At 38.2% G+C, this 144,179-nt stretch overlaps 1 protein-coding gene across 5 annotated transcripts; it reads left to right on the top strand.

The window, feature by feature from the left end:
* The first annotated feature begins 58,614 nt into the window (after nucleotides 1-58,614).
* Nucleotides 58,615-132,198, top strand: LOC128579003 (uncharacterized). Of its 5 annotated transcripts, none has more exons than XR_008378027.1 (3): nucleotides 58,615-58,730; nucleotides 61,865-61,936; nucleotides 132,169-132,198. XR_008378027.1 is itself a non-coding variant. In XM_053581323.1 (3 exons), the coding sequence occupies exons 1-3, from the start codon at nucleotides 60,523-60,525 to the stop codon at nucleotides 88,686-88,688; spliced, it is 561 nt and encodes a 186-aa protein (XP_053437298.1). In that variant the 5' UTR covers nucleotides 60,315-60,522; the 3' UTR covers nucleotides 88,689-88,808. The 5 variants fall into 5 exon arrangements, 2 of the variants coding, with proteins under 2 accessions (XP_053437298.1, XP_053437297.1); XR_008378025.1 differs by lacking the exon at nucleotides 132,169-132,198 and adding an exon at nucleotides 71,873-72,821; XR_008378026.1 differs by lacking the exons at nucleotides 58,615-58,730; nucleotides 132,169-132,198 and adding exons at nucleotides 58,900-59,256; nucleotides 71,873-72,821.
* The last annotated feature ends 11,981 nt before the right edge of the window (nucleotides 132,199-144,179 follow it).

Genomic DNA, 144,179 nt, shown 5'->3' with positions numbered 1-144,179 from the left:
ATAAAATTAATCATAAATAAATTCTCCAGATTTACACTCAATATTTGTTTCTGAAATTGATGTAACCCCTTATATAATGGTTTTATTATTTTATCTTTTATCTGTATATTTTTTTCACTTTTCTTTATAGCTCTTCAATAGAAGCCAGAGTATTCAGTTGCCCAGTTAGGAGCCTCTGACCAACTATTCTAATTAAATTTCTTCTTGGCCTACACTTGGCTTCTTCACAAAAAGGCTTTTGGGCTGGGTGCAAGCAGTGGCTCAGGCCTATAACCCTAGGACTCTGGAGACTGAGGTGGGAGAATCCCTTGAGTTCAGGTATTTGAGACCAGCTAGAGCAAGAGCAAGACTCCGTCTCTATAAAAAAAAATGGTAAAATTAGCCTGGTGTCCTGCAGGCACCTGTAGTCCCAGTTACTTGGGACCCTGATGCAAGCAGAGCTTGAACCCAAGAATTTGAGGTTGCTGGAGTTATGCTGCACTATGATGCACTGACTCTCTAGCCTGGGCAACAGGGTGAGACTCTGGCTGTCCTCTTCTACCCCCACCAAAAAAATGAAAGGCTTTTGGTCCTTTCAATCACTTGGTGATAGGAAGAGACTTCACTGTAACCCATAATCACATTACATATTTAAGAATTAATCCTGGCATTTAGTCATATGCACAAAAGTGATCAAATTCACAATCTAACTTTCATTTCCTTTTGGAGTCATGGTCAGTTTCTCTGCGAAAATCACTTCTCCGCCTTTTGGCTAAGATCAACCGGAGTTTCTCTGCCCACATGGTAATTTAGAGACAGAAACTCAATGAGCAGAAATACCAAATGACAATCCGTTTCAATAAGTGTGTGATGCAACTAAATCAAGTTGTACTCCACAGATCTTGCCTAAGAAAAGGAAAGTCTGTCGCATTAAGGATCTTTTTTTTTTCTTTGAGACAGAAACTCACTCTTGTCTCCCTAAGTAAAGTGCTGTGGGATCATCATAGCTCATAGCAACCTCAAACTCTTGGGTTCCAGTGATCCTCTTGCCTCAGCCTCATAAGTAGCTGGGACTGTGGGCGCTCACCACAATTCCTGGCCAGTAATTATGAATTGGGCTGCAATAAACATTCTGTTGCAAATGTCTTTGTTATCAAGTGATTCTTTTTTTCTTCTGGATATATACCTAGTAGAGAAATTGAAGGATCGAATGGCAGGTCTATTTTTAGATCCCTAAGTGATCTCTAAACATCTTTCTGAAAGGAACGTATTGCTTTGCATTCCCACCAGCAGTGCAGATGTGGTCCCTTTTCTCCACATCCATGCCAATATCTCCGGTTTTGGGATTTTGTGATGTGGGCTAACTTTACTGGGGTTAGATTTGACATGGATGGAGCTGGAACATAGTCTTCTTAGCAAAGTATCTCAAGAATGGAAGAAAAAGTATCTAATGTTCTCAGCCCTACTATGAAACCAATTTATAGCTTTCATATGAAAGCTATAACCCAACTATAGCCCAAGAAGAAGGGGAAAGAGGAGAGGGAGGGGAAAGGAGAGGAGTGGGAAGGATGGGTGGAGGGAGGGTAATTGGTGGGACCACACCTATGGTGCATTTTACAAAGGTACAAGTTAAATTTATTAAATGTAGAATATAAATGTCTTAACACAATAACTAAGAAAAAGCAGCGAAGGCTATATTAACCAGTTGGATGAAAATATTTCAAATAGTATATAAAACCAGCACATTGCACCCCCACCTCCTCCAAAAAAAAAAAATTCCTGGCTAGTATTAGAGACAGGGTCTTGCTGTTGGCTCAGGCTGATCTCAAACTTGTGAGCTCAAATAATACACCTTCCTCGGGATCCTAGAGAACTAAGATTACATGTGTGAGCCCTCGCAACCAGCCACGCATTAAGGGTCTTGAGAGAAGTTTATCCTGGATTAACTGGATGGACCCTAAAAACAATCATATGTATCCTATGTGAACACTCACAGAACAGATACTTCAAGATGGATCCTCAGTGGGTACCTGAGCCTAAATTGAAAATAGCGCTAATTGGCCATTTGCTAAATAGAAGTTACACACTTACTCTGCAATCCCAGAAAAATCCCCACGTTTTTAATTTTGGGAATTTCATAACTGTCTGTTCTTGCTTAGTGTTACGTGAACCTCCTAATAGACTGTGACCTGCATGGACCAATCAAAACTTAGCAAGTGTAGACTGAAGTCAGAACTCAGCACATTTGTGTCCTTCATTTGAATAGGCAAACCAGAGAGGAAAGCTGGGAGGTACTTTGTAAAAAGGAACAGTGTCTTTATTCTCTGTGAAAACACTTTTGTTTTGTACTAAATCAAGGATGATGTCCTTGGCTTGCAATCAGTTCACTGGAAAATAGTCTCTTTCCATTTATCTTAAAATAAAATCTTCAGTGGATTTGTTGACCCTTATGACAGGCAGAGGAAGATTAAAAATGCACAGATGGAATGGCCATGAGAACACAGACCAGCAAGTGATGTGGTCAGAAACCAAGGAATGGCAGCTCCCACCAGAGACTGGGAAAGACAAGGAACATACTCTCTGATAGAACCTCCACAGAAAATGTGGCCCTGCCAGTATCTTAACCTTGTACTTTTGGCCACTACAATTGCGAGAGACGGGTCGTTGCTGTTTGGAGCCACATACTTTGTAGGAATTTCCAATAGCAGTCCTAAAAAACTAAAAAAGTGCATCCTTAAAGCACTTTATTGATTCCTCCTTCCTTCTACATGAATTTCTTATTCTCTATGGACTTTCTGTCATTAAGATAGTGTACTGAAAGAGAAACATAAGATGGAGGGCTCACATAGGAAATCAAGGATCAGCAGTCATATTTTCAAACATTACACCATTCTTACACATGACTCCACAGTGTTCATCCATTCACGACCACCAATGTCCAGAAGATGTGAAAAACAAGTCAAAGTTTTGCTTTTGATGGGCTGATTGTCTTCAAACAGAAGACTGTTCAAAAATCATGCTGTTCAAAAATCAACACATGAAGTTCAGGTTTATACATTTATCTCTGCCTAATTCTATAAGATAGAGGAAGGGGATCCCCCAACAAAGGTGGTGGTAGAGGAGGCGGCCTCCAAAGTTAATGGCAGTGATGATAGTTTACTAATTAGTCCAGGTAAATGAGCTGGAGGAGAACGAGAAACTCCTTTGCATAGATGTGGCACTGGTAGAGCTGCTGGTAGGGATGGCCCTCTATCTGCCTGTGGATGTGCTGGGGAAGATCTTAAAATGTAAAGCAACTTGAGGGTCCATGCATTTGCAATGCAAATAATCAATTAAATGCTTGCAATAAAATATGCAGTGTTGAATACATAAGAGTAGATGGTGATTTCTTAGAAATTGTACACTGCTTATTAATTTATCAATGCTCAAGGGCAATACAATATGCAAAAGATGTATAAATGTACAGATATATGATAAAGATTTTAAAGTCTATACTCTATACAATGACTATAGTTGGTGTCTCCTGCCTATATTCCTAGCACTCTGGGATACCAAGACAGGTGGATGGAATGACATCAGGAGTTTGAGACCAGCCTCCTCAAGAGAGAGACCCCCAATCTACTAAAAACAGGAAAACCTAGCCAGATTTTGTAAGTACCTGTATTCTCAGCTACTTGGAAGGCTGAAGCAAAAGGGTCACTTGAGCCAGGAGTTTCAGGAAGTAGTGAGCTATGATGTTATGACACTTTACCCAGGGAGACAGAGTGAAAGTTACTTAAAAAAATAAAAAAATAAAAAAAGATTTGAATGCAGCTCTCACATGCCTAAGTAAGTTCTCTTACTACTTTTCTCATTGGGATTTTGTACAGCACTGTGACTCAAGTAACAACACAGTTTACAACACTGCACGGAGCCACTTATGTGAGAAGCTATTGAAAGGACCTGTTTAGACATGTGTCCAAAAAGATCCATTTTATACAAGCATACAATTTACTATGCCTAGCTATAGGCTCGATTTTTTCTTTTTCTTTTTTTCTCACTCTAAAATGATTCAGTTTACGTTATATAAGTTTTGCTTCAATTTAGGAAAAAAAAAAAAACAGAGAAAGAGAGAGGGTAAGAAAAGCAGCAGAAACACTGAGCTATGTCAACCATGGGCCACGTCTACAATCGCCATTAAAAATGGGCAGTTTTTATTTTGATGATCTCACTAAATACATCCTTTTTATTTTTTTTTTCAATAGAGGAGAAAAGAGATCATGGGGAAGAAGCTAATTGTTTCTCCATTTTGCCATCACTTTGTGTTTTTCAGAGTGAATCCAAACAGTTCTTTCGACAAGCAGAACCCAAGGAAACATAGATGAGGTTACTTTAAGGTTTGGACACTCCTTGGCTGAGGGAAGTGGGGCAGGGAAGGGTTAGGTGCACTGACATTCCAAATATAGTCTGCTTGGTCACTGAGGAAGAGAGATTTGTTGCTAGCAACAAGTGCTTAGAACATGTGTGAATTGGCATGTCTCAAGCTGTGAAGTAGATGCAAGGCAGGCAAAAGCCTCAATTTTTTCTAAGCATCACAGGTCTTAAAGCATGTCTTAGTTTCTGGAATCTTCAAGGCTAATCTGCTCTTGAACCTGAACAATATGTATCTGCCAAAGGACAACAACATACCACTTCTTGCATCAACATATGGTGGACATTACTGTTTATCAGTGACTAAAAAATTTACTGGGAAAAATCAGTAGGAAGCTCAGGACACTCTCTCATTGCAACTTCCATCTCCAGACTTCCACAGCTGGTCCTTCACCTCCCTCAGGCTTTTCCTCCTGTGTCACTTTCTCAGAGAGGCCTTAGCTGCACAATCTACTAAACGGTCCCTATTTCACACCCACTCCACTCCATTTCCTTTCTCTCCTTCCCTGATTAGTTTGTTGTGTAGCCTGTCATATGTATGTATCTATTGATTTTATTTTTATCAGTCACTGGAGAAGATATTTCTATATTTTCACATTCACTACAGCGTGAGGTCCCTGTGATCAGAGCTTTTCTCTGTGTGTGTCTTTCATGGTGTGTCAGCATTAAGAGCAAGCCTGGCATTATAGTAGGTGCTCAACAAATGTTTGTATAAGGAATTAATGAAAATCACATTTGGTCATCAATCATAATCTGTGTGTCATTCCACAGGTTACACTTAACAGTAAAGCGGAGTTCTTTCAGAATTTCCGTCCACGTAGTTATATTATAGTACATACGGCTATTAAAATCCATATATTGCACCTCAGTTAAGCTGATGAAGATTTCTGTAATACTTAAAAAAATACTCTGGGAGGCTTAGGCTGCTGGATTGCCTGATCTCCAGAGTTTGCAACTAACCTGAAGAAGAGTGACCTTCTCTCTACTAAAAATAGAAAAAACAGCTGAATGTTGTGGCACCTGCCTGTATTCCCAGCTACTTGGTAGAGTGAGGCAGGTGGATCACATGAGCCTAAAAGTTTGACAATGCTGTGACTAATGAGAAAAGGGCACTCTACCTAGGGTGACAGAATGAGACTGTCTCAAGAAAAAAAAAAAGTTTGAATGCAGTTCCTACACACCTAAGTCAGTTCTCCTGCTACCTCCTCATGAATGCAAGTCATTTGTCTTCAGGTGAGGGCAGAGCCTAGGAGAATGAGCCATTAGGAGTGAAAATGGGCAGATGTGAAAAGGCAAGGAGGATAGAAAAAGAATGAAAATAAACTTGTGTGTCTGCAGTGCAGCTTCTAGTGAGGAAAGTAACAACTGATAAGTGCAGAGTAGCCAGAACTTGTGGACTGCTGGCCTTGGTTGGTCATTATTTTGGATTCTACATAAGTATTCCTAATTCTATATGAAATCAGCACATTGTACCCCATAAATGCATTAATGTATACATGATCTATGTGTTTATGTAATAATAAAAAAGAAAAAAGAAATTAATTAAAATGAAACAATAAAAAAGAAAGGGAAATTCATTGGAGCCGTATCAGGTTTGAATAATGGATAACACTAGAATAACGTACATGTGTGAACGTTGAAAAAACTGATCTCCTGTTCTCTGGGTGCTCTTTAGAGACAGCATCCTAAGTTTCGTCCACGTTTCTCCATTTTTGTTTGTATGTACACATGTGCATTTTGAAAACTTCCCAACACTGGCTCCTGAGGTCCACCATTGTTTCGCTGTGCTCCCAGAGTAATGTCTCCAGGTAGATTCCCCCAGCCAGAGATGGCTGGAGATTTTATTTCCCCTGCCTTGCTGCAAATGGCTAGTTGGGAGATATTTCTTGTCCACCATCTTGCTCCTTCCCTCCTCACAATACTTTTTAGAGTAAATTAATATCCTTTTCATTCTCTTTTTCCTGCTCTGTGGCACTCCCAGCTTACTTTTCATACTCACTATGTGCCAAATGCCTTTATGCTGCCCGGTATACACACATACCCAGTGTTAGTGTTCCATTGTACTATGATGATGACTTGACTCATAGAGGTGAACTGAGTATCTAGCCATCATTTAGCCATAATAAATGGTGTGCTGGGTTGAATAATGTCCTCCAGACATTCATGCCCACCAAAACCCCAGATTTCAATCTTATTTGGAAATAGGGTATTTGCAGAGATAACAGGTTTAGTTAAAATGAGGTCATACTGGATTACAGCATGTTGTAATCCAATGACCAGTGTCCTTATAAGAAGAGAAAACAGAGACACAAATGCACAGATACATAAAGAAGAATACTATGCAAACCAAGAAACACCAAGGATTCCTGACAATCTCCAGAAGCTAGGAAAAGAGAAGGAAGGATCCTTCCCTAGAGCCTTCAGTCACACTGTAGCCCTACTGAAACCTTGATTTCAGACTTCTGCCCTCCAGAACTGAGACAATGAATTTCTGTTTTTCTAAGCCTCCTAGTTTGTGATAATTTGTATGGCAGCCTAGTATATGAATACAGATGGTTTGTATAGACATTTGTAAAACTGAGCCAATGTGCTAGATATACCCTTCCAGGTAAGCCTCCACTTCAGGCCTATAAAGCCTACCATAGTAATTAGCCCTGGATTGCACAGAGATTGACCACAAAGAACAGAGGTTTAATAACAAATCCACAGCCTACTAAGTTGTTAAATAGGGGTTGACAATTTATTTGTATTCCCTTCTCAGAATATTTGCATTTTAATAAGATAGTTTGTCATTCAACATTCATGGATCCATTTACTCATAAGTGTTTACTGAGTGTTCACTATGTTAGGCATTACTGTAGGTCAGCAATTGTTATAGGTCAGCCACAGAACTACTTCAGGACACAAAGCAGATTTCCTTGAATACTTCAAATTGCACCTTAGAGATCTCTACCTACTTATTCAATGACTTCAAAGAACTTATCAGATATTCTACCTGGGACATACAATAACATATATATCTTCTACTGAGGAAGAAGATTCTCTCTCTGGAAAAGTTATTATCCACGTGAACACAGTCTGGTGAGATGTAAACAAAGAATGAAGAGGAGTAAATGTAACCAGTCAAGCAGGGTTAAGCTAATCAATGCTGGGGAGTCCCACAGCGCACACTCTCTTGGCTTTGCTCCTACGGTAGCTGTCTGGCCTCTTGTTCTCCACTTCCTTTAAATATCTGTCTTCCTCTGCCCATACTGAAAATGTTATATTTATTGTTCACCATTTAGCTCACTGGTCTTCTTGGTTTTCTCTTCTCATTCTATATATTCTTCCTTGACTTTTGCATCCAGTTCCATTGTTCCCAATTATCATTCAATACATCCTAATGTCTCCCTGAGTCTTTTATTCTAAACCAAATTTTATTTCTAAGCCACATACCATTAAATCAAACTACTTAGCAGATAGATCACCTTTCATATTCTGTTACTATCTCAATTTCAAAATCTCCAAAACCCAACCTATGCCTTAACCACTATTCTGTCCTTCTATCACAATCTGCCATGTTTCTTATGTGAGGAATAGGAGTGTGATGATCTCAATGAGGTTAACACAGCTAGCCTGGCATTGTGGCAGGCTCCTGTAATCCCAGTTACTTGGGGGACTGAGGCAAAATAATCACTTAAGCCCAAGAGTTTGAGGTTGCTGTGAGCTGTGACATCATAGCACTCTACTGAAGGTGACATAGTGAGACTCTGTTTCAAAAAAAAAAAAAAGAAAGAAAGAAAATGTTAACATGGCATTTCCTTTATTTGTTTTAAATTTAGTTCTTTTGAGCTTCAAGAGCAACTCAAATTCTAGTTCTCTGTGATTTTTGTGAACACATTTTTGTTTAACCTTTCATTAATCCATCATTTTTCTTTTCATACTATCATCTGAATTTCAAAAGCCCATCTCTATTTTTTTTTTTTTAGAACTTTATTAACTACGTGGGTCTTCCACAACATTTTTGTGAAAGACTAAGAACAAACTAAATTTCTACCGGCAGAGTTCTGTTACCTAAACTATGACATCAGTAGAATAAAGTACTAAAAATCACGTTCTAGGTGAATATTTAGTAATTTAAGAAGTGCTTGTGATTTCATATTATGAAAATCAAGTTTTTAAGCTATACAAAACATGATGACAACAATAACCAGAGACATACTTCAGACTGAACATTTCTCTTTACTCCTTCTTGAAACCCCACAAAAATTCCATGGAGAAAATAAGGAAGATGATAAGAAAGTTCAGGTGGCAACCTCAGAAATGAAGCCAAGGAAGACTTCTCTGAGACAACAAGATGAGATATGTTGTCTAAAGGCTGAGAATGAGCACGCCAGGTCTAGAGAACAAGTGCAAAGGTCAGAGTTGGGAAAAGGCTCTCTTATTTTGAGAAATAAATACCAGGAAAAGCCTTGGATAGGGTTTAAGGTAATGAATGACATGATCTTATTTATGTTTTTATTTATTACTAAATAAATACTAAGCAAAGAAATTTATAGATTTTGGCAAGAATGGCAGCAGAGAGCTGGTGAGGAAGCCATCTCTGTTGTCCAGATCAGAAATGATGCTACTTGGACTGGGGGTCACTATTGAGATAAAAATTATTTGAGATATATTGGGGAGGTATATTTTTGTGTTATATTGATATATTGATTACATATGCATACATATAATATAAATACATATATGTGTGCTTATATATACATCTGTGTTATATTGATTTTTATTATATATGCATACATACAATATAAATATATATATGTATGTGTGTGTATATATGTATAGTGAATATCCCATTTGGCCACTAAGAGTTGGGTTTGGATGTTGAAATCAAGCATTTCTTTGGCTTTATTAATGTGGTAAAAGCTGTGCCATTTACTGGAGTAATGTCTATCTATCTAATAGATCTAGGATATCTAGAGTATCACTAAGATACTCCTTGGTGGGGATAGAAAAGTACTTAAATATTACATCACTCTCTCTTCTGTTTATATGTATATACTACAAATTACTTACAAAAATATTCCTATTCAGAGAATTATTTGAAATGAAATTCCTAGTTATGTAAATAACTTTAAGTATACACAGTTTTAAGGGAGGGCATAATATAACATTTTTAAAGTTTTTAACACAGTCTATCTCATTGCTTGATAAAGAGACCCTGTCCTTAGAAGGAGATGGATTGATTTACAAAAGGCGTCCAGGCCTTGTGTGGCAAAAGAACACACTCATTGACCTCTGCTTGGTCTCTGTAGTGTATGACTAAGGCTAGCCATTGTGATATATTGACACTCAGAAAGTTTGGCTGTGGTGAACAATGGCAGAATATATGGATGCAAACTAAGAGCTATAATTTCAAAGCCCAGGTTCAGAGCCTCATTGTTGTGCTGACAGGCATCCAGACCACCAACGGCATTACACAGAATAGACAAGCATCTGTTGGACTTTAAGCATAGTCTTCTGCAGGGACACAAAATACCAGCCAGAAGCTATGGAAATCCTGAGTTAGTTGACTATTCCATATCTCTTTAAACCAGCACTGGTCACCTTTTAATTACTCCTCTTGGCCATCTGGTGACTGTAGTGATATTCAGCAATGAGGTGAGTTCACAAACTTAATTGTCTGGCCATGTTGTTATCTATGAATAACAAGATACCTAGGTAACTTATATGATTTTTATTTTCATAAGGGAGGTGCCAAGCTACCTTTCCCCTTGATGGAGGCACAGATGGCATGACCTTCCCTTTGTAGGGTCCCTGTTAAGCTTCCCTGGGTACAGAGACAGCTTGGAACAGGTGGGAATTAGAGGAAGATCTCTTAACACCATAGTCTTACTTGCCTCTGAACACTCCTTAAACCACTGAGGATTTTCCTATAAGTAAAAGAAATGCTACACATAATGGTATTTGGAGCCATTTTACTTGCCTTTTGCAAAAGAGGTCCAATCATGAGATCTGTGTGGTGATTTAGAGCCTCATGTGGCAGCCACTGTTCTCCATTGCCTAACTTATACTGTGGCTAGGCAGCTATGCACAAGAAGATTAAATGTTTCTTCTTCAGAGTGTCTTCATTAAAGTTAACCCAGTTTGAGAGAATAAACTCAAAAGAGGTGTTAGGCAGGATTTTTTTATTTCTGTGCACCTATCTAGATAGAAGTATCTAAGTCACAGCACCAAAATGTTGGGAGTTTAGGCAGTTGTCTGCATTTTTGGTTCCTGGTGTGCTTTTGGTCAAAGGATGGCCAGTCCCACCAAAAACAAGGCAAGAATAAAATAAAAGTTTATTGAGAAAGAGAAAGTTAGGTTTACAGAGCAAGATACATTCACTATGGAGTATGAAAGGACCCACCTTATCACAACAAAGAAAAGATCCTGTTTATTAACTTATTTCAGGAATAATGCTGACATTTCAGATAACTCCCAGTGACAATAGGCTCCTGGTATGGTTTGAATGTATTCTCTCCAACCTTCAGGTGTTGTCAGTGTGACAGTATTAAGAGGTAGCACCTTTAGGAGGTGATTAGGTCATGAAGCCTCTTCTCTCACAAATGGGATTAAGGCCCTTGTCAAAAAAGGTTTCACATGGCATTCAGTTTTCTGGCCTTTCTGCTTCTTTCCATGTGAGGACATAGCGTTCTTCCCCTCTGGAAGATGCAGCAGTGAAGTGCCATCTTGGAAGCACAAAGCAACCCTCACCAGAAAACTGAACCTGCTGGTGTCTTGATCTTAGATTTCTCAAGCGCCAGAAATGCAAGAAATAAATTTAATTTGTTATTTATAGCAGTCTACAGACATGTACTATATTACACATATTTTGTTATAGCAGCACAAACAGACTATGACAGCTCCCTAAATATACTCAGGTCAAACTGATTCTAAACCTACATAGACTGTAGATCATCCTCCCTTCATCTGGGTACACCTTCGTGCTAGCATTTCTGAAGAGTCCTCGTAACACTGGAGCTCATGTTTCATCAAGTGGAGGTCTTTGGTTTCTAGGATGTTAGTTATATCTTAATGAAAAACTTTTAACTCACTTTTAAAATGTTAAAAAAAAATTTATATTATTAGCAAAATCTCTTTCTTTAAGGTTTCTTAATGTCTACCATTTTTCATATGAAAAATTGGCCTCTTTTTCAGGAGACAGGGAAAAACTTACTTTGCCACAATAGATGGCATAAGTCATGAAAAGGCCTTGAATAATTTGTAGACACATTGCTACTAAGTCATCTTCAATGACACAAGACCACTTGAATACTGATTCTTTATAATCATGAGAAATAAAATACTGCTATCATTTTATTTTATAAAACTCAGTTTCAGTTTTTTTCTAGAAAAGGCACTGGAGGGCGGTGCCTGTGGCTCAGTGAGCAGGACGCCGGCCCCATATACCTAGGGTGGCGGGTTCAAGCCCTGGCCAAACTGCAACAACAACAAAAAAATAGCTGGGAGTTGTGGTGGGCGCCTGTAGTCCCAGCTACTCAGGAGGCTGAGGCAGGAGAATTGCCTAAGCACAGGAGTTGGAGCTTGCTGTGAGCTGTTTGCCACCACGGCAGTCTACTACCGAGGGCAATAAAGTGAAACTATGTCTCTAAAAAAAAAAAAAAAAAAAGGCACAGGAGCTAGACGGCAACAGTTACCATTCATGGGTGAGGAAACTTGTTCCCTCAGAAGCCACGTGGGATCTTCAGCAGAGAGATAGACTTGAATGTATAACATGGAGTTTAACACAAATATTACCTCTTTTTGTCTTTTTTTTTTTTAACTATAGGTAAAACATTATATTAAAAGCAACTGGCCCAGTTGTGACCTATGACCTCAAGAATCTTGTGATTTAAAAGGCTTTTAGCAATATGACAGACAGGGTTTGATGGGTATGTTGGAATGCCTGTGATTTATTATATAATTTAAGTGTCCATCTGTTCCACCGGGCAATGACATAGCCGATGAAAATACCATCTGTCCAGCTGTTTTCTCTGCTCCACAGAGGTCATAAGGATTGCTTTTCTGGCTGCCATCTTCACTCTAACAACTCCACCTTCTGTCACAAGGAGGCTTCACTTCATACTTTCCTAAAAAATCAAGGGCAGTAGTAACTCTTGTCCTTAACCCCAAAGAAGATTCCAAACATTATCTACGCTAGCTGCAATTTAAAAAACCTTGACATTACATAAAGCAGTCACTCTCTCAACCTTTTGTTCATCGTGCCTCATCTCCCAGTTAGGTAGCCTGGGACCTTGAGGAGCTGTGGTCTGACCTAGTCTCAAGCTGCATTCAGTCTCAAGCTATCACCCTGGGTAGAGTGCCATAGCATCACAGCTCATAGCAACCTCAAACTCCCCAGCTTAAGCAATTCTCCTCCCTCAGCCTCCCAAGTAGCTGGGACCACAGGTGTCCGCCACAACACCCAGCCATTTTCTGGTTGCAGTTGTTACTGTTGTTTGGCGGGCCTGGGCTGGATTTGAACCTGCCAGCTCCTGCATATGTGGCTGGCACCCTGGCTGCTTGAGCTACGGCTACCGAGCCTTATCTCTCAACCCTTAAATGAAGGATTAAATTATGCAACACCAAAATCAGGCAACATGACATTACCTTCCAGGAGCTGCTTAGCTACTTTTCTATTCTCTGTGGTTCTGGGGCTTTTCATAAGTTTGATCACTGTAAGAACTGGAGCAGAAAATGTCATGATAATTTCTAATAAATCCTGTTTGGTTTAGTATGAGTTGCTTAAGCCACATGGGCTGTAGCAACCCTACTTAACTCTCTTTTCTATTGAGATAACATTATGGTAGGTATTCAGTATACAGGTAAAGAACAAGAGAGAAAGGTAAACAGGATAGTGAGTTGTTGTTCACTGGCAAACCGATTCAGAAGGAACAATTGCAAATATACAAAGTATTTATTTAATATGCGATAGACCCAGTGGTTATCAACCCAAATAAGTAACTAAGGCAAAAATCTCAATCGATGAATGTTTATTGAGCCAAAGTTGAGGATGTGCCTGGGAAAACCATAAACCATTCCTTTCCCTGAAAGGGAATTTGGAAACTTTATCAGTTAAAGTCAATAGAGAGAAGGAAGAAGAAGTGGGAGGTGATGGCAGTGATGAGGCAAAATGACTATATTCTTGTAAGACCCAGGAAATCTACATTTTACATAAGATAAGGTGACTATTAGAAGAGAGAGAAAAAAAAAAGCAAGAATTATGTAGATGTCCCTAGCAGAATGTCTGATCCTGTCCTGTCTCCTGTTCTGTATCTGTAAAGACAAACTTGTAATTCATTATTAGTGTGAAATAAAACAGACTTTAGTTTTAGAAGCCATAGATAGTCTGCAGACCTAAAGTTATAGTTTGTATGTCCTTACTTAAAGGAGGTGAGCAAGGATTTTCTTAATGTATATTCTGTGGGGCCAGTTCTCCACAAGTACCTGAGGATTTTACTTTCCCTTGTGCATAAGGAGTAAAAGTGTTGGCCCTGAGATTTTGATTTTTTTTTTTTACATGGGTATTCAAACTTTTTACTACATTTATTGCCTACAACAGTAATTTGGACACACATTAGACAATTAAGCTTTGATCAGGCTGACATTGTTTTCATAGCTATTGACCCATTTATATGTCCTTTGAAGCCATAAGTAGCAATTTTGGCCCAAGTGCAAACCACACAATAGTACCCTCAGATCAGTATATGGTGGAAGAAAAGACATAGGACCCATTTAGAGGTATAAATGGACTTCTTGATCTTGACCTTTGCCTTCCTACTATATCGTCTCAGCTGACTGTCACAGGGACTGGCCCAAGATCCAAGGCTAATTTGCCACCTTGACCGAAGAGTCAGGCATGGCCAAGTAGTAGGGAGTGGCTTAAAACTATGCACAGTTAAAAAAAAAAATCATTATTCAAAGTCAGCAGCTAAAAAAAGAAAAAAAAAGCTATTATCTTTTTCTACTTTTGGAATCTGACCTTTTACTCCCAAACTGTGACTGCCTTGAGAATAGCTCCTAAATGCTATCTGCATTATAAGTATATAATTTTTAAAAAGGATGGGTACTGTATACTATGAAAATAGTCAATACCTTCTTAACATTGAATTCATACCTAGTAATCATAGGAATTCTTTACGATAGAGGTTCTTCTGTGTAACTCATGAAATACAAACATACATAACTAGAATGAGGAGATTTTAGTAAATTAAGGCAACAGAAGACAGCTAGATTTTATGCAGATCATTTTACTTTCAGTTTCTTGAACTCCTATTTTTTTGGTGAAATAATACAGTTCTGGAAACTTCAAATTTCTCCCTAGCCCACCATCCAGTGAATAGCATTTACATATTTCTTTACAATTTGCAGAGAATTTTAACATTCATATGTTCATTCCACATTCAGTAATAATGCAGCAACTAACATCCCCTTTTACAGGTGATGGGACAAAGGCTCCTAAAAGTAGTGATATACCCAAAGTCACCCTATGAATCCCAGCCTCTTTCAACTATATCCTGAACATCCTAAAATGTTCCTTCATTTTTAACTCTAGGAAAATCTAGTGCTCGCACATATATGTGGGTAATTATGAGCTAAAAACTTTATAAATAGTATCAATAAAATTAATTAAAATCAAGTAAGTTCATAATTGCTATTCCTTTCTTGCCTACTGTGTCTTACACATAGAATTATTCAAATAAAAATTATTAGCATGATAACAAAACACATGTAGCTCTATTTCTTTGTTTTCAGTGTGCTAAAATTTACACACGGATCTGACATAGAAGATGTGTCAATAACATAGCAATATAGCTATTACAGGCCACATTGTGCCCCCTCACCCAAGTTAGAATGTTCATGTCCTAATCCCCATTATCGCAAATGTGATAGGTCTTAAAGAAGTCGTTAAGAGGAGGTCATTAGGGTGGCCCCTAATACAATATGACTGATGTACTTAGAAGAACAAGAAATCTGGACACAGACATGCACAAAGAAGACCACGTGAAGACAAAGGGAGAAGATGGCTGTGTTGACAGAAAAGAAGCCATATTCTCTTAAATCATTTAAAGAACTTTATTCTGAACCAATTTTGAGAACCATGACTTGGAGCCACACCCAAGATGCCTTGTGCATCTGGTGATGGGGGCCTCTAGTAATGGGGTTACAATTTGGTTTTATATGTTTTAGGGGACAGGAATTACAGGTGAAGTCATAAATCAACATCTGGGAAACATAATTGGTTTGGCCCCCAAAGTGGGGGGGTGGGCTTACAGATGAGGAGAGAATTTAAAGGTTCCTTGGCTGACCATCAGCTGAAAGAATTAGGCTTTGTCTGAAAGACCAGGTGTCAAAGAAAAGGAATACTAAAGATGAGGGTTAATCAGAGACAAAGTATGGACAGACACAACTGGTTTGCTATGTACATTGAGGACCTGTAGGTACCTCTTGCATAGCCTTAGTCCTGTTAAGGAGTCACAGAGGACTTTTCTCAGAAGGTAGGGGGACATAGTGAGGCATGTCTGATCTCCTTCCTCCTGGCTAACAGCTTAATTTTAGGGATCCTCTTGACCAAGAGGAGGTCCATTCAGCTAACTGGGGGAAAGCCTTAAGGTTTTATTTTACAGCCCTCTCGCACCTGACTGAATAAACAGCCTAGTTGCCCACAATGTAACAACAACAACAACAAAAAGATTTTATTTTAGTTCACAGCTATCTCTAAATTAAGAAGAGACACTTTAGAAGAAAGCAACCCTTCTGACACTTTGATCTCAGACTTCCAGCCTCCAGAATTGAGAAAATACATTTCTGTGATTTAAGACACCAAGTCTGGTACTTTGTTACAGCAAACCTAACTAATAGCTATTACTTAGTTGCATGTGTAGATTAATAATATAACTGATTTTTAATATAATATAGAGGCATTAAAATGACCTTGCTCTGAATTTAAAAGCACGAATGAATATACATATATATATATATATATATAAATTATGAGTATGTGTTCATTGTGATTAAACAGAGGCATTACTCATTAGCAATCATGCAAGTTCAAATGACATAGACAATTTAGTTCTTTTTTTTTTTTTTTTTGAGACACAGCCTCAAGCTGTTACCCTGGGTAGAGTGCTGTTGCGTCATAGCTCACAGCAACCTCCAACTCTTGGGCTGAGCAATTCTCCTGCCTCCACCTCCCAAGTAGCTGGGACCACAGGTGCCCACCACAACGCCCAGCTATTTTTGGTTGCATCCGTCATTGTTGTTTGGCGGGCCCAGGCTGGCGCCTTAGTGGCTTGAGCTACAGGCGACGAGCCAACAACTTTAGTTCTTATATACTAGATTGGCATTCAGATTTTCAGGAGATCAGTTCTATATGATATGCAAGTGAAGTTTACATTAATATGATGGGATTTATGCTGTGTATTAAGAATGGATAAGGTTTTGATGTAAGTAGCTAAGGATATGGAGAAGAAAGAGGCAATAAGAGTGAACAAGCATAGAGGACATGAAACTAAGCCAGTTTGGGAAAAGCAGAATAAGTCAATTTTGTTTCTGGAGGAAAGAACTGAAAAAGAGTGTGGGATATTGTTACAGTGAGAGGAGGGTGTGAGGATAAGCTAGGCATACCCACTAGCTTCAACTCTGAAGTCCGGCTGTCACAGTATCTACAAAAATCTGCTGGTGGCCTAATGCTCCATCTCATGCCTGCCTTAGGCACTTAATTGAATCCTTTTCCAGAAATAACTAGGGAAACAAATGCTCCTTCCTGTTGCAGTATGGATACCAGAACCACACAGGGATCTTAATTCATTGTCTCCATCCTAGAGATAATAAGACAGCTTCTGTAGGGTAGCGTGCTCAACCTTGGCTGCACATTACAATCACTCAGGGAGATTTAAATATTCTGATTCCTAGGTTGTAGCCAAAATCAATTAAGTCAGAATCACAGGTAGTGAGAGTCAAAGACCCGGATTTTTCTAAAGCTTGTCCAGTGATTATAATATGTAGCCAAGTTTGAGATTCACGGCTGTAAGCAGTAAGGCCTCACCCTGCTTTTGGTAGGGTTCCCAAGTGATTCTTCCTAGTCAACCCATGAAAAATCATTTGATCCTCAATACTGGGGTGTCTGTCTTCTATTCCTTGGTTAGCTTTCTCTAATCCTCTAAGTAAAAATAAACATGTTTCCTCTTGTTTCTTCTCTCTTTTCTACCAAGGACTTCATCCTCATTTAGTTAAACTTACTTCGCAATTTGGCAAAATTAAAAGGGAGTGTTACACGAAGAACATACAGGACAGGGTTGGGTCTCCTACATTCAATTGACATCAAGGCCCTTTCCCACAGCTATACTGTGAAGCAGTGAGGTTAGGAAGTGGAGTTTTGAAAAATAAGGTAGATATAGACCAGATTATGGAGGGACCAGTTTTTCAGCTACAGAGCCAATGTCCTTAAAACAACTCAGCAGGAGACTGGCAAGATCAATATAGATTTTAAAGAAATTATAAAGAAGAGAGCAATGAAACAGAAAAAATGTGAAAGTGTAAAGCAAGAACAATTGAACTTGACTGATAGATTAGATATGTGAGAAAGCTGGGAACTTATGATGTGATTCTGATATTGTAAGACTAGGTAATAGAAAGAAATTACAGACATGGGGGAGATAAAAAGAAGGGGCTGGATTTCTAGGTGGAAGTGGAAGAGAAAAGGGATTTAATTAGGTTTTAGACTTGTCTGAGATAACATGGCTATAGAAACATATAACATGGCATTCCGATCTCTAGACAGAGATTTGGAATCTTCTGCTAAGAAGTCTCAATTGTAGCCCAAAGGAAATATTGGGAAAGACAATTAGAGAACCATAGACAGAACTTGGAAAATACCAAAAGAAAGGCGAGTGGAGCCAGTGAAACCAAAAAGGAAGCATCTATTAGACTGGCAGCACAAATATCTGCATAAAGTAACAAAAGAAGAAGAGAAAAAGGCATAGAGGAAATATCAATGGTATTAAATGCCCAAGGAGTAGGAGGCCTGAGATAATAGATATGATTCAGGCATGGTTTCATTTACATATAATTTTGTAGCAATGCCTAAGAGCCATCATTGGCTTTCCATTACCTGCAGGATAATATCAGCCTGACAAGAAAAGATCTTTATAAATTGAGTCTAATATATCTTTGTAGTGTTCATCTCCCAACCTACTCTGAACTACAGACTGTTTTCCACACAAATATTTTCTTTCAGGCTTCCTTATATGTGTTACTTTATGTGCCTAACAAAATTTTACTATTTTCTCAAGATTCAGCTCATAATGCCAGTTCCTCTGTGAATTGTGGTGTACACCGAGTCCTTAGCCAAATACTGTACAGTTGATGCTTTCTCAATGCTACCACTTCTTTTTGTACATACCTCAATAATACCACTTACCATCACCATAACTTTTTTTTTTTTCAATGTCAGATTCTTTTATTATGTTTAGTTTCTGAGTGAAACTTGTCTGTTCAGAAAGAGAAAGAGATATTGTTTTTGAATAACAGGCTGATGTGGTATAATCCACAAGTACTATGTTACGGGATCTAAATAATTAGACACATGGGTTGTGCTAAAACTCAGGACACACAGGTGCTTGTTGAATCCAAGCAACTCCTGTGTAGAAACCAATTTTTCTTTTTTCTTTCTTTTTTTTTTTTTTTTTTTGCTTTTTAAATGATGTTTTATTCTTTTACTTCAAAGTATTATGGGAGAACAAATATTTTTTGGTTATATGGATCATTTTTACAAAATATATATTTTTTAAAATAAAAACATGCATAGAGTATAATCAAACAATATTAAAAGCCTTGTGGGGACATTAGCCTTTGTCCTCCACCCTCCATCCAAACTCTTTAAACTCTTTAGATTTTTTTCTGGTATCTTCCCCTTCTTATTTCTTATTTTTTTTTTTCTTTTTTTTTATTGTTGGGGATTCATTGAGTGTACAATAAGCCAGTTACACTGATTGCAATTGTTAGGTAAAGTCCCTCTTGCAATCATGTCTTGCCCCCATAAAGTGTGACACACACTAAGGCCCCACACCCCTTCCTCCCTCCCTCTTTCTGCTTCCCCCCCCATAACCTTAATTGTCATTAATTGTCCTCATATCAAGATTGAGTACATAGGATTCATGCTTCTCCATTATTGTGATGCTTTACTAAGAATAATGTCTTCCACTTCCATCCAGGTTAATACGAAGGATGTAAAGTCTCCATTTTTTTTAATGGCTGAATAGTATCCCATGGTATACATATACCATAGCTTGTTAATCCATTCCTGGGTTGGTGGGCATTTAGGCTGTTTCCACATTTCGGCGATTGTAAATTGAGCTGCAATAAACAGTCTAGTACAAGTGTTCTTATGATAAAAGGATTTTTTTCCTTCTGGGTAGATGCCCAGTAATGGGATTGCAGGATCGAATGGGAGGTCTAGGTTGAGTACTTTGAGGTTTCTCCATACTTCCTTCCAGAAAGGTTGTACTAGTTTGCAGTCCCACCAGCAGTGTAAAAGTGTTCCCTTCTCTCCACATCCACGCCAGCATCTGCAGTTTTGAGATTTTGTGATGTGGGCCATTCTCTCTGGGGTTAGATGATATCTCAGGGTTGTTTTGATTTGCATTTCTCTAATATATAGAGATGATGAACATTTTTTCATGTGTTTGTTAGCCATTCGTCTGTCGTCTTTAGAGAAAGTTCTATTCATGTCTCTTGCCCATTGATATAAGGGATTGTTGGCTTTTTTCTTTTTTTTTTTTTTTTTGTAGAGACAGAGTCTCACTGTACCACCCTCGGGTAGAGTGCCGTGGCGTCACACGGCTAACAGCAACCTCTAACTCTTGGGCTTACACGATTCTCTTGCCTCAGCCTCCCGAGCAGCTGGGACTACAGGCGCCCGCCACAACAGCCGGCTATTTTTTTGTTGCCGTTTGGCCGGGGCTGGGTTTGAACCCGCAACCCTCGGCATATAGGGCCGGCGCCCTACTCACTGAGCTACTGGCGCCGCCCAGATTGTTGGCTTTTTTCATGTGGATTAATTTGAGTTCTCTATAGATCCTGGTTATCAAGCTTTTGTCTGATTGAAAATATGCAAATATCCTTTCCCATTGTGTGGGTTGTCTCTTTGCTTTGGTTATCGTCACCTTAGCTGTACAGAAGCTTATCAGTTTAATGAAGTCAGATTTGTTTATTTTTGTTGTTGTTGCAATTGCCATGGCAGTCTTCTTCATGAAGTCTTCCCCCAGGCCAATATCTTCCAGTGTATTTCCTATGCTTTCTTTGAGGATTTTTATTGTTTCATGCCTTAAATTTAAGTCTTTTATCCATCTTGAATCAATTTTTGTGAGTGGGGAAAGGTGTGGGTCCAGTTTCAGTCTTTTACACGCAGACATCCAATTCTCCCAACACCATTTATTGAATAGGGAGTCTTTCCCCCAAGGTAAGTTCTTGTTTGGTTTATCGAAGATTAGGTGGTTGTAAGATGTTAGTTTCCTTTCTTGGTGTTCAATTCGATTCCAAGTGTCTATGTCTCTGTTTTTGTGCCAGTACCATGCTGTCTTGAGCACTATGGCTTTGTAGTACAGAATAAAATCTGGTATGCTGATGCCCCCAGCTTTATTTTTGTTACAGAGAACTGCCTTAGCTATACGGGGTTTTTTCCGGTTCCATACAAAATGCAGAATCATTTTTTTCAAAATCTTGAAAGTACGATGTAGGTACTTTGATAGGAATGGCATTGAATAGGTAGATTGCTTTGGGAAGTATAGACATTTTAACAATGTTGATTCTTCCAAGCCATGAGCATGGTATGTTCTTCCATTTGTTAATATCCTCTGCTATTTCCTTTCTGAGGATTTCATAGTTTTCTTTATAGAGGTCCTTCACCTCCTTTGTTAGGTAATTCCTAGGTATTTCATTTTCTTTGAAACTATGGTGAAGAGAGTTGTGTCCTTAATTAGCTTCTCATCTTGACTGTTATTGGTGTATACAAAGCCTACTGACTTGTGGACATTGATTTTATATCCTGAAACATTACTGTATTTTTTGATGACTTCTAGGAGTCTTGTGGTTGAGTCTTTGGGGTTCTCTAAGTATAAGATCATGTCGTCAGCAAAGAGGGAGAGTTTGACCTCCTCTGCTCCCATTTGGATTCCCTTTATTTCCTTGTCTTGCCTAATTGTATTGGCTAGAACTTCCAGCACTATGTTGAATAGTAAAGGTGACAGAGGACAACCTTGTCTGGTTCCAGTTCTAAGAGGAAAAGCTTTGAGTTTTACTCCATTCAGTAAAATATTGGCTGTGGGTTCGTCATAGATAGCTTCAATCAGTTTTAGAAATGTGCCACTTATGCCTATACTCTTCAGTGTTCTAATTAGAAAAGGATGCTGGATTTTATCAAATGCTTCTTCTGCATCTATTGAGAGGATCATGTGATCTTTATTTTTGCCTCTGTTAATATGGTGGATAACGTTTATGGACTTGCGTATGTTAAACCAGCCTTGCATCCCTGGGATGAAGCCTACTGGATCATGATGAATGACTTTTTTGATGATAAGCTGTAATCTATTGGCTAGGATTTTGTTGAGAATTTTTCCATCTATATTCATGAGTGAGATTGGTCTGAAATTCTCCTTTTTGGTTGGGTCTTTTCCTGGTTTTGGTATCAGGGTGATGTTTGCTTCATAGAATGTGTTGGGGAAGATTCCTTCTTCCTCAGTTTTTTGGAATAATTTCTGCAGTACAGGAATAAGCTCTTCCTTGAAGGTTTGATAGAATTCTGGAGTGAAGCCATCTGGACCAGGGCATTTTTTGGTTGGAAGCTTTTTTATTGTTTCTTTGATCTCAGTGCTTGAAATTGGTCTGTTCAGGAGGTCTATTTCTTCCTGGCTAAGTCTAGGGAGAGGGTGTGATTCCAGATATTGATCCATTTCCTTCACATTGTCAAATTTCTGGGCATAGAGTTTCTGGTAGTATTCAGAGATGATCTCTTGTATCTCTGTGGGATCAGTTGTTATTTCCCCTTTAACGTTTCTGATTGAGGTTACTAGAGATTTTACTTTTCTATTTCTAGTTAGTCTGGCCAATGGTTTATCTATTTCATTTATTTTTTCAAAAAACCAACTCCGTGTTTCATTAATTTTCTGAATGATTGTTTTGTTTTCAATTTCATTGATCTCTGATTTGATTTTGGATATTTCCTTTCTCTACTGAGTTTAGGCTTAGATTGTTCTTCTTTTTCCAATTCCATAAGATCTCTTGTGAGATTGTTGATGTGCTCTCTTTCTGTTTTTCAAATGTAGGCATCTAAAGCGATGAATTTTCCTCTCAAAACTGCTTTTGCAGTATCCCACAGGTTTTGGTAGCTTGTGTCTTCATTGTTGTTATGCTCAAGGAAGTTAATGATTTCCTGTTTTATTTCTTCCTGCACCCATCTGTTATTCAACAGAAGATTGTTTAATTTCCATGCCTTTGGGTGGGGTTGAGCATTTTTGTTAGAGTTGAGTTCCACCTTATTGCCTTTAGGTCTGAAAAGATACAAGGTAAAATTTCAATTCTTTTGATTCTGTTGATATTTGTTTTGTGTCTCAGGATTTGATCAATTTTGGAGAATGTTCCATGGGGTGATGAGAAGAATGTATATTCTTTATCTTTGGGGTGGAGGGTTCTATATGCGTCTATCAAGCATAGTTGTTCTAGGGTCTCATTTAAATCTCTTATATCTTTGTTTAATTTCTGTTTAGAGGATCTGTCCAGCTCTGTAAGAGGTGTGTTAAAGTCCCCTGTTATGATGGTATTATCAGATATCATATTGCTCAGACTGAGTAAGGTCTGCTTCAAGAATCTGGGAGCATTTCAATTGGGTGCATAGATATTTAGAATTGAAATGTCTTCTTGTTGTAGCTTTCCCTTGACCAATATAAAGTGACCATCTTTGTCTTTTTTGACTTTAGTTGCTTTAAATCCACATGTATCTGAAAATAAGATTGCAACTCCTCTTTTCTTCTGAATTCCATTTGCCTGAAAAATTGTCTTCCAACCCTTGACTCGGAGCTTTAATTTGTCTTTTGAAGCCAGGTGTGTTTCTTGCAGACAGCAAATGGATGGCTTGTGTTTTTTAATCCAGTCAGCCAATCTATGTCTGCTCAGTGGAGAATTCAAGCCATTAATATTTATTGAGATAATTGATAAGTGTGGTAGTATTCTATTCGTCTTATTTGGTGAGAGTCCATTGCTTAGTTTTATCTTTTGCATCAGTGTGGAGGTTAGGTTCTGTCCTTTGATTTCTGAGTTCTTACTTTGCTGCTGATGCATTGTGGTAGTCAGTGTGCAGAACAGGTTGAAGTATGTCCTGTAGAGCTGGTCTTGTTATGGTGAATTTCCTCAATGTTTGTATATCCGTAAATGATTTGATTTCTCTGTTGATTTTGAAGCTTAGCTTAGAAGGGCACAGAATTCTGGGCTGAAAATTGTTCTGTTTAAGTAGATTAAAGGTAGATGACCATTGTCTTCTTGCTTGGAAAGTTTCATTAGAGAAGTCTGCAGTCACTCTGATGGATTTGCCCCTGTAGGTCAACTGGTGCTTACTCCTGGCAGCTTGCAGAATCTTTTCTTTTGTCTTGACTTTGGACAGGTTCATCACAATGTGTCTTGGAGAAGCTTGGTTAGAGTTGAGGCGACCTGGGGTCCGATAGCCCTCTGAAAGCAGTGTGTCAGAATCTTTGGTGATGTTTGGGAAATTTTTTTTATAATATTCTCTAGTATGGCTTCCATTCCTCTCGGGCATTCTTCTTCCCCTTCTGGAATTCCTATAACTCGTATGTTGGAACGCTTCATAAAGTCCCATAATTCTGACAGTGAACGTTCTGCTTTCTCTCTCTTCTTTTCTGCCTCTTTTACTATCTGAGTTATCTCAAAAACTTTGTCTTCTACCTCTGAAATTCTTTCTTCTGCATGGTCTAACCTGTTGCTGATACTTTCCATTGCATCTTTAAGTTCCCTGATTGACTGTTTCATTTCCTTCAGCTCTGCTATATCCTTTTTATATTCTTCATATCGTTCATCTCTGATTTGATTCTGTTTTTGGATTTCCTTTTGGTTATTTTCCACTTTATTAGCAGTTTCCTTCATTGTTTCCATCATTTCTTTCATTGTTTTCAACATGTGTATTCTAAATTCCCTTTCTGTCATTCCTAACATTTCTGTATAGGTGGAATCCTCTGCAGTAGCTACCTCATGGTCCCTTGGTGAGGTTGTTCTGGACTGGTTCTTCATGTTGCCTGGAGTTTTCTGATGATTCTTCCTCATTAGTGATTTCTTTTATCTGTTTCCTTGCCCTAATTTTCCTTTCACTTCCTCTTGCTCTTTAAGTTCTTGTGCCTGTGGACTAAGGGTTACAGGCCCAGAAAGGTGAGAAGGTTGAAGAGCAAAAAAGGGATGAAAGAAAGGAGGACCGAGTGATAAGAAAAAAAAGAAAGATAGAGAAAGGAGAGAGGGTGGGGATAAGGAATATTGACAAAAAGAAGAGAGGCACAGAAAGAGGGAGACAGGGCAATATACGTGTACAGTAGGGTACTTTGACACAACCTTAAAAAACTCCACCTTCTGGGGGTTGGGTGCCCAGTTGGGTGGTTCCCTTGAGGTCAGCAGCTCTTTGCTAACCTGGTCAGACACAGTACCCCACCTCCACCAATAGAGAGGAAAGACAAAAATGCTATAAATCAAACCAAAACAAGCAAACAGAAAACTTTATGGAGATAAAATTGGGTGAAAAACCAAGTGATAGCGGTAGAAACACGAGCAAAAATGAAGTTGTAGTTATTAAAAAAGGCAGCAATGGGAAATTATAATTAAACTAGAAAAATTTAGAAAGAAAAAGGGATCTGTATGGAAAAGATTGAAATTAAGAAACAAAAGAACATCAACAACGTCAAAATAAACAAACAAAAAAACCAACCAAACAAAAAAAAAGAAAAAAAAATACACAACCAAAAACAAAGCAGTTTGTATATGTTATTGAATATTGTCTGGGCAACACGTGGTCATTTGGGGTATGAGATGTTAGTCACAGTTCTGATACGACTGGAGGCTGCTGATTTCTCAAACCCCAGCAGGTAGACACCCTAAATCCCTAAATCTCTCTTCAGCCCACTTAAAAGGCACTTTGAACTTGTAAACTTGCTGAGCAGAAGCTTTCCCAGCTTTCTCGCTGGAATCACTGCTGAAGTGGCTATCCACTTACCCAGTGTGCCAAAACCAGTCTCACTCTGCCCCTGAGGGTTAGGGCTGCAAGGCGGCTCAGACCCCACCCTTAGGCTACTTGGTTGCTCGGTTACCAGCTCCCACCCGTTTCTAGCTCTGCGACCCTGAGGGCGGAGCTTGTCGGGGCAGATCACTGACAATGGTTCCGTGTGACCCACTGCCAAACACTATTATCTCCGTCTGGCTCAGCGGCTCAGACTGGGGCCCTAGACAATGGCTGAAGTTCTCCGCACTCCCGCTCAGGCCTTCCCCAAGGCAGTTCAACTCAGTGCCAAGTCCAAGGACATCAAAACAGTTCACAGGTAAGGCCTTTCTGGTTTGCAGTCTCGCTGCTACTGAACTTACAGTTGTGGGCGGGTTTAGACGGATTGAACACACGCGACCACTTGCCGGTTTTCCACTGTTTTAGTCCTCCTCTTCAGGTCCAGAAGTCTCTCGCTGACTCCCTGTATCCTCATAGGAGTGATGATAGGCAGTTCCCACCAGCCAGATATGCCTGGAGTCCTATCTCCCCAGACTCACGGTGCCCAGATGCAAGGAAGCTGTTACTCGGCTGTCATCTTGCCAGAAAGCAATTTTTCCCGCCCGGGGCGAAATCCAGGGCGCACCCAGAGCAGGTGACTCGCGGGGATCACTTGCCCCGCACGCCACAGCCCGTGTCTCCGCCGCGGGAAGTAGTTCTCCGCCGCGCCAGCTCCAAACAGCACCATCACCATAACTTTTTTTACCCATCTATTTCAGTTATCTATAATAAAAGATTCCAAAACATTGTAGCTTAAACTATAACTAAGTTATTATCTCTGAATTTTGTGGGTTGACTGGGATCAGCTGTCTGGTTCTTCTGCTCCATATGGTGTGGGCTGGGGCTACAGTCAATTGTGGGGGCCATCTAGGCTGGAGCTCCCAATACAGTTCACTCCTACGTTTGGGACCTTGGCTAAGATGCCTGGAGGCTTGCGCTCAATCTAAGATTTGGGAAAGGTAGGTTTCTTTCTCTTCACAAGATCTTTCCACATGGGCTTTCCAGATAGTCCCTCCACCAAAGTAGCCCGACTTCATACACAGCATTCCAAAAAGAGGGTATCAGAAACTGGTAAGTCCTGAACTGACTGACCGTCTGTCACTTTACTGCTATTAACACAAGTCACAGGTTAGGGACTGAATACCAGAAGGCACAGTTTCATCTGGACAATCTATGAGCTATCACTTTTATTAACCTGCTACTCACTTGAAAGGCAAAGATTATGTCATTTTTCATCTTTGTGGCCCCAGTACTAGTGGGGAATGTAACACAATGTGGATATTCATCCAATGATGACTGAGGGAAGAGTTGAGTTAGAACTGGAAGATTGAGGGAAGTTGGGGGTGGGAGTGGAAAAGCCCCAGACTTAAACTTTTGATGTTACTTTCAAGATAAGGCCACATACTGTCAGCAATTTTGTATCTGAATTTAAAATGTTAATTTTTTAAGTGAAAGCTTTACAGAATGTGTGTAATTCTCCTTGGCATTTCTGTATTTTTTAAATATGGAAGTGGTCTGAGCTTCTCAGGACAGGACAGTGGAGAGTCCCCATGAATAACCATTGCTATGTTAGGTAAATTTTAAACTGTGTTGCTAAGAGATGTCCTGAGAGTTCAGTGGAACTCCCTCAGAGATCCCTTTGGAGAGAATGGGAGTAAAGGTCTAAGCTGAGTCTATGGACCTGTGGAGCCACATCTCCATCCCTAACCAACCAGGAAATCATACATTGAGTGGTTTTGTTGTTGGTTTTTTTTTTGTGTGTGTGTGTGTTTTTGTTTTGGTTTTTGTCTTTTTTTATATACAAGTAAGGTCTTATTTGGAAAATAAATGAACACAGGATTTGGGGGACTCTTTTCCCCCAATAAATAAATTGTGAAATTTACATGCTAAGGGGGAAAAAAAGAGGAGATGAATAACCAGATTAACCATGAAGACTTAGCTGAAACTGGATAGCCTAAACTTGCAGCAGGACAGATCGGCAGTCCTATTGGAAAGGCAAAGATAAGAAGAGATTAAAGTGGCCAGGGTGTTTGGGGAGACAAGGTCGAAATGAGAGAGTGACATACTTCAAGTGTGAAGCCCACATTTTAGTCCAGCCTTGTCACTAACTGGCTCTGTAGCCACACTTAACCTTTGTGGGCCTTACTTCCCTCATTTGCAAATTAAGGTCATCCATCTAAATGGCTTCCAAAGCTAGGATTCCTGTTCTATGACTCTGTGATTCCATGGATTAATGAAGCAGTGCAGGTGACTAATGATTGCCAGGCTACACATATTCAGTGTGGTCAGAGGACACTCATTATTTATAGGGTATGAGGATCAGAAGGAAAAGACAAGAGGTTGAGGAGTTTTGTATTACAGTATAGAATACTTATCTCTAATAATAGCTAATATTGACTTTTATAAATTACTATATTGTACTAATCACTCTACCCATGGTATGGCATTTAGGTTGCTCAACATCTCTATCAGCTAGAGACTGTAATCCCAATTTTTAAAATGAGAAAACTGTAGTTTAAGAGATTGTCATTTGCTTAGGGTCATACAACTAAAAGGGATAGAGCAAGGATTCTAGGTATTTAAGTGTATATATTTTCCCCTATTTTTGGTTTTGAGCATTGTGTAATTTTACTTTACCAGAATTCAGGGTGTTTACTTTTTTTTAATTTAATTTTTAATTAAAATCATAACTGTATACATTTATGGGGTATAATGTGATGATTTGTATACAATGTGGAATGCTGAAGTCCAATTGATTAACATAACCATCTCCTCACTTACTTATTTTTAAGCAGCCCAAATGCCCATCAACCCATGAATGGATTAACAAATTGTGGTACATGTATACCATGGAATAGTATTCAGGCATAAAAAGATGGAGATTTTACATCTTTTATGTTTACCTGGATGAAGTTGGAACACATTCTTCTTAGTAAAGTATCTCAAGACTGGAAAAAGTATCTAAGTTTCTTGATACCATTATAAAACAAATATACAAACACACACTCATGTGAATGATAAAACACAAGTATATCTTTCCCTTAATTCATATAAAGTCTGCTTATATTACATTATAAACCCTAAAGAACTTGGCTTGTTGGCCAGGCCCCATGATTCACACCTGTAAACCTAAGACTGTGGGAGGCCAAGGCGGGTGGATTGCTTGAGCTTAAGGGTTCAAGACCAGCCTGAGCAAGAACAAGACCCCATCTCTTCTAAAATAGAAAAATTACGTGGGTGTTGTGGTGGGCATGTATAGTACCAGCTACTTGGGAGGCTGAGACAAAAGAAACTCTTGAACTCAAGAGTTTGAGGTTGGTGTGATCTATGATAATACCATGGCATTCTAACCAAGGCATCTGAGTGAGATTCTGTTCAAAAAGAAAGAAAGAAAGAAAGAAAGAAAGAAAGAAAGAAAGAAAGAAAGAAAGAAAGAAAGAAAGAAAGAAAGAAAGAAAGAAAAGAACTAAAAAGAACTAAGCTTGTTATCAGCTTAACTCACATTGTAGAACCATAGCAAATTGCTTCAGGCATTCAGGCACCTAGCAGGAGTCTTTCTATAATGACGATGATAGTAGTATTGGCAATGTTAGTGATTGGTAAAAAGACTTTATCTTTGAAATGGAAGGTAACAAATGAAATCTAGAATTTTAATATCAATTCTCTCACATTGTATATGTAACTCTCCAGGAAACTCTTCTGCTAAAAACGAACTATGAAAGAATGAAAGCATTGTCAGAGAAGCTCAAATATTTTGAATTCTGCTCTATGAATTAGATAGATGTATAAGTGGCAGAAGTGTGCAAAATGGTTCACATTTCAGCAACTTGTAAAATAGATAAGTTTTTTAAAAAAAAGTCTATATTTGTAAAATATTAATTGACTACAGAGCTTTTCCATAGTTATTATCTCAGTTAATTCTTAAACTCCACAAACATTATCATTACATTTTAGAGATCTAAAAACTGAGATTTTTATAGGTAAAGTTTTTTGCCCAGGGTGATAAAACTAGTAAGTGGAAAGAAATTTTTATCTTCAGACTCAAAATCCATTTTGTTTTCCATTATACTATAAACTATTTATTGAAATGCCCATTTTATATCAGTAAAATGTAGTAGATATTACCTAATAGGATAGAATTGACTAGTTTCACTCTTTAGGGGAAAAATTATATACTTTGCAAAGATTTAGTTGCCAGAAGTAACAACTTGTAGTTACAATATTAATATTGTGATAGATATTGAACAAGATATGTGGCTAATACAGTAAATGAGGCTCATAAGAGTAAAACCAAATGTAGGTTTTTTAAAAAAATTAGGATTATGAGCCCAGCTAGATGTACTGTTTAGTATATATAGGTTTGGATCACTATTGCTATTTTAATGTTTTTAGTATTATAAACTTATAAAACAGCTCAACAGCATCAATAGTTTATGGGTGGACTATAAGCCACTGGTGGTTTTGATATTTAACAATCTTTTATTTTTGCTACTTATTATTCTTTATTATTATCACAAGAAAAAAATTATAATGGAAAAACCAAATTCCCATTTCAAACTTTTTCAAATTTTCAGAGTAAATTAATACTATTAGGAACTCCATAAATGAAAGTTATCAACCATAAACTTTAAAGAACTATGGAAACTTACTTTTAAACATTTTTATTTGTTTTTATATTTCAGATTAATATGAGGGTACAGATGCTTAGGCTATGTTGTTTGCATTTGTTAGGTAGAGTACAAGTTATATTTGTGCCCCTCACCTAGGAAGTGTGCTATGTGCCCCTACAGTGTGCCTGTTAGATGACAGCACACCAGCACCCTCTGTCCTCTTCTCCTCCTCCTTCTTCCCACTCCCCTCCTTGAGTTCAATTGTGTTTTTCTCGTGTATGTGTGTGTGTGTGTGTGTTTTTTCATCTACTGGTTTCGTATTAGTATTGAGTACATTGGATACTTGCTTTTCCATTCTTGTGATACTTTACTAAGTGGCATGTTCTCCAACTCCATCCAGATTAATACAAAACATGTAAAGTCTCCATCTTTTTATGGCTGAATAGTATTCCATAGTATACGTATACCACAGTTTATTAATCCGTTCATGTGTAGATAGACACTTGGGTTCATTCCACATCTTAGTGCTTTGAACTGAGCTGCCATAAACATTCTAGTGCAAATGTTCTTATAGTAAAATAATTTTTTTTTATTCTGAGTAGATACCTAGTAATGGGATTCAGGATCAAATGTAAGGTCTAAGTTGAATTCTTTGAGGATTATCCATACTTCTTTCTAAAGAGTCAGTATTAGTTTGAAATCTCGCCAACAGTGGTAAAGTGTTCCCTTTAAAGTCTATATACAGCAAGTTCTTTAAACACTTACAGATCTGGCATTTCCCCTAGCTAAACTCTTATGTGACTTTGAGGAAATACATTAACCTCTTATTCTAAGTTTCCTCAACTTCAAATGAGGTTATCATTCTTATATCATTGGATTGGTTTGAAAATTACACATGAAAATGTCAACAAAGCATATGGCAAAGAATCTTGCACTAAAAATGTATTAATTCTATTCTTAAGGGACTTGCAAGTATTAATGTACTAGGCTGCATGTGCCTGCTAAAACTAAAACAAAAACAAAAATCCCTTCTTATCTACATACAACTGACATTAAAGAGTAAGCTATTTAGCCCCTCTCTGGTACCTTGTTCAGAGCCAGGAACTTGGTAGGAGCCCAATAAATGTTCGCTGAATTAAACCGAAATCAAATTATCACATCCTCCTAGGATGTCAAGTGTTTATTTAGAAGCCCACCACAGCCAGCATCTCATCATTCAGGATTCAGCCAATTCATAAAGGGAAGTTGTCCTTGCAACATTCCTCGTTGGTCTCTAGGCCCTGCTTTTTTGTCATAGTTCATTACAGCTAAACTAAAATTTCCCCAAACATGACTGAAGCCATGGGCTGAATCTAACAAGATTTAGTTTAATAGGGATAAATGTAAAGACTTATACTTCAGTCCAAAAAGAATCCAGTACAAGTGCTAGATGGGGAATACTGGGATTAGCAGCAACATGTGTGAAAAAGACTTAGGGGTTTTGGTTGATATTAAGCTCAATTAGTCAACAGTGTACTTTCAGTAACAAGAAAGTTGATGTGAACCAAGCCTTCGTTAATTCCTGCCCCAGCCTGGCAATTACCCGACTGTGCTTATTCTTAAATTTTAGCTGTATCAGAATCACCTAGAAGGCTTGTTAAGCCTTAGGTCACTGCCCCACTCACAGAGTTTCCGATTCAGCAGGTCGGGGGTGGGGCCTGAGACTATGAATTTCTAAAAAGTTCCCAGGTCATGGCTTATGTTGCTGGTCCTGGGATTTTATAATACTTTAGAAACCACTGTCCTACTTCATCCTATTTGGTCAGACAATACTGATACTACTAATAACAAGGATAGTGAAGAGATACAAGATATACATAAAAGGGACAAGGAAAGAAAGAAATGAAGAATTATGTGCTGTAGTAATATTGACAAAATTAACAATAATAACTAATATTGGTGGAGGATTTATTTTGAGCTAGAAGTGCTACCAAACATGTCATATGGAATTAGTAATGGTAATAATAATAAGAACTGCCAACCATATAGCATTTACTGGGTGTCCAGTTCTGTTCAATGTACTTTACTATTTAATCCTTACAACAATCCTATGTTCGATTTTTAGATAAGGAAACTGCAGCCCTGAGAAGAAACTCATAAAAGCCACGTTAACAGAATCACAGAGATATGGCTGAGATTTGGATTTGTTGTGCTGACAACAAAAACTTCCGTGACCCCATGAAGTCTCCCTGGAATCATGGTTGGAGATGGAGTTTAGCTTAAAGAAGAGAAGAATAAAGAAACCAACATTTGCAGGATATGATGGCTCACACCTATAATCCTAGCACTCTGGGAGGCTGAGGCAGGTGGACTGCCTGAGCTCAGGAGTTCAAGACCAGCCTGAGCAAGCACAAGACCCTGTCTCTAAAATGGCTGGGCATGTGGCAGGGCCTGTAGTCCCAGCTACTTGGGAGGCTGAGGCAAGAGGATGGCTTGTGCCCAAGAGTTTGAAGTTGCTGTGAGCTATGATGACTCCACAGCACTCTACCCAGGGAGACAAAGTGAGAGTGTCTCAAAAAAAAAAAAAAAGATATATATACATATATATGTGTACATATATACATATATATACATACACATAAAATAAAACAATGGAACACTACTCAGCAATAAAAAGGAATAAAACTATTGAAAAGAGCATGCAAAAACAAGAAGAATCTCAAAATAACTATGGTGAGTAAAAGAAGCCACACCCTAAAAGATTAGAAAATGTCATAGGCCTGGCACAGTAGCTCGTGCCTATAATCCCAACACTCAGGGAGGCCTAGGCAGGCGGATTGCCTGAGCTCACAGGTTTGAGATCAGGCTGAGCCAGAGTGAGACTGCCGACTCTAAATATAGCCGGGCATTGTGGCAGCCACCTGTAGTCCCCACTACATGTGAAGCTGAGGCATGAGAATCACTGAAGCCCAAGAGTTTGAGGTTGCTGTGAGCTGTGCCACCACGGCACTCTACCGAGGGTGACAAAGTGAGACTCTCTCTCAAAAAAAATAAAAAAACAGTTAACAGAAAGACGGAAAGCAGGGGAGCAGGAAGAAGGGGAAAGATTGCAAACAGGCACAAGGAAACTTCTGAGGATGATGGACACATTTACTATTTTGATGATGATGCTTTCCAGGGTGCATGGATATGTCAAAACGTATCAAATTGCACATTTTAAATACACATAGTTTATTGTATGTCAATTGTAGTTCAATGAAGCTATAAAAACAAACCTGTGTTTAAATATATTAAGTAAAATCCACAAGTCCTATGAAGTAGTCAGTATTATTCTGCTAATTTTAATTCTGAAAATTGTAATTGAAAATTTTGTGCCTATAAAACAGGTAATTTTGATGAGTGATCCCTTTAGTATATCTAATGCATGTACATATTCAATATATCTTCCCAATTTCCAAGTAGAAATGTCAAATAATAGCTTTGGTTCTCTGAAAACCTAACTCAATGAAACAAGAACATAATTCAAAACAATTGCTACTCCTTAACCAATTATGTGTTCTACTGTTCTTTGATAATTTTAACATCTTGCAGGGTTCAAGTTTATTTAATCCAAAATTTATTTTACATTAAAAAGAAGGGCAGTGGGTGGTGCCTGTGGCTCAATGAGTAGGGCGCCAGCCCCATATACTGAGGGTGGCGGGTTCAAACCCAGCCCCAGCCAAACTGCAACAAGAACAAAAAAATAGCTGGGCATTGTGGCCAGTAGGCCCAGCTACTTGGGAGGCTGAGGCAAGAGTATCGCCTAAGCCCAGGAGTTGGAGTTTGCTGTGAGCTATGACACCACAGCACTCTACCAAGGGTGATAAAGTGAGATTCTGTCAAGAAAAAAAAAAAAAGAACAGCAGAATTCTAGTCCTATGATATAGTTTCATGCAGAATTTTTTTCCTTTATATATTTTTAAAATTTCAGAATAATATGGGGTACAAATGTTTTGGATATGTGAGTGCTTTTGTATAGTTTAAGTAAAGTTACTATACCCCTCACTCAGAAAGTAATTGTACCCATTAGGTGTGAATTTACCCATTCCCTCCTGCGCCCTCCCACCTGTTTGCTTTCTGTTGAATTTTACTAGCAAATGTGCATATGGGTGTTGATACATCTGCATTGTATCTGCCTTCTTTTTAGCAGAGTAACATGATCGGAACCACAATTACATCCACAAGCCTTCTAACTCTATGCATATGTACAATCTTAACTTTAATCTCCATTGTAAAATCATGCAGATATTTGGATCATCTAGGGAAGTAAAGGTCTCTACGTGTGAGTACAGACTTACTCCCACCTTGTTTCATCTTGGCTGCCAATGCCACCAGCGGAGTAACCTCTAACATTGTTTTCTATGGGACTAGCCCAGGTGAAATTCTGACTACCAGCACTTGCTGATGATCCCAGTAAAGCTAAAATACCCAACACAGAAAGCGTATGCTTTGTCAGAATGATATGAATGGGTCCAGGTCATTTATCACTGATTTGTTTCCTCCCCCTGTTTTGTGTTATTTTGCTCTCTTTAAGCTAACTTTCAAAGGGTTATGTCTACTGCATCCTAGAGAACATACAACAGGTGTATTGAATTAGATTTTCTGGCTTCACAATAACTTACAAGATCTGTGTCTCTTTGGGGTGAAGAGAAAGAGTTAAATGTGAATAAATGCTGCAGTAGAGATGATGGCAAAACAAACAAAGCTGGAGGATGAATGAAGACCACCCAATTATAATATTTAGAACTGTTAATTTGCACCACACACCCATGCCACAAGATCCTGATTTCAATAATTGTTCAAGTAATTTCATAAGTATAGTAAAATCCCACTAATTTGGATGCTGTCAACTTAAAATTGGTATAAGCAATATGGTAAAATTCTGCTGGTTCATCTTTCTATAGTGGACATAAAAATGATTATTAAAAAATAAACCATTTTAAAGCGCTCTCAGGTGCTTTATAATTCTTGGTTTTATTAAAAAATACTTTTAGAGTTGAGCATATACTGTGTGCAAGACATCAGATGAGGGGATAGTATTATAAAAAAAACATAAATCAAAGGCTTATCTTCAGTGTCGCGGACCGCCGGTCGATGGGCCTCAGTCCGAGGGTGCTCAGGGTGAACGGTACAGGTTGGTTGAAAAGGTCGACGCAGGATGAAATGACAAACTGTCACACACCACGAGTGATGAAGAAAGCAGCTGTACTTTACTGATTTTTAAGTCTGGTATTTATACATTTTCTTCCCAGGGTTTAAACAATGTAATCATTATTTTGCTTATGCTTGTAAATTATTTTTGTGTCTCCATATGTGGTTTATCATGCACTATATGTTTTCAAGGTTTTGCTCTCCGGAGGGAGGTGCCGGAGGGGGGTGGTTTATCTTTTCAAGGTTTTTGCTCTAGGGAGGTGGTTTTATCAGTAACACTTGGTTGCTTCCCCTTATCTAGGAATGTCAAGGTTTGTGACTTCTCTTAGTTCTGTAATTGTTCTCAGTTTCTTATGATCTCTTTTATAAACAGCTGAACATATTCTTTTATGTATAATGCTTGACTACTTCTATATATATTTTCTATGTATTTTTATTCTCATTAGTAACTATGTTTTGATTTATAATTAAAACATTAAACTACTCCATTGATTTGTATTATATATGAAACTTAGTGAAGTAGGATGTTTTTCTAAGTAAAGTTTTACTGTAGGTGGTGATAGTGTATGTCATGCTGGAACATCTTGTTTGCTGTGCCTGCATTGTCTCAATGCACTGTCTCAATTCACTGACATTTGATGATAGGAACGTGCTCCTGCATCGATTCCCTGGAGACATTGAGTCTCCACTGACTATGTTTGATTATGGATCAGTAAGTCATTATGTTTATTCTTAGTTTCTCAAGACAAGCAGGCATTCAACTCAACAAACAGGTTTCAGAGCAAAGGTTTCTTAGGCTTTTATGCCGCACCTCGTGAGTCATTACGTTCAAACAAAGGCATGCTAGGCAACTTATGCGTTGCTGTCGCAAACCAGGGGTGCTGGGGGTTTCGCTCCGGGGAGCACATACCACCTACTCACGCATTTTATAATGCGGACAGCGCCACCTCACCGCGGCTTGATGCCGGGGGTGCGGCACTTCAGTAAGCTGAGAAGCCAAGGGGTGAAAAGGGACAGGAAAATGGAAATATGACTCTCAATACCAGGTAACTTGGAAAGTATAGAATGAAGGCTACATATAATTTGTTCTATTCATTAGAGCAGGGCTTCTAAGGTGTAATGCGGTCCTGGCTCTGCTACACAGTTACTATACAAAATTATAAGTTTTAACTTTTTCTTGCATTTACTGTACTACACATTTTCTTCTTTATTAAAACACTTTCACTTAACCTTTAGTTGTTGGCCACCTACTTCAAGCCAGAAATTGTGCACGGTATTGAAAGGAACATGCTGAGGAAGATGCTGTTCCTGACCTCAGGGATTTTTCTCAAATGAATATTTCCCACGCTAAATGAGTTATAGCAAGACAAGTCTAAGCAGCCTGCTAGGCGAGGACAGACACGGTATATTGTGTTGGGTTCCAACAGAAGCTGACCACAAGGCAAGAATGTGTTCCCAAGTAGTTTATCTGAGAGGTGATCACAGGAAGCAACAGAAAGGGAGTTGGGAAGTTAGATGAGCAAGCAAAGTAGCCAATAAGAAAAGGCCCATTATTGAACAAATCCCTGTGAGTAGCTGGGGGCTCAGTCCTGCCGGGAAATTCTGGAGGATAGTACAGAAGATGCCTTAATTAGCCTAACTGAGGGGTGAGGACACCTGGGTTTTTAATCTTCCAACTTGCTTCATTCATCGATTGAGGGCTACTCCTGAGGAATGAAGACTCATGACCTGCCTTGGTACCAGGCGCAACAGGGATCGGCCTCAGGCAACTGCTCAGAGCTAGAAGCCGGCCACATGCATGGACGCAATATGCCCAGGAAGAAAGAGCAGAGTGCTATGGTTCCGGAATTGAGTAGGAAGGAAGGCTGCTAGAAGAGTTGACATTTTATAATGATTAAGGTGGTGACAGAGGAATGACAACCTTGGCAGTAGGAACTACAAGACCAAAAGAAAAAAGATGGAGAAGGATCTGTAGTCATAACTTAAAGCAAACAACCCTGAATAAACCTAGTGCAGGGTTCACAAGGGAGGAGGGATACAATAAAATATGACTAAAGAGACAAACAGTAATCAGAATGAGTCCTCTTTAAATGTCCTATCTAGCAACCGTAAACTTTATCCTGTAGGTATCTAGTAGACTAAACATGCTTACTGGAGTGACATGATCAAATTCTTGTTTTAGCAAAATGACTCTGGAAATCTTGTCATAATGTTTAGAATGGCCTGGGGGTAGTGGACAGGAGATTATCATCACAGCTAAAGTGAGACAATCAACAATGATACAAAGACTTTACAATGGGCATGGAGAAAAGAATTGGGTGGAAGATATTTCGGGAGAGTCTCGCAGGGCTGTGTACCAGATGGAGGAAAAGTAGAGGAAGATCTCAGAAATGAAGCCTAGCAACTCATTGGATTGATGTTGTGTTTGAGTTAATAAATGACAGCAGGAGGAGGAGATTTTGTAGATAGAATTGGATCTGTTGAATTCAAGGTGGGTTGTTAGGCCAGGCACAGTGGCTCATGCCTATAATCCTAGCACTCTGAAAGGCTAAGGCAGGTAGATTGCCTCAGCTCAAGAGTTCAAGAGTAGACTAAGCAAAAAGAAGCAAGACCTTGTCTCTACTAAAATTAGAAAAAAAATTAGCCTGACTTCATGGTGGGCAACTGTAGTCCAAGCTACTCAGGAAGCTGAGGCAAGGAGATTGCTTGAGATCAAGAGTGCAAGTTTGGGCTCAATTGTGTGAGCTATGATGCCAGGGTACTCTAGCTGGGGCACAGAGTGAGACTCTGTCTCAAAAAAAAATTTTTTTTTTGCTTTTTTTTTTAGAATCAGGGCTGTTAATTTAGAGAATACAGCAGCCAGTTTTAGGAAGGTATGTCTAGAGCCGCAAGTACACATCTGGGATTCACCAACAAATCTACTAAGAAAGAAGGAGTAATACTTTCCTGTAAATATAGTTTGAAACAATCATTTCACTAATTCATTTCACTAATTAGGATATAGAATTTCCCTATCTAATTTTTATTTTAAATACGGGAGTAAAAGACTTATGGAACTATAAAATATAAAGTTTCCTTCTCTTATTGAATATAATTTATGTCTCTGAGTCAGAATATAGGAATTAGAAATTAAATTAAGGAGAAGAGGGCAGGAAGCGGGATCTCATCTAATGTGCACATTGTGAGAGTATATAACATGCCCCCTGGGTGAGGGGCTCTTCTACAAATGGAACTTTACCCTGGAAGTGAGTACAATGTAGCCTAAATATTGTAGCCTCATATTAATTTCAATAAAGTTTAAAAAAATAAATTGAGGATAAACTCCAAATGCACTGTTCAGATGTTTGGGTTAATAGCTGAAAGTACCTGACAGTACTTATTGATTCTATTAATAGAAATGTTCCATTTGTGTACCAAGAAGGGAGCCACTAATTGAAAGTATAAAACAAAGCAGTCACTTAGTTCACATTTCGTCAGCTTCTCTAACTTGACTTTCTTTACCAGAGGTATGTACTTCTCATCTCCACCTCTGGAGGCTCTATAGACTATTTCCAGAGCAATTTTAGGCCACCTCTCTGTTGTTTTCCTCTGTAAAACCCAGAAGACAATTAGTGATGAAGACATATGTTAAGATTTTTATGGAGTCGCAGGCTGGGCTCAGTGGCCCACACCTGTAATCCTAGCACTTTGGGAGGTAAGGTGGGTGAGACCAGCCTGAGCAAAAGTAAGACCACGAGGTAATTGCCCTCAAGATTCATTGAAAATATAGACTAGATGAAAGTTCTTATTGGAAACAACAAACAGCCACCCTGGCTAAATTATTCAATAGAAGAACTTAATTTTTAATTTGAAAATCTATCCTCATGACATGGATACCACTGCAACTGTCATCACCCTATTACCAGGATGGATTCTGAGTGGTCACTGTTTTTTCACATCCTTTCTTTGACTCAGCATCCAGACTGGATTAATCTGATTGATGGAATTTATGATATAGCTGCAAAGGAGGCTTAGAAAGTAAGTTACTGGCATTTTTAGTATCTAGGATAAGAGTTATTCATCCTACAAGCAAGAATTCACACTTAGTAGACATCAAGAATGTCAAATGTCATTTGCTAGATTGAAACAGATGAACATTTAGTACTTTTACAAGAATCTGGATGCTAGGTGACCAGATTTCTCAAAGTGATTGACAGTATCTTCACATACCATCTTGAGTTTCTCATGTAACAGACATTTATTAATAGAAATAATATCTTGTCCAAGGTTGCACTCTAGGTACTAAGGTGGATACAACATCTAAGAAACTCTTGCTATCCTTGGGATACTGCAATTTAGTTGCAGAAACAGGATTTATACCAATAAGATTGACTTCAAAAGATTGGTTGGCCAGCACGGTGGCTCATGCTGCAATGCTGGCACTCTGAGAGGTTGATGTGGAATGATCACTTGAGGTCAGGAGTTCAAGATCAGCTTGAGCAAGAGTGAAACCTCCCTTTCTACAAATAACAGAAAAATTAGCCAGGTGTGATGGCATGTACCGATAACTCAGCTACTTAGGTGGCTGAGGCAGGAGGATTGCTTGAGACCATGAGTTGGAGACTGCAGTCAGCTGTAATGATACCACTGCATTCTAGTTGGGGTGACAGAATAAGACTCTGTCTCAAAGAAAAATACTGACTTAACTAAAATATTAGTGCAATGCAAAGTAAGACATAACTGTTTGCTTAGTTTAGGTTTCCACACAAAGCTGAACCTAAGACATGGACTTAGGGTCAGGCTGTCTATTTTGGATGTGGCCCCGGGAGGTAGGAGTGAGTGAATAAAGGAGAACGAGTGAAATAAAGATGAAAAGCCAGTGTATGAGAGTCTGTCAGAGGTCATTACTATAGGCAAGGAGGGCTCACTGCTACAAAAGCATACAGAATAGGATTGCCCACATGAAAATCAAAACAAAAGTATTTATCCACTGGCCCCTGCATACCACGGATGAAGGGCTTTCCCCAGAGACAATCACTTTACCACACTTCCAGCCTGCACTTGTTCACAGATTAAGCAAATTCCCTGATATTGAAGGAATTTCCCGAGCAAGTACAAATGAATAGGGCATCGTGGGATACCCATCCAGAGATGAATCTGAGCTTACAATGGCCCCTTCCACCACAGCTGCCTTTGACACTAGAGGTGGGTGCCCGTTACAACTCTTAATAGGGGTGATGCATTCAAATGAGAAAAAGCCACTGCAGGCTTAAGTGCTGGAGGCGGGGGTCCTTCCTTAAGTAGGCTGGACTCCTGCTGATCCTGGAAAAAACTGAGAGAATTTCTCATGCTAGACATTTCATAACACATCAAAATCCGGAGCTTTCCAAAGAATGGCTGTGCTGAAGACAGTAGTTATATATCTCAGCACATGGTACCTCTGTGATTCAGTCTATGTTCTACTTCTCTTCTTGAAATAACATTACATTGAGGTAATGACATTTAGGCATCTTTCAAAAGCTTGCCTAGGCTTTGACATCAAAAGAATATTCCCTCAATCCAAGCAGCTTCAGAGTCCTAGAAATTCTGATAAAGTTAATAGGAGTTACTTTTAAAATATGTATGTGAAAAAAAAAGCCCATGATAATTTAACGTAATGATAATTCTGATAAAATAAGTCACTATTGCTATCCCTCTGAATTTTTGTAATCTTGCTTATAAGGCAATTGTAAAAAAAAAAATTTTAATTTCCTTTATATGTATATATTTTAAATATGTATTTAAAAATATTTTTTATATTTATTTATATTATATGCAGGGTGGCCATAAAGTTCGTATGCAATTTAAAATAGTTTACTATTATCGCTTGTCGGACTTTTGGCTAAAATCAAGTGTAAAATAGTTTGCTATTTTACAACCAAAAAAAGTTTACTATCATAAATTGCACATGAACTTTATGGCCACCCTGTATTTATGTATTCATTATATTTGGTAGCCAACAATTACACAAATATCAAGATATGTATATTAATGAAAATATGTCTAACTCAATTTTCATTCATCTCATCTTACTTATTGCTGCTAATATGATCTATTCATTATACTGGAAGACATAAAACTCCCTTTCTCTTAAAATTTATATAATACATACTTTACCTAAACTAGTCTTGCATACTCCTGTTTTACTTCAAAGCAAGTTGTCTTCAGATTGACAAACAACTGATTCAAGAATGCTCCCAGCATTAGGCTACTGACTGGTCAGCTCCTTCCTTCCCTCACATTCTCTCACTCACTCTGAAATGTGCTTCTTTCTTTATCACGACTTCTCTTTTTCCTCCTTTGAACAACCTCTCTATGGACAACCATTAACTGGGCCCAAATTAATGACTCTACAGAAAGGCAAAGAAACAGCATGCGTAAAAACTCTCACGCCCACACATCCTGTTCATTCTCTGTTTTTTCTCAGGTCAGTGATACCCGCTAGAATTGCTCTGGGCTCTTATTCCCTCACTCCCTACTCTTTCATCAAACTCAGGCTACAGTTTTTTCCCCCAGAGATAATAACTGCTTATGCATAAAGGTCCTCTTAGAGGCCCTTCGGATTTCCTTGGCTTCCCCAACTTTTGACAATCTCCTGAGTAAAATCTCTATCTCTTTGCTCAATGAAATAAGATAATGCCATTGAAAGAAATTTATAAACTATCAAGCAAAGTATAAGTGTAGTTTATTGTCATCATTTATGATCTCCCCAAATCATGCAAATCAGGCCTGATGAGTAATGTTCATGACAGGTGCTTCCAAAAACAGAGAAAAATTCAAAGTTTCATAAATAAAGTTTACTTTCCCATTCTAAAAGTTTACATATGAATCGAGGAATATGATAGTCTATAAAAATGGAAAACAAAATAGTTACCCTAAATCTGACTGTCCATACTTAGTTTTTTTTTTTTTCTCCTGCCTTTTTAGCTATACATATTTCCTTATAGGAGTGGTCATATTCCACCTACAATTTTGTCGCTGCACTTTTTAACTAATATTATAGTCTAATAGTCTAAAAACCTTTTCCTTTTATAAGCTGAAAAAAGCTAAGGAAATTTTACATAAGAAAAATACAATCTGAAGCCTTTGAATGTACTTAGAACTCCAATTTATAACATTTATAAATTTATTTGCCTATCCTAATTAAAATTGCCTGTAATCAAAATCACTATTAAAAATAAATATGTATGCATTAAATAGGTTCATTGTATAGAATAGAAATTATTCACAATAAAGCTGTTACTTAAAAAATTACAATAAAAATACAGCAAACCCAAAGCCAATATCATATTGAACGGAGTTCAATTGGAATCATTTCCACTCAGATCAGGAACCAGACAAGGCTGCCCATTGTCTCCATTGCTTTTTAACATATTATTGGAAGTTTTAGCCACCGCAATTAGGGAAGAAAAGGCGATCAAGGGTATCCATATAGGGTCAGAAGAGATCAAAATTTCGCTCTTTGCAGATGATATGATTGTGTATCTGGAAAACATTAGGGACTCTACTACAAAACTCTTAGAAGTGATTAAGGAATACAGCAGCCTCTCAGGTTACAAAATCAACATCCATAAATCGGTAGCCTTTATATACACCAACAACAGTCAAGTTGAAAAAGCAGTTAAGAACTCTATCCCATTCACAGTAGTGCCAAAAAAGATGAAATATTTGGGAATTTTCCTAACAAAAGACGTGAAAGATCTCTATAAAGGGAACTATGAAACTCTAGGAAAAGAAATAGCTGAAAATGTTAACAAATGGAAAAGCATACCATGCTCATGGCTGGGAAGAATCAACAGTATTAAAATATCCATACTACCCAAAGCAACATATAATTTCAACGCACTCCCTATTAAACCTCCACAGTCATACTTTAAAGATCTTGAAAAAACAATACTTCATTTTATATGGAATCAGAAAAAAAACAGGAGGAATCATGCTAACAGACCTCAGACTTTACTACAAATCGATAGTGATCAAAACAACATGGTATTGGCACAAAAACAGAGAAGTAGATATCTGGAACAGAATAGAGAACCAAGAGATGAATGCAGCTACTTACCATTATTTTATCTTTGACAAGCCAATTAAAAACATTCAGTGGGGAAAAGATTCCCTATTTAACAAATGGTGCTGGGTGAATTGGCTGGCAACCTGCAGCAGACTGAAATTGGACCCACACCTTTCACCATTAACTAAGATAGACTCTCACTGGATTAAAGATTTAAATTTAAGACATGAAACTATAAAAATACTAGAGGAGAGTGCAGGGAAAACCCTTGAAGAAATAGGTCTGGGCAAGTATTTTATGAGGAGGACCCCTTGGGCAATTGAAGCAGCTTCAAAAATACACTACTGGGACTTGATCAAACTAAAAAGCTTCTGCACAGCCAAGAACACAGTAAGTAAAGCAAGCAAACAGCCCTCAGAATGGGAGAAGATATTTGCAGGTTATATCTCTGACAAAGGTTTAATAACCAGAATCCACAGAGAACTCAAACACAGTAGGAAGAATAGAACAAGGGATCCCATCGCAAGGCTGGGCAAGGGATTTGAAGAGAAACTTCTCTGAAGAAGACAGCATGGCTTTCAGACATATGAAAAAATGCTCATCATCTTTAATCATCAGACAAATGCAAATCAAAACTACTTTGAGATATCATCTAACTCCAGTGAGACTAGCCTATATCACAAAATCTCAAGACCAGAGATGTTGGCATGAATGTGGAGAAAAGGGAACACTTTTGCACTGCTGGTGGGAACGCAAATTAATACATTCCTTTTGGAAGGAGATATGGAGAACACTCAGAGATCTAAAAATAAATCTGCCATTCAATCCTGTAATTCCTCTGCTGGGCATATACCCAGAAGACCAAAAATCACAGCATAACAAAGATATTTGTACCAGAATGTTTATTGCAGCCCAATTCATAATTGCTAAGTCATGGAAAAAGCCGAAGTGCCCATTGATCCATGAATGGATTAATAAATTGTGGTATATGTACACCATAAAATATTATGCAGCCTTAAAGAAAGATGGAGACTTTACCTCTTTCATGTTTACATGGATGGAGCTGGAACATATTCTTCTTAGTAAAGTATCACAAGAATGGAAGAAAAAGTACCCAATGTACTCAGCCTTACTATGAAAATAATTTGGGGCTTTCACATGAAAGCTATAACCCAGTTACAACCTAACAATAGGGGAAGTGGGAAATGGAGGGGAGGAAGGGGGTTGGTGGGTAAAGGGAGGGGGATTGGTGGGATTATACCTGCGGTGCATCTTACGGGGGTATTTATGAAACTTGGTAAATGTAGAATGTAAGTGTCTTGGCACAGTAACTGAGATAATGCCAGGAACGCTATGTTAACCATTGTGATGAAAATGTGTCAAATGGTATATGAAGCGAGTGTATGATGCCCCATGATCATATCAGTGTACACACACAGCTATGATTTAATAAAAAAATAAATAAATAAAAAAGAAGTTGCCATTCAAATAATATTCACAACTTGACAAAACTTTAGGAGTATAGCGTATTTGGGGAACACCATTATTTGTGCGGTCTACATTTTCCCCAAGCTTAGATGTTTATAAAAGTCAGCTGGGTTATGGCATTTACTTAAAATTCACAGACATCTTCACACATCAGACCCAGGAATCTGAGTTTTTAGCAAGTCAACTGGGCATTTTTTTTCCAGACAGAGTGTTGCCCATCGAGAGTGCCATAGCCTCAGCCGAGCTCATAGCAACCTCAATCTCCTGGGTTCAAGGAATCTTCCTGTCTCAGATTTTTATTAGAGATGGGGTATCACTCTTGCTCAGGCTGGTCTTGAAACACCCTGAGCCCAAGGGATCCTCCTGCCTCAGCCTTCGGGAGTGCTATAGTACTGGTATGACTACCACTCCTGACCTCAACTGGGTGACTCTAATGAAGTGCAATTTGAAAAATCCTATTATAAGACTTTGTATGCTGATGCTGCAATGGGAATTTGGAACCAAAAATGACTTCTCGTTCTAGTATCAACACCTATTAAGAAATTTAAATAAGTCAAATCGGAGGTACATAAATACTCTGGATTTATCCAATATTACCTAAATAATTGGGACCATCACTATCGTTTGTAAAGAAAACAGGTAAATATTTAGTTCATCCAATATTTGCACAATACTGTGGGTGCTACCATATTAAAGTTTAGCAATCCTCAAAGAAGAGCCCCCCCAATCTCTCAAGCATTTTAGTTATATTCAGAAAATAAAATTTCTATATATTACCCAGTGTTCCACATCACTGGACACTAAACATAACGTTATACGACAAGCCACACTTAAAATAAGAGCTATTATTTATGGAGTATCAGTGACTATTTTCATATTCATCACCTTGTCTAATTTTCCCAATAACACTTAAGGAACCATTATGATCCCCATTTGTAGTTTAAAAAACTGAGGCCTAGGGCGGTGCCTGTGGCTCAGTGAGTAGGGCGCTGACCCCATATATAGAGGGTGGCAGGCTCGAACCCAACCCTGGCCAAACTGCAAAAAATAGCCGGGTGTTGTAGGGGGCGCCTGTAGTCCCAGCTACTCAGGAGGCTGAGGCAAGAGAATCACCTAAGCCCAGGAGCAGAGGTTGCTGTGAGCTGTGACACTACAGTACTCTACAGAGTGCGACAAAGTGAGACTTTGTCTCTAAAAAAAATAAATAAATAAATAAAAACTGAGGCCTAAGGCTTGGTAGGATTAATAAAGTTGGTCAAAGTCATATAACTAGTAACTGGCCGAGCCAGTGTTTGAATCCATATCTTTCTGAGTCCAGAACAACCAGCTGTTAAGCTCTAAGTAAGGGAGCCTTAGTTCATATACACCCCATGAACATGCACAGATAAAGCAAATATCGACACAAATTGCATAACTTATTAAGGGTACACAATCCCAGTAGAATAGCAAGCAGGTCTATTTCGTGAGAAATGACATAAAATCAAAATGTAATTATGCCTTTACAAACTATAAATAAAAACTAAAATCTACATCAATATCTAGTGTCTGTCATTCTAACCAGACATGTTTTACCTAAGGAAATAGTCATTGTTGTTGCCAGACCATTAACTCTTTTTCTGTTCTGTGTAGCAGGCAACTGAAACCTCCGGTGTGTAGTATTTCCTGACATATCTTCTTACAACCGCTAGTACTTGTGAGGGGCCCAGCGGCAAATCCTAACCCTGTGTTGGGGCGGTGGAGGAGGGGAAAAGCGGCTACAGTCTAAACAAGACCATTTTTTTTTCTCTAGTTCTAAATATGTAATTGACCTTGGGTCTTCTGCTGAAGCACCTTATCTCAAAACTGTAACATAGCAACCACAGGTTTTCTGCAACCAGAAAAAAATAGTTTTTAACAAACTCTGTAGTACCTCTATAATTGCTGGAAATAGAGGGTTTTGACTGCAACACTATAATGTTAACTCCCACCCAGAGATGTTAAGGGCAATGGGAGACATAGGGGTATATAAGAAAGAGAGAAGATAAAAAGGCTAGTTAGCAGGGTTAGGAAGGTGGGAAGCAGAGTCAGTCTTTCACCAGGGGCTGATTCTCAGCAGCTGCCCCTAGGTGAGAGTTGGCCCTAGTGCCCCAGCCAAAACCAGGGAAAGCCCGCCCTCCCTAGTCTCACAGCCTCCAGGCGGGGTCAGTTCCAGATAGAGCCAGCCAATCCAACATGCACACCTTTGTTCTCACAGCCTCCAGGTAGGGCCAGTCCCAGATAGAGCCAGCCAATCCTAAACCTCCTAAGTTACCTCATTCCCTGCGCGGACCAACCCCTCAACTTGGTCCTGCTTTCCCCCAGGAAATTTCCCCCGCGTTTTGTTGCAACACAAAATGCATCAGGCCAAAGCGTATAAAACCCACCATCATTTCTACCTTGAGGTCGTCCCCTCTGAGCAGAGTTCTGCCTGAGGTATGGCCCAAGCAAGCTTGAATAAAGTCACTGCTTTGTTTTTTGCATGTGTGTCTGGTGATCTCTCAGTGGCGGAATTTGGTCTTAACACTTGAACTTTTCAATTTTTTTGCTGAATACTTCTATACATTTAGCCTCCTACTAAAATTTCTGAGTTAAGAAAAATACTCATCTCTTCCAAACACTCACTACTACACATAAGCCCCAATGTTTAAAAAGTAATAATAGTGACCACACAAATCATAAAAAGGATACATCTCAAATTGGAATTCTCTTTTAGTTAAAATATAAAGCCAAGCTAAGAATCTAAAAATCCCATAATCCAGCCTTTTGCCTTAGCTGACTACAACCTTTGTATTCTTTAAAACAACTAAGGTTTTAGCACCTTTAGATCTTGAGGTTCACTCCTGCACGTTTATATTCCCCCAGCATTGCAAGCTGGCCTGCTTTGCCTCCAGGCCTGATTCTGGGCAACATTTTTTGTTACTTTTTATATTGCAGCTGTCTCTGCCGCTAGAACTTAAGCTCCATTAGCACAGGGACCACATTTGCTTGGTTTCTCTTGCAATAATAACCATAGTACCTGGCCCAGAAAACCATTTAATAAATGTTGTTGAATGATTGAATGAGTGAATGACCCATGAAACTTAGTTTTGCTCCTCAGGCTTGGCTCTTTCTTCCATTCTCACTAGGATTCCAGTTTGAGCTTTATTGTATGCCTCTTTCTTCTTTACTTCACTCAGGATGGAAAAGCTACTCATTTCCCAGATGATCACTATGACACTGGATTAGCTCTTCTCTGTTCAACACTTTGAGGCACCTTGTGCATTGGTAGCTCGCCTGTTGGAGTGATAGAGACGATTCCAGCCTGTGAAGGGTACGGCAGCAGATGACACCTTCAAATTAGGGAAAAAAGCCTCTCTGGACTGAAGGACTTTTCTGCTGCCTGCGTTATTCCTCTGAACAGAACAAGTAGGACTGGAGAGGGGAAAGAATGTGACACTCCTCTGCAATTAAGTTTTTGAAGGAAGGATGTGTCTAAGTCAGAGTGACCAAAGAAGGCCTTGACTTTGCTGCAAAAACTGACTTAGGGAGTTGGCAGAAAGACCCTTTCCCCTTCACCTAATATTGTTACCCAGCTGTTGCTCAAGAGGCTCGAGGAGACCTTCCTCTTCTTTTAATTCAGAGTTATCTATTTATGGAAAGGTCTCTTTCATACGATTTCTTCCCCCTCTCCTCCCCTACTCCTTTTTTATTTCCTTCTTGCCCTCCTATTATATTGTGACAGGCAAAATTATTAATTTCATTTTTCCTTCTCTTCAATAGCACTGCCATAGGTCAGCATTTTAACAAATTAGAAACAGTCAATCTGACATTTGGAAAAAGAACTTCAGCAATCCAACAGATTAGAAAGTTTTGTTTGGGGAGGAGGAAGAAAGAAGATGGCATTTAAAGGAAAAGTATCAAATGATAAAAAAGGAAAATATAATTTCCAAAGAGCTCGATACTTCTCAGTCCTGGAGTCACTTCTTCCTTTGGGAAGGGACTTCGGCCTAATGTCAAGGAAGGTTCTTACTGCCTCCTGTTTGAGTACTGTCCTGTTGTTCTGTTTAAAGTGTGTCCTTTGTTGTAGGCCAATTTTATTCAAAATATTTAGTTTTTTCAGTATCTCCTAGAGGTAGGGGTGAGCTTAGAGGTTAATTCACACAAAAAAGATAATGTAACACACACACCCCCTTGGTTTTATCCCCTTTACCTAAAAAAACAAAAACAAAAGCATTATTTTAGTTAATTTCTTTTTTATTTATTTATTTTTATTAAACCATAGATGTGTACATTAGTATGATCGTGGGGCACCATACACTTGGTTCATAGATCGTTTGACACATTTTCATCACATTAGTTAACATAGCTTTTGTAGCATTTTCTTAGTTATTTTGCTAAGACCTTTACATTCCACACTTACTAGGATTCACATATACCCTTGTAAGATGCACCACAGGTGTAATCCCATTAATCCCCCTTCTTCCCCCTCCCTCCCCCCTCCCTCCCCTCCCTTTCCCCTTTCTCCCTATTCTTTTTGGAAAGAGATATGGAGAACACTTAGAGATCTAAAAATAGATCTGACATTCAATCCTGTAATTCCCCCTACTTGGCATATACCCAGAAGACCAAAAATCACACTATAACAAAGATATTTGTATCAGAATATTTATTGCAGCCCTATTCATAATTGCTAAGTCATGGAAAAAACCCAAGTGCCCATAGATCCACAAATGGATTAATAAATTGTGGTATATGTATACCATGGAATATTATGCAGCCTTAAAGAAAGTTGGAGACTTTACCTCTTTCATGTTTACATGGATGGAGCTGGAACATATTCTTCTTAGTAAAGTGTCTCAAGAATGGAAGAAAAAGTACCCAATGTACTCACCCTTATTATGAAACTAATGTGGGACCTTCACATGAAAGCTATAACCTAGTTAATTTCTTAATTGTACAACTCTCCTCTCTGTCCCATCCTACTGCAGGAAAAAGCAGCCTTTCTAGCTGACTGTATTTCCTGTCTGTTACAACCCCACCATCAGACAATCCTCCTGGTCTATCATCTACCTGCTATCTATGAGCCCTGATAATTCCACTGTGCTTGGTGAATTCTTTTTCTTAATTAGTTTGAGTAGGATGTTGTGGTACATACTAGAACATACAAAAAATAAGATTAAAAAAATTGTGACCACTTGGACACTCTTAGTGTGTCTGGATTTCCTAGATCCATTGAACAATTCCTAAAAGTCTTGAGAAAACATGTGGTTAAGATTGAACTGTTGAACATCAGTCAAAATATTTTCCAGAACAAGTCAAGGAATATAACAAATAAATAGGCATATAAAGAAAAAAAAATTGTCTCTAAATATGTGGGGGTATAAGATGAGGCCATAAAAAGGTGAGTTCTGCAAGTTATAGGTTGGAGAGTGAAGCATTCAGCTTACGTAGGATTGTGGAGAGTAATGTCTAGTAGAATAACCATTATATCCTCTCATTCTCATGCTCACTTTAGAAGATGGTTTCTGACTACAAACACCAAAACAATAGCTCTCCACAATAGATGAATCCTTGCCCTTCTCTTGGTGACACTGACACTTGGTGACATTGAGGTGATGTGTTTTTGTTCTGTTTCCTTGCTTAGCTATCTTCAATGTTCTCGAGTTCTATGAGAGACCAAAATAGTGGTAGAAATTAATTTCCCTTTTTTTAAAGGTCTATGTGAATTGATTTTATAGCCATTGATGCTTAATGCAGTCTTACTAAGATAGGCAAGCGAAGGAAAGATCTGTGCATACTTAGAAAAAGGATGAAGAATTTGCTAGAAGTCAGGGTGGGGTCATTAAGCTAGTCTAACCCTATTTTTCTTTTGCACAAGGTTAATAAACTGATAGCTCAGTTGCACTGTGGCTGCTGGAGATGTTACAGATCTCTTGCTTTCCCCTGTCCAGTATCTATTTGCCTTCTTCTCTTACTTTTACATTGGTAACCAAAAAGCCTTCTTGCATGCATGCAATCTTTTTTTTTTCTGTCATTTTCTTACAGTTTAATTTTTTAAATATGTTTATACATACAAAAGAATTATGTAACATTTCTGCAAGTTATTAAGTGAACACCTGTGACTCTACCAAGAACTAGAATGTTTCCAATATGTTGCATCCATCACCCCCTTGCCTCTCCTGCCTTTGCTTTTCCCCACACCAGATTAGGTTACTGGAAAATCTTAGTGGGAAGATCAAATAAAGTGTCCTCTTCCACTCTGGCCAAAGGGTAAGCATGAAACATTGGTAAAGCCAACTGGAGTCTCCCATTCCCCTCTCTTCAGTGCATAAACAACAGATTGAAAGAGTGTGAGCAAATTTATCATAATGAAGATATTCTAACCTAAAACGATCTCAATGCCTGGAGATGACATTAATGCTGAGTTATGTGAGATCTGGTTCAGCAAATTTTCCTTTATTTGTAAGAGCTATCTCATACTCCACTGTAAACTCTGGTTTTTGTTTTAATTAACTAATGTTGTCAAACCCCACTTAACAAAGAACTCCTCTCTGATAACATTAGTAATGTAAATTTCATAAACTCTTTATAAATTCATATGTATTTTCATGAGTGGGCTGCAAAAAATACAGATAGGATGATGAAAATAAAATTACACAATAATGGTTACCTCTGGGAAAACAGGAAGGGAACAGATCAGGGAAGGGAGTTTCATACAGATCCGCAATGTTTTATTTCTTATAAAGGAAATCTGAAGCAATGTAATAACATGTTAACTTGCAATGAAGTGCCTAGGTGGTTGCTACATTATATTATTTTCTGCAAATTTCTTTAGGTTTGACTAATAAAAATTTAGGTGAAAATAGGTAGCTGTGTGACAGGCTCCTCAAGTGTGGTCATGGGAGTGCTGCAGAAGAGACTGATGTAACATATTAAGAGGCATTTTGTTTCTGTCTTGGACAATGCTTGCAAAAATGACATGGAAAAATGTAAAGAAAGCAAAAAATTTGTGAATGAACCAAAGATGGTGAGATCAACAGCAAATGCGTTGAAAAATCAGCATCCAAAAAGATGTTGGCAAAGTAGAATTCTGGGCTGAATCTCATTAGCAAAAACAAACAAACACCTAAACAACAAATTAACCAAAAAAAATAAAAAATAAAAAAACAAACAAAAGGGAAACTCACCCATTTAATGAGCAGGTCTTACATGAAAAGCACTGTTGTAAAGTATTTTATGCATTTTATTTAATTCTTGCAAAAACCTAAGAGGTACATTATTATCATCCTTTCGGTACAGGAAGAACTGAAGCAAAGGGAGGTTATCTAATTTGTTCCAAGTTCACAAGGCTTAGCTCCTAAGTGTTGGAACTAAGATATTAAGATTGAAGATATTAACCATGCAGTTATAATTTCAGAGTTGGCTATTAATCACTATACATTTCAAGGATTATAAAGTTTTATGCCTCCATCTCCCTAAAACAAATAATAGTGTAGAATTAAGGAGACTGGTTTGGTAGCTCACATTTCAAAAACTTTTTCCTTTTCTTTCTTTCTTTTTTTTTTTTTTTTTAGAATAAGAACAATAGGGTCAGGCTAGAGATTTGTGGCAGACTGGCTGTCAAAAAGGCACATTCTATCTTTGGCTGCATTAATAGAAATATTGTATCAAGGAGCCATGGTCATGGTGTACCCCCATACTGCCTCTGCTCACACCTGTACTTTGTAACACACTTGAAGAAACACATCAGTGAAGACAAGAGGTGGGGTTTGAGAGGAGACTAAGAATCAAAAAGGGTGCCTTAGAAAAATGTGTTAAGAAACTGCAACGATTAGCTTGCAAGTAAAGGCCCAACTCAAGGCAGGAGGCAGTTACAATAGCTGTCTTTACATATTTCAAGTGCCATATGTAAGAGGGATTAGATTGTTCTGTGTGGTCCCAAGGACCACAAAAGGAACAATATGTGAACTTAAAAGTTGAGAAGTTACGTTAAGTTTAGGAAGAACTTTATAGTGGTTAAAACCATTGGAAGATGAAATGAAATAGACTGTCTAGGGAAGAAGGAGTTACCAGGATCTAGATGTGTCCTAGCAGAAGTTCCTGGTTCGGTATGTTGTTGAAACTTCTAAAAATTGTTGGCTTGAAAGACCTTCCTGCTAATACAAAGGATATAGAATTTGAGGATCTAATCCATTCATGTAAAATTAGTGTCCACTTAGAGACCTATTTTTATGGTCTGATACATGAGTGACTCCTTGGACTCACCTGTTTTTTTCACCGATAAAATATTTCCATAACTAGGAGTCTAGGACCTTTGTACTAACCCAGTACTGCTACTAGCTGTTTAAAACTGAGAGAATCATTTCATCTTTCCTGCTTCAATTTTTCTTATATTTAAAAGGTCCCTCTATTTGCCTCACCTATCTCATGTGAATTTTGGTGACTTATGCTTGGCTATCTCAGACATAAGAGTGTTGTAGAAAAGTAAAACAATATGTAAGTGTAACTTAAAATGCCTATGATGTTAAGTTTTGTTTAGCAGACACCTGGGACTCCCAACCTTCTCTGACACCTCTCTTATTTCTGGGCTCTGTCTGAGCTTTCTTAGAATTTATGGTCTTTTTGTTTGTTTTGTTCATTTATTTTATAAACATTTGCCGAGTTACTGTAACATGTTAGGCAATGTACTAGTTACTGTTCTAGTCACCACTGAAAAATAAAACACTGAAGGAAACATTGCTATTTTGCTAGGGTGTCTGCCTTTAATAAAAATCTCTACCAATAAATGAAATGTAATACAAGGCAAAGTATTTGAAAGCCATAAGAGTAATGGAAATAAAATGCTACAGAAGATCATGGGAGAATGGGAATTCCAAGAGGTTTTGCCAAACATCATCCTAAGAAATCAGGGTGCTCTCTTTCTTGTTCCTGAATCTGACAGTACTGGTACAAAATGGTTCTCTTTAAGATTGTGAATTTCTGCATTGTTGCTGAGAAAGTAGTCCAACTCTCCAGCTTCCAATATTTACTCCCTTTACATTGGCCCTGAGAAGATAGGTATGATTTTTCTCTATTTTTATCTTATAAAGAAAAAAATGTGAAGCTCAGCAAGGTCAAGTACAAGCCATAAATTGTTATGTAAGGCAGACCTCCATCACTGCAACTATCTAGAGTTTCAATGGCTTGTTTCAAAGAGTGATTTAGTACAAGCTTATTGGGTGCTTAATAATGCCCGCCCAATAAGATGTTTGCTTTATCCTGGGATCAGGCTGACAACTCTTTTACGTGCAGAGATGGTGAAGTTGGTAGAGTATAGGCTAAAAGAAAATTGCAAACACCAAGCAAGTAAGTTGTAATCAGTTTCATAAACTCCATTTGAAATTATAGTTAAGTCTTAGAAAACTTTCTATAAAGCAGCTGTCATTGGCTTGTATGTGTGAGAGATCAATTGAAATAATATTGATTGAATGTTTAGTATGTTCTAGGCCCAAGCATTTCATGTGTTTCATTTCATTTATGATTACTCTTATTACTCTTATTCCCATTACACAAACGAGGCAACAGTCTTAGACTGATTAAGGAATTTTCTCCAGGGTCACATAGCCAGAGAGTAGCAAAATCAGTTAAGAATTTTTTTGAACTAGGATTGTATAAAGAAGGCCTACATAAGTAAGAAACAAAATTATGCCTGTACACATACATTTGCATATTTATTATTTTGAGACAGGGTCCCACTTTGTTGCCCTTGAGTAGAGTACTGTGGTGTCACAGCTCACAGCAACCTCAAACTCTTGGGGCTTGAGCAATTCTCTTGCCTCAGCCTCCCTAATAGCTGGGACTACTGGCTCCTGTCACAAGGCCTGGCCATTTTTTTTGGTGTAGTTATCACTGTTGTTTTGAACCCATCACCCTCGGTGCATGTGGCTGTTTTGAACCCATCACCCTCAGTGGATGTGGCAGGTGCTGTGACCACTGTGCTACAGGTGCCCACCTGTGCACAAGTATTTAAATGTGCTTTCCCCAGATAGTTTTATGTTACTTACAACATATATGTCACTTATTTTATACTTACAAAATAAAATGAAAAAATAGACAATCAAGGCCATGAGAAGGAAGAATATGCGAACCATGTGAGCTCAACTTGTGATTGGTCATTTATTAAACGTGGAAATCAGAAAAATGTTGGTTGACATCTTTTTAATGCCATTTTACCCACATAACCAACAGTCATTTTATTTTTGTAACCCTGCACCTTAAAAATTAAATAAACCCTAAGAAAGCTATCCAATCATATTTTTAATTTTTGATCACCACCATCATTTAAAATTTCCTGATATTTACTCTCAAATGAGAGTAATAAAATTATTAAAATTATTTCCAAAAAGGAAGATACTACATTAAAGTTATTTCTAAGCCTCCTTTCTTTACTTAGCAATGAGACTCTATCAATCGAATTCTAATCCTTTTTTTTCCCAGGAGTGAATAATTTTCTTTTTCTAGAATCTGGCATGCACAAGTGCCTAGTACACAGAACCCTCTCAATAAATGTTCTGCAAAACAATATTGAGTAATGGCTTATTCTGTAACATAATGACCTCATATAAATATATCATCAATATATCGTAAGTAATAAAAAGAAAAGGTTATCATTCTCCCAATCTAACAGTTCTAAGGACCTACAACTTCTCCAACAGCAATAGTGACTTGCAAGAAGTCACTTTAATGCACTTCTTTATGCTCTTCTGCATCAGTCCTTGTCAGTTAGAACTTTGCACCAGAGGTCTCTAAACTGGAATGCAAAACCCTCGGGTATGTGCTAAAACTCTATCTTAGGAATCTACAGTTTGATGGACTATGAGAAAACTTAGAATTCTTATTTAATGTTATTTTTATCTCATGCTTTTATATTTTGTTTTTGTGACTATATGATTTTACTAAATAGCCTATTTTAATGTATACAAAAATATATATATGTTAAGCCTACGTACTCTAACAATTCAATGATAACAATGAATGATTTAAAACTTTGAATGCTGTAGCTCTAAATAACTCTGCAAAGTGTAATTCAACAAAAATATCTTGTGACCACAAAAAAATATGAAGAATGTTTTCCTAATGGTTGGGGGTTATTTCCTACAGGGGTGGGGAATAGGCTAGTCTTTAATATTTTTCATAAAATATACACACCAACAGATAATGCACAGCACTTTCCCCAGCATTTAAATATGGCAACTCTTGTTGAGTCTTTTAGTTCTTTAAAAAGGAGAACAGGACAGTGCCTGTGGCTCAAAGGAGGGCACTGGCCCCATATGCTGGAGGTGGCGGGTTCAAACCCAGCCCCTGCGAAAAACTGCAAAAAATAAAAAAATAAAAAAATAAAAAGGAGAACAATGGCTAGGCTCAGTGGCTCATGGCTGTGATTCTAGACTCTGAGAACTGAGGCTGGTGAATTTCTTGAGCTCAGGAGTTTAAGACCAGCCTGACCAGAGCACGACCAAGACCCCAAGGCAAAAATAAATAAATAAATAAATAAATAAATAAATAAATAAATAAATAAAGCTGGGCATTGTGGCAGGTGCCTGTAGTCCCAGCTACTTGGGAGGCTGAGGCAAGAGGATCACTTGAGCCCAAGAGTTTCAGGTTATTGTTGAGTTATGATGCCATGACACTCTACCACCAAGAGGGTGAAAAAGTGAAACTCTTGTCTCAAAAAAAAAAAAAAAAAAGAAGAAGAAGACGTGCACAACGAGAACCTAAGAAAGTTTTTCCAGTTTTCTTTCCATCTGCCTCTTGTCCTTGAAGTTTGTCACTTACTCAAAATCTGTGCTGGGTACTAAAAGTCTTGGTTTTAAATTCCTTCTTCATTGTCATTCTGTGTAACATGGAGCAGAAGGTATATCTGTCCCTGCCTTATTTCTCTTATGGGTAAAATAGAGATAATAATACTTAGCACCAACTTCAGTGCAGTGTCGTCTGGATAAAGAATACTTTGTTCCTTCTGTCAACTGAATGCAAAGTGTCATTAATATTATCTGTTTAAAATGGTGTGATTAAATATACATTTCCCTTTAAAAATAATTTTCCTTTACAAAATAAGTAAAACATTAGATTTTTATATTTGTTTTCATAAACTTAAGTTGTCTCTCTATCTGTTTCTCTTTCCCCTTTTTATACACTCACACAGAGACTGTCTTTTGATAACTTCATGGATGTGAGAGAAAAACCTTAAGATAGCATCGAGGAAATAAAAGGGGATTAAAAATAAATTTTCTTATTCAGGTTTCCTTTAAGTTTTAAAGCTATGCATGTCAACCATAAAGTTATAGAGTTTACTTAAGCTCCAAAATGTTTGTATTTAAGAATAATTCATAGACTATTAAATCAGAAGGACCTGTAAGAAAACAAGTAAGATAATTACTGGCACATAGTAGTTTCTGACTAAATGCTTAATGAAGGAATCTGAGAGAAGCTTTTTATTTAAATCATAAAACAAAACTCAAAACCAACTCTTGGGCAGTGAAGAGACTGAGTAATTTGCTGAAAATTGCCTATCTAGTTAGAGTTTAATTTTTTTAAAAAGAGTTTAGTATAGAATGTATTCCTCTTAATTTCCAGCTTTGGCCTTCTGCCAGCAACCTGTTGATTTATTTAAATTGGACTTTCAAATATAATCTGCCAAAGATTCATCACAGAAAAAATCAGAAAGGCCAGTTCTCAAGTTAGTCATCTCCAAAAGTTACCCAACACATGATGTTCACAGATGATATGAAATGTTTCAAGTAAAAACCGTATATTTACAAATATAATATGAAAAATATAAATCTCATATATATTGAAACAAAAGACCATTCTTTCTTTTTTATGGCGAAGGGACAATAGCCAATCTCCGGTGACTTATTCTACCTGATAGCACAGTTTGCTGGTCCACACAGGCGATTACAGTCCTCTGACCAGCTAAAAGTAGTTTGTCTATTTCAGCAATATATTTATCTTTGTTTCTGTGTGTTGTTGTATTGATTTTTGTGAATTTACCTACCAATGAGCCATTAACAACCTCATTGCATTATAGTGCTAATAAACTTATCTTGCACTATTTTGGCCTATGTGAGAGCTAACCCATTAACAAAAGAAATCCAACGTAATTTTGACCACTTGTTAGCCAGGTCAGGCTGTAAAATTATAACACAAAGCATGCCTCTTCCACGGGGCACCAAAAGGCAACGATTAATAAAACAAACAAACAAACAAACAAAAAAAGCCAACCCACTTCCATATCCAGTGGAGTTGTAGTTTATTATAACCCTCCCAAGTCAAAAGGACACCAGTTTCAAGCCTTGCAATTTGGCGCAGACAGGGCTTTCTCCCTTCATCCCACTCTGCTGGGCCTCTCTACCTGTCCTCTCCCACTGTCCACAGGTCCCGAACATTAGAAAATAGAAAATGTGATGATCTGTGTGTGTCTCTGTAAAATGTGTATATATGTGCGTTTGGGTGTAACCGGCATTCTGTTTGGCTGCGCGGCCTGTCCATCACGGCAGGGGCCAATGGCAGGCTGCCTTATATAAAATGAGTGTTTTCAGTCTCTCCGGGTTGCAAGTACTGTATGTGGAGCAGTTTACAGTGAAGCGGAGGCAGAGCGGCTCCGTTAGCTCCTCTCCACTTTCCCACAGAGAAACCCTGACTGGCCGCTGAGTGCCAGCCACACACTCCCTCACACCCGGAGGTAGGCGCCCCCCCTTCCGCGTCCCCCTCCGCCACCCCCCACCACCCCTCCCCCCCCCCCCCGCGAGCTCTCCCTGCACTTTCTGTTTTCCTACTCACTTGCCAGTCGTTGTGCTGCAGCTCCAAGGACTCTGAGGCAGGAGTGGCTGCGGCGGCGGCAGCCGGTAGAGTGGACTTGAGGAAGACTGGGGGAACCCCGTGGGTACGGAATCGGCTGGCTGGCTCCCCTGGCACTTTCCCCCTCCGCCAAAACTTTGGGTTGAGAGAGGTGGGGGCCGGGAAGAAGGCGGGGGCGCCGAGGCAGTGCCCCGCAAGCAGGAGGCTGCGGGCTGACCTGGGGAGTACCTCGCCAGCTGGTGCCAGGCTGCGTTTGCAACTAGCTCCTCTCGGCACACAGGCAGCGACGCCCAAGAAGGGTAGGGAGCCGGGGCGCGGGCTGGAGCAGCCCCAGGAAAACAACAACAGAGCTCTCACGCCGGTGGCGGCTCTTGGCCGACGAGGGAGCCCCAAATTTCATCCGGGCGAAAGTACGTGGAGCCCAGACTGGTCTGGGCTGCCTGAGAGGTGGGGCCTGGGGAGCAGGGGCAGGGGAGGAAGGTACAAGGAGCCAGCCCTCGGTGGATTTTTCGAACGTTTAGTGTGCGTTGGTGACCGGGAACAGCAGCCAGTTGCTCGTTCATCTGGAGAGTTGGGATTTGGGTGTTCCGGCCCTGCAGATCAGTGCCTCTCATCCCCCGCCCCCAACCAAAGGCGCGGCAGTAGAGAAAGTGCTGTTTTAGTACCAGAGTAGCCTGGAGGAAGAATTGGAGGAGAGGGGGAAGAGGGCGAGGAAGAAGGAGAGAGAGAAGGGGGAGGGAAGGTGGGAGAGCAGAGCAGAGAAGAAGAAAGAGCGATAGAGAGAGAGAGGGATAGAATGGGAGGGAAGAAGAGGGGGAAGAGGAGGAGGGAGGCTGTGAGAGGATTTTGCTTGAATGTGGGATTATGTTGTGTCAATAAGTTTAAGGTGGAGAGAGCGAGGCTGAGGGGAGGTGGAAGGCCTTGGCTGTTTAAAGTCTTATTTCTGAAGGTATGTTATGCCTTTGCATGGTCGCGATGACAGAAAACTTGCAGATCCTTTATCCAAGGATGGGGTTAATGCCTCTAAAAAGAGCTTCCCAGCCCTCTTAAGCCATGCTTCTGTGACACTGTTATTTGCCGCGATCCGGGTCCTTGTAATCAGACTCGAGGTTCTTTTCCGAAATCCTCCACCTCATCGCGCTCACTCACCCTCAGAAATTATTACTTTTTATTTTTTTATTTTTTGGTATTGTATGAAACTTAAGGTAACTGAGACCCAACCTGAGTCCTGTAATTTACAAGGACCCTGAATCCTAGAATCTAAAACAGGAACACGTTTATATGTGAAATAGTCGCGATCATTTCTGCTAAATGAGGAAGGTAAAACGAAATGATGCAAAAAGCTAAGACAACATGTATGACAGGGGCAGGGTGGGGGGGGGAAGAAGGAGAGACAGAGAGAAGATATTTTTTGCTTTCCTTTCTGTAGAAAGGAAAATAAAACATGTATTCCCCTTCCTTCCCGGTGTGTAGGGTCTAGTCAATTATTTTAACTGTTTGGGGACGAATTAGTCCAGATGGATCTTGTTGAAAAGTTTTGCCAGGTGGAGTGGAGGTGGGGTCTGGGGTAGGGAAGGGGAAGGTGGGTGGAGGTTGTGGGGGATGGGGACGGAGCGAGCTCTGCCTCTGCTAATGGGCATTGGCCTGGGGCTTCGAAACCATTGGCTGTCCTGGTAATGACACGTCCAGTTCTTGTCTCCCCGCCGCGGACCGGGCTGGCTGACTCGGACTGGGGTTCTTTCCCCGCGCGGGGAGGGGCGTTCTTCGCCACCTCCTGGGGTTGCCCACTCGCGGCGTGGGGACCCCCTACGCACACTCCCTCCCCTGCGCGCTGCCGAACCTCTGCTCGAGCGACTTTTGTATCCAGCCGGCGGTCAAGGGGTGCGGGGGGGTTCTCGGCGCGGACGTCCCTGCGCGGCCAACCCGCGCCCAGCCCCACGCGCGCGCTCGGTCCAAGCCTGGAATGGCAGCGCAGGGCCGGGCGCCGGCGGTGCCTCCCTGGGGGGGGGACAGTGGAGGGAGAGGCAGTGGCAGCGGGATCTTCTCTGGCCCGGGGGAGGAGGAGAAGCAGAGGGAGGCGTTTTCTGCCCAGACTGCCGCCAGTTCCAGCAGACACGGGCCGGGGACACTCCACTCGTTGCTTCTCCGTTATCCAAAAGTGTTTAGAAGACTTACGCCCAGAGTGTGGGATTTGCACTTCGTTTTTCTCTCCCCCTTCTTCCCCAAAGCAAGATGGACTCTATTTCCTTTCTCTTTCTCCCTCTGCCTCTGTCTTGTCAGCCTTTAAGATCGACATTTTGTACTAAGAGGCAAACTTGATGGTCACCAGCAACAAAGCCAGGGTGGGATCCCTCGCTCCCTTCCTCCCTCTCTGTTTCCTAGCTACCCCCACCCGACCTCACAGACCTGGTGGTCCTGCACTTGTCGCTGTGGGCTCTGGCAAATGTGTTTTCCCAGTCGGTTCTCTTCTCCAATCTCGGGATTGTGACCCGGGCCAGGCAAAGTTGGAAGCCGGCTGTGGCCGCCCAGGACTGCAAGACTGAGAGACTGCGATACCTGGCCCTGCTGCCGCTGCGGTGGCACCTCCTGCCGGCTCTGGGGCAGGGCTGCCTATGGATCAATCACTATAATTTGGTTACTGGTGTATTTGTCCTGGGGGCGGTGATCACTTGTGCAAATTGATGTATGATCGCCGTGTGGGTTTTGCGTTTGTGGAATGGATCAACTCTCTGCTTTGTACATACGGGGAGTAGGAAGCGAGGGTGCTGGAGACACCTTGGGATGCCAGCTGGGCTACCCTCCTCCCCACCCCCAGCATCTGCCCTTTGACTACTGAGAGCTTTGCTTTTCCTGTCCCCACAGTTCTCCAGGGTGGGTAGTGGAGAAAGGGGAGAGGTTGATGGGGAGTAGGACTCCAGGATTTCGACACCCCTCTTTCATAGATGTTACAGGACTTGGGACTCTACTGTTTTAAAGCTCTACCACACTGATGATGTACCTTCACTTGATACTTTATAGGTCACTGTCATATGACATAGGCTTTGCCGCAGTTCATTGTCCTCCCTGTGTACTTTCCATTTGCCTTCTTGGGTAAGTATGCAAACTCTTCATACACGCAAGCTGGATGACACTAGTAATGACATAGGGGTCTTTACTGTTCACACAGGAAAATGCTTTATTGGGGTTACAACACCCCAGAAACCTTGTCTCACTGAGTTTCCCACAGCAGAAGTCAATTTATGATTCTTAGTGTTTAGAATTGAGCTATGGTTTGTTATTATTTTAAGATAATTTCAATGTTCATTTCATGTTTATCTATAAGTAATTATCATTTCAACATTTTATTTTCAAATAAGCATTTTAATTGATAATGAAATTTTACACAGAGTTGATGATCTGGTGAATTTAATGCTAGGCAATACTATAGAAAGATTACATTGTATGAAAGGAAAGAATTATTAAAAACCCAAGGAAGCATTGTGCAGAGGCTTCTCAAATTATAGTGACTGACATTTGCTTACTCTCTGCTAGGTTCTCTTTCTTGAGTAACTTGTAGTATTTATAACCGTTACTTGTGAGGTGGGAAAGGGTGGATTGGGCAGTGTAGTAAATCTAGCATTTAGTGCACTAGCTTGATTCAAAATTGATCAATTTCTTTCAAAATGTATATATTTGGAGAAATTAGGAACATTTTAGTAGTCTGTATGACTAATAAGCAATGACTTTGAGATCTTTCTTTTTATTTTAAATAATTGCTGTGTACATTTGTGCAATCAAGAGGTACAATGTGCTTGGTTTCATATACAATCTGAAATATTTTCATCAAACTATTCAACCTAGCCTTCATGGCATTTTCTTAGTTATTGTTTGTGGACATTTGTATTCCGCATTTAGTAGATTTCGCCTGTACCCATTCTAAGATGCACGGTAGGTGTGGCCCCACCCATTACCCTCCATCCACCCTAACCTCCCCCCTACGTTCCTTTCCCTTGGCCCCTTCCCCATATTTGTGTGCTATACTTGGGTAATAGCATTCATGTGAAAGCTATAAAATAGCTTCATAGTAGGGCCGAATACATTGAATACTTTTTCTTCCATTCTTGAGATACTTTGCTAAGAAGAATATGTTCCAGCTCCATCATGTAAACATGAAAGAGGTAAAGTCTCCATCTTTCTTCAAGGCTGCATAATATTCCATGGTATACATGTACCACAATTTGCTAGTCCATTCGTAGGTTGATGGGCACCTGGGCTTCTTCCATGACTTAGCAATTATGAATTGGGCTGCAATAAACATTCTGGTACAGATGTCTTTTTTATGTTGTGATTTTTGATCTTCTGGGTATAAACCTAGTAAAGGAATTATAGGATTGAAATGCAGGTCTATTTTTAGGTCTCTAAGTATTCTCCAAACATCCTTCCAGAAGGAACGTTTTAGTGTGCATTTCCACCAGCAGTGTAGAAGTGTGCCCTTTTCTCCACATCTATGCCAACATCTCCGGTTTTGGGATTTTGTTAAGTGGGCTACTCTTACTGGGGTTAGGTGATATCTCAGAGTAGTTTTGATTTGCATTTCTCTGATGAATAAAGATAATGAGCTTTTTTTCATGTGTTTGTAAATCATGCTTCTGTCTTCTTTAGAGAAGTTTCTCTTCAAGTCCCTTGCGCTCCCTGAGATGGGGTCACAAGTTTTTTTCTTGCGAATACATTTGAGTTCTCTGTGGATTCTGGTTATTAGATCTTTATCGGAGGTATAACCTGAAAATATTTTCTCCCATTCTGAGGGTTATCTGTTTGCTTTACTTACTATGTTCTTGGCTGTGCAGAAGCTTTTTAGTTTGATCAGGTCCCAGTAGTGTATTTTTGATACTGCTTCAATTGCCTGGGGAGTCCTCCTGAAAATATTCACCCAGGCTGATTCCTTCAAGAGTTTTCCCTGCACTTTCTTCAAGTATTTTTATAGTTTCATGTCTTAAGTTTAAATATTTTATCCAGTGAGAGTCTATGTTAGTGAATGGTGAAAGGTATGGGTCCAGTTTCAATCTTCTACAGTTGCCAGCCAGTTTACCCAGCACTATTTGTTAAATAGGGAATCTTTTCCCTACTGAATGTTTTTAATTGGCTTGTCAAAGATCAAATAACTGTAAGTAGCTGCATTCATCTCTTGGTTTCTGTTCTGTTCCAGACATCTGCTTCTCTGTTTTTGTGCCAGTACCATGCTGTTTTGATCACTATCGATTTATAGTACAGTCTCAGGCCTGGTAGCATGATTTCTCCGGCTTTGTTTTCATTTCTGAGTAATGTTTTGTCTGTTTGAGGTTTTTGATTCCATATAAAACAAAGTATTATTTTTTCAAGGTCTTTAAAATATGACAATGTAGCTTTGATAGGAATTGTGTTAAAATTATATATTGCTTTGGGTAGTATAGACATTTTAACGATGTTGATTCTTCCCAACCAAGAGCATGGTATGTTTTTCCAATTCTTAAGATCTTCAGCTATTTCTTTTCTTAGAGTTTCATAGTTCTCTTTATAGAGATCTTTCACATCCTTTGTTAGATAAACTCCCAAATATTTCATCTTCTTTGGCACTACTGTGAAAGGAATAGAGTCCTTGACTGTTTTTTCGGCTTGGTTATTGTTGGTATATATAAAGGCTACAGATTTATGGATGTTGATTTTGTAGCCTTAGACATTGTTGTATTCCTTGATCACATGTAAATGTTTCATAATAGAATCCGTAGTGTTTTCCAGATATACAGTCATGTCATCTGCAAAGAATGAAAGTTTGATCTCTTCTGACCCTATGTGGATACCCTTGATCGCCTTTTCTTGCCTAATTACAGTGGCTAAAACTTCCATTACAACGTTAAAGAGCAATGGAGACAATGGGCAACCTTACCTGGTTCCTGATCTAAGTGGAAATTATTTCAGTGTAACTCCATTCAATACGATATTGTGTGTGGGTTTGCTGTAGATGGCCTCTGTCCCTTCTATACCAATTTTCTTAAGTGGTCTTTATTTTTTAGTTTGTTTATGCGCTGAATTATATTTATAGATTTATGTATATTGAACCAGCCTCAAGACCCTGGGATAAATCCCACTTGGTCATGGTGTATAATTTTTTTGATGTGTTGTTGGATTCTGTTTGTTAGGATCTTATTGAGTATTGTTGCATCAGTATTCATTAGTGATATTGGTGTATCATTTTCTTGTTGGGTCTTTCCACTGATTTAGGGATCAAGGTGATTTTTGCATCACAAAATGTGTTTGGTAGTATTCCTTCATTTTCTATATTTTGGAAGAGGTTTAGTAATATAGGTACTAGTTCTTCTTTAAAGGTTTGATAGAATTCTGATGTAAAGCCATCTGGTCATGAGATTTTCTTTTTAGGGAGATTTTGTATAGTTGATGCTATTTCAGAACTTGATATAGGCCTGTTCAACATTTTCACTTCATTCTGGCTAAGGTAGCATACTTCCAAGTATTGGTTGATTTCTTTCAGATTTTCATATTTCTGAGTAAACTTTCTTGTAATATTCATTAAGGATTTTTTTGAATTTCTGAGGGGTCTTTACCATTTCTGATTAATGAAATTAGAGATTTTACTCTTTTATTCCTGGTTAGGTTGGCCAAAGGTTTATCTATTTTATTGACCTTTTCAAAAAACCAACTTTTGGATTTATTGATCTGTTGTATAATTTTTTTATTTTGAATTTTATTTAATTCTCCTCTGATTTTGGTTATTTCTTTTCTTCTGTTCGGTTTGGGGTTGGAATGTTCTTCCTTCTCCAGTTGCTTGAGATGTCCCATTAAGTTATTAACTTACTCTCTTTCCATTTTCTTCAGGAAGGCTTGCACTGCTGTAAATTTCCATCTTAGGACTGCCTTTGCAGTATCCCAGAGGTTCTGATAATTCGTGTCTTCATTGTTGTTTTGTTCCAAAAACTTAGTGATTTCCTTCTTAATCTCGCCTATAAGCCATCTATCCTTCAGCATAAGGTTATTTAGCTTCCATGTTTTGTATGGGTATGCAGATTCCTGTTGTTTTTGAGTTCAACTTTTATTCCATGATGGTCTGAGAAGATGCAAGGGATAATTTCTATTTTTTAAAATTTGCTGAGGTTAGATTTGTGGCCTAGGATGTGGTTGATTTTGGAGTATGTTTGGTGGGCTGATGAGAAGAATGTGTGTTCAGTTTTGTTGGGATGAAATGTTCTGTAGATGTCTTTTAAGTCCAGATATTGAATGGTTACACTTAAATCTAAGATTTCTTTGCTTAGAGTCTTTCTGGAGTGCCCCGGCCCTTGGGTCAGTCGACAGGGATACCTGGAGGAGGGGTGAGAATGGGAAGTGGCAAGGGGGCAAAGAATGGAGACAAGACAGGAGTCTGATCAAGTCTCGTTTATTACAATGTTATCTCAGGGTATATAAGGGTGGGTGAGGGAGGATGTTTACGTCACCGGGTATCCAAGCAACCTGGCCATGGCCGAGAAATGTTCCCAATGGCAAGTTTCCAAGTTTCGCTCATGTGATTTACAAGAAGAGGCCTGGCATTTGCAGGGAAATAGAAACTTAGGCCAGGCGTTTGCAGGGAAATAGAAACTTAAGTCTGTTAGTACAGGAAATAGCACTTGGCCTACAAAATAGATGCTGTGGTGTCAGCCTTCCACACTGGAGGATCTATCCAGCACTGCTAAAGGGGAGTTAAAAATCTCGAACTACTATGGAACTGGAGGAAATCAAGTTGCTCATGTCTTTTAGAGTTTCTCTTATAAATTGAGGTGCAGTCTAGTTGGATGCATAAATATTAATAATTGAAATCTCATCATATTGAGTATTACCTTTAAAAGATTTGAAGTGTTCACCCTTATCCTTCCTTATTTTGTTTGGATTAAAGCCTATTGTGTCTGCGAATAGGATTCAATGCCTGCTTTTTCTGCTTTCTATTTGCCTGGTGTATAGATCCCTTAACCTTTTGTCTATATTTGTATTTTAATGTAAGATCAGATTCTTGTATGCAGCAGATATATGTCTTGAGTTTTTGTGTCCAGTCAGCCAACCTGTGCCTCTTTAGAGGACAATTTAAACCATTCACATTAATTGAGAATATTGATAAGCCTTTCGAGAGTCCGGTGGACATTTTTAATACTTTTGTGACTTTGGAAGTTGGAATTTGATCAAAATTTTCTGGTTGGGTTTACTTTTGTGGTGGGGAATTATTCTGGTGTTTATGGAGGATTGGTCTGAGAATATCCTGGAGCGGTGTTTTAGTTGTGGCAGATTTCTTCAACATGTGAATGTCATTAAAGTATTTAATTTCTCCATCATAAATGAAACTCAATTTATCTGGGTACAGGATCCTGGGTTGAAAGTTATTTTGTTTTAGGTGATTAAAAGTCGATGACTATCCTCTTCTAGCTTGAAAATTTTCAGCAGCGAGATCTGCAGTTATTCTAATATTCTTCCCCTTGTAGATGATGGTTTTCTTTCATCTGGCAGCTTTCAGAATTTTCTCCTTTATATTAATTTTAGTGAAATTCATTATGATGTGTCTGGGTGATCTCTTATTTGGGTTGAGTTGTGCTGGAGTTCTGAAACTGTCTGCTATCTGAATTTCGGAATCTCTTGGCATGTCTGGAAAGTTCTCCTTCATAGTCTCATGGAGAAGAGACTCTGTGCCTTTTGAAGACACTTCATCACTTTGGGGGATCCCCATAAGACAAATATTGGTTTTCCTCGAATTATCCCACAGGTCTGTGAGACAGTGATCTGTTTTTGCCCTCCATTTCTCTTCCTTTTTGAGAGTTTGAGAGCATTGGAAAGCTTTTCTTCAATGTCAGAAATCCTTTCTTCTGCTTGCTCCATTCTGTTACTGAGGCATTCTACTGTTTTTCTCACATCTTTGAGGGCTGCAACTTCTTGTCTCAATGTGTCAAAATCTTTGGTTTTTGGTCTTTGAATTCATTGAATTCTTGAGACATCTTTTGGGTTACTGCTTGGAATTCTAATTCAATCTTATTTGCTATCCAGATTCTGAATTTGATTTCTAATATCTCAGCTATTTGTTTGTGCATGGGATCCTGTGCTGTGTCTGCCCCATTGATCCTTGGGGAAGTTGATCTACTCTGATTATTCATATTGCCAGAGTTTTTCCCTTGATTGCATCTCATGATTGTTTTTCACCATTGCCTCTGGCCGTCCTCAGAGTTGGGGTGGTGTCTCTCCGAGATTAGACCCCGGGGGATCACTCTATTGTTGCTGGATCTTTGTATGGTGTGACCCTGTGTAGCTCTTCTGGGCTGCCCAACCCAGGGAGTTCTGGTTGTGGGAACAGCTCCAGAGTGTGACACCCCAAGATCCAGCAACAGGGCGGGGGGTGGTGCACATGGTTGTGGGAGTGCCTGGCACCCAGTGACTTTGGCACAGAGGGCCCAAGGCTCCAGCAGCCTCTGGACAGGAGAAGGGCTCCACATAGAGGCAGGGAGGGCTCTGGAAAGCACCGGCTACCAGATTCCCTGGCCAGACTAGCAGGTGTGCATGGATTCAGGGAGGGTACAGGAGAGAAGACGGGTGGTTGCGTGGCTCCCGGAGTTCCTGGTCAGGGCAGGCGAGGCGCAGCTCCGGGGGGGTCTCAGCTGTTATGGAGGTCTGGGAGGGTACCCATCAGGGGTCCCTGCAAAGCTCTTCCGCAGGTCTGGGTGGGTGCCGATTGCGGGTCCCGCACAGCTCTTCCCAACTTTGAGATCTCTTAAGTGCCTTTTACAGATACATGCTTCCCAAAAATAGAAATTTTTGCAAAATAGTGTAGGACAGTGAGTGTCTTAGAAGTTTATTGGTGAGAGGTAATCGTGCAGGTGAAAATGGAGTTCTGTAGAACATTTGAAAGCAGTATGGTGAGCTCAAAGTGCAGAAAACCAAGTTTTAAGTTTGCCCCTCCATTGTAAAAGAACTTCCAGGTGCTCTCAATTGCTTCTATGTTAAGAATACAAGTTGGTACTAAATTGTGTAACTCAGCTATGGTGCTCTGTAATATTACCATAGGGAATTTGGAGATTGTATTTTGTGAATGAAAAGGAACTCACTTGTCCATTAAAGAAAATTCAGGGACTTTATTTTGTTTCCTGGATTTCTGGAATACTGTGTATGTTAACAAAATGTTATCTTAATATTAAGAAGAATTGAGTATGAAGAATTGAAGACCAAGCCTCTCTGTAAGTCTCCATCTGGTAAGAAAATATACTTTGATTTTACTGTGGACGTTAGATTATCTATATAAGTTTTGTGTCCAACATTTTTTTATGGCACGCAAATATTGCATTACAGTTGATAAATTGGGAAGTTTGTCCAGTTGAAGCTTCAGGATATGTCACATGCATGACAGGTCAGTTGGAGTGGCTGGAATAAGATAGTTTTTTTTTGTTGTTGTTGTTGAGGCAGTATCTACCCTATGCCCCTGAGCAGAGTGCAGTGGCATGGTAGCTCACTGCAACCTCAGACTTGTACTGTGGGCATCCCCCTACCTCAGCCTCCAGAAACCACTGGGATTACAGGTGCTTGCTGCAGCACACAGCAGGGTTTTTCCATTTTTTTCATGAGTTGTGGTCTGACTCTCTCTCAGGTGAATCTCAAACTCCTGAGCTCAAGCAATTCTCCCTCCTCAGCTTCCCACAGTGCTGGGATTACAGGCGTGAGCCACCGCACCCGACAAGATGGTTTTTTAAGATGAATTCAGTGCACACCAAAATATATAGATTTTAGTGTATTCGGTTTTTTTAAAAACTTGTTTGGAGGAGAAGTTTTTCATCTTTGAACCTATGGTCAAAGTATTCAAACTGCATTCCTGATTAGTAAAGAACACCACATTTGTACCTGTGAGACACATTATTTTGTTCGCCACAAGAAACTTTTAATATTACTTCTTTACTCCTAGAAAAATTCTGACCTGTTCAAAAATTAATATGGGAATTAGTAATATCCGGAATTAAAGCATTCTGATGAGCTCTTGTATTTCTTCAAGATATCAAATGACTGCTTCATTAAAATATTTTCAATAACAATCTTGGTCTTTGAAGTCAGTGAAGTAGTCTAAAAAAGTCACATTGACAATGAATTATTGGTTATTTGCATCTAAAATACATTTATTAGATTTGAGACTTATCAAAATAAGAATCTAAAGGATCTTTTGCTTCTTCATCTGTAAGAGTTTCCCAACTTCTCATTTTTTTGTTCTGCATATCTCTGTTAAGTTCTGAAACTGGAGCCTTAATTTGCATTATACACTTAATGTTAGCTAATGTCAAGGTGGCTCATCCATGTTGTTTCCTAGTGTTACTTATTTGGAAGTTCCATGGCAGTTTTAGGAAGAATTTTTTTTCCATTAGGAGACTTAGATGTTTTTTAAAATTTGTAATTTTTGAGACTTGAAAAAAGATCTATTTAGAGCTTCATATCCAATTTTAAGTTCCAGTTTTAAGAGATTTTTTGATAGTTGTGTTTGTAACATATCTTGAAAAGTGAAGCTAGTAAATGATGCCCCATGATTATATCAATTTACACAGTGATGATTTAATAAAAATAAATATTCATGCTAAAATAAATTTAAAAAACAAAAATATAAAAAAAGTATATAATATAGCACCTTTGACCTTACAGACCTGATCTTTATACTTAATCTATTGGAACAGATATGTTTAGATTTTGAATTTAAAAGCTTTCAGTGAGAGCCAGGATGCACATAGAATTATGGTTGTCCTGTGCTGAAATTAGCTATGTAATTGATTAAGTTTTCTGTATTCCTTAAAAAAGAACAACAACAGATCTGAAAATAATATAGCACAACTTCTGAAAATTTAACTTAGCAGCTAAAGCCACACTTTTTAGTAAAATCACAAGCAATTTCTAATTATTTGTCATTAACCAGCATGCTTAAAGTTTACGTTTTCCTACATTTCATAAAGAACACTTATTAAAGCAAGGGCTATATTTTTAAGTGGATCTTGTCGTGAGTACCAGTTACTTTTACATTAAAAATAATAAATGTTGTACAGCTCAACTTTATTAAAAAAAAAAAAAGAACTTTGGAAAACTCTCATTAGAGATGTGACCGTATTTGCCGTACTAAGGAAATCCCTGAAATGATTAATGTCTTAAAAAAGCACAAAAATGTTTACAATTGTGATATTTGAAGGGTTTTAAATTCTTAAGTTTACGCAATTAATTTTGACATATTTCATCACCATCAATATGGTATACCTGTGTTTTAAGATTTAAACTTAAGCAGGTTCTTAAGAAGAAGACACTTTGCTTGAACATGTAGTTTGAAGTCCTCCTCATTTTTTAACATTTTACCACTAAGGGAACCTTTAAAAATAGGTTCGAGTGGTATTTCTCCTATCCTTTTAATTAGACTCCTTCCTCTTGTAATTTTGCTGCTTTGTTTCATCACATGCCCCAGGTAAACCAGATACAGGTGGTGCTCAGGCTATTCTTTGAGAAACACTGCTCTAAAGGTAGTAAGTAAAGACTAAGGTTAAGACAGAAGAGAGGTTCTTCCACCTGGAAGATTGTGTGACTGTAATTCAGTCAGTGGGCTTGAGCTACCTAAAGGGCACTTATCATATACTGTGTTATTATAATGAAAATCTTCAACATATTTACACACATAAAATTGTAAACTGTGGTCCTTTAACCATTCTAACTACTTGGGGCACTCCTCATAAACAATTAAAACTTACCCTGTGTCAAGGCCTGAAAATGGAGAAGTGTTACACATGCAGTGATTGATACATTGCACAAAATAGGCATTTAAGTAAACAAGAGGGGCAAACTAAGAAGAACATAAATGAGAAAAACACCAAATCCCTGAAATCTCAGAGAATGTGAACCCTGAAGGCTAAGGAAAATGCAACATGTGGTTAAATGTAAAAAAAGTACAGAAGACTACAGGTATGAGTGTTCTCAAACACTGCTGTCTTACTCAGATACATTCTATTTGTGACACAGAATTTTTTTTTTTTTTTGTAGAGACAGAGTCTCACTTTATGGCCCTTGGTGGAGTGCCATGGCCTCACGCAGCTCACAGCAGCCTCCAACTCCTGGGCTTAAGCGATTGTCTTGCCTCAGCCTCCTGAGTAGCTGGGACTGGACTACAGAAGCCCTCCACAATGCCTGGCTATTTTTTGGTTGCAGCTTTGTCCGGCGCCGGGTTTGAACCCGCTGCCCTCGGTATATGGGGCCGGCTCCTTACCGACTGAGCCACAGGCGCCGCCCAGAAATTGTTTTAAGTAGTCTCAACAATCATTTAATATATTTGAGTATTAAAATTAAGTAGCTTTTGTATTTACTAACTTTAAGGTTATATTTGCTGGGAACAACTTCCTGCTTTGCTAAACTTTAATTTGCCATGCCTTTTTGATCTCAGATAAATTTATAAGCTCTGTATATTTTGAAAATGGCTTTGTACCTACTTTGATCTACAGTGGTATTCGAAATAGATTCATGATTCTTTATTTAAAGAGCTCTGACAACCAAATGAAAAGTTGTTTGTTTGTTTTTTCTCCAAAAGTTTCGTATCAAAATTTATTCGGTAACAAAAACTAACCCAGACTTTCATGAGACTGTTTGAAGTAGTTTTTAAGTCCACTTAGGAAGGAATATTTTTATATATTTTGCTATAGAAATAATAGTATTGATTATGAGATATGATCCTAGATTTAGCTGGGAATGTTACATTGTATACATTGTTTTACCTTTTTAAGATTCAAAAAATCTGAATCCTGAAACATATCCTCTGAGGATTTTAAATCCGAGATTGTGATCCTATTTTATTAATTTCTTTAATCCACAGAATGAAATTATCTAATATTTCTATCCACTTAACCCAGTAAAAATTCTTTTGCTGATTTTGGTCATTGATCGTCTGAACATTTTGAGTTGATTGCAAACTGGCAAATCATGGAAGAGTTTTATCATTATATATTGACTCAATCAAATGGTCTCTGTGTCTCCAAACATAAGGGTGTAAGGCCTAAGAGGATAAAAAAAATCAGGTAAGCAAAAATCAGGTAACCTACCAATGAGGTACCAACTAAGTTGAGCACAGTGAAAGGCTCCTGAGTAAGAACAGCTAAGCATACATAGGATTGTTAGTTTACGTTTCAACAAACCTCATATATTCTACTTTGTTGTTATGATTCCTTTGTTGTTACAGTTTTTAATCTTATCAAACACACATTAAAATCTGTGTAACATTTGAACCCTCTACCATTTTGAATGTTTCTTATACAATGTTGAACAAAAGGTAGGCTATGTTCATTAAAGTTCGCTGTTATTAGTTTCATGAAGAGGTTATATTTCCTTTATTTCCACTTGCACATGTTTCTTTCCATCTATGTGAAGAATAAGAATAGAAAGTTTTTTCTGCATATTTAGTCTATTCTCAGATAAGAATGTTTGTAGGTTATATACATATATATATTTTGCAATTTTTAGCCGGGGCTGGGTTTGAACCCATCACCTCTGGTGTATGGGGCCGGCGCCCTACTCCTTTGAGCTACAGGTGCTACCTGCAGGTTATATTTTATAGAGGGTCTAGATACCTTTATTTTTAGTAATTAATTATGAAATGTTAAGATCTTGCCTTTTCCTTTTAATTTCATATAAAACCAGGATAGAAGACAAAAAGTTTACTGTGGGGAAGAGTCTGTATGATACTGTAGGAATAAAGTAATCCATTTATCTAGTTTGTTATGTTAAGATTTAAGACAGTCTTCATTGGTATTAGACTGAAACTGTTAATGCTACAGAATTGTTTATTGTTATGACTTTCATTGTTTATTATATGACTGTTTTCCTTGGTGTAGGAAAGCAACCAATTGAGTCATTCAGAGGGAATTTTATTAGCAATGCTGATCTTTTAATATTGTAAAACGCCAAACTTGTTTTTTTTTTTTAATTTTTTTATTAAATCATAACTGTATACAATGATATGATTATGGGGCATCATACACTCACTTCATATACCATTTGACACATTTTTATCACAGTGGTTAACATAGCCTTTCCGGCGTTATCTCAGTTACTGTGCCAAAACATTTACATTCTACATTTACCAAGTTTCGCAAATACCCCTGTAATATGCACCACAGGTGTGATCCCACCGATTCCCGTCCCTCTACCCACCCCCCCTTTCCCACTTCCCCCTATTGTTAAGTTGTAGCTGGGTTATAGCTTTCATGTGAGAGTCCCAAATTAGTTTCATAGTAGGGCTGTGTACATTGGGTATTTTTTCTTCCATTCTTGGGATACTTTACTAAGAAGAATATGTTCCAGCTCCATCCACGTAAACATGAAAGAGGTAAAGTCTCCATCTTTCTTTAAGGCTGCATAGTATTCCATGGTATACATATACCACAATTTATTAATCCATTCGTGGATCGATGGGCACTTGGGTTTTTTCCATGACTTAGCTATTATGAATTGGGCTGCAATAAACATTCTGGTACAAATATCTTTGTTATGTTGTGATTTTTGGTCTTCTGGGTATATGCCCAGCAGAGGAATTACAGGATTGAATGGCAGATCTATTTTTAGATCTCTGAGTGTTCTCCATATATCTTTCCAAAAGGAATGTATTAATTTGCATTCCCACCAGCAGTGCAGAAGTGTTCCCTTTTCTCCGCATCCACGCCAAAAAACCTCGAATAGCCAAGACATTACTCAGAAATAAAAACAAAACAGGAGGAATCACACTACCAGACCTCAGACTTTACTACATATCGATAGTGATCAAAACAGCATGGTATTGGCACAAAAACAGAGAAGTAGATATCTGGAATAGAATAGAGAACCAAGAGATGAATCCAGCTACTTACCGCTATTTGATTTTTGACAAGCCAATTAAAAACATTCAGTGGGGAAAAGATTCCCTATTTAACAAATGGTGCTGGGTGAACTGGCTGGCAACTTGCAGAAGACTGAAATTGGACCCACACCTTTCACCATTAACTAAGATAGACTCTCATTGGATTAAAGATTTAAACTTAAGACATGAAACTATAAAAATACTAGAGGAGAATGCAGGGAAAACCCTTGAAGAAATTGGTCTGGGTGAGTATTTCATGAGGAGAACCCCCCGGGCAATTGAAGCAGCTTCAAAAATACACTACTGGGACTTGATCAAACTAAAAAGTTTCTGCACAGCTAAGAACACAGTAAGCAGAGCAAGCAGACAGCCCTCAGAATGGGAGAAGATATTTGCAGGGTATAACTCTGACAAAGGTTTAATAACCAGAATCCACAGAGAACTCAAACGCATCAGCAAGAAAAAAACAAGGGATCCCATCGCAGGCTGGGCAAGGGATTTGAAGAGAAACTTCTCTGAAGAAGACAGGCGCACGGCCTTCAGACATATGAAAAAATGCTCATCATCTTTAATCATCAGAGAAATGCAAATCAAAACTACTTTGAGATATCATCTAACTCCAATGAGACTAGCCTATATCACAAAATCTCAAGGCCAAACTTGTTTTTAAGCTTTTGGTATATCTCTCAAAACTTACCCAAGTGTGGAGTCCTCACTGACTGCAAAGGAAATGTGGTGGAGCATGGAAGGAAATGAGAAAATAATTTTCTATATCCAGCTGTCAAACTTTGATTATCTTTTGAGTTACTGAAGTATTGTTTTCTTCTTTATTTCCTCCTCCCTTTCCCTTCTATCGCTCTTTCTTCCCCTCCTTCTCTAACTCCCATCTCTCTTCCTCCCCCTTCTCTTCTTTCTCTCTCAGACTATTGTATTCAGTAATGTGCATCTGTGCTACTGCCTACAAATATTTTAGAATGGTAATATGGCATTTAACTTTGTTTTGAAGATTTATTTGTAGTTTTTGAGTCCTTACAGTATTTATCACTGCCCATATAATAAAATTATTGATAAATGAATTTGAGACTTACACCTTTCCCTATGTATACTCATGTCAGTTAGAGATTATGAGGGACCTTTTGCAGGACTATGTGAAATAAAGGCACCTGCTCTTTTTATGAAATAAATTGAGGTACACTCCTTATTCAAACATTTTCTTTTTTTAAGTTCATAAAGGGACCAAATGGTTTCATTTGTACGTCACAGAAAGTTAATGCAGTTTTTTTTACTATTTTTCCCAAATGGTATTTCACTATGGGAGGAAGGGAGAAAGATAATCTGGACTGAGGGCCTTCTTAAGAGGTAGAAGTTTTATTTGTACTACTTGCTTGTTTTTTGTAACAACCTGCTGATGAAAAGTACCCTATTTTAATGATGAGAAAGCTAAGTCTCAGGTTAAATAACTTATCTGAGGTCTCACGGCTAGGCAGTGATCATGCCAGGCTTAAGACTCTACCTGGAGTGCCACAGTCTTCTGGGGCATATTCTGTCTTTAGCCGCTCTTAGGGCTATATTCCAAGAAATTAGAAATGAAAGGTTTGGGGAAACTTTCAGCCAAGAATTTCTCCCAATTTTTCTTTCTCAAAAGAGAAATATTTGTTTTTAAGTGATAAGGTCCTAACTTTTCTTCTTTATCTCTCTCTTTATTTTTTTGATGGGACAAATAATTTTTTATTTCAAATTAATATGTGGGCACAAATTATAAATTTTTAGATTACATTGTTCTCACTTCCAAGGTAAAGTTCCAGTTGTGAAAGTACCCCTCACCTAGGGGGCATACTGAACACCCTGGCACACCAAAAGCTCTCCTTCCTTCTGCCCATTTTCCTCCTCCACCCTCCCCTCTCACTCTTCCCCCTGCCCTGTACTGGACTATGTCTGTGTTTTATTGTTGATAAAAGTGTGTAATTGTTTATGCATTGGTTTCCATATTAGCACTGAGTAGACTGAATATTTATTTCTTTATCACTTTTAAGGAAATTAAGTGAAAAGGACTGTGACCTGGGGGCTGTTGTAAATTGTCATAATTAGGATCATTGATAAAGTCTAAGTAAACCTGCCCAAAACTTAGTTTAAAAATTGATGTTTAGTCAGCTTTCTTTTTAGTTAGTATATGTAGTATAGAAATGCCTACTGCAGCTATTGTTTTTAATATTTATTAATTCCTCTGGTACATCAGTAGAAATTATTCGTTCTTTGACAAGGAGTTGAGTTTTCCTAGCTGAATAGTCTGTGATGGTTGTATTCTGGTATTTTTAAATTCTTAATCAGCAAATACATCTTACTGGAGGAATTTACCGATATAACATGGATAGTGTTATAAACTAGTTCTAACATTGGCTTTGAAAGGAAATTCAGTATTAGTGGGAAGATTAATAAGCAGATTCACGGCCTTTACTTCAAAATGTCTGGTTAAACATGAATTAGATATAAGGTCAGTCAAGAATTCTAATTCTTCAATTTTAGAAGTGGTATTTTTGATTTACTTTGGCCAAGAAACTTAATTTCTGCTGTGATAGTAGAAGATATTTTATAAATTGCACTCAAGTAGCAAATCATTTAGAAAATACAAAGTAACATGCTGCTTTTTTGTACTCAGAGCCCTACTCATCTGATGTTAAACGCTTTATCTTTGCAATTTCAGCAAAGGCCAAGCCTAGTAAGGAAGATTAAAAAGTTTGTCATTTTTTTTTTTTATTTTGTTAAAGTGGCTTTTTTTTCTCTGATCCATGGAACATGTATACAGGGAGTTTATATCTATTTTAGCAAAGTAATCTTGTTAGGAGTGTGCTCTTCTTCAGTGTTTCAGCTAAGTGATACTTTACACAAGATTCTGGCTTTTCACTTGCTGTGTTTAATCCCCCTCCGATAAAACACTTTTATACCATTCTCATTCACGTGGATTAGTAAACTGAATTAGAAGTTTTACAGCATTTGACACCACCTTTTTTCTACTGTTTTCTTGGTCATGTTCGAATAACAGCATTTTCCTAATTATTTAATTTGGTCAAGTGTTGGAGAGACTTGGGTGGCAAAAACTATTAACAGTTTAATTCAGTGTTCTTGAATTGAGTTTCTACTGTGTGTTGGTGCTTGACCTACACTTTAGGGATATAAAGATGAATATGGAATAGCCCTTGTCCTCAATGCAGTCATGTTCTACTGGCCAGAAAAGGCCAATGGATATAAATATCTATCATATAAGTTAATTGGTACTAATTTTTCTAATAAAATTGTAACAAAACAGTGCTGAGTAAATGTTAGTGAAAAACTGGCTAATTCCAGCATCGGAGCTAGATGTTGGAATCTGAGTGGAGTTTCTTGCTATGGCACTGTGTTTGCCCTACTTGCTGTTAAGTTTGTAAAACTAATTCACTAGAAAAAATTTTAAAGATGTAAGCTTCTAACCCTAATTTTACTTTTCTTTAAATATTAGTGGGTCCTTTTGGCTTTTGTTACATTTGAAAGGCCACTGACTTTTTTTGATGAAGCTTTAAACTTATTTTAAAATTATAGTTTAGTAAAATGTTTTAGACTTCCTTTTTTATTTATTGCTATTAATGTCACAATCCATAATGAGAACTGATTGATTGAACCAAAAGGAAGTGTTTGACTAGGTAATAACCCAAAGAAGATTCCACATACACTGAATAATGTTAAAGACATACTTAATAGAATAGTACGTTTAAAGTATATATAAAGGAGTTCAAATACCTATCAGTAGAATATAATAACACACTGTAGATAATACTTAAATCAGTTACATAAATTATATTAATAAGGTTGCTATCCCAGTTACTAGCACCACTTGAGATTCCAAAGAGGTGAAAATTTGTTTTTCTGTCCATGAGAAAGTATAGGTTATAAATTACGCTTAATGATTCCATCGGGTGGTTTTCAGATTTTCCATGGTATTTTCAACCTATGCTTAATTTTGCAGTTTCTACACTTGATCTTCTCCAAAGGCCGAGAAGTGATAAATGTTGCAGTTTCTCTCATGGAGGGCACCCATCAGTTTGGTCCTTCTTTTTTATGTATATTTATCAGGGTCCGGACTTTTATTCATGATTTCTGTGTTTATTATACCTCAGAATTTATGTTTTTCACCCACTTTTATTTGTGGTTCTCATTTGGCTTCTCACTTATGGGCAACAGCCCAGTGTAGTTTAAAATTTTGTTTCTAAAATATTGTGCTCAATGTTCCAGATGCCAACCAATGCTTTAATAATAAACAAATACATTAATAAGTGAGGACGTAAAGAACAAGGTGATCTGGGAAAGGCTTCTTCAAAAGATCTCAACATCGATAGTGACCCTGATATTTACATTAAAGCAGCAGAGAGGAATAGCATCATGGAATAGTAACTTATAAGTCTTCTTACATTCTTTGTCTTGGCTTTGTTTAGCACCATGGAAACACAAGTATTCGGATCTTATTATTTACCAGACTTCATGATAATAATGAACTTCTTTTTATTTGTTTTTTTATTTCTTAAATACAAAAAAAAATTTTTTTTTTTTTTTTTTTTTTTTTTTGGCCAGGGCTGTTTGAACCCGCCACCTCCGGCATATGGGGCCAGCGCCCTACCCCTTTGAGCCACACGTGTCGCCCAATTAAAAAATTTTTTTCTTCCATTCTTGAGATACTTTACTAAGAACAATATGTTCCAGCTCCATCCATGTAAACATGAAAGAGTTAAAGTCTCCATCTTTCTTTAAGGCTGCATAATATTCCCTGGTGTACATATAGCACAATTAATTTTTTTTTTTTTTTTTTTTTTTTGTAGAGACAGAGTCTCACTGTAGCACACTCGGGTAGAGTGCCGTGGTGTCACACGGCTCACAGCAATCTCTAACTCTTGGGCTTACGCGATTCTCCTGCCTCAGCCTCCCGAGCAGCTGGGACTACAGGCACCCACCACAACTCTTGGCTATTTTTTTGTTGCAGTTTGGCCGGGGCTGGGTTTGAACCTGCCACCCTCAGCATATGGGGCCGGCGCCCTACTCACTGAGCCACAGGCGCTGCCCAATACCACAGTTTTGCATTCGTGGATCGATGGGCACTTGAGCTTTTTCCATGACTTAGCAATTATGAATAGGGCAGCAATAAACATTCTGGTACAAATATCTTTGTTATGATGTGATTTTTGGTCTTCTGGGTATATGCCCAGTAGAGGAATTGCAGGATTGAATGGCAGCTCTATTTTTAGATCTCTAAGTGTTCTCCATATCTCTTTCCAAAATGAAAGTAATAATTTGTATTCCCACCAGCAGTGCAAAAGTGTTCCCTTTTCTCCACATCCATTCCAACATCTCTGGTTTTGAGATTTTGTGATATAGGCTAGTCTCACTGGCGTTAGATGATATCTCAAAGAAAAAGTACCCAATGTACCCCCAATGTACTCAGCCCTACTATGAAACTAATTTAGGGCTTTCACATGAAAGCTATAACCCAGTTACAACCTAAGAATAGGAGGAAGGGGGAAAGGGAGGGGAGGGAGAGAATATCTGGTTCATGTTTTGGGGTTCAAGAATGCTACTTTGGAGACCACTGTCAGAATTGGACATTGTCACACCAAGTTTAGATACGTTCCATGATAATCAGTGACTCTTGTTCACCAATGTATCCCCAGTATCTAGATCATGGTAGGCGCTCAGTAGATACTATTAAATGACTAAGCAGAATTAGGCTGCTTGGTAGGATGAGGACAGAGTCCACCTCAGTATAAGGGATCTGGTAAGAGTAGGAGTGATACTTTTTGTTTATTGTTTTATCTTCTATGCCTATAAAAGTGCCTGCTACATAGTAGGAACTCAGTAAATATTACTTGGCTGCATAGGGGTACACACAGGGTCTTGGGCATGAAAAGTTAAGTTCTAGGAGCTCCCCTAAGATACAGTCCATGGGGAAATAGTGTTAGTAAGAACATTTTTAAGGAATGGCTTTGGTGACCTCATATCTTAAGGCAAAAACTGTGACCATCATAAGCCATTAGGATCTGGATCTCTTTGTACCCCCAGTCCTGGAATCCAGGTATCTAATTTTTTGTTGGATTGAACTGCTCTGTTTTATACTGTGTACTGGGTATATGAGACCTGAGCCTACAGGAATGGGTCAGTGTCAAGATCAGAGGACTATAAATGAATCCCGCTCTGAATGAAGTAAAGCCAGTGATTCTGGGATTATGTCATGCATAAATACGATTGTAAGCCCTGACAGTGTTGCCTGTATGGAGGTACTCTAGTTTATTTAAAGGTCATTATTAACATAGTTTTATTGATATATTACCAATGAAGAATTATGGCATTTACAATTGAATTATTTCATATATGTTGTTATCCTGTTACGTCTTTCACTACCAGTAAAATTAGGATGTGTCATGGATCATCACAATCTGTTCTAATTAGGGCTGAATTTATTTTCAAACAAATAAAATAAGGTAGTTTATATTTTCTCCTCTCTTTTTACAATTTTCTTATTCATATTTATTTTTTAAAAGATGGTAAAAACTCTAATCCTGTGGTCAAAAATAAATTTGTCATGCATTGAGTATCTTCAGAGTTGGGGAGAACAAACATTTTTTCCCTGAGAAGGAGCTAGGAGCTCTTTCTGTTAGCAGCTGGACATATGAGGACATCTTTCTTTGGCCCTGTTACACTGGTCAAAGCAGATACCTCCTCTCCCCTCTATAGTTTAGTCTCCTTTAGAACATGTTTATTTAAAGCAGTTTCACATCTTCACAATAAATTACAATATTCTAATTTGCATTTGAGATGTCTTGTCAGTGTAGAAGGTTCCTCTTTGCCCTAACAAAGACAGTCTGGTCTGCTTAAGCTTCCCGAAGTTGAACAAAAATATTTTTTTCAAGCACCCTCCTGCATCTTTGACATGGTCTCCAAATAAAAGGCTTGAACAGAGGAGACTTCTTTGGTTTCATCCTGCTGGTCATTTAGTCATCAAATCTTTATTGCAAGGCTGTTAACCCTTAAAGGGATGGTAGTAATAATATCTTAAACTTGTTACTATAACTTAAAGATTACATTGTGATTTCACTGACATCTTATTTGCTTTATAACTATGCTCTGAGGTAGATAGTTGGTGTTAGTCCCATTTTGCAGGTAAAGGAACAGACTCGAAGTTGTTAAGCAGCTTGACTCAGGTCTTTGAATGTGCCAGGACTCCTCTGAGGCCAGAACTCAGATACCATGGCTGCTCTTTACAGAGCTACTCTCCCACCCGCCTGTGCAAGTACAGGTTTTTCTAAGCTGTTACTTTTTTAAAACTTATTTTCAATATAATAAGTTATTATAAATATCTGGAATAGCAGTGGTGTAAAAAATATGGCATTAATTGCTTATGCCCTGTGAGCCACAAAATATCAGTTAAATGAGCCTTAAATTTCTGGCACACTTAAATCTATTTATGCATTTAAATAAGAGTTCTCAGGTCGTGTGAAAAGATTGTCCATTTGGCTGAACTTTGTTCACAGCTTGTGATGGAAGATTAACTTCATAAGAAGGACCACATATTGACAACAAAGAATGAATTTGAAGTATATATTTGGTTGCTTAAGTGATAGTTGGATTATGTTATTGGGACAATTTTTCCACCTATGAGACATATTTCTGAAATAATGAAAATTAATTAGAAATATGATTTGGTATCCAGATATCTGAGCTATGCTTATTATTGGAACACACTCACAGTATAATTTGATATCAACTGGTGTTTTCAAAGAACTGAAGGCAAGTGCTAAAGTTTTTTCCTTTTAAACTTAAATGCCTTTTAGTTTAGTGCTCTGTCAAAGGGCACGTTCCTTAGTCTAGTTAGAGAATCCAAAATAGCATCTCTGCCAAGTATAAAAGAGAAGATATTTCTATTAATAAAAGTTACTTAGGATTAATTGTTCAATCAATATTTTTAATAATAGAAAGTTTTATTTGTTGTGATTTTATCTTAAAGTTCCCCCAGAGTTAAGGGGTCTAGTAATTGTTATGCTGTCAGAGAGTAAAAGATTGATTATATTAGAACTCTAGAATCTTTTTTTGTTGAAAAGATTTAAGTTTGACACAAAAGCAGTTTATGTAGAGTGTTTAATCCTATAAATTCCCATAAATTACTTCAACGTAATTTTAATTAATATAATTTTTACTTGTGCATTATATTGACTTTGGGACATGGTGTCATTTTAATGGTTAAAGGAGAGGTTTGTTGGAACATTACAATTTGAAAAAAGTAGAGCATGTGTTTATTGAAGAGGACATATAAAGATAGAACTGATAAAAGCTATAAACTTTCTCTTCTTTAGTTTGGCTTTCCATATAAAGTGGAGTATGAAAAAATCATGGGGATAATTAGGTAGTGTTCCTCTTTACCCTTTTTTTTTTTTTTTACTTGAGACAGAGTCTCACTATGTTGCCCTTGGTAGAGTGCCATGGCTTTACATCTCACAGCAAACTCCAAATCCTGGGCTTAAGCAATTCTCGTGCCTCAGCCTCCCAAGTAACAGGCACCTGCCACACCACCAGGCTATATTTTGGTTGCAGCTGTCATTGTTGTTCGGCAGGCCCGGGCTAGATTTGAACCCGCCGGCTCAGGTGTATGTGGCTGGCTCCTTAGCTGCTTGAGCCACAGGCGTTGAGCCCCTCTTTACCCTTAGTTTTTTGTTTTGTTTTGTTTTGTTTTTCAGGATAACACAGATTTTATTTAGGAAGTGAAAGTTTAGAGCTCTTCCAACAGAATTGGAAGTGGGTCCCTCTAATGAAGGAGAAAAGGTGAGAGAGACCTCTGTCCTTAGTTTTTAAGCAGTGTTGTAAATTATGAATTCAGTGATCCTATTCTTCTCACCTCACAACAAATCTGTGAAGTAGGAATTATTATCTCCACTTTAGATGAGGGCACTGAGTCTCAGAGTCTTGCAGCTTGCCCAGGGTCATTCTTCTGGTAGACAATGGAGCTGGTGTTGCATCCTGGCTCATTGTGTTTGCTGAGGCCACGTTTATAGTCACTCACTCCCCTGTTCCACCACTTGTGCTGTGGGGTCCCAGGATAGGATGGTCTTTTCTCTGTTTGTGTTGCTAAATTATCAAGCAGATTGCCATGTACAGTTACTCCACAATAAACTTAATTTCATGAATCATTTTAAGTCTATAGTAAACTTCTGAAATTAAAAAATCATTATCTAGAGATGAAATGCCTGCTTATTTTCTTTTTTTAAATCATGTCTCAATATAAAAAAGAAAACAATTTTGGATTCAGATAATTTAAATGCTAAGGGAATAATAGAATTTTTGCTTTTAAAGGGATACTGTAGATAATCTGGAGTGATATAGTCCATTGTTTTAAATTCAAAGAAACCATAGCCCAGATTAAGGCACTAGGACCCAGGCACTTTGAGCTGCAGAGCTGGAACTAAAATGTAAGACTTCTGGCTTGGTTTTTTGCTATAGAAATCTGCTGGACTTCTAAGTGATGTGAAAAACATTTTTAGACAATTGATGACACCATCTTCAAAGCAGGAATATATGACTTTTTGTTTATAGGTTAAGGTAAAGAACTAAAATGTTATGTAGTATTAGAATAAAGTTAATATGCATATGTAATTCATTATACATGTTAACTTCTAAGTTATTTTTATTACTAGTTTATTTCTACTTTATTTAGTGGTATAACATGGTTTTGATAGCTAACAGATAATAAAGTAAACCCTGGCTTTGGTATAGCTCCCTGTGTCCTGTGAAAGCACAGCAAAAATTTGCAAACAATAACACATTGGTACATGGCATGCGTGTTTATCAAATGCCCTGAGTTTATTACAGTTTGATCTTGGGAAAGACCATCCCAACCTCATAGCAGCTCATCCTTACCTTCAGCAAAAGAGCCTTTAAAAGTCCTTCTAGGGCTGTTAGGTTCGTTCTATTCATGAACATATAAGCCACTCATAGCTGTTGATCAGGAGAAAAGAAGTTTGTAAAACAATAACAAATTTACTTTAGAAAGAGTGATTTAACTAATTTGTGTACTGTGACACCTCATGGTGGCTTTTTTTTTTTTGCCTTTTATTTTTTTAGAGACAGAGTCTCACTTTATGGCCCTTGGTAGAGTGCCATGGCCTCACACAGCTCACAGCAATCTCCAGCTCCTGGGCTTAAGCGATTCTCTTGCCTCAGCCTCCCAAGTAGCTGGGACTACAGGTGCCCGCCATAGCACCCGGCTATTTTTTTGTTGCAGTTTGGCCGGGGCTGGGTTTGAACCCACCACCCGCGGCATATGGGACTGGCGCCCTACTCACTGAGCCACAGGCGCGACCCTCATGGTGGCTTTTTTAAGAAACCAGTACAATATAGTGACCACAACATACCTTGTCATTCTGAATCCACTCAAATGTAATATGTACTAAACATTAGTGAGTTAAGATCCCAGATGATATTTTCAAGGTTAGTATTTTTATAAGTTTTATTCGGGAGAAAATAACCTGTGCTGTACAGTTCAGAGAAGCCTGGTATGCCTTACCTGAGTTGTGCTCCTCAGAGTTCACTTGAGAAGGGGCCGTCATCCAGCCTGGAACTTTCAGAGAATAAGAGCTACCTAGACTTGCAGCTGCTTCTCTGTTCTCCTTTTCTTTCTGTACATTAACAAAGTCACCTCTTTCTGAGGTGCTTTATTTGCAAATGTTGGAAAACTGTTATAAAGGATTGATTTTCTTAGAACAAGACACATGACTATTTTCTGGCAGGAAATTGTCATCATAAATATGTGTACAGATCTATGGTCTCTTACGCGAATGATGCCCCCTAGGGTTGTGCATAGCACAACTTTTACAGGTGTATACAGAGACCTACAGGTAGTCATATACTAGGAAATAATGTCATTAGATATCAGGTATTAAAGCATCATCTCCAGAAATATATGTATTTATGGAATTAAAATGCTAGTTATAAAATCATAATTTAAAAAATTATAGATATGACATAAATTAAAAGAATAGATAATAGAGACATTTTGTTACCTCTGCAGTTACTGATAAAAGCTCTGTAGTCTGTTACATACCTCTTGGCCCACCCAATTTAATATATTTTTAAAGTTAGTCTGTCTTTAGTGTCTGATAAAAGGAGAAAATTTTTTGACCTTTATAAAGGAACTTTCCTTTATTAGATGGATGCAGTAATAGAATGCAGAATGACTTTAAGCATCCACCTCTCTTACCCATCATTAAAAGTTAATTATCACATCAAATAAGTGCAGCTTGATGGGATTTTTAACATACCAAAAATTGGCAACCTGTGATGGGGAAAGTATGTTCTGTGAGGACTTGAGTTAAGAGAATGAAAGGAAAAACAAACCTTTTATAAATCTTTAGTGGCAGCTAAATGAAAATGAAAGTGTTTAATTTTGTGAGAGAATGATGATAGCAGATCAGTACCTTATGTTTAGCTGGGTATGGAAGGTTTCAGAATGCTGCCTGCCTGAATTCTGGGATGGTTGTTTGGGCCACTGAGGGCTATACGGGTTTAATTCCTCATATACGTGGAAAGATAGTAGTGCCTTCTTTGTGCTAGTCCAGGGAATTATTTTCTTAACAAGAAATGATTAACCTTTCTTATTCTTCCTGAGGGAGTGGGAATTGGTGTGATATTCAGCAGGAAATCCATTACCCTGTCTGTGGCCTGGGTAGTCTGTGGTGCTCCCCTGGTAGAGTTTGGGTCTTGCCCAGTAGGTAGTCATGATGCATTAAGTAGTTAAAACCACAGTTGTGCTGGGGCTTTTTTCCATTCAGGGACATGGTTGTAAAATACAGGGCTCCAAACAAAGATTTTGAAATGGTACTCTTTTACCAATCCTCCTCACAGTTTGGTAGAAAGGGCAGTAAAATACTGCTGGTTTTTGAAAAGGAGAGTGCTTGTTACAGTAGCTCAAAGGTTTTAATTGTTTCTAGTAGTAATATTACACAAAAACCTCAAGGTAATACTTACCCTTTACTTGTATTTAAGTCCTGTCCCTGAGCTTTCATTCGGCTTCCTAGCTCTTAACACACTGACTGGATAATGTTTGTTTGAATCAATACACTTTTCTGTGTCTTCTGAACATCTAAGATGTAGGAGCCCTGGTCATCTATATTTTGATTTCCTTAACTCTACAGACTTTGCCAAGATGTCACTTCTTATCCAGTTATTCCTGCTCATAAATTATTGGCTATTTATTTTATTTTTACTACTGTCATAATTGAGGAAATTTTAGTTTGAGTAACTTAAGGACCATAGGTTTTATAGTTTATTGTCAGAACACTGATTATTTGCCTACATCAAACTCCCAGATTTTTAAGATTTCATTTCATGATACATAAAACCACATGATTAAATCATTCATTATCAAGTGGCTTTAGTGACAAATACTTTTAGGAGTGCATCATTTTATCTTACATGAGACACATACTTTTTGTAAATGATTCATGTCAGAAACTCATATTCTGTCTTGACTTTTTATTATCCGCTTTTAAGTTAATGGAGAGGGTTGGGATTTCTGAGTTAAGTAATTAAATATCTTTTATTATTATAAAAATTCATGGTATTGTTAATACAAGGAAAATTTTTTAAAAATATGTTTTATTAATTTCAAATGTATGAATTATATATTATCATGATATTTCAGGACCTGAAAATCTGTATTATTCTATTATAAATATAATATTGTACCTAAGAGTAATATGTGGTTCCTTTATCCCCTCAACTACTGCTGTATTTTCAGAAGGAAAAATAATTACATTGATATCCTGAATATCTTCTTACCAACCAGTTTTTGTTATGGTTTATTAACATAATGGCTCTGTTACTGTATTTATTCTGACTTGTCAGTAATGAGTATTTTACATAAAACTTCATAATGCTCAGGATAGTTTGAAAGATTAATCAGTGCTTATTTCCTTGCTTTAAAAATACGTAAGAGCTACTCAAGTAACAACTAAGCAAGTTGTTTTATATGATAATGAGATAGTGTTAGAAAAATATTTCCTCAGACAACATGAAAAAATGCAATCATTCTCAATTTTTTTTTATTTGTGAAGATTTATAGCTTTGAGTTTTAGCAATAGTCAGGATGATAGAAATTGTAGTTAGCAGAATTTTAAGAAAGCATTTATGATAAAGCAGTATCTTTTGTAAATTCATGGTATTGGAGACCATTCACTACTTGTTTAATAAATGAAATTATTGAACTTCATCTTATTTGATAGGTGATGATTGCACCTTATATTGACATAACAGTTGCAATCCGATGAGGTCAGAGATGGACCCCACTGACCCATTTGTTTTCGCATGTTCTGTTGTCTAGAGAAGTTCAAAAAACCCTTTGGTCAGGTCATTCCCTGACATCCACTCCTCACCCCCATTGGAATGTGACTTAACAGTACCTTGTTCACTTTCTGTTAGGTAAATGGGCACTCATGGATGAATGAAATGCAAGGTGAATTTAGAGTTTTGCAGGCTCTTTTGAAATACAATTTTAAGATATGGTTAGCTGTCTCTCAGATTCTGATGAAGCCCACCCCAGTTGATTTTCCTTTTTTATATTTTCCCTACCCTTTAAGAAATGAATATGACAGAGAGAGGGAAGGAGGGAGAGGGGTGTGGCCTTGGTGTGTGCCACACCTTTTGGGGGCAAGACATGATTGCAAGAGGGACTTTACCTAACAAATGCAATCAGTGTAACCTGGCTTATTGTACCCTCAATGAATCCCCAACAATAAAAAAAAAAAGAAATGAGTATGACATTAAATATACGATGCATTTATTACCTATTGCATACCAAGCACTCAGAATCTCAGTTCACTAAAAGGGCATAACAAATATTGGTGATAGAATTTATTCAACTCTCTCATCTCTTGTCCTCTCCTCTTCTCTCCTCTCTTCTTTTACAGATTTTGAGAGCAAAGCTTACTCATTCTAACCCACCTGGAGTCACATGGAGGGAGGCAGCCCCTAAGTCCAAAGCCACTTCCCTGTTTACTCTGCTTCTCAGTTATCCTGGGACTCTGACACCTGGACTCTAATTTCTGATTCCTGAAACAGTTACTTGTATTCTTCATTTGCTTGGCTTCTGTGTCATAATTTAAAGTGGAGTTCTAGGTTCAGCTACCCTCTCAGAAACCTAATTCAGCTCGTCTTTTAAATGCCTACATGACAGGCAGAGTGTTTTAGAAGAGTGACCATGTATCAGACAACTCCCATTTGAATGCCATCCGTGCCACGGCTTAGCTGTGTGAATTTGGGCAGGGCTCTTAACCTCTTGGTATGATAGTTTCCCCATCTATAACCCAGGAAGATAGAGCTTTTCTTTTAGAGTCATTTTGAAAATTAAAGATACACCTATATAAAGCACTTGAATGCTTTGCATACAGGCACTTAGCAGTCATAAATTTATACTGTTACAAATAAAGACATTTTTGCTGTAGTTCAGTGTGTTCATTTGTGTATTCATAAGGATGATGTATAATCTTACAATCATTTATGAATAAAAAAAATTCCAGGCTCAGAAAATAAGTGGTTTTGAGGGGAGTTCCTGAAAATGGGTAGTACCATACACTTAAAGACAAATCAGAACATTACTTAGATAATAAAAAAAGTAGCATTTATTTAACAAACATTTATTGAGCTCTTAATATGGTCTAGGCTCTGTTGTAATCTCTGAGACTGTTGTAGTAATAATATAATGGTTAAAATTGCTGCTTTTATGGAGTGTACTTTCTAGTGGGAGAAAAGAGACTATAAGTACAATAAGCTGTGTGGTAGGTTACATGGTTATTTGTTACAGAAAAAGTAAAGCAAGGGAAGGAGAGTGAGAGAAGATGGCATTCTCTAGGGTGGTTTGTGATTGGTTAGATAGGGGTCATACTCTGTCAACAAGTCCAGGAGGGGTGTGGGGGTGTGTGCAAAGATGGTAAGCATGGTGCTAACCTTAGGGATGCCCTGTCCTTTTCCAAGATCTCCATGTCTTTTTCTGCAATGTTTTTAGAGTGCTTCTGGCACTTTTGGAGACATTCCTGTTCAGCATGAAAGGTTGTACGGAAGTTTGTACCTGATGGTATGTGTTTGGGAATCAACTGTTATGCTTGGACAGGGATGCCTGATAGTCTGGATGGCTGTCTGTATAGTTGGCAGAATTAGGGGCAAACCGCGTGCGTTCCTTGCAGCTCAGGTACGCACTCATACTTGTCTTAAGACTTTTCTTTGAAATTTCAGTCAAGCTAGTTAGTCAGTAGGCCTTTTGGACTGACTAGCAAGTCCTAAGGCAAGTGTCTTAAACAAGTGTGCTGTTCTCAGTTGCCTTTTACAATAAAGTACCAAGTAGAAGGAAGGAGGAATTTCAATTTTAAAATAATTTTCAAGAAGTCAAGGGAGAAGTGTTGAGCTAGTATTTTCTTTTCAAAAATTCTTTGGTAATAAATACTCCCTTCTCCCCTACTCCTGCCCATTCATATACAGTATGAATATAGTATTTTCTGCTATATATTTTGCATATAGTATTTTTTGAGCATCTACTATATCCTAGGCACTGTGAATGTTACAAAGTAGATAAAGGTAGGTATGGTGTATCCCTGTTCACAAGGAGTGTATACAGCAGGCACAACAGGAAAGGAAAGGAAGTTTGGGAAGAACCACCTTATAAGACCTTAATGGGATTTCATAAAGGCAAGTGTCTGGCACATGTCTGCATATAGGAGATGCTCAGTACCTGTGAAGACCTGTGTTGACTCTTGGATAGAGTGATTAGTCACTCAAGGAAATGTTATTCTAGGCCCTGGTAGTATGGTAAAGGAATCAGATGAGGGACTAGTAATGTTTCCATTATTAGGGAAGTCCTCACAGAAACTTGAAATGGGCCTTGGAGATTGAAAGGGATTTGAGCACACCCACCTGAGCATAGGGATATTACCTTATTTGGTTTTGTATTTTTTTGTTGAGTGAATGAGAAAGTGGGGAGGACAGTCCTGATGAGTGATAAAAACTGTAAGAAAAGCATGTCAGAGATTGGGAAGCACAGTGGAGGTGAGGAGCTCCCGTAGCGATCATTCAGGTCTGCTGAAGAAAGGGTGAGTGCAAGGAAAATGTATATTTTAAGTGAGATCAGGGTCAGATCCTAGGGGGTCATAATTCCCAGGCTAAGCAGTGGAGAATCATGAGAGCAGGTTCAGTAGCCAACTCTGGTGACATTGGAACAGGATATGGGTGGCAGTACCCTCACGTGAAAGGGTGGCTGTAGGGACTGGAGAGGCATGTGTAGAGCTAAGTGATGTTTTAGAGGGTGAATTGACGGCCCACTTTAATACTTCACCTGGTGGCTTAGTGGAATGATTTTGAATGCTTTCCTTTTCTATAGGAACTCTTTGAGAAAATGAAAGCATGCAGTAGATTTCACTGGAACAACATTGTTGAGAGTTTTAACACTGTCTAAGTCATTCTCCCAAGAGCTGTTATAAAAATTTTGAAAGCCAAAAAATATTTAGTAAAGTTACTATATCAATGTTTAGGTAATTTATAACAGAGTTCAGTTTTTATATATTATAAATTTATTTTTATAATACTTTTGGGCCCTTTGTATTTTTCTATATTATAAATACATACACACATATAAGGAAAGGAGAGTTACATATTTGATGCTGCGTCTTGGATTAGTAATGAGCCCAGTGATAACACTTTGTTGATTTTTATGTGAAAATTCTTTATGATCATCAGTTCTATAAAGTGGTTTCTAAGAAAGCACTACCGTCAATTTTTTTCTTTTAAAGAAACATTTAGAAGAGTAATGTTTAGAATAGTTTGTTTTATTTTGTATAGTACATTTTTGTAAGAAAGATCAGCTTTTGCCTTCACATTTAGCATAAATGTATAAGACTGTTAGAAGACATAATAGAAAAATGTAATATGAATAATCCTCTCCTTCTAGCATCATGTATATAAATTGTATATAAGGGCATTTATTCCTAAGAATTGGAAAACCCTTCTTCTAGCCCTTTCGCAAAACTTATGTGAGTAACCTGTGTCATTTACTTTATTTTAATAGGCCTCAGTTTTCTCATGTATGAAATAAGATGTTGGCCTAGAATAATCAGGAACATCCTTCTAGGAGTAATTCCCTGTGATTCAGTGTCCTGTTAGAACCACAAGGGGAAGAAGCTCCAATAAACATTGACAAATAGTAGCATTTTAAAATTCAAAATTCTTTAGTATTCTTCACAAGTTCCTGTCCTGTATCTCTTTTCATGTAGGGGGCTGAAAGACCTCATGTTTACTTTAGTTGCAGAACATTGAGCTTTTCTGAGCAGAGTGCATGGCACATGAAAGATACCCCCAGTAAATAATTGCTGGGTTTGTTTAGAGACATTACAATGTTAAGGGATTACTCTTGGACTTGGTCTGATCATCTGCTCATGTTAGAGAAGCAGTTAAAACAACTCTTGTTCTGATCCTCTGCTCATGTTAGAGAAGCAGTTGAAACAACTCTTGATATATTCAGAAGTAAACTCTTGGGATGATCACCAGAACTATTAACATTCACTGAATGAACATTTATTGAGGTCCTGCCATATGACTGTCAGGCATGGTATTAAGCCTTGCAAATAAAAACTAAATAAAAAATAGGTACCTCCACCAGCTTCCATCATAGTAGTGAAAACAGGCATTAGAGACTTTGTATGAACAGCTTTTACTCTAATTTTATAGGTGGAAAAGTGTGAAATCAAGTCACTATCCTCTAAGTCATTGTTATAAGTTAAATTGTGTTAAAAGTCAGTGGAAGTACTTGGAAGGAAACGACAATAGGAATCATGCTAGCTGCCCCTCTCCCAACTAAAGGTTATTTCTCTTGAAGTAAGATGAATTCTCATATAGTTTCTTCAAATTTCCCTTGTTCAGGTCTGAAGAATAAGAACATTTCAGCCAGTCTCAACAACCATGAGAGGTAGGGAGATACGCAATCTCTAAGGACATTGCAGCTCTAATTATATTGGGATTTATAGATCAAAGCCACTTTTAGTTTTTTTTGCTGAGGTGGGTAAGACCTCATTTTACACACCCTTCAAGTGCTGTACTTTATTTGACTTCATAGGAGGGAACTGGATTTCAAAAATATTATTTTGGAGTAACAGTGATCTCAGGTTGGTAAGGTTAAACATGAGCTGAATTTTCTGAGTTTGAATGGATGGGTCAGTAATGCAAAGCTTGGGTTATCTCATTAAAATGAATGATGAAAATTCTCATTGCGTTATAGTGAAAGATTTAGCCATTTTTATGTATTCATCTGTATTTATCATAAAAATTGCTACTCGCTGTAGAACATTATGTACCAGACATTGTGATAGGTATTTTAAATTCTTATTTAATCTTTACAGTAAGGCTGAGATAGATATTATTGTTCCCCATTTTATCCATTGAAGAATCTAGACTCCAGGTGATTAATATCTTATCCATGTAAGTACTTCTGTGCTTTAGGATTTAAATTCTGGTCATTTTGTCTCTAGAGCCTGAGCCAGTGACTAATTTGCCTTTTCTCCCTGCTTCCAATTGATTATTAGGGCTAAAATGTAGGCCCTTGCCTTTTAATGCATAGACTAACTGACTGATTGGGGCCTGAGGGCTAAATCTGGGAGGACAGAATGTGGGAAGAGAGATCCTGGGGCCCAAGCAGGACAGGTGGATTTTAGCAGCTGAAGTTGGGACAGAAGAACTAGTCTGCAGAAGGATGTAAGTTGACAGTGGGATTATAAATATTATATCATACACCTCAGTGAAAGGGTAGATGAAGAGGCACGAGAGGCCTTGGGGGCCAACTGTGATTTCTCAGCTTCTATCTTCCAGATCTATTACTGAACAAGTAAGAATTTCAGAGTGGGATCCAAGAATGTGACATTTTCTTAAGTTCTGTAGCTGATTCGTATGTGCAGCAAATGCTGTTAGGAAATCAAGTAGGCATGCGGACAAGGTAAAGAGACTTGGGATCTAAACCCAGGAGTGCCCCTATTTGGGGTGTTGTACTTTTTCCAGAGAACAGAAGCTGAAGATCAAGGAATATAACAGTGATAAGGGACTTTTGATTACAAAATTGGGTACCATTTCACTTATTTTTTGAGCATTACATTAATTTTTCTTTCTTTTTCTTTTTTTTGAGACAGAGTCTCACAGATAGAGTGCATCACAGCACACAGCAATATCCAACTCTTGGGCTTAAGCGATTCTCTTGCCTCAGCCTCCCAAGTAGCTGGGACTGCAGGCACCTGCCACAATGCATGACTATTTTTTTTGTTGCAGTTATTGTTGTTTTAGCTGGACTGGGCCAGGTTCGATCCCACCAGCCTCGGTGTATGTGGTCAGCACCCTATCCACTAAGTTGCAGGCACTGCTCCACAATATTGATTTTAAGCAAGAGGTATAGTTATTTACAGTTTGATTGATATGTGTTCTGTTCATTTCATTCTTTATTTACTCTGTCTACTTTCATTTTATCTTCAATTCTTGAGTACTTTCTAGATTTTTAACAATGGTGGATTTACGTTATTTCAGGAAAATGTTACATTTTTGGTTCTTATGATTTTTTTTTTTTTAGATTTTTCAGATAAGCCATTACTTTGAGTGACTCTGGAGGTGTGGTTGTATCTTAACAGTTGGTAAATACAGTTGGTACTTTACCAAAGTGGGGGTTAGAAAGTCGACACCTTTGCAGGTGAAAAATTTGTGTCTAATTTTTGACTCTTCAAAAATTTAACTACTGATCACTTACTGTTGATAGGAAGCCTTACCAATAACATAAATAGTCAATGAATAAATATTTTGTATGTTGTATGTATTATATATTGTATTTTTACAATAAAGCTAGACAAAAGAAAATGTTATTAAGAAAAACATAAGGAAGAGAAAATATATTTGCTATCAATAAGTGGAAGTGGATTATTGTACAGTTCTTCTTCATCATCATTGTCATCTTCACATTGAGTAGGCTAAGAGAGAAGAGGAAGAGAAGGGATTGTTCTTGCTGTCTCAGGAATGGCAGAGACAGAAGAAAATCCATGTATAGTGGACTCATGTACTACAAACCTGTATTCATCAAGCATCTGTACTTGAAAGTTAATAAGGGAGGCGGAGCAAGATGGCGGCCGAGTAACAGCTTCCTTGCATCTGGGCACCGTGAGTCCGGGGAGATAGGACTCCAGGCATCTCTGGCTGGTGGGATCTCCCTATCATCACCTGTATGAGGATACAGGGAGTCAGTGAGAGACTTCGGGACCCCAAGAGTAGGACTAAAACAGTGGAAAAACGGCAAGTGGTCGCGTGTGTTCAATCCATCTAAACCCGCTCACAACTGTAAGTTCAGTAGCAGCGAGACTGCAAACCAGAAAGGCCTTACCTGTGAACTGTTTTGGTATCTTTGGACTTGGCACTGAGTTGAACTTCCTTGGGGAGAGCCTGAGTGGGAGTGTGGAGAACTTTGGCCATTGTCTAGGGCCCCAATCTGAGCCGCTGAGCAAGACGGAGCTAATAATGTTTGGCTGTGGGTCACAGGGAGCCATGGTGAGTGATCTGCCCGGGTAAGCTCCGCCCTCAGGGTCGCAGAACTAGAATCGGGTGGGAGCTGGTAACCCAGCGACCAAGTAGCCTAAGGGTTGGGTCTGAGCCGCCTTGCAGCCCTAACCCTCAGGGGCAGAGTGAGACCGGTTATGGCACACTGGGTAACTGGATAGCCACTTCAGCAGTGATTCCAGCGACAAGCACTTTCCTGGGAAATATTCTGCTCAGCAAGTGAACAAGTTCAAAGTGCCTTTTAAGTGGGCTGAAGAGAGATTTAGGGTGTCTACCTGCTGGGGTTTGAGAAATCAGCAGCCTCCAGTCGTATTAGAACTGTGATTAACATCTCATACCCCTGAAGACCACGTATTGCCCAGACGATATTCAATAACATATATACTGCTTTGTTTTTAGTTCTGTTTTTTTTGTTTGTTTGTTTGGTTGTTTTTTTTGTTTATTTTGACGTTGTTATGTTCTTTTGTTTTTTAATTTCAACCTTTTCCATACAGATCCTTTTTATTTCTCAATTTTTCAAGTTTAATTATTATATCCCATTGCTGCCATTTTTAATAACTAGAACTTCATTTTTGCTAGTGTTTCTACCACTATTATTTGGTTTTTCACCCAATTTTATCCCGGTAAAGTTTTCTGTTTGCTTGCTTTGGTTTGATTTATAGCATTTTTGTCTTTTCTCTCTACTTGTTGGAGGTGGGGTACTGTGTCTGATCAGGTTACAAAGAGCTGCTGACCTCAACGGAACCACCCAACTGGGCACCCCCACAAGGTGGGGTTTTTATAAGGTTGTGTCAAAGTACCGTACTGTAAACCTATATTGCTCTGCCTTCCTCAATCTGGGCCTCTCTTCTTTTTGTCAGTATTCCTTATACCCACCCCCTCTCCTTTCTCTATTTCTCTTTTTTTTTCTTATCACTCGGTCCTCCTTTCTTTCCTCCCTTTTTTGTTCTTCAACCTTTTCACCTTTCTGGTCCTGTAACCCTTAGTCCACAGACACAATAACTTAAAGAGTTAGAGGAAGTGAAAGGAAAATTAGGGCAAGGAAACAGATAAAAGAAATCACTCATGAGGAAGAATCAGCAGAAAAATCCAGGCAACATGAACAACCAGTCCAGCACAACCACGCCAAGGGACCATGAGGTAGCTACTGCAGATGATTCCACCTGTAAAGAAATGTTAGGAATGACAGAAAGGGAATTTAGAATTCACATGTTGAAAACAATGAAAAAAATGATGGAAACAATGAAGGATAATTGCTAATAAAGTGTAAAATAACCAAAAGGAAATCCAAAAACAGAATCAAATAAGAGATGACGATATCAAGAATATGAAAAGGATATAGCAGAGCTGAAGGAACTGAAACAGTCAATTAGGGAACTTAAAGATGCAATGGAAAATATAAGCAACAGGTTAGACCATGCAAAAGAAAGAATTTCAGAGGTAGAAGACAACGTTCTTGAGATAACTCAGACAGTAAAGGAGGCAGAAAAGAAGAGAGAGAAAGCAGAACATTCACTGTCAGAATTATGGGACTTTATGAAGCGTTCCACCATACGAGTAATAGGAATTGCAGAAGGGGAAAAAGAATGCCCCAGAGGAATGGAAGCCATACTAGAGAATATTATAACAGAAAATTTCCCAAATATCACCAAAAATTCTGACACACTGCTTTCAGAGGGATATCGGACCCCAGGTCACCTCAACTCTAACCGAGCTCCTCCAAGACACATTGTGATGAACCTGTAAAAAGTCAAGACAAAAGAAAAGATTCTGGAAGCTGCCTGGAGTAAGCGCCAGTTTACCTACAGGGGCAAATCCATCAGAGTGACCGCAGACTTCTCTAATGAAACTTTCCAAGCAAGAAGACAATGGTCATCTACCTTTAATCTACTTAAACAGAACAATTTCCAGCACAGAATTCTGTACTCTGATAAGCTTAGCTTAAAAATTGATGGAGAAATCAAATCATTTACAGATAGACAAACATTGAGGAAATTTGCCACAACAAGACAAGCTCTACAGGAAATACTTCAACCTGTTCTGCACACTGAACACCACAATGGATCAGCAGCAAATTAAGAACTCAGAAATTAAAGGACAGAACCTAACCTCCACACTGATGCAAAAGATAAAACTAAGCAATGAACTCTCACAAAATAAGATGACTAGAATACTACCACACTTATCAATTATCTCAATAAATGTTAATGGCTTGAATTCCCCACTGAAGAGACATAGATTGGCTGTCTGGATTAAAAAACATAAGCCATCCATTTGCTGTCTGCAAGAAACACACCTGGCTTCAAAAGACAAATTAAAGCTCCGAGTCAGGGGTTGGAAGACAATTTTTCAAACAAATGGAATTCAGAAGAAAAGAGGAGTTGCAATCTTATTTTCAGATACATGTGGATTTAAAGCAACTAAAGTCAAAAAAGACAAAGTTGGTCACTTTATATTGGTCAAGGGAAAAATACAACAAGAAGATGTTTCAATTCTAAATATTTATGCACACAATTTAAATTCTCCCAGATTCTTGAAGCAGACCTGAGCAATATGATAGCTGATAATACCATCATAACAGGGGACTTTAACACTCCCCTTACAGAGTTGGACAGATCCTCTCAACAGAAATTAAACAAAGATATAAGAGATTTAAATGAGACCCTAGAACAACTGTGCTTGATAGACGCATATAGAACACTCCACCCCAAGGATAAAGAATATACATTCTTCTCATCACCCCATGGAACATTCTCCAAAATTAATCATATCCTGGGACACAAAACAAATATCAACACAATCAAAACAACTGAAATTTTACCTTGTATCTCTCACACCATAAGAAACTAAAGGTGGAACTAACTCTAACAAAAATGCTCGACCCCACCCAAAGGCATGGAAATTAAACAATCTTCTGTTGAATAACAGATGGGTGCAGGAAGAAATAAAACAGGAAATCATTAACTTCCTTGAGCATAACAACAATGAAGACACAAGCTACCAAAACCTGTGGGATACTGCAAAAGCAGTTTTGAGAGGAAAATTCATCGCTTTAGATGCCTACATTCGAAAAACAGAAAGAGAGCGCATCAACAATCTCACAAGAGATCTTATGGAATTGGAAAAAAAAGAACAATCTAAGCCTAAACTCAGTAGAAGAAAAGAAATCTCCAAAATCAAATCAGAGATCAATGAAATTGAAAACAAAAGAATCATTCAGAAAATTAATGAAACAAGGAGTTGGTTTTCTGAAAAAATAAATAAAATGGATAAACCATTGGCCAGACTAACGAGGAATAGAAAAGTAAAATCTCTAGTAACGTCAATCAGAAATGATAAAGGGGAAATAACAACTGATCCCACAGAGATACAAGAGATCATCTCTGAATACTACCAAAAACTCTACGCCCAGAAATTTGACATTGTGAAGGAAATGGATCAATATTTGGAATCACACCCTCTCCCTAGACTCAGCCAGGAAGAAATAGAGCTCCTGAACAGACCAATTTCAAGCACTGAGATCAAAGAAACAATAAAAAATCTTCCAAACAAAAAATGCCCTGGTCCAGATGGCTTCACTCCAGAATTCTATCAAACCTTCAAGGAAGAGCTGATTCCTGTACTACAGAAATTATTCCAAAAAATTGAGGAAGAAGGAATCTTCCCCAACACATTCTATGAAGCAAACATCACCCTCATACCAAAACCAGGAAAAGACCCAAACAAAAAAGAGAATTTCAGACCAATCGCACTCATGAATATAGATGCAAAAATTCTCAACAAAATCCTAGCCAACAGATTACAGCTTACCATCAAAAAAGTCATTCATCATGATGAAGTAGGCTTCATCCCACAGATGCAAGTTTAACATACGCAAGTCCATAAACGTTATCCACCATATTAACAGAGGCAAAAATAAAGATCACATGATCCTCTCAATAGATGCAGAAAAAGCATTTGATAAAATCCAGCATCCTTTTCTAATTAGAACACTGAAGAGTATAGGCATAGGTGGCACATTTCTAAAACTGATTGAAGCTATCTATGACAAAACCACAGCCAATATTTTACTGAATGGAGTAAAACTCAAAGCTTTTCCTCTTAGAACTGGAACCAGACAAGGTTGTCCTCTGTCACCTTTACTATTCAACGTAGTGCTGGAAGTTCTAGCCAATACAATTTGGCAAGACAAGGAAATAAGGGGAATACAAATGGGAGCAGAGGAGGTCAAACTCTCCCTCTTTGCTGACGACATGATCTTACACTTAGAGAACGCCAAAAGACTCAACCACAAGACTCCTAGAAGTCATCAAAAAATACAGTAATGTTTCAGGATATAAAATCAATGTCCACAAGTCAGTAGCCTTTGTATACACCAATAACAGTCAAGAAGAGAAGCTAATTAAGGACACAACTCCCTTCACCATAGTTTCAAAGAAAATGAAATACCTAGGAATATATCTAATGAAGGAGGTGAAGGACCTCTATAGAGAAAACTATGAAATCCTCAGAAAGGAAATGGCACAGGATATTGACAAATGGAAGAACATACCATGCTCATGGACGGGAAGAATAAACACTGTTAAAATGTCTATTCTTCCCAAAGCAATCTACATATTCGACGCCATTCCTATCAAAGTACCAACATCGTACTTTCAAGATTTGGAAAAAAATGATTCTGCGTTTTGCATGGAACTGGAAAAAAACCCCGTATAGCTAAGGCAGTTCTTAGTAATAATAGTAAAGCTGGGGGCATCAGCATACCAGATTTTAGTCTGTACTACAAAGCCATAGTGCTCAAGACAGCATGGTACTGGCAAAAAAGAGAGACCTAGACACTTGAAATCGAATTGAAAACCAAGAAATGAAACTAACATCTTACAACCACCTAATCTTCGATAAACCAAACAAGAACATACCTTAGGGAAAAGACTCCCTATTCAATAAATGGTGTTGGGAGAACTGGATGTCTACATGTAAAAGACTGGAACTGGACCCACACCTTTCCCCACTCACAAAAATTGATTCAAGATGGATACAGGACTTATATTTAAGGCATGAAACAATAAAAATCCTCCAAGAAAGCATAGGAAAAACACTGGAAGATATTGGCCTGGGGAAAGACTTCATGAAGAAGACTGCCATGGCAATGGCAACAACAACTAAAAGAAACAAATGGGACTTCATAAAACTGAAAAGCTTCTGTACAGCTAAGGAGACAATAACCAAAGCAAAGAGACAACCTACACAATGGGAAAGGATAATTGCATAATTTCAATCAGACAAAAGCTTGATAACTTGGATCTATAGAGAACTCAAATTAATCCACATGAAAAAAGCCAACAATCCCATATATCAATGGGCAAGAGACATGAATAGAACTTTCTGTAAAGATGACAGACGAATGACTAACAAACACATGTTAAAATGTTCATCATCTCTATATATTAAAGAACTGCAAATCAAAACAACCCTGAGATATTATCTAACCCCAGTGAGAATGGCCCACATCACAAAATCTCAAAACTGCAAATGCTGGCATGGATGTGGAGAGAAGGGAACACTTTTACACTTCTGGTGGGACTGCAAACTAGTACACCCTTTCTGGAAGGAAGTATGGAGAAACCTCAAAGCACTCAAGCTAGACCTCCCATTTAATCCTGCAATCCCATTACTGGGCATCTACCCAGAAGGAAAAAAATTCTTTTATCATAAGGACACTTGTACTAGACTGTTTATTGCAGCTCAATTTACAATCACCAAAATGTGGAAACAGCCTAAATGCCCACCAACCCAGGAATGGATTAACAAGCTGTGGTATATGTATACATGTAATACTATTCAGCCATTAAAAAAATGGAGACTTTACATCCTTCGTATTAACCTGGATGGAAGTGGAAGAGGAAGACATTATTCTTAGTAAAGCATCACAAGAATGGAGAAGCATGAATCCTATGTACTCAATTTTGATATGAGGACAATTAATGACAATTAAGGTTATGGGGGGAAGGAGAAACAGGGACGGGGGGGGGCCTTAGTGTGTGTCACACTTCATGGGGGCAAGACATGATTGCAAGAGGGACTTTACCTAACAATTGCAATCAGTGTAACCTGGCTTATTGTACCCTCATTGAATCTCCAACAATAATAAAAAAAAAAAAGAACATGTTAAGAAGGAGGAAAATACAGAAAAAAAAAATCTGGCTCTCCCTGGGAGAGAACCAGGAAGTAATCTTTTTAATAATTAAAAAAGAACAGACATTAAAAAAAAAAAAGTCTCCATCTTTTTTAATGGCTAAATAGTATTCCATGGAACTGGAAAAAATAGTACTTCAATTTTTTGGAATGAGAAATAAACCCATATAACTAAGGCTATTCTTAGTAATAAAAACAAAGTCAGAGGCAGCACCCAACCAATCTTCAGGCTTTATCAGAAGTCCACAGTAATCAAAATTGTATGGTATTGGTACAACATTAAAGACATAGACATATGAAACAGAATAGAAAACCAAGAGATGAAACCAATCTCTACTTTCCATCTGGTCTTTGATAAACCAAACAAAAGCATACACTGGGGGAAAAGAATCCCCTATTCAACAAATGGTTCTGGGAGAACTGGATAACCACATGTAAAAACCGAAACTCAATCCACATCTTTCACCCTTTACCAAAAATGATTCAAGATGCATAAGAAACTTAAATCTAAGATATGAAACAATAAAAGTCTTAGAGGAAAGTGTGGGGAAAACTCTTGATGATATTGGACCAGGTAAATATTTTATGGCAAAGACTTCAGAGGCCATCACAAAAACAACAACAAAAATTAACAAATAGGACTTAATTAAACTGAAAAGCTTCTGCACAGTAAGGACACAACAAGCAAAAAGACAACTTTCAGAATGGGAAAAGATATTTTCTGACAGAGTGTTAATCTGAGTATTAATCTGACAAAGTGCTGATAACTAGAATCTACAGAGAACTCAAATTAATCAACAGAAAAAGAATAAACAATCCCATCTACCTCTGGGCAAGAGATATGAACAGAACCTTTTCTGACAAAGACAGATGAACGGCTAAGAAACATTGAAAAAAATGCTCATCATCCCTGATCATCAGAGAAATGCAAATCAAAACCGCCCTGAGATATCACATAACCCCATTGAGAATAGCCCATATCACAAAGTCTCAAAGCTACAGATGCTGGTGTGGATGTGGAGAGATGGGAACACTTTTACACTGCTGGGGAGACTGTAAACTAATACAACCTTTTTGGAAGGAAGTGTGGAGAATCCTCAAAGAACTCAAGCTGGACCTCCCATTTGATTCTGTAATCCAATTACTGGCATCTACCCAGAAGGAAAAAAATATTTTATCATTTGCACTGGACTGTTTATTGCAGCTCAATTTACAATCATCAATACGTGGAAACAACCTAAATGCCCAACAAGTTGAGCCACATATTTTCCTCTCTTTATACAAGTAGTCTTACCTCTGCAATAAATGGAATTAATACAAAAAAAAAATGGAGACTTTACATCCTTCGTATTAAGCTGGATGGAAGTGGAAGACATTATTCTTAGTAAAGCATCACAAGAATGGAGAAGCATGAATCCTATGTACTCAATTTTGATATGAGGACAATTAATGACAATTAAGGTTATGGGGGGGAAGCAGAAACAGGGACAGGGGGGGCCTTAGTGTGTGTCACACTTTATGGGGGCAAGACATGATTGCAAGAGGGACTTTACCTAACAATTGCAATCAGTGTAACCTGGCTTATTGTACCCTCAATGAATCCCCAACAATAAAAAAAAAAAAAAAAAAAAAAAAAAACTTAAAAAAAAAAGAAAGTTAATAAGGATATTTTTTTTTTCCTTTACGACCTTGAGTGTTAAGACAATATAGAAGTGAATCTGTGGGAAGATAATTTAGTGGTAATATTGTTTCGTGATATGGCTATTTGGAAGGCTTTTTATCAACAGCAATTATTAGACTCACTTTTGCCTTTCCCATACTATCTAAAGCTATCACCTAAAGAATATTTTTCAAGAGGTAAATTCATGCAAAGGATCGAAGGTGGCTATATTTTACTGTGGGAATCTTCCCTTTTTTAAAAACACATTTTTTTTTCTTTCTATTCAGGGAATTTGTTTCTGCTATCCGAGAGCCTCCTGCTTGAGGTTTAGTTGTTCAAATTCCAATCTCCTGTCTTAGTCTCTCTACTTGCACAGTCAACAGTTTAACCTAGAAGGGATGAGAGCAGGATGATTTAGCCAAACAATATAGTATAGTTGGAATACTTTTCTTGTGTTTGCCCATTTGGCTTAAGGTCTTAGATGTACTTAGTTCGCAATGGAATTTATAGGTTTCCAAGGGTACTTTCATGAAGGGAAAGTAATGTACAAAGGGAGAAATAATCCAAGTTGTGTTCTTCTTGGATTATTAAAGACCCCCAGAACAAACTTGGATAGTGTTTGTTATGTTTTTGAGAAGACATTGACTGCTATGATCACATCATTGCTATGATTATAAAAGTGTAACAAAAAAATTATCCATCAAAAAGCAGAAACTGAACCGAAACAGCTATTGATTCACCTTTAGGAACACAATGTTCATGTTCTGGAAATACACAATGCATCTCTGGATTAGAAAGATGTGAGTTCAAGAAGCCCCTTGGAAGGGTATCTTTCATACTGCCAGTAGGGAGAGTTGTCACTGAAGGAGGCTCTCTTCTTCAATGCTAAAATCATCTTGGGTTCAGTCTGTGAAATCATGAATAAATCATCAAAGGATTATGTTCACTAATTTTGGTGATTCTAAGTGGTAATTTCTTAGGGTCTTAAAGATGTCTATGTGAGTATTCTTTCTCCCACCATGCTTGGCTTAAATATTAGTGCAGAAATGTTAAAAACTGTTGTGCTGGCAAAGATAACAGGAAATATACATTTCTGCAAAAAACAAAATTGAAAAAATTTGTTTAAGATATAAAAACAACAGAGATATTATAGCAAGTAGGAGGCTTTGGAGTTTGTCCATAACCTTGGGAGGTTGATAATGTCAGGGTTGAGAAAGCCATGACCTTCTAGTGCAAGCTCTTGTCTCCACTGTCAGATCAGGTACTGATGTGAGTGATTCAGGGATCTTCTCAGCAATGTTGGTTCATGTTCTCTGTTATTATTCTTTCCTGCAACCCTTGCTGTACATATTTCTCTAGGACACTAATACTTTGCTTCCATTTTAGAAAATTGCTGGTTAATAGAATTCACTGCCTATTCAACTCTGTGATTCAATACATGTTTAATGAGAAGCAGGTTTATGTGCTTATTCTTTTTTTTTTAGCTAATTTAAATAGTTATTTAATGTTTACTTTTTATTTATTATTATTTTTTTTATTGGTGGGGATTCATTCAGGGTACAATAAGCCAGGTTACACTGATTGCAATTGTTAGGTAAAGTCCCTCTTGCAATCATGTCTTGCCCCCATAAAGTGTGACACACACCAGGGCCCCACCCCCCTCCCTCCGTCCCTCTTTCTGCTCCCCCCCATAACCTTAATTGTCATTAATTATCCTCATATCAAAATCGAGTACATAGGATTCATGCTTCTCCATTCTTGTGATGCTTTACTAAGAATAATGTCTTCCACGTCCCTCCAGGTTAATACGAAGAATGTAAAGTCTCCATTTTTTTTAATGGCTGAATAGTATTCCATGGCATACATATACCACAGCTTGTTAATCCATTCCTGGGTTGGTGGGCATTTAGGCTGTTACCACATTTTGGTGATTGTAAATTGAGTTGCAATAAACAGTCTAGTACAAGTGTCCTTATGATAAAAAATTTTTTTTCCTTCTGGGTAGATGCCCAGTAATGGGATTGCAGGATCAAATGGGAGGTCTAGCTTGAGTGCTTTAAGATTTCTCCATACTTCCTTCCAGAAAGGGTGTACTAGTTTGCAGTCCCACCAGCAGTGTACTAGTTTGCAGTCCCACCCTTCTCTCCACATACATGCCAGCATCTGCAGTTTTGAGATTTTGTGATGTGGGCCATTCTCACTGGGGTTACATGATATCTCAGGGTTGTTTTGATTTTCATTTCTCTAATATATAGAAATGATGAACATTTTTTCATGTGTTTGTTAGCCATTCGTCTGTCATCTGTAGTGAAAATTCTATTCATGTCTCTTGCCCATTGATATAAGGGATTGTTGGCTTTTTTCATGTGGATTAATTTGAGTTCTCTATAGATCCTAGTTATCAAGCTTTTGTCTGATTGAAAATATGCAAATATCCTTTCCCAATGTGTAGGTTGTCTCTTTGCTTTGGTTATTGTCTCCTTAGCTGTACAGAAGCTTTTCAGTTTAATGAAGTCCCATTTGTTTATTTTTGTTGTTGTTGCCATTGCCATGGCAGTCTTCTTCATGAAGTCTTTCCCCAGGCCAATATCTTCCAGTGTTTTTCCTATGCTTTCTTGGAGGATTTTTATTGTTTCATGCCTTAAATTTAAGTCCTTTATCCATCTAGAATCAATTTTTGTGAGTGGGGAAAGGTGTGGGTCCAGTTCCAGTCTTTTACATGTAGACATCCAGTTCTCCCAACACCATTTATTGAATAGGGAGTATTTTACACAAGGTATGTTCTTGTTTGGTTTATTGAAGATTAGGTGGTTGTAAGATGTTAGTTTCATTTCTTGGTTTTCAATTCGATTCCGAGTGTCTAGGTCTCTTTTTTTGTGCCAGTACCATGCTGTCTTGAGCACTATGGCTTTGTAGTACAGACTAAAATCTGGTATGCTGATGCCTCCAGCTTTATTTTTGTTACTAAGAACTGCCTGAGGTATACGGTGTTTCTCCGGTTCCATACAAAACGCAGAATCATTTTTTCCAAATATTGAAAGTATGATGTTGGTATTTTGATAGGAATGGCATTGAATAGGTAGATTGCTTTGGGAAGTGTAGACATTTTAACTATGTTGATTCGTCCTTTCCGTGAGCATGGTATGTTCTTCCATTTCTTAATATCCTCTTCTTTATCCTTTCTGAGGATTTCATAGTTTTCTTTATAGAGGTCCTTCACCTCCTTTGTTAGGTAAATTCCTAGGTATTTCATTTTCTTTGAAACTACTGTGAAGGGAGTTGTGTCCTTAATTAGCTTCTCTTCTTGACTGTTATTGGTGTATACAAAGGCTACTGACTTGTGGACATTGATTTTATATCCTGAAACGTTACTGTAATTTTTGATGACTTCTAGGAATCTTGTGGTTGAGTCTTTTGGGATCTCTAAGTATAAGATCATGTCGTCAGCAAAGAGGGAGAGTTTGACCTCCTCTGCTCCCATTTGGATTCCCTTTATTTCCTTGTCTTGCCTAATTGTATTGGCTAGAACTTCCAGCACTACGTTGAATAGTAAAGGTGACAGAGGACAACCTTGTCTGGTTCCAGTTCTAAGAGGAAAAGCTTTGAGTTTTACTCCATTCAGTAAAATATTGGCTGTGGTTTTGTCATAGATAGCTTCAATCAGTTTTAGAAATGTGCCACCTATGCCTATACTCTTCAGTGTTCTAATTAGAAAAGGATGCTGTATTTTATCAAATGCTTTTTCTGCATCTATTGAGAGGATCATGTGATCTTTATTTTTGCCTCTGTTAATATGGTGGACAACGTTTATGGACTTGCGTATGTTAAACAAGCCTTGCATCTGTGGGATGAAGCCTACTTCATCATGATGAATGACTTTTTTGATGGTAAGCTGTAATCTTTTGGCTAGGATTTTGTTGAGAATTTTTGCATCTATATTCATGAGTGCGATTGGTCTGAAATTCTCTTTTTTGTTTGGGTCTTTTCCTGGTTTTGGTATGAGGGTGATGTTTGCTTCATAGAATGTGTTGGGGAAGATTCCTTCTTCCTCAATTTTTTGGAATAATTTCTGCAGTACAGGAATCAGCTCTTCCTTGAATGTTTGATAGAATTCTGGAGTGAAGCCATCTGGACCAGGGCATTTTTTGTTTGGAAGATTTTTTATTGTTTCTTTGATCTCAGTGCTTGAATTTGGTCTGTTCAGGAGCTCTATTTCTTCCTGGCTGAGTCTAGGGAGAGGGTGTGATTCCAAATATTGATCCATTTCCTTCACAATGTCAAATTTCTGGGCGTAGAGTTTTTGGTAGTATTCAGAGATGATCTCTTGTATCTCTGTGGGATCAGTTGTTATTTCCCCTTTATCATTTCTGATTGACGTTACTAGAGATTTTACTTTTCTATTCCTCGTTAGTCTGGCCAATGGTTTATCCATTTTATTTATTTTTTCAGAAAACCAACTCCTTGTTTCATTAATTTTCTGAATGATTCTTTTGTTTTCAATTTCATTGATCTCTGATTTGATTTTGGAGATTTCTTTTCTTCTACTGAGTTTAGGCTTAGATTGTTCTTTTTTTTCCAATTCCATAAGATCTCTTGTGAGATTGTTGATGCGCTCTCTTTCTGTTTTTCGAATGTAGGCATCTAAAGCGATGAATTTTCCTCTCAAAACTGCTTTTGCAGTATCCCACAGGTTTTGGTAGCTTGTGTCTTCATTGTTGTTATGCTCAAGGAAGTTAATGATTTCCTGTTTTATTTCTTCCTGCACCCATCTGTTATTCAACAGAAGATTGTTTAATTTCCATGCCTTTGGGTGGGGTCGTGCATTTTTTTTTGAGTTGAGTTCCACCTGTAGATTGTTATGGTCTGAGAAGATACAAGGTAAAATTTCAGTTCTTTTGATTGTGTTGATATTTGTTTTGTGTCCCAGGATGATCAATTTTGGAGAATGTTTCATGGGGTGATGAGAAGAATGTATATTCTTTATCTTTGGGGTGGAGTGTTCTATATGCATCTATCAAGCACAGTTGTTCTAGGGTCTCATTTAAATCTCTTATACCTTTTTTTAATTTCTGTTGAGAGAACCTGTCCAGCTCTGTAAGAGGAGTGTAAAAGTCCACTGTTATGATGGTATTATCAGATATCATATTGCTCAGACTGAGTAAGGTCTGCTTCAAGAATCTGGGAGCATTTAAATTGCATGCATAAATATTTAGAATTGAAGCGTCTTGTTGTTTTATTTTTCCCTTGAGCAATATAAAGTGACCATCTTTGTCTTTTTTGACTTTAGTTGCTTTAAATCCACATGTATCTGAAAATAAGATTGCAACTCCTCATTTCTTCTGAATTCAATTTGCCTGAAAAATTGTCTTCCAACCCTTGACTTGGAGCTTTAATTTGTCTTTTGAAGCCAGTTGTGTTTCTTGCAGACAGCAAATGGATGGCTTGTGTTTTTTAATCCAGTCAGCCAATCTATGTCTCTTCAGTGGGGAATTCAAGCCATTAACATTTATGGAGATAATTGATAAGTGTGGTAGTGTTCTACTCGTCTTATTTTGTGAGAGTCCATTGCTTAGTTTTATCTTTTGCATCAGTGTGGAGGTTATGTTCTGTTCTTTAATTTGTGAGTTCTTACTTTGCTGTTGATCCATTTTGGTGTTCAGTGTGCAGAACAGGTTGAAGTATTTTTCTGTAGGGCTGGTCTTGTTGTGGCGAATTTCCTCAATGTTTGTATATCCGTAAATGATTTGATTTCTCCGTCAATTTTTAAGCTAAGCTCAGCAGGGTACCGAATTCTGGGCTGGAAATTGTTCTGTTTAAGTAGATTAAAGGTAGATGACCATTGTCTCCTTGCTTGGAAAGTTTCATTAGAGAAGTCTGCAGTCACTCTGATTGATTTGCCCCTGTAGGTCAACTGGCGCTTACTCCTGGCAGCTTGCAGAATCTTTTCTTTTGTCTTGACTTTGGACAGGTTCATCACAATGTGTCTTGGAGAAGCTCGGTTAGAGTTGATGCGACCTGGGGTCCGATATCCCTATGAAAGCAGTGTGTCAGAATCTTTGGTGATATTTGGGAAATTTTCTTTTATAATATTCTCTAGTATGGCTTCCATTCCTCTGGGGCATTCTTCTTCCCCTTCTGGAATTCCTATAACACGTATGTTGGAACGCTTCATAAAGTCCCATAATTCTGATAGTGAACATTCTACTTTCTCTCTCTTCTTTTCTGCCTCTTTTACTATCTGAGTTATCTCAAGAACTTTGTCTTCTACCTCTGAAATTCTTTCTTTTGCATGGTCTAACCTATTGCTGATATTTTCCATTGCATTTTTATGTTCCCTAATTGACTGTTTCAGTTCCTTCCGCTCTGCTGTATCCTTTTTATATTCTTCATATCATTCATCTCTTATTTGATTCTGTTTTTGGATTTCCTTTTGGTTTTTTTCCACTTTATTAGCAGTTTTCTTCATTGTTTCCATCATTTCTTTCATTGTTTTCAACATGTATATTCTAAATTCCCTTTCTATCATTCCTAGCATTTCTTTATAGTTGGAATCATCTGCAGTAGATACCTCATTGTCCCTTGACGTGGTTGTTCTGGACTGCTTCCTCATGTTGCCTGGAGTTTTCTGCTGATTCTTCCTCATGAGTGATTTCTTTTATCTGTTTCCTTTCCCTAATTTTCCTTTCACTTCCTCTTGCTCTTTAAGTTCTCATGCCTGTTGACTAAGGGTTACAGGACCAGAAGTGTGAGAAGGTTGAAGAGCAAAAAAGGGATGAAAGAAAGGAGGACTGAGTGATAAGAAAAACAAAGAAAAATAGAGGAAGGTGAGGGGGTGGGTAAAAGGAATACTGACAAGTAGATGAGAGGCACAGAAAGAGGGAGACAGAGCAATATAGGTGTACAGTAGTAGCGTACTTTGACACAACCTTAAAAAAACCCCACCTTCTGGGGGTGCCCAGCTGGGTGGTTCCGTTGAGGTCAGCAGGTCTTTGCTCACCTGGTCAGACACAGTACCCCACCTCCACCAAGTAGAGAGAAACGACAAAAATGCTATAAATCAAACTTTACAAAATAAAATTGGGTGGAAAACCAAATAATAGTGGTAGAAACACTAGCAAAAATGAAGTTCTAATTATTGAAAAAGGCAGCAATGGGATCTTATAATTAAACTAGAATAATTGAGAAAGGAAAAGGATCTGTATGGAAAAGGTTGAACTTAAAAAAAAAAAACAGCATCAACAACATCAAAATAAACTAAGAAAACAACCAAACCAAAAAAAAAAAACAACAAAAACAAAGCAGTATGTATATGTTATTGACTATTGTCTGGGCAACACGTGGTCTTCTGAGGTATGAGATGTTAATCACAGTTCTGATACGACTGCAGGCTACTGATTTCTCAAACCCCAGCAGGTAATCACCCTAAATCTCTCTTCAGCCACTTAAAAGGCACTTTGAACTTGTTCACTTGCTGAGCAGAAGATTTCCCAGGAAAGTGCTTGTCGCTGGAATCACTGCTGAAGTGGCTATCCACTTACCCAGTGTGCCAAAACTGGTCTCACTCTGCCCCTGAGGGTTAGGGCTGCAAGGCGGCTCAGACCTCACCCTTAGGCTACTTGGTAGCTGGGTTACCAGCTCCCACCCAATTCTAGCTCTGCGATCCTGAGGGAGGAGCTTGCCGGGGCAGATCACTCACAATGGCTCCCTGTGACCCACAGCCAAACTCTATTAGCTCTGTCTGGCTCAGTGGCTCAGACTGGGGCCCTAGACAACGGCCAAAGTTCTCCGCACTCCCGCTCAGGCTCTCCCCAAGGCAGTTCAACTGAGTGCCAAGTCCAAAGACACCAAAACAGTTCACAGGTAAGGCCTTTCTGGTTTGCAGTCTCGCTGCTACTGAACTAACATTTGCAGGCGGGTTTAGACGGATTGAACACATGCGACCACTTGCTGGTTTTCCACTGTTTTAGTCCTCCTCTTGGGGTCCAAAAGTCTCTCACTGACTCCCTTTATCCTCGCCGGATTGATGATAGGGAGATCCCAGCAGCTAGAGATGCCTGGAGTCCTATATCCCCAGACTCACGGTGCCCAGATGCAAGGTAGCTGTTACTCGGCCGCCATCATGCTCCGCCTCTCGGTGCTTATTCTTATATATAAAATGGCTTATATATTAATTTTATAATTTTGTGTTTGCTTATTTATTTTTGAATTGGGTGCTGTTTAGATGCTTACCTTGAGGCTAAACTGTTTTGCTGAGGAAACTTTCAGATCACTTCTCCTGCTGGGATATTTTATGTAAATGCTTGGTGTTATACAGCCTTAAATGGATATGTATCTGGTAACTTTCCACGGTTATTTCTTTAATTAACAAAACTAGTGGGGCTGTCCCATTGGTGCTGCTGTGGTTGTAGTGATTTTCTGATACTTTTTGTGTTTGTGTGTGAAGAGATTGCTTTAGGAAATGTTGTTAAAGCTGAGACTACTTTAAGTGGTATTCCTAATACTTAAATTTCCAGAAAAGTCTCAATTTACATAAAATAATCAAATAAGATGTTAGAAAAGCTAGAACCAGAAGGGACTTTGGATGTGTTAGTATTCTGCTTCTCATATTTTTCTGCTAAAGCAACTGAAAGGCAGAGGGAAGTAAACTCACATTCTTACAGAGTTAGGGGTCATATCCCACATTTTGCTGCCAGAAGCTCAGATTTGTTGATGATTCTAGAATGCTTTATCTTAAAATTCTGTCTGGATATTCTGTTATTTATATATATATATATATATATATCTTTTGATTTTTTGATTTTGATATGTTGTTTTCATTTTTTTTCCAAGTTGAAGTAAAATTGACATACAGTGAGATGTATAGACCTAAGTACTCTATATAGTTTGAAGATTGACAAGAGCATATGCTGGTGTAATTCACACACCTGTCAAGAATATAATGTAGAAGTAGTGTTTGAAATTATTTTCTATTAAGAAAATTGGTGTCTTAGGGACATTTACCTTTTTCATTTTCTGGCATCCCACTTGTTACACTGATCTCTATTTTGCAGCGCTGATGGCAGGGGATGATGTCCTGGTTATTCCAGATAGCTGGAACCAGATAGCTGTGAAAACTGTCTAGACATTTACTTAATGGACTTTTTTTTTATTAAAACATAGCTGTGTATATTAATATGATCATGGGGCACCATACACTTGGTTCATAGACCGTTTGACACATTTTCATCACACTAGTTAACATAGCCTTCCTGGCATTTTTTTAGTTATTTTGCTAAGACATTTACATTCCACATTTACTAAGTTTCACATATAACCTTGTAAGATGCACCGCAGGTGTATTTCTATCAATCCCCCTCCCTCTACCTACCTCCACCCTCCCTCCCCACCCTTTCCCTCTTCCGCCTATTCTTAGGTTGTAACTGGGTTATAGCTTTCATGTGAAGGTCCTAAATTTGTTTCATAGCAGGGGTGAGTACATTGGGTACTTTTTCTGCCATTCTTGAGACACTTTACTAAGAAGAATATGTTCCAGCTCCATCCATGAAAACATGAAAGAGGTAAAGTCTCCATCTTTCTTTAAGGTTGCATAAAATTCCATGGGTGTACGTATACCACAATTTATTAATCAATTCATGGATCGATTGATACTTGGGCTTTTTCCATGACTTAGCAATTATAAATAGGGCTGCAATAAATATTCTGATACAAATATCTTTGTTATGATGTGATTTTTGGTTTTCTGGGTATATGCCCAGGAGAGGAATTACAGGATTGAATGGCAGGTCTATTTTTTAGATCTCTAAGTTTTCTCCATATCTCTTACCAAAAGAAATGTATTAACTTGCATTCCCACCAGCAGTGCAAAAGAGTTCTCTTTTCTCCACATCCATGCCAACATGTCTGGTCTTGGGATTTTGTGGTATAGGCTAGTCTCACTGGAGTTAGATGATATCTCAAAGTAGTTTTGATTTGCATTTCTCTGATGATTAAAGATGATAAGCATTTTTTCATGGGTCTGAAGGCCGCGCGCCTGTCTTCTTCAGAGAAATTTCTTTTCAAGTCCCCTGCCCAGCCTGCAATGGGATCCCTTGTTTTTTTCTTGCTAATGCGTTTGAGTTCTCTGTGGATTCTGGTTATTAAACCTTTGTCGGAGACATAACCTGCAAATATCTTCTCCCATTCTGAGGGCTGTTTGCTTACTTTACTGTTCTTGGCTGTGCAGAAGCTTTTTAGTTTGATCAAGTCCCAATAGTGTATTTTTGAAGCTGCTTCAATTGCCTGGGGGGGACTTCCTCATAAAAAACTCGCCAAACCCAATTTCTTCAAGGATTTTCCCTGCACTCTCTTATAGTATTTTTATACTTTCATGTCTTAAGTTTAAATCATTAATCCAGTAATAGTCTATCTTGGTTAATGGTGAGAGGTGTGGGTCCAGTTTTAGTCTTCTACAGGTTGCCAGCCAGTTCACCCAGCACCATTTGTTAAATGGGGAATCTTTTCCCCATTGAATGTTTTTAATTGGCTTGTCAAAGATTAAATAACAGTAAGTTGCTGCATTCATCTCTTGGTTCTCTATTCTGTTCCAGACATCTGCTTCTCTGTTTTTGTGCCAGTACCATGCTGTTTTGATCCCTATCGATTTGTAGTATAGTCTGAGGTCTGGTAGCGTGATTCATCCTACTTTGTTTTTATTTTTGTCTAATGTCTTGGCTATTCAAGGTTATTTTCTGATTCCAGATAAAACAAAGTATTGTTTTGTCAACATGTTTAAAATATGACAGTGGAGCTTTAATGTGGATTGTGTTGAAATTATATATTGCTTTGCGTAGCATGGACATTTTAACAATGTTGATTCTTCCTAACCATGAGCATCGTATATTTTTCCATTTGTTAACATTCTCAGCTATTTCTTTTCTTAGAGTTTCATAGTTCTCTTTATATAGATCTTTCACATCCTTTGTTAGATAAACTCCCCAAAATTTCATCTTCTTTTTCACTACTGTGAATGGGATAGAGTCCTTAATTGTTTTTTTCAACTTCATTATTGTTGGTATATATAAAGGCTACCGATTTATGGATGTTGATTTTGTAACCTGAAATGCTGCTGTATTCCTTGATCACTTCTAAGAGTTCTGTACTAGAGTCCCTAGTGTTTTTCAGATGTACAGTCATATCATCTGCGAAGAGCAAAAGTTTGATCTCTTCTGACCCTATGTGGATACCTTAATTGCCTTTTTTTTCCCTAATTGTGGTGGCTAAAACTTCCATTACAATGTTTAAAAGCAATGGAGACAATGGGAAGCCTTGTCTGGTTCCTGATGTGAGTGGAAATGATTCCAATTTAACTCCAGTCAATATGATATTGGCTGAGGGTTTGCTGTAGATGGCCTCTATCAGTTTGAGAAATGTCCCTTCTATACCAAATTTCATTTTTCTTTTTTTTTGTAGAGACAGAGTCTCATTTTATGGCCCTCGGTAGAGTGCCATGGCCTCACACAGCTCACAGCAACCTCCAACTCCTGGGCTTCAACGATTCTCTTGCCTCAGCCTCCCAAGTAGCTAGGACCACAGGCGCCTGCCACAACGCCCGGCTATTTTATGGTTGCAGTTTGGCTGGGGCCGGTTTGAACCCGTCACTCTCGGTATATGGGGCCGGCGCCCTACCGACTGAACCACAGGTGCCACCCTATACCAATTTTCTTAAGTGTTCTGATCATGAAGGGATGTTGGATGTTATCAAAAGCTTTCTCTGCATCGATTGAGAGAATCATATGGTCTTTGTATTTTAATTTGTTTATGTGCTGAATTACATTTATAGATTTACGTATATTGAACCAGCCTTGAGACCCTGGGATAAAAGCGACTTGGTCATGATGTATATAATTTGTTTGATGTGTTGCTGGATTCTGTTTGTTAGGATCTTGTTGAATATTTTTGCATCTATATTCATTAGTGATATTGGTCTATACTTTTCTATTCTTGTTGGGTCTTTTCCTGGTTTGGGGATCAGGGTGATGTTTGCTTCATAGAACCTGATGGGTAGTCTTCCTTCTTCTTCTTCTACCTTTTGGAATAGGTTGAGTAATATAGGTACTAATTCCTCTTTAAAGGTTTGGTAGAATTCTGACGGGAAACCATCTGGTCCTGGGCTTTTCTTTTTGGGGAGGTTTTGTATGGTTGATGTTATTTCCGAACTTGATATGGGCCTGTTCAACATTTCCACTTGATTCTGGCTAAGTCTTGGAAGGTGACGTGCTTCCAAGTATCAGTCAATTTCCTTCAGATTTTCATATTTCTGAGAGTAAAGTTTCTTGTAATATTCATTAAGGATTTTTTGAATTTCTGAGGAGTCTGTTATTTCATCTTTGTCATTTCTGATTGATGAGATTAGAGATTTTACTCTTTTTCTTGATTAGCTTGGCCAAAGTTTTATCTATTTTATTGACCTTTTTCAAAAACCAGCTTTTTGATGTATTGTTCTGTTGTATTATTCTTTTGTTTTCAATTTCATTTAGTTCTGCTCTGATTTTGGTTATTTCTTTTCTTCTTCTGGGTTTGGGGTTGGAGTGTTCTTCCATTTCCAGTTGCTTGAGATGTCCCATTAAATTGTTTACTTCCTCTCTTTCCGTTGTCCTGAGGAAGGCTTGCGGTGTTATAAATTTCCCTCTTAGAACTGCCTTTGGGATGTCCCAGAAGTTCTGATAGTTCATGTCTTCATTGTCGTTTTGTTCCAAAAATTTGGCAATGTCCTTGATTTTATCTCTGACCCAGCTATCATTCAGCATAGGTTATTTAACTTCCATGTTTTTGTATGAGTATGCAGATTCCTGTTGTTACTCAGCTCAAATTTTATTCCATGGTGGTCCGAGAAGATGTATGGAATAATTTCTATTCCTTTAAATTTACTGAGGTTAGACTTGTGACCTAAGATGTGATCGATTTTGGAGTAAGTTCCATGGGCTGATGAGAAGAATGTGTATTCACTTTTGTTGGGATGAAATGTTCTGTAGATGTCTGTTAAATCTAAATTCTGTATGGTTAGATTTAAATCTAGAATTTCTTTACTCAACTTTTTGTTGGAGGATCGATCCATCACTGCCAAAGGACTGTTAAAATCTGCGACTAGTATGGAGCTGGAGGAAATCAAGTTGCTTATGTCTGTAAGAGTTTCTCTTATAAATAGAGGCGCATTCTGGTTCGGTCATAGATATCAATAATTGAAATCTCATTATATTGAGTATAACCCTTAACAAATATGAAGTGACCATTCTTGTTCTTCCTTACTTTTGTTGGTTTAAAGCCTATTATTCCTGCAAATAAAATTGCAACACCTGCTTTTTTCTGGTTGCCATTTGCCTAGAATATGGATGACCATCCTTTCACCCTGAGTCTGTATTTGTCTTTTAAGTTAAGATGTGACTCTTGTATGCAACAGATATCTGGCCTGAGTTTTTCAATCCAGACAGCTAACCAGTGTCTCTTTAGAGGACAGTTTAAGCCATTCACATTAATGGAGAATATTGATAAGTTTGGTGAAGTTTTGGGTATCGAGTTTTTAAAAACTCCAGTGAAGGGCGGCGCCTGTGGCTCAGTTAGTGTGGCTCCGGCCCCATATTTTGAGGGTGGCGGGTTCAAACCCAGCCCCAGCCAAACTTCAATAAAAAAAATAGCTGTGCGTTGTGGCGGGCGCCTGTAATCCCAGCTGCTGGGGAGGCTGAGGCAAGAGAATCGCTTAAGCCCAAGAGCAGGAGGTTGCTGTGAGCCGTGTGATGCCACGCCACCCTACCTGAGGGCGGTACAGTGACTGTACCGCCCTCAGGTAGGGTGCCGTGGCATCACACGGCTCACAGCAACCTCCTGCTCTTGGGATTATGTGATTCTCTTGCCTCAGCCTCCCGAGCAGCTGGGACTACAGGCACCTGCCACAAAACCCGGCTATTTTTTGTCGTTGCAGTTTGGCCACTGCTGGGTTTGAACCCACCATCCTCGGCATATGGGGCCAGAGCCCTACTCACTGAGCCACAGGTGCCGCCCCCAGTGGACATTTGTAATCCTTTTGCCATTGTGGAAGTTGGACTTTGATCAGAAGTTTCTGAGTGAGTTTAGTTTTGTACTAGAGGATTGGGTTTGTCATTACGGAGGACAGGTATGAGAATATCCTGAAGAGCTGGTTTGGTGATGGCAAATTTCTTCAACATGTGAATGTCATTAAAGTATTTAATTTCTCCATCATAAATGAAACTCAGTTTAGCTGGATACAAGATCCAGGGTTGAAAGTTATTTTGCTTTAGGGGATTTAAAGTCGATGAGCACCCTCTTCTGTCTTGAAAAGTTTCAGCAGAGAGATCTGCAGTCATTCTCATGTTCTTGCCTTTGAAGGTAATACTTTTCTTTCACCTGGCCAATTTGAGAATTTTCTCCTTCACATTAACTTTAATGAAGTTAATTATGATATGCCTGGGGGATGTCTTATTGGAGTTGAGTCGTGCTGGGGTTCTGAGGCTGTCCGCTATCTGAATTTCAGATTCTCTAGGCATGGCTGGAAAATTCTCTTTCATAATTTCATGCAGAACGGCCTCTGTGCCCAGTGAGGGCACTTCATTGGCATCAGGAATTCCTGTGAGTCGGATATTTGCCTTCTTCAAGTTATCCCAGAGCTCTCGGAGAGAATGATCCGTTTTTGCTCTCCATTTCTCTTCCTCTTTGAGAGTTTGGGAGCGTTCAAAGGCTTTATCTTCTACGTCAGAAATCCTTTCTTCTGCTTGCTCCATTCTGTTGCCGAGGGATTCTACTGTATTTTTCATATCTTTGAAGGCTGCAAATTCTTGCTTCAGTGTGTTTAAGTCTTTGGTGGATTTGTCTTTAAATTCGTTAAATTCTTGAGACAACTTTTGAATTTCTCCTCTGATTCCTAATTCTATTTTATTAATCTTGTTTGCCATCCAAATTCTGAATTCAATTTCTGACATGTCAGCCAGTTGTTTATGAATGGGATCTTCAATTACATCCACTATATCTTTCCTTGGAGGGGTTGATCTAGTCTGGTTATTCATGTTACCAGAGTTTTTCTGCTGATTCTGCCCCATGGTTGTTTTACTCCCTTTGATTTTTCCCCTTGGCCTTTTTTTAGTGCCCGTACAGCGTTGTGGCCTGAGAAACTGGGGCCCTGTCTGGTATGGTGGGGCTAAGTGTTTCTGTTTTATTTTCAGCTGGTTTCTGTTTGACCCCAGTGAAGCACTTACTCTGGGTCAAAGTCTCAGCTCTCTGAGTCAGCCCCGCCCTGGAATCTTCCCGGGTCTGTGAGTCGCTTCAGGCAAATTCTCTACTCATGAATGGCATCCTCTGGTTGCCCAGGGTGACAGTGATTGTGGCTTCAGCTGCCTCAGGGAACTGCCCCTCTGTTGTGGGTCTCTCATCCTCACTCCCGTGCCCCAGAGTCAGCACTGACCAGCTGCAGATCGGGCACTGTCCACACACAAAGAATCTGGACTCCCCAGGGGTCAGGCATCCAGATTTCAGAGTGAGGGCAGAGGGGAGCGCTGGGAGCCCAGAGCTGCCGGTATCGAGCGCACTCAGATCCACTCAATTTTATGCCCCGCTAAACCACCGCCACTCGGGCCTTCAGATCTCAGAGTGAGGGTGGAGGGTGGAGTGCTGGGAGCCCAGAGCCACCAGTAGCGAGCACACTCAGTTCCACTTAGTTTTTTGCCCGGCCACACCCCTGCCGCTCAGGCCTGCAGATCTTAGAGTGAGGGCAGGGAGCCCAGAGCTGACGGTAGCGAGCACGCTCAGTTCCAGTCAGTTTTATGCCCAGCACACCGCTGCTGCTCAGATCTCCAGATCTCAGAGTGAGGGCGGTGGGGGGGGGCAGCACTGGGAGCCCAGAGCCACTGGCAGCAAGCTCACATAGTTCCACTCAGTTTTATGCCTGGTTATATTGCTGCCCAAGGAGGGCTGGGTGTTCAGATTTGCGGGCAAAGGCTATTTACTGATTTATACAGTTTTATGCCTGGCAGGAAAATGCCTTGGCACCCTACTGAGGAGATAGGTCCAGATTTCAGTAGGTCTCTCCTGTGGCAGTGTAGTGGGGGGGCTTTTGATTTCTGCCCATTTGTTTGTGAGGCTCTTAAGCTGATCGGATGGGGGAGGGAGGACTCCCATCCATCTGCTTGGTGATGCATTTTATACCTTTTGTTTGCGTCCTTGTGGTCGCAGCTCTCCTCATTGGGGTTGATGTGCGTTCTTCAACTTTCTCTCTTCTTGCTGCTCAAATCCATCAGGTTACTTGCTAAATTTTCATCCCTTAACTCTTCTTCAGGATGGGAGCCTCTGTGGAAAGCTGGCTTCAGTCCGCCATCTTGTCTCCTCCCCCTGCTCCTTTTTTCTACTTAATGGACTTCCTTTGGCTAAAGTCTAACATAGACTAGAGAAATTGGCTAATGACCATCGTTCACTGAAATACCAATAATTCCCATATCTCTAATTGCAAATTAGTTTATCAAATCAAACATCTGTGATCAGGAAATTAAAGATTTATTCACATTCATTGTTTTTGTTGGTAATCTATTTTATAGTAAAGCTCTTACTTACATGCATATGATCTACTCTTTAATTCCATTGATACCCTTTCTAGGATAACATTTGACACTTTCTAGTACCTACCCTACGAGAACCCCACTGATGACCCATTCTCTGCTTTCATTCCCATTTCTTAAATTCTTTCTTGGAAACTGCCTGCAGCAAGTGTGACTAAGTGCTTATACCTCTCTTGTCCTCCAGAATCTTCAGAGAGCAGATTGTAATGCTCCTTTTCAGTAGAGTCCAAGTTTTAGTTACTTTATGTAGTGCAGTGCAAAATACCTTAAGCCCAACAGATTGATTTCAGTTGTTAATATTAGCCTTGAGTAACAAAGGAGATACATACTGGGGCAAGGGATAGACAGAGCATAGGTGCTCAAGGAGTGTTTAGTATTATTAGGTGACATGATGATGGTAACTAATACTTAGAAGAATTTTTTATGTGCCAGGCACTATTCTAAGAATGTTGTATTATCTGATCCATCTGCACAGTAATCATTTGAGTTAAATAACAGTGTACCTCTTTTATACATTTAGGAAGCTGTATGTCTTAGGTCAGTTCTAGAAGCAGATCCTGTGATGCAGGCTCTTGTGTAAGAGATTTATTGAGAGAGGACTCCCAGGAGAAACCTGTCATAGCAAGGGAGGAAAACAGGGTGGGAGGGCAGTGGTCCCTGGACCAGTAGTGTCAGCATTGCCTGTTAGAAATACCTGTTGTCAGGTGTTACTCTAGAACCCAGAATCAGAAACTCAGGGAGGCTGAGAAGTAACCTGTGGTTTAATAAGTCATCCAAGTGAGTTTGACTGATGCTAAAATTTGAGAAATGCTGGATTAGAGGGAAAATCTGGGAAAATGGGTTCTGCTAAAACTCACAGGAAACTTTGGAGAGTAAATGGCACTGGAGAGTTGCCTTTAAGAAAGAGAGAGTGAGGAGAGGACATTCTTTGGGCCAAACAGTGTGGAAAGGATATATCTCCCACATTCTCTGAGCAAGGTTAGCTCTCACAGAGCTGTGAGCTGTAAGCAGTCAACACAGCAGCTGAGCAGTGTGTATATTGTCCAGATAAAGGGGATCTAGGTAGGGCATTTCTCTGAGATGCAGAGAAATTATGTAACTAGTCATGGGATTTGAGCTCTGGTAGCCTAGTACCAGAGTCCATCTGTGTAACCATTGGCTGTACTGTCTTCCATGGTCAGAACAATAATAGCAAAACAGCATGGGAATCAATGAACAAGAGACCTTTCAGAAGAAAGTGTTGGTTTTGACTGGGAGGAGAGAGAAATTATCATAGAAGGGGTATGATTTGATACTGTCTTAAAGTGTATGATAAGATCTGGATATATAAAAATTTATGTGATAGTCTTTTTAGATAGAAGGAATGTCCTGAGAAGATATATGTGGCATGCACATGTGGGTTGGTGTGTTAGAAAGCTGGTTATTGTTTGGGTTTGATTTGGCCTATCAAAGAGAGTTCTGGGAGAAAAGTCATTTAACATTGGTTTGGGGGAGCTTGTGGGAGGCTCAATGGCCGCACATCACTTTTGCACAGCGAGTGCTGGAGCTTGGGCTTCTGCTTGCTCCAACAGGGCGCCGCCTCCACCCGCCTCCCACTTCCTCTGCCACCTGCCATCTCCTCCACCATTGTATAATGCTCCAGCTGCACAGGCAGAGGTCGGCCGAGTCTTAAATTCAGTCTTGCCTCCCGCCCACTCCCCAGCGCTGCCCTTGGGCCCAACTCTGAATGGAGCGAGAATAGCTTGAGCAGTGGGCGGAAACCCCTCCCGATGCATTAGTTCCCAGGTTTAGTGCATGTGGCTTGGATTGCTGGTGCGAAGGCTGCATCACTTTTGAGTTCCGTGGTTGGGTTTGTGTCCAACTTGTTATGATGTTTATTAACAAGGCCATAATTTATTGAAAAGAAATGTTTGCTTGAAACATTACTTCCAGGGGTGAGGAGACAAGATGGCTGACTGAAGCCAGCTTTCCACAGAGGCTTCTGTCCAGAAGGAGAGTTAAAGGACAAAAATTCAGCAAGTAACCTGGTGGATTTGAGCTTCACTAAGAGAGAAGCTTGTAGAACGCACGTCAACCCTGCTGAGGCGAGCTGCGACCACAAGGATACAAACAAAAGGTACAAAATCCATCACCAAGAGGATGGGAGTCCCCTCCACCATGACAACGGCTTAGAGTGCAACACAAACAACTGGTCAGAGTTCAAAGTTCCTCCCACTCCATGGGAGAGACCCTCTAAAAAATGGACCTACCTCCCCTACTAGGGTGCCACAGCGTCCTCCTGCCAGGCATAAAACTGTATAAACTGTATATAGACTCTACCTGGAATTCTGAGCTCCCAGGGCTCCTCTTTGCTCACACTGGGGTCTGGAGGCCAGTCCCGGTTGGTTGGCAGAGAGGGGACTGCACCGGAGTGGCAGTTCCCTGAGGCACAGTGCGACAGCCATCTTTTGGTGGCAATATGGCCAGGCATAAAACTGTGTAGAGCTCTGTGTGTTCTCTGCCCAAAACCCCAGGCTCCCAGCGCTCCCCGCACTCCCCTCTGCTCTTGCTCCAAGGTCTGGACGCCTGTCCCCCAGGGGTCCAGACTCTTGGGCGATTGCTCGAGGGGTGTAGACAGTGCTGGGCTGTAGCCAGTTGGTGCAGACTCTGGGGTACAGGAGTGGAGAGAGGACGGTTGGCCAGAGGGGAGATAGACCGGAGCAGCCCTTGCCTGAGCCATAAAGCAGCAGCCCTCTTTTGCTAGCAATACGGCTCACTACCAAATATTCTGAAGCCACAGCCCCTGTCTCCCTGGGCAACCAGAGACTCTGAGTTTGCCTGAGGAAATTCCAACTTGCAAACCAGGGAAACTCCCAGGGTGGGGCTGACCCAGAGGTCCGCTTTTCTTAACCTAAGACGCACCCGGCCTTCAGGGGACCGTCAGATTATAGACAATACAAGAGCAAAGACAAGCTAATTTGGAGCTCAGTTGAGCTTCTCTTCTGCAGGGGAACTGCAGAGTTGTTCTGTTCTGTTCTGTCAGTGACATAAATCAGGGGTGAGATTGAACCTGAGTGAAAACCCCTCAACCTTCATCAAGCCCCTGAGGTTGTCAGGCCTCACCTCCTCCTGCTGGAGAGAGGCAGAGCACAGCAGCCTGGCAGACTTCCTTCTGATTCAGGAAGGTCTGCAGTACTGATTCACTACAGGAACTGGGTCAGCCAACTGCAGGGCAATCAGTGACTGGATGTGAAGTGGTGCAAGGTGGGAAGGAGGCAGCAACCTGATTTATTGATTTCCCAGACTGATTTATTCGCTGGGTGGCTTCTCCTGACTCCATGCAGCACTGGAGCAAGCCACAACAGAGTAGTCACCAGACCACTGTGATCCAGTTCCCAGAGACGTCTTAAACGCGCTCACCCGAGACAGGTGCAGACTGTTACAATTGATTTGGACCTTTTTGAACTGAACCAATCGCCTGAGGACAAATCAGGTTGTTGCCTGGGTGCATGGTGTTAGGAAGGTTTGATTTTTCTTTTCCAATTGTTTGCCTGTGGGGGGCGGGGTGACTTAATTGCTGATATTTCTCCACAGCTGAGATTTCCATCCAAAGTATCTGTTTCACTAGGGTGGAACACAAACCAGCTGAAAACAAAACAGAACTACTTAGCCCCACCACAACAGACAGGGCCCCAGTTTCTCAGGCCACAACACTGTACAGACCCTCGACAAAGCCCCAGGGGGAAAAATCAGAGGGAGTAAAACAACCATGGGGTGGAATCAGCAGAAAAACTCTGGTAACATGAATAACCAGAATAGATCAACCCACTCAAGGAAAGATATGGCAGATTCAATTGAAGATCCCATTCATAAACAACTGGCTGAGATGTCAGAAATCGAATTCAGAATTTGGATTGCAGACAAGATTAACAAAGTGGAATTAGGAATTCGAGGAGAAATTCAAAAGTTTTCTCAAGAATTTAATGAATTTAAAGACAAAAACACCAAAGACTTAGATACACTGAAGCAAGAATTTGCAGCCCTCAAAGATATGAAAAATACAGTAGAATCCCTCAGCAACAGAATGAAGCAAGCAGAAGAAAGGATTTCTGACATTGAAGATAAAGCCTTTGAACACTTCCAGACTCTCATAGAGGAAGAGAAATGCAGAGCAAAAACGGATCGTTCTCTCTGAGAGCTCTGGGATAATTTGAAGAAGGCAAATGTCTGAATCATAGGAGTTTCAGAAACAGATGAAGTGCCCTCACTGGGCACAGAGGCCCTTCTGCATGAAATTATGAAGGAGAATTTTCCAGCCATGCCTAGAGAATCTGAAATTCAAATAGTGGACAGCTTCAGAACCCCAGCACGACTCAACCCCAATAAGACATCCCCCAGGCATATCTTAATTAACTTCACTAAAGTTAATATGAAGGAGAAAATCCTCAAAGCTGCCAGGAGAAAGAAAACCATTACCTTTAAAGGGAAGAGTATTAGAATAACTGCAGATCTCTCTGCTGAAACTTTTCAAGCCAGAAGAGGTGGTCACTGACTTTTAATTTCCTAAAGCAAAATAACTTTCAACCCCGTATCTTGTATCCAGCTAAACTGAGTTTCATTTATGATGGAGAAATTAAATACTTTAATGACATTCATGTGTTGAAGAAATTTGCCATAACAAAACCAGCTCTTCAGTATATTCTCAGACCTATCCTCCACAATGACCAACCCAATCCTATACCACAAAAGTAAACTCAGTCTGAAACTTCAGATCAAACTCCAATTTCAACACTGGCGAAAGGATAAAAAATGACCACTGGACTGTTGAAAAATTCGATACCCAAAACTTCACCACACTTATCAATATTCTCCATTAATGTGAATGGTTTAACTGTCCTCTAAAGAGGCGTAGGTTAGCTGATTGGATACAAAAACTCAGGCCAGATATTGGTTGCATATAAGCGTCACATCTTAACTTAAAAGACAAATACAGACTCAGGGTGAAAAGATGGTCATCCATATTCCAGGCAAATGGAAACCAGAAAAAAGCAGCTGTTGCAATTTTATTTGCAGATACAATAGGCTTTAAAACAACAAAAGTAAGGAAGGACAAGAATGGTCACTTCATATTTCTTAAGGGTAATACTCAATATGATGAGATCTCAATTATTAATATCTATACACCCAACGAGAATGCACCTCAATTTATAAGAGGAACTCTAACAACTTGAGCAACTTGATTTTGTCCAGCTCCATAATCGTCAGAGATTTCAACACTCCTTTGGCAGTGTTGGATCGATCCTCCAACAAGAAGCTGAGCGAAAAAATCTTAGATTTAAACCTAACCATCCAACATTTGGATTTAGCAGACATCTGCAGAACATTTCATCCCAACAAAACTGAATACACATGCTTCTCATCAGCCCATGGAACTTACTCCAAAATCGATCACATCTTAGGTCACAAGTCTAACCTCAGTAAATTTAAAGGAATAGAAATTATTCCATGCATCTTCTCGGACCACCATGGAATAAAACTTGAGCTGAGTAACAACAGGAATCTGCATACTCCTACAAAAACATGGAAGTTAAATAACCTTATGCTGGATGATAGCTGGGTCAGAGATGAGATTAAGAAAGAAATCGCCAACTTTTTGGAACAAAACAACAATGAAGACATGAACTATCAGAACCTCTGGGACACTGCAAAGGCAGTTCTAAGAGGGAAATTTATAGCACTGCAAGCCTTCCACAAGAGAACGGAAAGAGAGGAAGTTAACAACTTAATGGAACATCTCAAGCAACTGGAAAAGGAAGAACATTCCAACCCCAAACACAGTATAAGAAAAGAAATAACCAAAATTACAGCAGATTTAAATGAAATTGAAAACAAAAGAATAATACAAGATATCAATAAATCAAAAATCTCGGTTTTCGAAATGGTCAATAAAATAGATAAACCTTTGGCCAACCTAATCAGGAAAAAAGTTTAAAATCTCTAATCTCATCAGTCAGAAACAACAAAGACGAAATAACAGATTCCTCAGAAATCAAAAAAATCCTTAATGAATATTACAAGAAACTTTATTCCCAGAAATATGAAAATCTGAAGGAAATTGACTGATACTTGGAAGCACGTCACCTTCCAAGACTTAGCCAGAATCAAGTGGAAATGTTGAACAGGCCCGTATCAAGTTCGGAAATAGCATCAACCATACAAAACCTCCCTAAAAAGAAAAGCCCGGGACCAGATGGTTTCACGTCAGAATTCTACCAAACCTTTAAAGAGGAATTAGTACCTATATTACTCAACCTGTTCCAAAAGGTAGAAAAAGAAGGAAGACTACCCAACACGTTCTATGAAGCAAACATCACCCTGATCCCCAAACCGGGAAAAGACCCAACAAGAAAAGAAAATTATAGACCGATATCACTAATGAATATAGATGCAAAAATATTCAACAAGATCCTAACAAACAGAATCCACCACCACATCAAACAAATTATACATCATGACCAAGTCAGTTTTATCCCAGGGTCTCAAGGCTGCTTCAACATACGTAAATCTATAAATGTAATTCAGCGCATAAACAAATTAAAAAACAAAGACCATATGATTCTCTCAATTGATGCAGAAAAAGCTTTTGATAATATCCAGCATCCCTTCATGATCAGAACACTTAAGAAAATCGGTATAGAAGGGACATTTCTTAAACTGATAGAGGCCATCTACAGCAAACCCACAGCCAATATATTGAATGGAGTTAAATTGGAATCATTTCCACTCAGATCAGGAACCAGACAAGGCTGCCCATTGTCTCCATTGCTTTTCAACATTGTAATGGAAGTATTAGCCACTGCAATTAGAGAAGAAAAAGCGATGAAGGGTATCCATATAGGGTCAGAAGAGATCAACTTTCGCTCTTTGTGGATCATATAATAGTATATCTGGAAAACACTAGGGACTCTACTACGAAACTTTTAGAAGTGATCAAGGAATGCAGCAGCGTCTCAGGTTACAAAATCAACATTCATAAATCGGTATCGTTTATATATACCAAAAAAGGTCAAGTTGAAAAAACTGTTAAAGACTCTATCCCATTCACAGTAGTGCCAAAGAAGATGAAATATTTGGGAGTTTCTGTAACAAAGGACGGGAAAGATCTCTATAAAGAGAACTATGAAACTCTAAGGAAGAAATAGCTGAAAATATTAACAAATGGAAAAACATACCATGCTCATGGCTGGTAAGAATCAATATTGTTAAAATGTCTATACTACCCAAAGCAATATATAATTTCAATGCACTCCCTATTAAAGCTCCACTGTCATACTTTAAAGATCTTGAAAAAACAATACTTCGTTTTATATAGAATCTGAAAAAAACCTTGAATAGCCAAGACATTACTCAGAAATAAAAACAAAGCAGGAGGAATTACGCTACCAGACTATACTACAAATCAATAGTGATCAAAACAGCATGGTATTGGCACAAAAACAGAGAAGTAGATGTCTGGAACAGAATAGAGAACCAAGACATTAATCCAGCTACTTACAGTTATTTAATCTTTGACAAGAAATTTAAAAACATTCAGTAGGGAAAAGATTCCCTATTTAACAAATGGTGTTGGGTGAACTGGCTGGCAACCTGTAGAAGACTGAAATGGGACCCACACCTTTCACCATTAACTAAGATAGAGTCTCACTGCATCAAAGATTTAAACTTAAGACATGAAACTATAAAAATACTAGAGGAGTGTGCAGGGAGAACCCTTGAAGATATGGGACTGGGCGAGTATTTTATGAGGAAGACCCCCTGGGCAATTGAAGCAGCTTCAAAAATACACTACTGGGACTTGATCAAACTAAAAAGCTTCTGCACAGCCAAGAACACAGTAAATAAAGCAAGCAAACAGCCCTCAGAATGGGAGAAGATATTTGCAGGTTATGTCTCTAACAAAGGTTTAATAACCAGAATCCACAGAGAACTCAAACACATTAGCAAGAATACAGCAAGGGATCCCATCGCAGGCTGGGCAAGGGATTTGAAGAGAAACTTCTCTGAAGAAGACAGGCTCACGGCCTTCAGACATATGAAAAAATGCTCATCATATTTAATCATCAGAGAAATGCAAATCAAAACTACTTTGAGATACCATCAAACTCCAGTAAGACTAGCCTATATTACAAAATCCCAAGACCAGAGATGTTGGAGCGGATGTGGAGAAAAGGAAAGACTTTTGCACTGCTGGTGAGAATGCAAATTAATACATTCCTTTTGGAAAGAGATATGGATAACACTTAGAGATCTAAAAATAAGTCTGCCATTCAATCTTGTAATCCCCCTACTGGGCATGTACCCAGAAGACCAAAAATCACACCATAACAAAGATATTTGTATCAGAATATTTATTGCTGCCCTATTTATAATTGCTAAGTCATGGAAAAAGCCCAAGTGCCCATCGATCCATGAATGGATTAATAAATTGTGGTATATGTACACCATGGAATATTATGCAGCCTTAAAGAAAGATGGAGACTTTACCTCTTTCATATTTACATGGATGGAGCTGGAACATATTCTTCTTAGTAAAGTATCTCAAGAATGGAAGAAAAAGTACCCAATGTACTCAACCTTATTATGAAACTAATTTAGGACCTTCACATGAAAGCTATAACCCAGTTACAACCTAAGAATAGGGAGAAAGGGGAAAGGGAGGGGAGTGAGGGGGAAAGTGGGGGATTAATGGGATTACACCTGCGTTGCATCTTACAAGGCCATATGTGAATCCTAGTAAATGTGGAATGTAAAGGTGTTAACAAAATAACTAAGAAAATGCTACAAAAGCTATGTTAACTAATGTGATGAAAATGTGTCAAACGATCTATGAACCAAGTGTACCGTTCCCCACGATCATACTAATGTACACTGCTATGGTTTAATAAAAATAATTAAATAAATAAATAAAAGAAAAAATAAAAATAAAAATAGGTCTACCATTTAATCCTGTATTCCCTCTACTGGGCATATACCCAGAAGACCAAAAAGCACACCATAACAAAGATATTTGTACCAGAAAGTTTATTGCAGCTCAATTCATAATTGCTGAGTCATAGAAGAAGCCCAAGTGCCCATCGATCCACGAATGGATTAATAAATCGTGGTACATGTACACCATGGAATATTATGCAGCCTTAAGGAAAGATGGAGACTTTACCTCTTTCATGTTTCCATGGATGGAGCTAGAACATATTTTTCTTAGTAAAGTATCTCAAGAATGGAAGAAAAAGTGCCCAATGTACTCAGCCCTACTATGAAACTAATTTAGGGTTTTCACATGAAAGCTATAACCCAGTTACAACCTAAGAATAGGGGGAAGGGGGAAAGGGAGGGGAGGGAGGTTGGAGGTGGGTAGAGGAAAGGAAATTGGTGATATTACACCAGCGGTGAATCTTACAAGGGTATATGTGAAACTTGGTAAATGGTCTGTAAAGCTAGTGAATGATGCCCCATGATCATATCAATGTACACAGCTATGATTTAATTAAAAAAAAAAACAAAACATTGGTTTGAAGCCAAGTTACAGATGTCCACAGTGAAGACTTTCAAACTGGGAAGTTACAAAGTCACTTCCTATAGTCAAAACTATAGGAAGATTAATATGATGACAGATGGATAGGGTGAATTTTAGGAAGAGAACCTAGGGATAAGCAGGAGGGAGACAAGTTTGGAAATAATCAGTGTGTATGGGATATGCTGGGAACTGCTCTCAGCTGGAAAAGAAGAAACAGAATGAAAACATACCACAGAAGCAGCAGTAGATGACTTGGGGAACTAAAGCAGTGTAAACCACTGAGATGCTGGCTGCCTAAGGGCATGCTGATCCCTTCCCATATAGATGAAGTTTGTGAGGTGTGTAGGGTGTCTGGGATGTGCAGAGAATTTCATTTCGAAAGCATGCTCAGGAGCATGCCATTTGGCAAGGGTCGGCCCTTGTGAAGATGTCATGCAAGTAGCTGAAAATGCTGAGCGTAAAACTCAGAGGGGTGTGTGTACATGTAGAAGACTTCATTGTGGACGCAGTCATCTAAAGCTACAATGGAAATAGTAGGAGAGGGTCACTGTCAGGATTAGAATTCTTGGTCTCTTAATTTAATGTTCATTTTTTTATTAAATAAACTTACATAGCCTCCAAATGAATAGTGAAGTTAGATTTTGGATATTAAATTCAGGGAAAGTTAAATGTCTTATTGCTTTATAATTCCGTTGAGGGAAAATAATGGGAAACATGAAAAAAAAATCATTTAAGATGGATAAAACAAAGCATATGTCTTTTTAGCTCTTCTTAGGTGGTATTTTGACCTTTTACTTCTTTTTTTTTTTTCCAAAAGAAGAAATTAAATGATTTTACTTAAACAGTCTTTTCTTTCTTGCTCTTGCTATACTTTGGCTTAGATATATAGTCTAAAATGGCAAAAAATGTCAGCTGAGATACTAAGTAAAGTCAACTAGGAAGTGAGAGTAAGATTTCTTTCTGATAAGCTATGTGACTCAGATTTAGTTGTATTTCCAGGTGTTTCAGTTTAGATATGTGTAGTCATTTACTTCAGAAAGAAATGTAAATATTCTGATTAATGAGGCTGGTGTTAGGAGTTGTATCATTCGCCTCTCTCTGCATCCAGCTGTTTATGTATGGTATTAGAAGACACTTCCTTTTGAAGTTACTGCTTACTGTTATCTAAAGAATGATCTTGTAGGCCAGAAGTTTCTGGCACTTACATTTGACCAAGGAGTAAAAATGAATTTGTGTGTCTAGTTTATACTAGAACAAACAGGTGGATATTCTATAGGTAGGAGGAAGGTTATTCAGAGCACTGAGGAAGACAAAAATGTAGCAATCTAATTGGGAGAGGAGACCAAATGGAAAACAGGGCCAGACTGAATCATACTGTTGACATTTTAGTTTGGATAATCCTTTGTTGTTGGAGGCTTTCTTGTGCACTGTAGAAATTTTATCAGCATCACTGGCTTTTAGCCACTAGATGATAGTACCACTCCCCTAATCATGACAGTTAAATATGTCTCCAGACATTGATAAATGTCTCTTAGGGGATGAAAAATCACTGGGTGAGAACTACCATGCTAAGTAACCTAAGTGGATCAAATGGGAATGTGAAAATCTGCATAATTGGTATTTAGGTGGTGTTAAGGTGTGGAATCAATGACAATTTGTCATTTAAGAAACTGATCCTTAAACACTGCTTAGGACATACTGTCTTGGTTATGTAGATCCATTACATATCAGTGCAAATAGATAGAACCAATTTGGGGAGCAATTCGTCTATCTAGCAAAAGTTGAAATATATATGGCAAATATATATATATACCCCAGAGAAACTTTCAAGCATCTGCATAAGGACATATGCGTAAGAGTTTTCATTGTAGAGTTGTTTTGTAATAATAATAATAAAAAAAAAAACTGGAAATAGCCTCAAAAGTCACCAGTAGGGAAACAGGTAATACGTGGTGTGTTGAGATGATGGAATAAATATGTGGCTGTTAAAATGAATGAATTAGTATGGATTAATCTCAACAGCAGTGAGAGAAAACAAACATACTACAGAATTGTTTTTACTTTATGACTTCTAAATATATTTTAGAAAACATTCCAAACAATGCTATGTATTGCTTACTCAAATTTCTGACATTGATCTGCTTCTGAGTAGAAAGGGATAAAGATGTATGGGACCAGGGAGAGAAAAATGGAGGACTGCATTTTTATTTGAGTTCAATGAAATTATAGTTAAATAAAATAAACAACTAGTTCAAATTGCAGTCGAACTTTATGGACACTTGTATTGAATTGTACCTTTTCCTGAAATATCTTTTAGCTTTTGATTTGATTTTTAGTGATGTGCTTAGAGAAAGTGATTGTGCACTGTGCTGTTTCCTATTCACATTTCTGAGCACTAAAACATGGTTTTGTGATTCAGTCTTGCATAAACATGTGTAGATCTGGATTTTCACATGTCTAAATAAATGCACCTGTGTTTATTTCAATGCAATTACATTCAAATAAACACACATGGGATCCCTTATGAGTGTTAACCCATAAAACACTTGCTGATTTGGTTCTGAAATTGTGTGTTCAAATAAATACACTTGTTTTAAGGGAAGTTTTGCTTTACACAAATATTCATGCCATGAACATGTGTTCTACAGAGGGCAGATCTGGAGTATCTTAAAAAAATATTAGTTCTTTAGACTGTGAATCATTGCTTTCCAAATGCAGCATGTTTTTGTGGGGTATTTTTTTTTAAAATATGTTGGTCGTTGGCTATGTAAGTAATAGAAATAATGTTTGAATATCACATTTTATGTAATTCTTTTTTTTTTTTTTGCACAGGTTAAATGAATGGAGTAGAATTTCTAACAAATTGAATGGTATCTAAAGTATATTTGCGAGTATATATATTTTTAATTTTATTTTTTTAATTAAGTCTTTTGTACATATATCATAAATACATTTATGCCCATTTCAGTGTGTTGATTATTTGTATAGATTGGAGTGCTTAAATCATACTAGTCAACATAGCTTTCATCTCATTTACCCATGAATAACATTAGGACATTTGTGTTCTACACATGATAGAACCAACTTGTACTTGCAATGTGCTCCATACTTGTGAGTATATTTTTAAAACGTATTAGTGGTAAAATAACAAGTGAAGGAGCTTTTTATATTTTGGACACTGCTTCTTGCTTTACCAGATTTATAAATCCATGTTTTTATTTTTTAGATTGTTAATGGAGAAAAGCTCCAAACTTGGAGGGTACCATTCATGTATATATTTCTACAAAAATGACTGTATGTAATTTGAAAAGAAATGAGTTAACAGCTTCACAGCCTTCTACAAAGTATTTTAATACTTGTAGAATTTAACTTTCAAAGTACCAATATTTGAATTTATCTTTCCTTACCAAATAAACTGTAGACTGTATAGCAGTCAGTGGTCTGTTTTTTCCCTTCAAATATGGGGGAAATTTGTATGTGTGCTATTCTGCAGATATTTAGGAAACAGTCAAGTTGACATCTGTTTTTGACTTGGAAGGCTGAGTGTTTTTATTTTACTGTATGGTTCTTTGGTTCAGAGTTATTTTTTTTTATTTTTTTATTTTATTTTTTTATTTTGCTTTTTAGAAAGGGTCTTGTGCCCAGGCTAGAGTACAGTGGAATGATCATAGCTTACTATAGCAACAAGTAGTACTCCTGCTCACTTAAGTCTCCCCAAGTGCTGGGATCACAGGCCTCAGCCACCCCACCTGACCTGGTTTACAAGTTTTGTTGTGCCAATAGGCTTAGGCTAATGATTTTTCCTTCCTGTTGTATGGAAGGGGCTCAGGACCAGTGATTTAAGTGTGTGTTAGTGGTGGGAAGGGGTGGCAGGTTGCTAGTGGAAGAATCTTTGGCCCATTTAGGCCCTGAGTGTGGCCTCAGGAACTTAACCTCACCTTCTTTTCAAGACCCGTGGAACTTCCTCACCACATCTGTGAAGCCCCGGGTAGCTTTTAGCTCTATCTCAGGAGACTAGGCAGAAGGTGCTACCCTGCCCTCAGTGCTATATGGAATGTGCAAACATATTAATACAAAACCTGCATTTCTGTTTATGAAAGCCATGTTTTCTGGTCAATTGTTGCTAGTTTGGCCTTTTTGGAATTTTTATTCAGGCATTTTAGAAGGTTAAATATTGTTAGGTACATAAATTCTCCAAATGAGAACTATTAAAGAGAAAATAAAATTTTATAAAGTTTTAAAAATTAATGTTTCTATTTCACAGCTGGGTGCAGTGGCTTATGCCTGTAATCCAGCACTCTGGAAGGCCAGGGTAGGTGGATTGCTTGAACTCAGGAGTTTGAGAGTAGCGTGACCCTGTCTCTAGTAAAATAGAAAAACTGAGGCAAGACTGATCCCTTGACCCACTTGAGGTTTCTGTGAGCTGTGATGCTGTAGCACTCTACTCCAGGTGCCAGAGTGAGACTCTGTGTCAAAAAAAAAATAATAATATTTTTTCTATTTCACAAGTAATACATAAGTACATTTTTCTTTGTCAATGACTAATACATTTCAGAATAAAATAGTCCTGTTTTATTTTTGTACTAATTTCTGAGATTATTTTTAAATTAAAATAGAAAGTGTTTTCTATTATTGCTTCTCTATCTAGAAAGTAAGCTCTGTGAAAACAGGGACTTCATTTTGTTTGCTTCTTAGAGTCAGTACTTATTACAGAGCCTGACGTATATTAAACACTCAGTAAATGGTTGTGAATGAATGCTGAAAAGATAAGAGCCAATTTTTTTGCAACTCCCAATCTTGATGTTTGCTACCCCTCCCCTACCACCTCTCCAAGCTATCTACATTATCAGTTAGGTATATAAGTATTCTTAGAATCCTTTCCAAGCATTTACTTACATACATGTATTGTCACTGAAAAAGCAGAACATAGTCACTGTTTTGTGATAGAAAACTTGGTACTATAAAACTTTTAATTTTGTTCTAGCGTGATATATGAAAAATAGTATCTTATTTTAATTTGAATTGATTAAGGAGATGGAGCATACTTTCGTCTGTTTATTGGCCACTATGTTTTCCCCCTGAAATTACCTGCTTTCATGTCATTTGCCCATTTCACTATTTGGCTTTCCTTTCTTTTCTTCCTTTTTTTGGTATTTTTTAAAATTCTTTTTATTATCTTTTAAATTTTTTTTATTTATTATTATTTTTTATTTAATTAATTAATTTTTTGTAGAAGCAGAGTCTCACTTTATCACTCTCGGTAGAGTGCTGTGGCGTCACACAGGTCACAGCAACCTCGAGCTCCTGGGCTCAGGCGATTCTCTTGACTTAGCCTCCCTAGTAGCTGGGACCACAGGCGCCCGCCACAATGCCTGGCTATTTTTTTGTTGCAGTTTGGCTGGGGCCAGGTTTGAACCCACCACCCTTGGTATATGGGGCCGGCGCCCTACCCCCTGAGCCACAGGTGCCCACCTTTGGTATTGTTTTTGAATGAAATTTACATATATTGTTTGTATATTATTTCTTTAATATATATGCTTGCATATATATTATGTTTATATGTATATATGGTAAGTATTTCTCATAGCTTTTTTTAAAACTTTGTTTATAGTGCCATTTCTCATGGGGATAGTGAGAGTTTGCAGGTAGTCAACTTTATCAGTTTTTTCCTCTCTGTGTCTTTTTGTACTTTGTTTAAAAAGGCCTTTTCTACCCCAATGTCATTAATATAGGTTGATTCTCCCACTTAAGACCTTTATAAAAAATCTATCTGCAGTTTATTGTTGACATGAGATAGAGATAAATCTTTTTGTCCCTCCCATTCTCTCACCCTCAGTACTGGAGAGCAGACAGTTGTTTCAGCCCTGCCTATAAACCAGTGTGCACATCCTGTGATTTGAATTGCTTTTTTTACAAACAAATGTTTTTTAACTTACATGTTGTATTCTATCAGTTTATTTTGTATTTCTGTGGAAATAAAAGATTGACTTAATGTTTTTATTTTGCATTTTGCTGTCCGATAGAGTAAATTCTCTTAATTATTTTTTTTCAAAAATTTTTGGCTGTTCTTCCAAATGAATGTAGAATCACTTCTTGATTCTAAATACTGCATTTGCGTTTTTGTCTGAATATCATGTAATAGATTAATTTGGGGAAAGTTGTTGCCTGTCTTAATTTACTGACTTTCCATCCAGGAACATTCACTCCATTTACACTAGCTTTTTCTCCATCTTCCAAGAAACATTAGTTTTTATTTTTTTTTCTACAAATATTTTATTTCTTTTCTTGAGTTTATTACAAAGTACTTTATGCTTTTTGTTGCATGTTGTGGGAGATTTGTTTTCAATCACGTTTTCTGATGGTATATAGGAGCTATTTGATTTGTAAAAAAATACTGCTCATTTATCTGGCTACCATGTGAGCTCTTACAGGCTTCTCAGTTGATTTTCTTGTTTTTCTTCCTGTAGAAAGTCAAATCATCGATAACTAATGACAACTGTATCTCCCTATTCAGTCTTTCGTTTTTCTTCTTTCTTTTTGATTTTGCCTAATACACAGGCTAGTACTTCTGGAATGATGTTGATTCATCCTAGTGTTGGTGTAGATCCTTACTTGTATATATTTTTACACATTTTAATTCATCTAATATTTATTTCACTGGTATGAACAGTATTTTCTATCAGTTCCCCCTAGATCTTCCTTATCAGGTTAAGGAAATTCTCTCCTATTCTTAGAAATTTTATTTTGAGTGTATAGTAAAATAGTTTGTTGACCTGAAAGTGTCCGTTTTTTTCTTTTGTTCAATAAAAGAATGTAGTGGATTCTACTGATAAATTTTCTTACGTAAATGATCCTTACTTTTTTTTTTTTGAGATAAAGGCTCAGTTTGTCATCCTAGGCAAAGTTCCATAGCATCATAGTGCCCAACAACCTCAACCTCTCAGACTCAAGCAATTCCCTTGCCTCAGCCTCCCAAGTAGCTGGGACTATAAGTGCCTACCAGAATGACTGACTATTTTTTTTTTAGAGACAGGGCCTCGCTCTTGCTTAGGTGGGTCTTGAACTCCTGAGCTCTGGTGATCCACCAGCCTCGACCTGCTAGAGTCCTAGGATTACAGGTGTGAACCTCTATGCCCTGTCCCGCATCCTTACATTTTTGAGATGAACTTTACTTGATGTTCTCTTTTTGTACACAGTTTTGTTATACTTTTATTTTACTTGGGGATTTTACATCTACTTTGAAGGGTTATTGGACAATAATTTTCTTTTCTTTGCAATTATTAACTGGTTCTAGCATGGAGTTAAGTAGCTTCAGCTAAAATAGTTTGTTGTTACTTCTCTAAGCTATGGAATATTTTCCTTAGAGTGAAAATTATTTATTCTGAATGTTTGGTATAAGATTATAAAACAGTCTCAGGACTTCTTCCTTTTTTTGAGGATTTAGATCTTAGTAACTGCTTTAATTTTTTCTTTATGGTCATTGTGGTGTTGGGTTCTCCGTTTTTTGGTCAGTTTTGGCAACTTATACTTTGCTAGCAAACTGTCCATTTCATGCAGACTTTAACGTTTTGGTATAATGCCATTCTTAGTGTGATCTTCTAATGCTTAATGTTTTCTGTGTCTCTGATTGTTATGTACTCAATAAATTCTTTTATTCTGTTTGAGTGTATCTTTTTTTTCTCCCCCGCTCCCTTTCTTGCCTAGCACTTCTTTGGAATAATTCATTTAATTTTAAACATTTGTGTTGTTTTTCTCTAAAATGTCCTTTGATAAACTGTTTCTTCTGAGTACTCGTTTGATAGCATCTCACAGGTTTTTTTTTTTTTTTTTTTTTCAGGTAGTGTGGTCATCATCATTTCTTTAAAATATTTAAAGACTTATACTTTGATTTACTCTTTAACCAATGCATTACTTAGAAATGTGTTTAAAATTCCCAGTTAAGTATTTTGTTATCATTTTATTATTACTTTCTTAGTTACTTTATTTAGATTAGTGAATGTAGCCTGCAGGATAGCATTATTGAGGAATTTGTTAATATTTCCTTTGTTGTCTGCTGTGTGACCCTGCTCTGTGACTATCTCTTACCTCTGAAAAGAATGTGATTTCTTTCTGTGTAGGGTCTTGAGTGTTTTATATTCTTGTGTATTAGATTCATATCATGTCTGTTAGGTTAATATGAATGTATAAATCATATCCTTCATACCATTACTTATTTTTTTTATAATTTACCTATAATTTTTTGAGAGAGGTGTCTTAAAGTCTCCCAATCTTACTGTGATTTGTCAAGTTGTGTATGTGTTTTGTCTTGGTTTTGCTTGTTTTTCCTTTATATATTTCAAAGCTATGTTAAATGTATAAAGAACTAGTAGCTATTTTTCACTCTTGGAAAGATATTCTTTTAGGCAGTGTAAATATTTCTTTGGTCCTTGTAATGACTTTCTTCTTGATTATTTCTTGTCTGTTGTAAGTATTGCTATACCTACTTTGACTTTTCATTTGCTTGCTGTATGGCTTCCCATCCCTGAATTTTAAACCTTTGGGTGTCATTTTGTTTTAGGTATATCATTTTTTTTTTTTTTTTTTGTAGAGACAGAGTCTCACTTTCTGGCCCTCGGTAGAGTGCCGTGGCCTCACACAGGTCACAGCAACCTCCAGCTCCTGGGCGTAAGCGATTCTCTTGCCTCAGCCTCCCAAGTAGCTGGGACTACAGGTGCCCGCCACAACGCCCGGCTATTTTTTGGTTTTGCAGTTTGATGGGGCCGGCACCCTACTGACTGAGCCACAGGCGCCACCCTTAGGTATATCTTTTATGTATATGGACATAGCTGGGTTTTGCTTTTTAAGTTAGCCTGAAGATGATTCTGAATAGGTGTGTTTGTATTTATTGACACTTAAATCTACTAACTTTTTTTCTGTCATCCTTTCCTCTTCATTTCCTCTTGACAGACTTGTTGGAATTACCAAATTTTGTTTTATTCTTGATTTGCTCTCTTGCTTTGAATAGCATACATTCCTTTACTATTTTGTGGTTATCTTTATATTTTTGACAATTAGACATGTTCTCTTAATACCATGTGGCATGGCAGGTTATCTATGTGTTCACCACAAGAAAATAACTTAAGCATGTTCTTATTTTTCTCTTCTCTGTCTCATGAACCTCTGAGGTTGATACAGACAGAAAATATCCCCTAAATTATTGCTAAAAGAGGAAGTTTGGTGTTTCTGTTGTGGATAGTCTCTTTTTAAATTATTGTTCCCTGAGAACTTTTAAGATTTTCTGTTTATCCTTGTTACTTAAAAACGTCTAATTGTATGTCTTAGTGTATTTTTTTTTTTTTAATTATCCCTGTTAGAACTCTGTGTCTCCTTTCAGGGTTGAGGGCTTTATGTCTTTGGAATCATGTTCTTCAATTACATGTCAGATTCTCACATACACTAATATTGCCTCTCCTCCAATCTTTATTCTCACCTCTTGTAATTGCTAACAGATAGGTAGAAAGTAGATCTGTCCTCTATGTTTCATAACATTTCTATTTTGACCTTTTATTTCTTTATCCCTTTCTTCTGCATTCTAGAGAAATCCTCGGCCCAGGTTCCACTCACAAATCATTCTTCAATAGTATTCTTTCAGTTGTGTTGTGCTATTCCGTTCAGTCTTTTAGTTCAATAAATATATTTTTCATTTATAAACTTCCCAAAGTTTTGATTCTAGTGCTCAAGGCTCTTTTTATACTAATCAAGATGATTGTGAAATGCAGGTAAAATATTTGTGTCATGCAAGCATATAGATTTCAATAATATATAGAGCTATATTCAGATACTATTTCACTGTCACTCAACTGTATTATGGCTGGTTACTTGATGCCTCTATTTGAGCTTCAGTTTTCTAGCAGAACTGTAGTAAAAATGCCACTCTGCTATATTGTTGAGAGGATGAAATTCCGTAATTGTAATAATATTACCTAACTGATTCACTAATTATGTGCCAAGAACTATGTTAGGTTGTTTTACTTACTTATTTTGTCTCATGTACATAGTAATTCAGCAATTCCTTTGCTGTTGTTAAGAATATGTCCTTGGTAATTTTTTGGAATTTTATTCTCTTGATAGCTGATCTTTTGCTCTGGTTATTGAAATTCATTGCAAAAGCAAACTTTGATATGTGGTTCTCCCATTAGCTTCTCAAACTTACCAACTTAATAATATTTTTAATAGACTTGTGTTTGGCCTGTCCTTGACTATGTTTCTTACTTAATTTCTTTTTATGCTTTTTCTTCCTGTTCAATGTTTGGTTCTTTGTGTGTGTGTATGTACTTGTGTATGCACGTATATGTTTTTGGTTTGCGCATGTGTGCATATAATCGCAGTAATCTACTTGGTGGGGTCCCTTAAGCTAAATATCCATTTGGTCCAGGCTCTCCTGCTTGCCATTGACTGTGCAAGGCTTTTACTTTTTCTGAAAAGATAATGTACTTGTTGTATGAAGAAACCATTTAATAACGTAACATGAAAAGGTAAATAGAGGTTGCAGGAAATTATGTCATGTTAGACTAAAAAGCTAAAAGAAAGTACATTACCTTCTTAAGGTACTGAGGATGGCATACAGATATTCCTGAACAGAACCACTGTGTGCTAATGACCGCGTCTGACACTCATCCTCTCTTGAACTTTTCTATAATTCCATAATCAGATAATTTTATCTTAGTTCTCAGAAATTCCTAGTGAAAGAATTTGTGGCAAGTATTTTTAAAGTAAAAACAAATGCAAATCAAACTTTTTTTTCGGTGTAGTACATTGTCTTGAGACATTTGGTGCCCATTAAATGGCTATATCTTTGGCCTTGTTTTTCTTCTCTTTCTTTCTTTTTTCAATTTTTTTTTTTTTTGCAGTTTTTTTTTGGCCGGGGCTGGGTTTGAACCCACCACCTCCGGCTGATGGGGCTGTTGCCCTACTCCTTTTAGCCACAGGTGCCATCATGCCTTGTTTTTCTTTAGAGAAGCCAAAAATACTTGAAATGGTTAAGAGATTCTCATGTATTAAGAGTACTTGCATATTAGTCTTTATATCTAAATGCTGTATAAGTAAACATTCAACATGTTCTTTATTTATAGGCTTTTGATCATTATTATGTTTACATTCTTTTAGAAAAAGGTTAAATTTAACATCAATATGGTATAATCATTTCAGTGTTAATATACAGATGTATAAACAGATTGATTTAAATAGCGGCATATAAATTAACCATGCAAATAAAAAATTGTTATCTATTGAAGAATGAGTAGGAAAGCTAATTTTCTGTTAAATATATCGATTACTTCTATTGTTAGATTTAGAGGGCTCATTTTAAAGAATGTAACACCAGCAAAAAATTCCATTAAGCGATGTTGTTACATGAGCCATCATGTTTGTTAATTTTGATATCATAAGCCAAGCCTTTGCCTTTAGTTTATTACCATTGCACCAATCCATTTTGATTTAAATTTTTTAAATAAATTTTTATTTACTTAAATTTTAAGTAAATGCAACTTTAATTATTTTTAATTTTGTTTACTTAATTATAATAAATTTTCATTTACTTAAATGTAATATTTTTAATGTTATCCCAATTTAGTAATAAACACATTAAAAAGTAAAAACAATGAAAATTTTATGTTCGATGTTTTGTATTCTTACTATTGGAATGAAATATTCACAGTAATTTATGTTAATGCAGTTGTTTTTCAATGTTTTAAAATGATTATCCTTTAATAATATATTATTAAATAAAAACAACAAAAAAGAATCAAATAAGTTATATTTAATGGCAATTAAGAAATTTTTGAAGATTTAGTCAAATCATCTGGTATGTCTATATGAATTCAAAATTTCTTGAGGGACAAATAACAAAATGTGAAATGTTATATAGGCTTTAAAAATGAAACTACAGATTAAACTATAGATTAACATACAGATTAAATATAGTTATAGTTTTAAAACTACTTTCAGAATATTTTATAAGAAATATTTTCTATAAATTTCCTATATTTATTTCCTATAAATACAGTTCTGGTAATCTGGGACAGTACTAATTTAAAATCTCTGTCATTGTCTTCATCTGTACACTTTTTTTTTTTTCAGAACATGTGTTTCCATTTTGGGTTGAAAAATATAAATAGATAATAAAATAATTTCATAACTATTACTTATGGAATATTCATTGTGAAGCAGGAAATACGGTTAAGACTTTTAAAGGATTATATCAGTCATTCTTCTGAAAAACTGTTGATAAGAATTCAGACATTCCCACTTTATAAATGAAAAAATTGAGATCCCATATGATGAAGTAAATCATTTAAGATTATGCACCTAGTAGAGGGCTCCAGATTTAAACTCAGTATCCTCTTGTGCCAAGATTAACATTGTGTTAAATTATATTTGGGTGTAGGTTTTTTTTTTGGTAATATAGCAGTTTTAGATGGATCTCTTGAGAAATGTGAAGTCAAGGAAAACACATATCTATAATGATTATCTATTACAGTTGAGGATAATCTTTGGAATTAGGAAGGGTAAGGATCATGTCATGTATATTTTGGCATTCCCATCCCCTGTCTCTGTGTCACGTATCATATTAATCACTCAATATGTTGAAATGAAATAAAGGAAACTCTTCATTGGGAGCTTAATAAAAGAGGTAAAAAGGTATGCAGCACTATTTAAAATCCAGCTTTTATATCTCCATTGTAAATGAGATTTTCAATTTTAAAGAATAATTATTAAAGGTAAAACTGAATGCTGAAGAATATCTCTTCATTCCTTGCTCTGTGTTTTTCTTCCACATTATAAAAACAGATTTATTTTTTCAGAAGGAGTGACTCATGGCTGTAGAGGGCAGTGTAAGCCAACTGAAGTGGACTTTTCTGGGTTAGTGAGGTAGTATAATAGTTGGTATTGTCCCAAGTGTCTAGTTAGGTTTGACAACTCCATTATCTGACTACTGACTATTAGAATTGGAATAGAAAAGAACAATATGTATGGTGTATTAGGTCTGAAGAATCATATAAACCTACTTAATAGCTGGGAATCAAACAGAAGCTATTTCTGCCTTTATAAACTCTGATGACAAAAACCAAGACCATTGCACAGATAATATTAGCCTAGAAACATTTTTGTCTCAGTGAACTTTATGTTAAAGTTTCTGGGAAAGAATTTTATTTGTCTAATTTTTCATTTCAATTAAAAATAGCAAAATCCTCATTGTCCTCCCGTTTTCCTCTCTGTACCCTCACCAATTTATGGAGACATAACCTAGTTACCAAATTATGAGCCATAAATTTAGAAAATATTTGAGAGTATCAGTTCAAGTTTGACATTCTCTCATTCTGTTGCCAGCATTCATGGACAGTTTGATAATCCAGGGTTTGCTTGATTATGTCATTTTTTTTTTCTCGTGAATGAGATGTTTTGGGGCTTTATTTTAGGTTTTCATTTAGAACAAAACAATCTACCAGCCCTGAGTTATTTCTGTTAGTATTGCTATCTTGGTTGCTTACGCTGACCATCTGATAGGCTGTAGTCTTAAAGAAGTAAAGTAGGCAAGGTACAGGATAATGCTAGCTGTAATTTTTATTGAAGCACTATTTTATCTACCCATTTCTTTTAGATGTTTGGCTTTAGATAAAAACAATTTACATGGCTACAAAATTCTTAAATAGAAATCATATATTTAACAATAGGTGTAGATGTAATGCTGGTCATTATACTAATTTCACTAGGTCATTATGCGTAATTTAAATATATATATTTAAATGCATTTTTTTTTTTTTTTTTTTGGAGACAGAATTTCACTTTGTTGCCCTCGGCACAGTGCTGCGGTATCACAGCTCACAGTGACCTCAGACTCTTGGGCATAAGTGATTCTCTTGTCTCAGCCTCCCGAGTAGCTGGGACTACAGGTGCCTGCCATAACACCCAGCTATATTTTTGTTGTAGTTGTCATTGTTGTTTAGTAGGCCTGGGCCAGGTTCGAACCACCAGCCTCAGTGTATGTGGCAGGCATTCTAACCACTGAGCTATGGGTGCTGATCCTAATTTAAATAATTGTAATAGGCATATAGTCCTTGAGTAACATAGTATCTAAAACGTTTTTAGTAAAAATTAAATAGCAACTTTTAAAAATGTAGATAAATGAACCATTTATGCCAGAAAAGAAAGGAGTGCTAACTTCATGTTTTTCTTGTATGATTGACAGTTTAAAAAGTGATGAGGGATTGAAGGTACCTTTCCACAGAGGCTCCTGTCCAGAAGGAGAGTTAAAGGACAGAAATTTGGCAAGTAACCTGGTGGATTAGAGCTGCACCAAGAGAGAAGGTTGAAGAATGCACATCAACCACGCTAAGGCTAACTGCAACCCCAAGCATAGAAACAAAAGGTACAGAATTCATCACCAAGTGGACGGGAGTCCCCTCCCCCATAAGAATGGCTCAGAGTGCCCCACAAATAAACGAGCAGAGTTTAAAATTTTTCCCACTCAACTCCACGGGAGAAATCCTCTAAAAACTGGACCTACCTCCCCTACCAGGGTGCCACGGTGTTCTCCTGCCAGGCATATAACTGTATAAAACTTTATATATTCTCTACCTGCAATTCTGAGCTCAAGGTACTCTCCTCCACTCTCACTCTGAGGTCTGGAGGCCCGTCCCCAGGTGTCCAGATTCTTGGGTGATTTCTCAAGGGGTGTGGACAGGGCCTAGACTGCAGCTGGTCAGAGCTGATTCCGCAGCACAGGAGTGAGGAGAGGACGGTCGGCTGAGAGGGAACAACACCAGAGCAGCAGTGCCCCAAGGCGCAGAGCAGCAGCCATTTTT

Source organism: Nycticebus coucang, chromosome Y, assembly GCF_027406575.1.
Source record: "Nycticebus coucang isolate mNycCou1 chromosome Y, mNycCou1.pri, whole genome shotgun sequence".
Taxonomy (NCBI): Eukaryota; Metazoa; Chordata; class Mammalia; order Primates; family Lorisidae; genus Nycticebus; species Nycticebus coucang.
Note: the sequence above shows the minus strand (reverse complement) of the source record. Positions and strands in the feature narration are given on the sequence as shown.

Bases quoted from the DNA above. Each gene is read 5' to 3' on its own strand.
- LOC128579003 (XM_053581322.1), top strand. From the start codon at position 60,523: ATGACACGTCCAGTTCTTGTCTCCCCGCCGCGGACCGGGCTGGCTGAC. The intron at 61,005-61,864 runs GTGTTTAGAAGA...GATACTTTATAG, and splicing joins TGCTTCTCCGTTATCCAAAA to GTCACTGTCATATGACATAG. The intron at 61,937-71,872 runs GTAAGTATGCAA...TTTTTTTTGTAG, and splicing joins CTTTCCATTTGCCTTCTTGG to AGACAGAGTCTCACTTTATG.